This window comes from Loxodonta africana, chromosome 7, assembly GCF_030014295.1.
Source record: "Loxodonta africana isolate mLoxAfr1 chromosome 7, mLoxAfr1.hap2, whole genome shotgun sequence".
Lineage (NCBI taxonomy): Eukaryota > Metazoa > Chordata > Mammalia > Proboscidea > Elephantidae > Loxodonta > Loxodonta africana.
Genome location: NC_087348.1, coordinates 94,783,693 through 94,927,871, shown reverse-complemented (window position 1 = coordinate 94,927,871; position 144,179 = coordinate 94,783,693). Strand labels below are relative to the sequence as shown.

The 144,179-nt window shown below is 38.8% G+C and overlaps 1 protein-coding gene and 1 non-coding gene across 2 annotated transcripts; both read left to right on the top strand.

Moving 5' to 3' along the window:
* The first annotated feature begins 32,538 nt into the window (after positions 1 to 32,538).
* On the top strand, positions 32,539 to 32,642 carry LOC111752979 (U6 spliceosomal RNA). Its single transcript, XR_002787831.1, has one exon. It is a non-coding gene; the product is annotated as a U6 spliceosomal RNA (small nuclear RNA).
* A 28,074-nt stretch (positions 32,643 to 60,716) lies between these two features.
* LOC100660903 (glycerophosphodiester phosphodiesterase domain-containing protein 4-like) lies at positions 60,717 to 142,239 on the top strand. Its single transcript, XM_064288734.1, has 13 exons — positions 60,717 to 61,037; positions 63,469 to 63,528; positions 66,971 to 67,069; positions 67,141 to 67,234; positions 68,087 to 68,164; positions 68,919 to 69,064; positions 69,280 to 69,362; positions 78,993 to 79,143; positions 90,141 to 90,146; positions 121,243 to 121,464; positions 122,378 to 122,532; positions 137,038 to 137,185; positions 142,050 to 142,239. The coding sequence occupies exons 1-13, from the start codon at positions 60,855 to 60,857 to the stop codon at positions 142,134 to 142,136; spliced, it is 1,512 nt and encodes a 503-aa protein (XP_064144804.1). The 5' UTR covers positions 60,717 to 60,854; the 3' UTR covers positions 142,137 to 142,239.
* Positions 142,240 to 144,179: the final 1,940 nt, after the last annotated feature.

The following is a 144,179-nucleotide window of genomic DNA, read 5'->3' as shown; positions in this document are numbered from 1 at the left end:
TCTTTGTCTCTAGCAAAGCTTTTTGCCTCAAGATTTACTTTGTCTGCTGATAATAAAGAGGAGCCCTGGTGGTGTGGTGCTTAAGCACTTAGCCACTAACCAGAAGTGGCTCCCAGCCATAATTGGGGGAAAGAAGTGGTAGGGAGGAAGATGTAGCAGTCTGCTTCCATAAAAGCTACAGCCTTGGAAACCCTATGGGGCAGTTCTACTATGTTCTGTAGCGTCACTATGAGGTAGAATCAACTTGATGACAACAGGTTTGTTTATATGTTTTTTTGCTAATAATAGAGTAAGGTAGATTGTATCATTTGGCCCCAAATCTTGTTCTTCCTCCTCCTCTTAGTTACACCCTTTGTGTCCACACCCTTTGCCATGTAACTTTGTATTACTCTCCTACTTTGCTTTTGACTTTGTTCTCAACACTGTGAACAGAAATCCTTGAAGCAGAACTTGAAATGGATTTGTATGTTGAAACTTGCCCTGTCAGGCATCTTTCATCATCATGAGAACATACTCTGTCTACCTGTGGAGCAGAGGCAAGTCACCTCAAGCAGACTAGCTGAGGTCAGCCTAAATCAGCAGAATAGATAGCCAATCAGCTCAGATATGTGGGCAAAAAATTCTTATTTGTATATGCCACTGAAATTTTGTCTTTGGTTGACACATGATGTTATGATGTTATCTTGGCAAAAGAAAACTGATACATATACTCGGCTATGTTTTTCCAGTCTTTTACTTTCAATCATTTTCTCTTGTAAGGAGTATGTGGTTGGGTTTTGTTGTAATCCAGTTAGACAATCTTTGTTTTAATTTTTTTTAATTAGAGTGTTTAGTGCATTTACATTTAAGGTAGTTACTGATACACTTAGTTTTAACTCTGGCATATTACTGTTTGCTTTCTATTTGTTCACCTATACTTTGTACCTTTTTGACATCTTTCTTGCCTTCTTTTGGTTTGATTATTTTTTTATTCTATTTTCCTCTCTATCAGCTTTTTACAAAGAGCTTTTTTAAAAAAGAGATAAATTGCACATACTTAAAACGTACCACTTGATGAGTTTTAACATACGTAGATACTCCTCGTGTCCCTTTGTAATCCCTTGGTGTTACTCTTCCCTATGCTGCACGGACCTGCATTCTGTCACTATGGATTGCTGAGGCTGATCATGTTCTTTTAGTGAGGTAGATAGAGGAAGCAGTGGGAATTGGGAGCTTTCAACAATGTATTTGGGGAACTGGTTTCCTGGGGTCTGCTTAGTGGACTCTGTGGGATTGAACTCCTCATCCTTCATTCTTTCTATTTATAAATTCATTGAACATCACAGGAAAGACACTACTTATGAATTATCTAATAAGGTGTTTACATATTCAGTGTTTTAGGGAGTGGGGAGCAAATAATATGAATGAACGAAGGTAAGCAAATGTAAAACAATAGAGCAGCCACTACTACTCAGCCAGTTGTTACCATGTCGAACTGCCAGACTTAAAAATGGTTAAATGGCAAAATTTTTGATATAAAAAAATATATATTAGCACAATAAAATTTTGAAAAAGAAGAAACAAATTAAAAAAAAAAAAAAACTTCATGGGTAAAGTACTGTGGAGAGAAGGTTAAGTGACTGTCTTTTAAAAAGACTCCAAAATCATCACTCCAAGTTTATCCCAGCCCAGTGAAACCCATTTTGGACTTCTGACTTCCCGAACTATGAGATAGATAAATTTGTGTTGTTTTCAGCCACTCAGTTTGTAGCACATTTGTTATAGCAGCAATAGGAAGCTGATGCCGTGGTCTTCATAATCCCTTGACCTATGATAATTATTCATGTATTTAACAAACATTTATTAAATGCCATTTTGTACCAGTTATAGATGCTTAGTTTACATCAAGGAACAAAAAAAGATTCCTTCTCCCATAGACCATACACTCTAGCAACTGAAGACAGACAATAAACAATAACCATATCAACAATAAGTAAATTATATAAGAAGGTATAATTATTGAAGTAATAGTGTTGTAGAAAAAAGAAATACTAGGGAACAATTCTGACTTGGAAGTACAACCAGAATGCTCCTTAGAAACAAGGATGGCGAGACTGCATCTTACATACTTTGGACATGTTGTGAGGAGGGATCAGTCCATGGAGAAGGACATCAGGCTTGGTAAAGTAGAGGGTCAGCAAAAAAGAGGAAGACCTTCAAAGAGATGGGTTGACATGGTGGGTGCAACGATGGGCTCAAGCATAACAGGGATTGTAAGGAAGGCACAGGACCGGGTAATGTTTCATTCTGTGGTACATAGATAGGGTCACCATGAGTCAGAACGAATTCGACGACACCTAACAACAATAACAACAACAGGGAACGATAGGAGAATTAGGAGTGTTGGGGAGAGAGGAACAGGTTGCAGTGTTAAAGAGGGTGGCTAGGTAGATCTTACTGAGAACATGACGTCAGAGCAAAGATTTGAAGAAGGTGAGGTAGTTACTTCTTTTGAGGATGGGATAGCCCTTTGAGATTTCTTTTTTGAAGTGAATTGATTGAGAGGGACTACCTAAGTTATATTGGGAATGCCTGATGGTATACCATGGTGCTAGTGGGAAGCTGAGGAGTGATTGGTGTTACCCAGCAACTGCCACCTCCAGCTCCTGCTTCAGGAAGAGGGAGTAATAGTGCCCAATAGACTGGGGACTTGTTATATTCTAGATGAAAAAAGATTACTTGGTTTTGATATGAGGCCAGTGAAACCTGTGTGGGCCTGAACTTCTTTCCTGCTGTACTCTTCTTTGTAGTCCTCATGAAATATATTACATACCAGAACCTCTAAAGGGTCCTCATGATGAATGACATTACTGAGACTGAGCTATTACTGAACATAAAGCCAGACTTCACATTACGCAGGCTGATGCACAGAGGGCAAGTTTCAGGGGCAATGAAGAGGCTCTTCCCTTCCTTCTCAGGTGTTACTGGCTGAAATTACCCTTGCCCTTAGAGTCACTCCTTGGGATAGGCCTGAGTCTTGATGTTGTTCTGCTTTCATAGCACACTGGAGTTCTCTGTCAGTAGAATTTATTATACTCTATTGAAGTTGCTTATTTGCTGCCCAAATAGATGTAAACTTTATGCTTGTAGGGATCGTGTCTGTCGTTTTCATTGCTTTTAGTATTCAGCCCAGTATCTTTCACATAGTAAGTACTCAGTAAATACTGATTGAATGAATGAATAAATACACCTAGGGGGAACCGTCGAAATTGCCATCCACTGAGAGTGGATGTGGATTACTTTTAGATGATCTGTTAGCAGGGTGCAAGCTCTGAAGGTTTTGGACAAAGTTGTTAGGTGCCGTTGAGTTGGTTCGAACTCATAGCGACCCTATGTACCACAGAACGAAATACTGCCTGGTCCCACGCCATCCTTACAATCCTTGTTAGGTTTGAGCCCGTTGTTGCAGTCACTGTGTCAGTCCATCTCGTTGAGGGTCTTCCTCTTTTTTGCTGATGTCCTTCTCCAGGGACTGATCCCTCCTGATAACATGTCCAAAGTATGTAAGACACAGTCTTGCCATCCTTGCTTCTAAGGAGCTTTCTGGTTGTACTTCTTCCAAGATAGATTTGTTCGTTCTTTTGGCAGTCCGTGGTATATTCAGGATTCTTCTCCAGTACCACAATACAAACATCAGTTTTCCTTTGGCCTTCCTTATTCATTGTCCAGCTTTCACGTGCGTATGATGTGATTGAAAATACTGTGGCTTGGATCAGGTGCACCTTGGTCTTCAAGGTGACATCTTTGCTCTTCAACACTTTAAAGAGGTCCTTTGCAGCAGATGTGCCCAATGCAGTGCATCTTTTGATTTCTTGACTGCTGCTTCCATGGGCGTTGATTGTGGATGCAAGTAAAATGAAATCCTTGACAACTTCAATCTTTTCTGCGTTTATCGTGATGTGACTTATTGGTCCAGTTGTGAGGATTTTTGTTTTCTTCGTATTGAGGTGTAATCCGTACTGAAGGCTGTGGTCTTTGATCTTCATCAGTAAGTGATTCAAGTCCTCTTCACTTTGAGCAAGCAAGGTTGTGTCATTTGCATAACACAGGTTGTTGGTGAGTACAGGTATGTTTTTATGAGGATGAGGAAGGAGGGAGATTTAGGATCTTGGCTGTTTCAGGGAGAAGTGATGTGAAGTTAATGAATGAAAGTGTGGAAGATCATAGAAAATGCTGCCCGTTATCTTATTTTCATAGGTGTTTCCTGTTGGCCAGCTACCTGCTATGGGAAACTGAAGAGGCATTTTGGCCAGCCGATAGCAGCAGGAGAATCATACGAGTAGTTATTGTGGTACAGAGAATAAAGCACAAGCTTTGGAGTTAGCAGACCTGGGTTCAGAATGGGCCGTGTTGCCAACTCTGTGACTTCAGGCCTCTGCAGCTTCAGTTTTGCCGCTTGGAAAACAAGGAAAATTATACCTTTAAGCACAGTAACTTGCTTAATCCACAGAACTGTACCTAATGCAGTTAAATAACCTCATACAGTTCTGTGGATTAAGCAAGTTCCTCTGTTTAAAGCACCTTGCACAGTCCCTGTCCCCATGGTGCGAGCCACTGTGAATAATGCTACAGTGACCGTTGGTCTGCTGGTATCTGGCTGAGTGTCTGCATTAAATTCTCTTGGGTATCTAACTAAGAGTGAAATTCCTCAATGAATGTTTAACTTTTTGAGGATTAACAAACTGTTGCCCACACCAGCTGCAGCATTTTACGTTTTCACCAGCAGTGTATGAGGGTTCCAATTCCTCCACATTCTCGTGAAGACTGGTTATTTTAATTTCTTAAATAGCTAAGTAAGTGTGAAGTGGTATCTTAATCTGATTTTAATTTCTGTTTCCCTAATGACGTCGAACATGTTTTCATGTGCTTGTTGGCCATTTGTGTACTTTTTTTGAAGAAATGTCTATTCAGACATGGGTAAGAGCACCTAAAATTAATACTTGAGGTACCTGATTAATAGGAAATAGCTATGTTTTTGTCCAAAGTCAGACTCCATTTTGATTTTTAGCATAGATACTGCTTGAAAACTACACCCTGTCATTTCTTTAAGTTTCCACGGTGCTTTGCTGAAACTGATAGATAAGTAACTTTTAGAAAAGAATGAGGGAACTTTACCCACTCTCAACAAACAGAACGATGGGACCGACATAGATTCCCAGGAAAGAAAAGATCAGTATGCAAATCATTTAGGCAGAGTATGTCAAGATGTAAATGACTGTTCTCGGGAAGAACATGTTAGTAAGTAACCAAACCAGTCAGGGTGTCAACCTGTTGAGAAGAATATGTAAACAGTTTGCTCCCAGAAGTGACTACAGTCATAGCTGACTACAATTCCACCATCAAGAATAACCAAACCAGGTGGCTTACTTCCCCCAACCAGGTGGCCACCCTTTACATTTCAGAGGATTTCAAACTGAAGGTGATGTACAATCAGTCATTAATCCCCTACCTTTCCTTTTGTTTTTTGTATGGATAAAATCCTCTAACTCGATAGGGATAACAGAGCGCTGCATTGAGAGCATCCTCAACTCTTGTGTTTTTCCAATTTGTGATTTTTTTTTTCCTTATTAAAACTCTTTGGTTTTATTTTAAGCAGGCTCCCCGGCTTGAGCTCTGTGATTTCTTGGTGTCACACATCATAGGATATGAAGAACATTGACTCCAACGACCCCCTGGAAGCTCAAGAATTTGAGTCTGGTCAGTGGAGTCCTGTAAGCTCTTTGTCTCCCCAAACCTTTCTGGGAGTCACCTTAGGAAATTCCACTCAGCTCAAGCTCTGCATCCTTGTAAAATTCTCTAGGTTTTATGGTGAATTCTGTCTTTATTTTCACTTTTGTCCTCTTGGAGGTTCGAGTCAAGTTTTCTGCTTTCAGGTCCAAGTTAAAGTTTGTTTGACCTAGGTTTAGCGCATATATTAGCACTGTACAGATTGCTGTAATGGATCCATGAGAAACCGAAGACAGCACTCCACTTTCAAAATTCTTTCTGTGTGCACATTTGCTTCTTCTGATGAAAAGAATGGGTAATGCCAAATCTAAGAACAGAGAGTTCGCCCCTGGGACTCCCACTCATTATTTGAATAAGCATTTTGGTCCTATAATGTGCTCCGTTTTAGTCGTTGAAATAGACTTACTAAAGACTATTTAGAGTACCAGTGGCTACTTTGAGGGATCATTTGACCTTGCTAAATTAACTTTTCTGCACAGTAAATTAGAAAAGAAAGGTTCCTGAATAAAACAGATGCAGTGGGATGCCTTTTTCAATTGGAATTTAGCAGCTTTAAAATGGCAGCAGGACAGTAAAGTTGCATTCCTACAAGACATCATTTTTAAAACAGGCAAGTTAAAGAAGTGTAATGTGAAAACTGTGATGCAGTCCCTACTGCTCCAATGCCATCTACTGTCATGTTTCCAGAACTTCCTTGTGCTCCACCCCTGGCTCCAACTCCTCTCTGTCCCTTCCCCTGCTTCTTACTCTCTAATCATCAACTGAGCTCCCTTTCTACCACAAAGAAAAAAAGAAAAGATAAGCTTTCAAATGAAATGCCCTTTAAAATTAGACACCCAGAAGAAAAAGATGAACTCTTGCAGGTTGCTTTTGCTTCCTTATCCAAAGCAGAGCTTCACACAATAGTAGAAGAATTTCCTAATCCTCACAAAGATCCTTAAAAAAAAATTTACAAGAAAATTTAAAATTTTAATTGAAACTTATGAACCTGGACTACCAGATTTATACCTGATAAATTTGTTAGTTGGCTAGACAATAGGCAAGTGGTAACTTTGGTGAAGGGTAAGACAGTACATAGTACTGGGGAAGTTAGCACAACTTGACCAAGGCAAAGTCATAGCAGGTTTGTAGACACATGGAGACAGACATGTTGACATGTCGTGGGGTTGTCAGCCGCTGTCACAAAACAATGTTTGTATTAATTTTTTAATGAGAAGCTAATTTGGTCTGGATACCTTCATCTAAAGCACAACAATAAAAAGATTAGACAGGTCCATAAAACGAACAGTAATACATGTAGCTCAATTTTACCAGATTAAATGGGCATACCAGCCCAGAGGCAAGGACCAGAAGGTAGGAGGGAACAGGAAACCTGGAGAAATGGAAATGTGGAACCCAAGGTTGAAAAGGAGAGAGTGTTGACAAGTTGTGGGTTTAGTAACCAGTGTAGCAAAACAGTATGTGTATTGTTTAATGAGAAACTAATTTGTTCTATAAACCTTCATCTGAAGAGCAATTAAAAAAAAAGTCTTAGGTAGAATTAATTGGAAAATATGTCTTTAATATCTGGGAGCTCTAATCACCTCCCCTCCCAGTTCTGTAACTTCACACCCCCATCATCTTTGAGTGCTGATAAATACTGGATCGCTCCTCCCTCACTCTCATTACCTGTTGTCGCAACCTCAATTATAATAAAAGACATAGTGACCAGCTTTGAAAATTACAAACATATTAATACACAGAAATCCTCTGATCAATTCCTGAGACTTTGCAGGCTACCACATCTACCGATGTGGGTTGAGTCCTGTTCACTGAACCAATTAAAATTCAAGTAGACTCATCTAAATCCTTAAAAAGATTCCCCTGTGCCCTCTTAAATGAGAAGCTGAAGAAGGCATTGCTCCAATAATATAAAACTTGCTTTCTAGAGGCCTCATACTCCCTTGTACTAGCCTATACAATATCGCAGTCCTCCCTGTTAAGAAACCTAAAAATAAGGGCTGAAGGTTTAATACTTGTGTACAATTAGTTGTATAGTCATTCCCAGATTTCCTGTTGTTCCTAATCATTCGTTACTCTCTAATGTCTCACCTAAGGCCACGCATTTTACCTTCATAGATCTTCGTGGTGCCTTTTTCCGTATTCTTGTCCACCCTTTGCATGGGAGAACAAACAGTTTACTTGGACAGTGATGCCTCAGGGGTTTACAGAGTCCTTTGCTTATTTTTCTCAAGTTTTACATGTTGATTAGCAGCCTTTACAGTGTACACACAATTCTACCTTGCTACAGTACGTAGACTCTCTTTTAATCCCCTGATACATCTGTTAGTTTGTTGTACTGTGAGGTCATGGGTGTTCTGTGATGCTATAACCTATGCCACCAGTATTCAAATACCAGTAGGGTCACCCATGGTGGACAGATTTCATCTGAGCTTCCAGACTCAGACAGACAACAAGAAGGACCTGGCGGTCTACTTCTGAAAAGAAGTAGCCAGTGAAAACCTTATGAATAGCAGCAGAACTTTTTTTTGTTATAGTGCCAGAAAATGAGCCCTTCAGGTTGGAAGGCACTTGGAAGACAAGTGAGGAAGAGCTGCCTCCTCAAAGCAGAGTCGACCTTAATGATGTGGATGGAGTCAAGCTTTCAGGACCTTCATTTGTTGATGTGTCATGACTCAAAAAGAGAAGAAACAGCTGCAAATATTCATTAGTCATTGGAACATGAAATGTATGAAGTATGAATCTAGGAAAAGTGAAAGTTGTCAAAAATGAAATGGAACACAAAAGCATTGATATCCTAGGCATTAGTGAGCTGAAATGGACAGGTATTGGCCATTTTGAATCGGATGTCCATATGGTCTACCATGCTGGGAATGATAAAGAGGAATAGCATTGCATTCATCATCAAAAAGAACATTTGAAGATCTGTCCTGAAGTACAATGCTGTCAATGATAGAACAATATCCATACACCTACAAGGAAGACCAGTTAATACAAATTTTATTCAAATATATGCACCAACCACTAAGGCCGAAGATGAGGTATTTGAAGATTTTTACCAACTTCTGCAGTCTGAAGTTGATCAAACATGCAGTCAGGAGGCATCGATAAATAGTTGTGATTGGAATGTGAAAGTTGGAAACAAAGAAGTTATCAGTAGTTGGAAAATACGGCCTTGGTGATTGAAACAGTACCGGAGATGGCACGATACAATTTTGCAAGACCAACATCTTCATTGCAAATACCTTTTTCAATAACATAAATGGTGATGATACATGTAGGCCTCACTAGATGGAATACACAGGAATCAAATCGACTACTTTGTGGAAAGAGATGATGGAAAAGCTCAATATCATCAGTTGGAATAAGGCCAGGGGCTAACTGTGGGACAGACCATCAGTTGTTCATATCCAAGTACAAGTTGAAGCTGAAGAAAACTAGAACAGGTCTGTGAGTGCCAAAGTACGACCTTGAGTATATCCCATCTGAATTTAGAGACCATCTCAGGAATAGATCTGACAGGTTAAATGCTAATGACCAGAGAACAAATGAGTTGTGAGATGACATCAAGGACGTGATACATGAAGAAGGGAAGAGGTCATTAAAAAGACAGGAAGGAAAAAAAAAAAGACTGAAATGGATGTCAGAAGAGGCTCTGAAGGTTGCCCTTCAACATCGAATAGCTAAAGGAAATGGAAGAAATGATGAAGTAAAAGAGCTGAACAGAAGATTTTAAAGGGCGGCTCAAGAAGACAAAGTCAAGTATTATACTGACAGGTGCAAAGAAAACCAGAAGGGAAGAACACGCTCAGCATTTCTCAAGCTGAAAGAAGTGAAGAAAAAAGTCAAACCTTGAATTGCCACGTCAAAGGATTCTGTGGGCAAAAGACTGAGCGATTAAGGAAACATCAAAAGAAGATGGAAGGAATACATGAAGTTGCAAATAATTGGTTGACTTTCAGTCATTTCAGAAGGTAGCATATGATCAGGTACCAGTGGTACAGAAGGAAGAGGTCCAAGCTTCACTGAAGGCATTGGCAAAAAAATCAAGGGTCCAGAAATTGATGGAATACCGATTGACATGTTTCAACAAATGAATGCAGCACTGGAGGCTCACTTTTCTGTGCTGAGAAATTTGGAAGACAACTACACTGCTGACGGATTGGAAGAGATCCATATTTATGCCTATTCCAAACAAAGGTGATCTAAGTGAGTCAGAAATTATTGAACAATATCATTAATAATGTACACAAGTAAAATTGTGCTGAAGAACATTCAAAAGAGGCTGTGGCAATACATCGACAGGCAACTGCCAGAAATTCAGGCCGGATTCAGAAGAGGATGTGGAACGAGGATTATCATTGCTGATGTCAGATGGATCCTGGCTGAAAGAAGAGAATATCAGAAAGATGTTTACCTGTGTTTTATTGACTATGCTAATACATTCAGTGGTGTGGATGATAACAGATCATGGATAATATTTTGAAGAATGGGAATTCCAGAACATTATAATTGTGCTCATGAGGACCTGTACATAGATTAAGAGGCAGCAGTTCTGAACAGAAGAAGGGGATACTGTGTGGTTTAAGTCAGGAAAGGTGTGTGTCAGGGTTGTATCCTTTCATCATACTTATTCAATCTGTATGCTGAGCAAATAATCCCAGAATCTAAAGTATAGGAAGAAGGAGGCATCAGTTTTGGGGGAAGACTCATTAAATACCTGCATTATGCAGATGATACAACCTTGCTTGCTGAAAGTGAAGAGGACTTATTGATGAAGATCAGTATGGATTGCACCTCATCCTAAAGAAAACAAAAATCCTCACAACGGGACCAATAAGCAATATCATGATAAATGGCGAAAAGATTGATGTTGTTAAGGATTTCGTTTTACTTGGATCCACAGTCAGCATCCATGGAAGCAGCAGGCAAATCAAATGACGCGTTGCACTGGGAAAATCTGCTGCCAAAGACCTCTTTAAAATGTTAAAAAGCAAAGATGTCACTTTGAGGACTAAGGTGTGCCTGACCCAAACCATGGTGTTTTCAATCACCTCACATGCATGAGAAAGCTGGGCAGTGAATAAGGAAGACCAAGGAAGAATTGAGGCCTTAGAATTATGGTGCTGTTGAAGAATATTGAACATGCCATGGACTGCCAAAAGAATGAACAAATCTCTCTTGGAATAAGTACAAGCAGAGTGCTCCTTAGAAGCAAGGATGGCAAGATTACGTTTCACGTACTTGGACATATTACCAGGAGTGACCAGCCCCTGGAGAAGGACATCATGCTTGGTAAATTAGAGGGTCAGTGAAACAGAGGAAGACCCTCAATGAGATGGACTTTGACAGTGGCTGCAACAGTGGGGTTAAGCATAACAATGATTATGAGGATGGTGTAGGCCCAGGCAGTGTTTTGTTCTGTTGTACATAGGGTCGCTGTGAGTCGGAACCAACACGAGGCCAACTAACAGCAGCATCTGTTAATCTCCTTTTCCAGGGAGATTTGCTTAGAAGATAGCCTTATTTTACTTGAACCTTTGGCCACAGGAGGACACAAGGTCCTTAAAGATAAATTACTGGTATCTCAACCCATGGCTAAATACCTAGGCCATCTAATTTCATGGTATTTATATAAATCCTAAGAGAAAAGATGCTATTTTTTAGCCTACTCAGTTCCAAAAACAAAGTAACAATCACATGGATTTTTAGGGTGATGTTGTTATTGGCGAACTTGTGTTCCAAATTTTTCTTTATTAGCTCAGCCTTTATACAAGTATTTAAAGTCCTCAGAACCGATTCATTTCAACTTACCCCTGAGGATTGTGAAACCTTAAAAGAAACCCTAGTCTTGGCTCCTGCTTTGGATTTTCCTGCTTACCAGCTTGATTTCTCCTTATTTATCCATGAAGTAAATGAGAATGCATTTGGTTTATTAGCCCAAAAACACTGAGGACAGCATAGACCTATAGGCTGTTACAGTCTCCAACTTGATGCAGTAGCTAGAGGCTCTCCCCCTTGCCTCTGAGCAGTGGCTGCCACTGCCAAACTTGTAGAATCTGCTACAGACATTATTCTTGGAATTTCTTAGATATCATGTACCACATACTGTGTCTGCCCTACTTAACTTTGTTTATATACATAGCATTTATCTGCAGCAGGCTCACCTCTTACGGGATTATTCTTTTTGCTACAGCTAACATTAGGCTTCACACTGTGAATTATTTAAATCCAGCTACTCTTCTTCCATGAGAGATGAGGACTATCCAATTCATGATTGTTTAAATCTAACAGAACAACTAGTGTTTCACAGAAAAGACCTAAAGGAGCCTCCCCTTGATGACCCTGATTTAATTTTATTTGCAGATGGTTCTTATCTGTAGCCCAACTCTACTAGTAGTTGCTACGAAACTGGGTATGCTGTTACAGCCTCCACTGAAATTGTAAAAAGTCAGGCTCTTCCTGAGGCAACTTCAGCCTAATAGGCTGAATAAACTGCCCTTACCAGGGTTTGCAAGCCAGCCAAAGAGAAGTCCATAAGTATTAATGGAGTCTCATTATTGTTTTGGAGTTATTCATGATTTTGGCATGTTATGGAAATGGGCGTTTCTTGACATCTTCTGGAACCACCATTAAACATGGAGCATTAGTAGCTGAACTTTGAAATGCATTATTACTATCATCTGAAGTTACAGTGAGAAAAATTCCTGCACACCACCCAAAGGGAGTTCCTCAAACAGGAAATCTGAGGGAACAACGTTGCTGGTGTAGCTGCAATGTAAGTTGCCTCCCAGGACTTACCAGCCTCTATTATGAGACCTAAGCCCTCTCAGAGTGACTTAAATTTACATGCTGCTTTAGAAATACTTTCTGAATACCAACAAACATTCCGAAGAAGTGAACTCATAACTTGGAAAAGGGTTGGCTAGTATCAGCATCCAACTACCAAGTTATGGCTTGGAGCTGATGGCAGAATTACCAAAATATCTGCATCTTCCAATTACTTAAAATTTACACAAACCTTTGCATTTGGGACAAATGGAAATGATGGAGATCTTAGAAAAATACTCATGGAATGAGGAATTCTTTGAGCCTATAAAATTTGTAGTCTCCCACTGTGCTACGTGTAATCTGAGAGCTAAACATGATAAAACTAATGAAATTTTCCTCATCGATAACGTTGCAGAAAACCTGTTTTTCAAACTCTTGCCCTTATGAAAGCCAGTGGTAGAGACTACCTTGATTCATTTATGAATAACTATAACCTTAGTGGATTGGCTCCATAGCTTCTTGAAAAATACCAACAGTTAGCTTTAACAGTTAAAACAGAAAATATGGAAAAGGGAGAGCTGGCATTAAGACCCTGCCACTATGGGCCAAACCTAATGGAGAAGTGGTTATGCCTAAATGGTGGCATGTTCCTATGTTGTGGGCCTTACTTGAAGGTTCCCATTTAGTATATGACTAAATGATGGAAATTATGAAGAAATATTGGTAGGGAAAAATTCTTGAAGCAGCAGAATATGTTCTCACTGTTCTCGGCTCCCACTGTAATCCTGGAAAACATGAAGCCTCAGCATGGATGTTATCTTTTACCCATTGGTTGTGTGCTGGAATGGCAAATAGATTTCATTCAGCTACCACCTTCTTGTGGTTATAAATATGTACTTCGTAGTGTCTGCTGCGTCTCATATTTGATAGAAGCTTTCCCTTTTAGGCAAGCCACTGCTACTTTTTTAGCAAAGAAATTGCTTGGGAGCATTATACCTGTTTGGAGCAACCCAAACACCCTGTGTAGCGATCGAGGGACTCATTTCACAGATCAGATTGTCAAAGAACTTTGTTGCATTTTTCCTACATACTGGTGACTGCACTGTCCCTATCATCCCCAATCTCCTTTTACTCTGTCTTTTTTGTAATAGCCATCCTAGTGTGTATGAAGTGTCGCACTGTGCTTTTGATCTGCATTTCTCTGATGAGTAATGGTATTGAACTTACTTTCATGTTATTTGTTTTGTGTATATCTTCTTTGGAGAAATGTCTGTTCCTGTCTTTCACTCATTTTAGTATTGGATTATTAGTTGAGTTTTAAGGGTTCTTTGTAAATTTTGGATATAAAATCCTTGTTTGATATATGGATCCCAGATACTTCCTCTCATTCTATAGATTGTCTCTTCACTTTCTTGATAATATCCCTTGATGCACAGGTTTTTAGTTTTAATGATATTCAGTTTATTTTTTCTCTCGGTGCTCATGTTTTTGGTGTCATATTTAAAAACACTTTGCCTAAAAGAATGTCTTGAAGCTTTCGTCTTATTTATTTATTTATTTGTAAATATTTTATGGTTTTAACCCTTATATTTTGGTCATTAATGCACTTTTGTTTATGGTGTGAGATACAGTTCTAGCTTCATTCTTTTGCTTATGGAAATTCACTTGTCCTAACACCATTTGATGAAGAGAATATTCTTTCCTCATTAAATAGATTTGACTCCTTATCAAAAACCAGGTAGCCATAGATGTATGAGTTTATTTCTGGATTCCTAATTCTATTCCATTAGTTTACATGTTGTTACTTATACCAGTACAACACTGTTTTTATTACTATAGTTTTGTAGTACCTTTTGAAATCAGGAAATGTGAGTCCTCCTACTTTGTTCTTTTTCCCCCCCAAGATTGTTTTGGCTGTTTGTTTTTAAAAATTTTCAAGTTCTCTGATCTTTAGTTGTGCAGTATTTAATCTTCTGTTAGTCTAAGCAGTGTATTTTAATCTCAAGTATTGTATTTTTCATCTGTAAAAGTAGAACTCTTTTTACATCTTTTATGTCTTAGCCTATTTGTTTTCTTTTACTTTCTTGGGCATATAGAATATAGTTATAATATTTTAAAGTCCTTATCTACTAATTATATTGTCTGAGACATATCTGGTCTGCTCTTAATTGTTTTGTTTTGTTTTCTCCTCCATATGGGCTGTGTTTTGTTGCTTTTTTGTATGCCTGGTAGTTTTGATTGGATAGACGTTTTGAATTTTACCTTGTTGGATACCGAAAATTCTTGTAATTAAATAAATATATGTATACTTTTTTTATTGTACTTTAGAGGAAGGTTTACAAAGCAAATTAGTTTCTCATTAAACAATTAATATACATACTGTTTTGTGACATTGGTTGCCACCCCCATGACATGTCAACACTCTCCCCTCTCGACCTTTGGTTCCCTTTAACCAGCTTTCCTGTCCCCTCCTGCCTTCTTGTCCCTGCCTCTTAACCTGGTGTGCCCATTTAGTCTCATTTTGTTTCATGAGCTTGTGTAATATTTGGCTGAAGGGTGAACCTCAGGAGAGACTTCAGTACTGAGTTAAAAGGGTGTCCAGGGGCCATACTCTCAGGTTTCTCCAGTCTCTGTCAGATCAGTAAGCCTGGACTTCTTTCATGAGTTAGAATTTTCTTCTACATTTTCCTGCAGCTCTGTCCGGCACCCTCTGTTGTGATCTTTATCAGAGAAGCCAGTGGTGATAGCCAGGCACCATCTAGTTGTGTTATGCTCAGTCTGGTGGAGGCTGTGGTAGTTGTGGTCCATTAGTCCTTAGGACTAATCTTGCCCTTGTGTCTTTGGTTTTCTTCATTTTCCCTTGTTTCAGATAGAGTGGAACCAGTGGAGTTTCTTAGATGGCTGCTTACAAGTTTTTAAGACCCCAGATGCTACTCACCAAAGTAGGATGTAGAACATTTTCTTTATAAACTATATTATGCCAGTTGAGCTAGATGTCCCTCGAGGCCATGGTCCCTAGCCATCAGCCCAGTAATTTGTTACCTCATGGAGTTTGGATGTGTCTATGGAGCTTCCATGACCTTGTCATGGTCAAGTTGTGCTGACTTCCCCAGAATTGTGTACGTCTTACCCTTTACTGAAGTTCCCATGTATCTATTGTCTAGTGTTTTTTCCCTCCCTCCCCACAACCATCAAAGACTGTTCCTTACTGTGTGTAAACCTTTTCCTGAGTTTTTGTAATAGTAGTCTCATATATTTGTCCTTTTGTGATTGACTTATACTCAACATAATGTTCTCCAGATTCACCTATGTTGTGAGATGTTTCACATATTCATAATTGTTCTTTAGTGTTGCGTAGTATTCCACTGCATGTAAGTACCATAGTTTATCCATTCATCTGTTCGTGGGCACTTAGGTTGTTTCCATCTTTTTGCTATTGTGACTAATGCTGCAATGAACATGGGTGTGCATGCCTATTCTCTAGGGTTTATTTCTAGGACTGTGATTGCTGGATCATATGGTATTTGTATTTCTAGCTTTTTAAGGAAGCTCCATAACGTTTTCCAAAATGGCTGTATCATTTTACATTCCCACCATCAGTGCATAAGAGTTCCAAGCTCCCTGCAGCCTCCCCAACATTTGTTATTTTCTGTTTTTTTGGTTCATACCAGTATGTCGGAATGAGATGGTGTCTCATTGTGGTTTTTATTTGCATTTCTCTAATGGCTAGTAATCTTGAGCATTTCCTCATTTGTCTGTTAGGTTCCTGAATGCCGTCTTCGGTGAAGTGTATGTTTCATATTCTTTGCCCATTTTTTAAATTGGATTATTTTTCTTTTTGTTATACAGGTGTTGGATTTTACTATAGATTTTAGAGATTAGACCTTTTTCTGATTTGTAATAGCCAAATTTTTTTCCCATTGTGTAAGTTCTCTTTTTATTCTTTTGTTGAAGTCTTTTGATGAGCATAGGTGTTTAATTTTTAGAAGACCCCAGTTATCTAGCTTATCTTCTGGTGTTTGTGTTTTGTTAGTTATGGTTTGTATGCTGTTTATGCCATGTATTAGGGCCTCTAGTATTAACTGTATTTTTTTCTTGTATGATTGTTATAGTTTTTGGCTTTATATTTAGGTCTTTGATCCATTTTGAATTAGTTCCTGTGTATGATGTGAGGTGTGGGTCCTTTTTCATATTTTTGCATATGAACATCCAGTTTTGCCAGGACCACCATTTAGAAGACTATCTTTTTCCCATTTGATGGACTTTGGGCCTTTGTTGAAGGTGAGGTGACCGTAGGTGGATGGAGTTACATCTGGGTTCTCGATTCTGTTGCATTGGTCAACGTGTCTGTCATTGTACCAGTATCAGGGTATTTGGACTACCATATAGTAGGTTCTGAGGTTAGGTAGTGCGAGTCCTCTTGCTTTATTCTTCTTCAGGAGTGCTTTATTTATCTGGGGCCTCTTTCCTTTCCATATAAAGTTAATGATTAGTTTTTCTGTCTCATTAAAGAATTTTGTTGGTATTTGGATTGGGATTGCATTGTATTTGTTGATTGTTTTGGGTAGAATTGACGTTTCCTCAATGTTGAGTCTACCTGTTAATAAGCATGGTATGTTTGTCCATTTATATAGGTGCCATTTGGTTTCTTGTAGTAGTGTTTTGTAGTTTTCTTTGTGTAGGTCTTTGACGGTCCCTGGTTGGGTTTATTTTTAAGTATTTAATTTTTTTAGGGGCTATTATAAATGATGGTGCATTCCTGATTTCATTTTTGTAGTTCTCTTTGTTGGTGTATAGGAATCCAACTGATTTTTGTATGTTTATCTTGTATCCTGCCTCTCGGCTGAATCTTTCTATTAGTTCCAGTAGTTTTCTTGTGGAGTCCTTCGGGTTCTCTATGTATAGTATCATATTATCTGCAAGTAGGGATAGTTTTACTTCTTCCCTACCAATTTGGATGCCCTTTTTTTCTTTTTCTTGCCTTATTTCTCTAGCTTGGACTTTGAGCACAATGTTAAATAGGAGTGGTGATAAAGGGCGTTCTCAGGGGGAATGTTTTCAGCCTCCCTCCATTAAGAATGATGTTGGCTGTTGGTTTTGTATGTTGTTGTTTTTATTGTTGTATGCCATCGAGTCGATTCCGACTCACGGTGACTCTATAGGACAGAGTAGAACTGCCCCATAGGGTTTCCAAGGAGCAGCTGGTGGATTTAAACTGCTGACTTTTTGGTTAGCAGTCAAGCTGTTAACCACTGTGCCACCAGGGCTCTGTTTTTTTAGATGCCCTTTACTATGTTGAGGAATTTCCCTTCTATGCCTATTTTTTTGAGAGTTTTTTTTATCAGGAATGGATATGGAATTTTACGGGATGCCATTTTTGTGTCAATTGAGATGATCATATGATTTTTCCTTTTGTTTTATTTATGTGGTGGATTACCTTGACTGACTTTCTAATGTCGAACTATCCTTGCATACCTGGTATGAATCCCACTTGGTCATGGTGTGTAATTTTATTTTTTTTATATGATGCTGAATTCTATTGGCTAGAATTTTGTTGAGAATTTTTGTATCCAATATTTTAATGAGAGATACTGATCTGTGTTTTTTTTTTTTTTTTTTTTGTGGTGTCTTTGCCAGGTTTTGGTATCAGGGTTATACTGGCTTCATAGAATGAATTTGGGAGCATCACTTCCTTTTTTATTTTCTGAAATAGATTGAGTAGTACTGGTGTAAGCTCTTCTCTGAATGTTCGGTGGAGTTCTCCAGTGACGCCATCTGGGCCATGGCTTTTTTATGTTCAGAGGTTTTTTTTATTACCTTTTAAATCTCTTTTCTTGTTATGAGTGTTCAGATTTTCGATCTCGGTTTAAGTTACCGTAGGTAGGTAGTGTGTTTTTAGAAATGTGTCCATTTTCTCTAAGTTTCCAAATTTTTCAAAGTGTGGTTTTTCAAAGTACTCTGTTAATAATCCTTTTTATGTCAATCGAGTCTGTTGTAATATCCTCCATTTCATTTCTTATTTGGGTTTTTGCTTCTTTTCCTGTTACTGTATTGTCAGTTTGGCCAGTGGTTTGTAGATTTTGTTGATCTTTTCAAAGAACCAAGTTTTGGTTTTGTTGATTTTTTCTATTGTTTTTCTATTCTCTTTTTCATTTATTTCTGCTCAGTTCTTTCTTATTTCCTTTCTTCTGCTGGCTGTGGGCTTCTTTTGCTGTTCTTTTTCGTTTTGTTCAAGTTGTATAGCTAATGTTTTCATTTTGTCCCTTCTTTTTGATGTGTGCATCTATTGCTATAAATTGGCTTCCTATCACTGCCTTTGCTGTATTCCACAGGTTTTGATATGATGTGTTTTCATTCTCATTTGATTCTAGGAATTTTTTTATTCCATCTTTGATTTCTTCTATTGCCCACTGGTTTTTAAGCAAGGTGTTATTCACTTTCTATGTTTTTTATTTTTTTCCTTGCTATTAAAAAAAAAATTTTTTTTTAATTCTTGTTATTAATTTCTACTTTTATGATGTTGTGATCAGAGAAGGTGCTTTGTATTATCTGAAATTTTTGGATTTTGTTGAAGGTTGCCTTGTGGCCTAAGATGTGGTGTGTTCTGGAGAACGTTCTATGTGTGTTGGAAAAGAATGTGTACTTCCATCCTGTTGGGCAGAGTTTTCTGTATATGTCCATGAGGTCAAGCTGGTTGATTGCAGCCTTTAGATCTTCTGTATCTTTGTTGAGTTTCTTTCTAGATGTTATGTCCTTTATTGAGAGTGATGTGTTAAAATCTCGTACTATTGTGGAACTGTCTGTTTCTCTTTTCAGTGCTGGTAAAGTTTGTTTTCTGTATTTTGGAGCCCTGTCATTGGGTATGTAGATATTTATTATGGCTATATTTTCACAGTGGATTGTCCCTTTAATTATTACATGATGTCTTCCTTGTCTTTTATGGTGGATTTTGTTTTAAAGCCTATTTTATCTGAGATTAGTATTCCTATTTCTGCTCTTTTTTGGTTTCTGTTTGCTTGATGAATTTTTTCTCATCTTTTGAGTTTTAATATATTTATGTCTTGGTTCTGAGGTGTGTCTCTTGTAGGCAGCATATTGATTTTTTTTTTTTTTTAAATCCATTTTGTCACTCTTCCTATGAGTGCATTTAAGCCGTTTATGTTCAGTGTGATTATTGATAGGTGTGAGTTTACCGCTGTCATTTTGTAGTGCTGACCTTTTTTTTTGTTCCTCTTACTCTTCTGGCTGAATTCTTTTTGTGTTTTTTTTTTTCCATTTCTTTCATTATTGTGGATTTTGTGTTCACTGAGACTTTGTTTTTCTTCTTTATTTTGATGAGTAGATTTGTTAACTTTCTTTGTGGTTACCTTGAAATTTACTCTCATGTTCCTAAGTTTAAACCGGTCTTTTATTAGTTGATAGTGCTTTGACTTCCTCTCCATTTTTATTCCCTCTTTTATTGTTCCAACGTTGTTTTCATTTGCAGATTGACCTCTCTGGTTCCCTGTTGTGAATTGTTTTATTTATCCTTGAGAGTTTATTATCTAGGTTGTTATCTGCATGATGCTGTTTATTTGCTAGATTCAGATTGTTGTTTGATTTTGTTGGTTCTCTAACCTAAAGGCTCCTTTTTTCTAAAAATTTTTATTTTATTGTACTTCAGATGGAGGTTTACAGAACAAATTAGTTTCCTATCAAACAGTTAGTACACACATTGTTCCAGGACATTGGTTAACAGCCCCACGACACGTCAACACACTCTCCACTCAACCGTCAGTTCCCCATTACCAGCTTTCCTGTTCTCTCCTGCCTTCCAGTCCATGCCCCAGGGCTGGTGTGATCCTTTAGTCTTGTTTTATTCCATAGGCCTGTTCAATCTTTGGCTGAAGGGTGAACCTCAGGAGTGACGTCATTAATTAGCTGAAGGCATGTCCTAGGTGGATACTCTCAGGGTTTCTCCAGTCTCTGTCAGGCCAGCAAGTCAGGTCTTTGTTTTTGAGTTAGAATTTTGTTCTACATTTTTCTCCAGCTGTGTCTGGGACCCTCTATTGTGATCCCTGTCAGAGCAGTCAGTGGTGTTAGCCAGGCACCATCTAGTTGTTCTGGACTCAGTCTGGTGGAGGCTGCGGTGGATGGGGTCCATTAGTTCTTTGAGCTGGTCTTTCCCTTGTATCTTTAGTTTTCTTCATTATTCCTTGCTCCTGAAGGGATGAGACCAGTGGAGTACCCTAGATGGCTGCTCACAGACTTTTAAGACCCCAGACACTACTCACCAAGATAGAATGTAGAACATGTTATTCATAAATTATGTTATGCCAGTTGAGCTAGATATTCCCTGAGATCACATTTCCCACGGCCCTCAGCCCAGAAATTTGGTCCCTCAGGAAGTTTGGATGTATCTATGGAGCTACCATGACCTTGCCTTGTAGAGGTTGTGCTGGCTTCCCCAGTATTGTGTACTGTGTTACCCTTCCCCAGAGTTTCCCCTTATCTGTTGTCTGTGAAGTGTTTCTCCATCCCACCCCTTCCCTCCGTCATAACCATCAAAGATTTTTTTGTTGTATGTAAACCTTTTCATGAGTATTTACAGTAGTGGTCTTGTACAATATTTGTCCTTTTGTGATCTGATTTCACTCAGCGTAATGTCCTCCAGATTCATACGTGTAATGAGATGCTTCACAGATTCACCATTGTTCTTTATCATTGTGTGATACTCCATTGTGTGTATGTACCAGTTTGTTCTTCCATTTATCTGTTGATGGACATCTAGGTTATTTCCATCTTTTTGTTAACATGAACAATGCTGTAGTGAACATGGGTTTGCGTATGTGTGTCCGTGTGACGACTCTTATTTCTGTAGTGTATATTCCTAGGAGTGGGATTGCTGGATCATATGGTATTTCTATTTCTATGGAATTACCATATTGTTTTCCAGAATGTTTCATTTGCATTACCACCACCAGCAGATGAGAGTTCTAAGGACTCCTTTGAATCATTCTTCTCAGTTTAGTTTTATTTTTTCATATTACCTTAATTTCTGTTCATCTGGAAATGTCCTAATTTCACCATCATATTTGAACAAGGGTTTTGTAGGATATATTGTTCTTGGTTGGCAGTTTTTTCCTTTGAAGATTTTATATATGTCATTCCATTGCCTTCTTGGCTGCATGGTTTCTGCTGAGTCATCAGAGCTTAGTCTTATTGTTTCCCCTTTGTATGTGATTTTTCGTTTTTCCTGAGATGGTTGGTTTTAGCGAGTGTGATTATGACGTGTGTTGGTGTTTTTCTTTTGGGGTCTGTGCTGTATGCGGTTTGTAGTGCTTCTTGGATGGTCAGCTTTTCATCTTTCATGATATTAGGAAAGTTTTCTGTCAGCAGATCTTCAATGATCCTGTCTGTGTTTTCTGTTTCCCCCCAATTCCGGAACTCTGATGACATGCAAATTTTTGCTTTTGATTTTATCTCACACCATTCTCAGGATTTCTTCATTTTTCTTTGTTCTCTTCTTTGTGGTATCCAAGGATTTGTCTTTTGATTTCACTGATCCTGTCTTCCATTGTTTCAGATTTGCCCCTAAAACCTCCTATTGCACTGTCCATATCTGAAATCTTGTTTATATTTTGTATTGTTAGTTGGTGTTCTTGTATGATTTCTAGTTGTTTATTTATTTTGACATTTTGTTCCTGTATTATTTTCCTGAATTCTTCCATTGTTTTGTCTGTCTTTTCCATGATTTTGTCTATTTCTTCCTCTACTTATTCCTTTACTTGTTGTTGAACCCTGAATATTAAGAGATTTGAATTCCCTATCAGTTTGTTCCAGTGACTTTTCTTCTAGTTGAAGGTCATCTGATATTTTATTTTGATCACTTTCTGGAGCCATCCTCTTCTGTTTTATCATATGTTTTGATATTTTCTGCTGTCTCTAGGACAACCAGGAATTACTTTATTCATTTATTGATTGTAGATAGGATTGTTTTGTCCTGCTTTTTTGTTTTATTTTGTTGTGTCTGAGCAGGCTGACTGGTTTTTTTGTTGTTGCTTGCCGGTGGGCAAGATCCTTCTTAGCACTTTGTTCAGGTGGTCAGGGCTGGTCACTCAGGTATGCTGCAGCAGGGCAGGTCCAGCATGGGTGGAGGGGGGGAAGGGTAGTTTCCAGCATGAAGTGTGGGTGACAGGGAGGTATTGTTGGGCAGTGTATGGCAGGGCCTGCAGGACCATGTCAGTAGTGCTCAGGGTCATGACAGCACATGTTGCATATAGGTAGGGTGGAAATGAGAGGACGTGATGTGCAGAGCTAAGTGAAAAAAAGAAGAGACACAAAATTTTAAAAAGCTAATATAAAAAATGAATTAAAAATAAAGAAAAAGAGAAGAAGTAAATAAAATGGTGGTGCACTAGAATTTGGTGGGTAGTAGTGGGGCAGACCTGATGAGGCCATGTGCTAATGGCTCTCTAGCTGAGCTGTGTGGATCTGTCTATCGAGAAGGGGCGTGGGTTGCACATGGGTCATGAAGGGCGGGAGAAAATAATGGAAAGAGGGGAAAGAGAGAGAAGAAACAAACGAACAAACAAAAAATGGATAAATACGAAAAAAATAACAGGAACAAAAATGATATGATAGTGGGGGAACTAACCATTGGAGGTGGAGTAGAATTGGGGTGGTGGTGAGCTGATGTCTCTCTCACCAGGTGCTATGGCATAGCCCTTCAGGAAGGTGCGGAGGCAACGCAGGGCCTAGGTGGGAGGGAGAAGGAAAAGGAGAAGAGGAAAGATAAAGAAAAATAAAAAATATGACGTTGAAGGAGCCAGCCTGGGGGCGCAGTGCAGACCTGGGGCGGCCATGTGGCAGAGGTTCTTCAACGAAGCAGTACAGTATAGCCTGCCAAAGGGTGGGGCAGTGGCGCATGGGGCTGGATGGTTGGGAGAAAGGAAAGAAAGACAGGGAGAGTGAACAAAAAGGAAAAACAATAGGTAAGTAAATAAAATGACGCTGAGGGATCTGGTTGGTGACAGTGGCACAGACCCTGCGAAACTGTGTGCAGTGACTCTCCAAATGAGCTGTGCAGCACAGGCCCTCAAGAAGGGGCAGGGGCGGGGCAGTGTACCGGGCAGGGTTTGTGGGAGAAAGGAAGGAAAGACGGTGAGAAAAAACAAGAAAAGGAAACAAACCAAAAAAATGACAGCCCGCCAAGAAGGGGAGGGGATGGCACATGAGGCTAGCTCAGTGGGAGAAAGGAAAGAAGGGACACAGGTAGAAGCAAAAAAAAAAAAAGAAAAGGCAAACAAAAATACAAAACAAAAGGCATTGAAGGGGCCAGCTGGTGGGGCAGGGCAGTCCCCAGCAGCAGTGAGCTGGTGTCTCTCCAGCTAAGCAACCATGGCCCGTTGGAAAGTGGCAGAGGCAACGTGGAGGGAAGAAAGGTGGGGGGTGGGAAAATGAGTATCCTTGGTTACTGGGTAGTCTTTCACCTGCTGGGAACTCCATATAGTTGCCCTCCTGTACTCTCTGCAGTCCTTGGTGGCTGAGGTCCAGGATTTCGAATCCAGCTGGCAGTGAGCTGGTATCTGTCCGACCAAGCACCCGTGACCTGTTGGCAAGCAGCGAAGGCCTCCTGCAGGGAAGAAGGGTAGGGGGTGGGAAAGCATGTATCCCTGGTTACTAGGTACTCTGTCTCCTGTTGGGAGGTCCACCATGAAGTTGCCTTCACATACTCCCTGTCTACGTTCTTTGGTGGCTGTAGTCAAAGACGGCGAATCCAACCATGTTAGTTGGTAGGGGACCTCCATTCCGTAGCTCTCCTCATTCTCTGTCAGTTTCTTATTTCATTCAGTGGTTGATCAAGTTCTTCTATGCCTTCATCTGGTACTTAGGGTACCAGGATTGATGTTTGTATCTGTTTTACTTAGTTTTCTGGGTCTTTGCTGCAGAGGGAGAGCATGGTGCTTCTCTCTATAGTGCCATGTTGGCATTGCCTTTCTCAAAATATTCTTGATCTTTGTTCTAGATCACTGCTAAGTTGCTTAGAAATATTTTGATTCTTTTAAAGCTTACCATTAAGCTTCGTTAGGTGTCTTAGTGATCTAGTGTTGCTCTAATCTGACAGTCTAGTAGGCTGCAGGTCCAAATTTGGGGCATCAGCTCCAGGGGAAGGCTTTCTCTGTCAGCTCTGGAGGAAGGTCCTTGTCATCAGTCTTCCCCTGGTCGAGGAGCTTCTCAGCGCAGGGACCTCAGGTCCTATGAATGCACACTCCTGCTCCCCATTCTTTGTCATATGAGGTCCCCATGTGTCTTTGCTTGCTTCTTTCTTTTATATCCCAGAAGAGATTGGCTCAAGACACTATCTAATCTTGTAGATCTCATCAATATCACTGCCGCTAGTTCATCTCAATACATCATAGTGATAGGATTTCCGACACACAGGGTAATCACATGAGATGACAAAGTGGTAGACAATCATATAGTACTGGGAATCATGACATAACCAAGTTGATCCATATTTTGGGGGGACACAATTCAATCCATGGCATTAGGCCAGATCAGAGCAGCCTTTAATATAAGCGTACTAACTAAGGCAATACTGAGTACTGTGTTGAATTCCCCCATACAGGGTTTTTTTGCTCTGGTTGGTGGAAACACCAACTATTCCTAGTCCTGTGTGAGCCCTAGAAATTTTTTCGTGATCTCCTTTTGTGTGGTTCTTTCACCAACCTCAGTTAATTTCTTTGCATGACTGCATCATATTCAGCTGGAGACTCAGGAGTAGGAGGAACCGTTACCTCCCCAAACTGCAATTTCAATCTCTTCAGTTCAGGGAGGCTACCAGGCTGTACCTACACTGCCCCTCCTGCTGCTGCATCCTGGAAGCTCTATTCAGGTTGTAAGTGAAGCATTCATAGACTCATTTTCTTTGTTTCTCTTCTCTCAGGAGTCACTGTCCCTCACTGCCTGTTGTCCAGTGTCTGGAAACTATCGTTTCATACTTTTTTTCCCAGTTTGATGGGAGGGTAACTCCTATCCCATTATGCCATTTGGCCAGAAGTGGGAGTTTTACCATACGCTCTTAAACACAACTCCAGAGTGCCTTTCACGAAACAAACAGATCAGAGCATCACAGAAAGTTTTCAGAAGGAGAGTATTGCCTGGGATAGGATCCTTCATAGGATTTTTATTTGTTTTTAAACACTCTCCCTGCCACCTCCCTTCCCCTGCTGAATGAACACATTCTCTGAAAGGTTCTGTGGTATGAGCACAGCTTTTTACTATCACAGTGGGGTGAGAAAATGCAATAAAGACTGCTAGATTTTCCTCAATACTGGTTTTTCCTTTACTTTTTTTTTTTTAAATAGTAAGAGAACCCATGTCTGGTAGTGACATGTCAAGTCAAACTTATGTAAATGTCCTTAAAATAACAGAAGCTTCCTTCTGAATTCCTTCCTCCTGCCTGCTGGCTAGATTTTGGGATGGTGGTTATAGCTTGAGCAGCGATTTTTGGGCCCAGACGAGGAAACCCTGTGCTGAGAACGGTGGAACAGCAAGCTAGAAGATGTCTGGATCCCTAATGATATTGTGATGCCACATACCACATACCTTGTTCTTTACCTCTGAACTTTTTTCTTTCTTTTTTGGAAAAGAAAAAATAAGCTGTCTTATTTGACCTATTGCTGTTTTCAGTGCTCTGTCATTGATAATTGAGTTCATCTCTAGTTTATTCCATGTGGGAGAGGAGAAAAAGGAAAGGCATCTATGTGACTGAATCATTTATTAGTTAAGGGTTGTATTTTTCATGTACCTCACTTTTGTCTCTAACTTATTTCAAAAGCATATTACAGTTTGCAAAGCCCATTCATGTATATTATCTCATTGATGCTTCAGTATCTATTTGTTGTCTAGGACAGGGACTCTGGTCCCATTTTATTATTATTATTTTTAAATTTTATTGTGCTTTAGGTGAAAATATATAGCTCAAATTAGTTTTTCACTCAAAAATTTATACCCAAATTGTTTTGTGACCTTGGTTGCCATCCCTGCAGTGTGTCATCACTCTCCCCCTTTCTGTTTCCACCGTGGGAACTCCATGTCCATTTGTCCAGTTTTCCTGTCCCTTCTTTCCATCTTGTCTTTGCTTTTCGACAGGTGTTACTCTTTTAGTCTAGTGTACTTGATGAACTAGGAAGCATGGTCCTCACATGTCTTGTTTGTTTTATAGGCCTGTGTAATCTTTAAGTGAAAGGTGGACTTTGGGACTGGCTTCAGTTCTGAGTTAGCAGAGTTTCCGGGGGTCCATAGTCTCAGGGGTTCCTCCAGTCTCTGTCAGACTAGTAAGTGTGGTCTTTTTTTTTTCGTGAATTTGAATTACTTTCTGCATTTTCCTCCCGCTCTGTGTGGGACCCTATTATTATGATCCCTGTCAGAGCAGTCAGTGGTGGTAGCTGTGTAGCATCTAGTTCTTCTGGTCTCAGGCTGCTGGAGGCTGTGGTTCATGTGGTCCGTTAGTCCTTTGGACTACTATTTTCATTGTGTCTTTGGTTTCCTTTATTCCTCTTTGCTCCAAACGGGATGAGACCCATAAATGTATCTTAGATGTCTGCTCACAAGCTTTTAAAACCCCAGATACTACTCACCAAAATAGAATGTAGAACATTTTCTTTATGAACTATGTTATGCCAGTTGACCTAGATGAGATCATGGTCTGTGGCCCTCAGCCCCAGATACTCAGTCTCTCAAGGTGTTTGGATGTGTCTAGGAAGCTTCTGTGACTTTTCTTTGGTCAAGTTGTGCTGCCTTTTCCTATATTGTGTGTTGTCTTTACCTTCACCAAAGTTAACTTGTCTTAACTGTCTAGTTAGTGATTTCCCTTCCCACCCCAGCCCTCCTTCATAACCATCAAAGATTGTTTTTTTTCCTGTGTATAAACCTTGTTTTGGGTTTTTATAATAGTGGTAGCATACAATATTTGTTCTTTTGTGATTGACTTATTCCGCTCTGCATAATGCCCTCTGGATTCATCCATATCGTGAGATGCTTTGCGGATTCATCGTTGTTCTTTATCATTGCATAGTATTCCATTGTGTGTATGTACCATAATTTATTTAACCATTCATCTGTTGATGGGCACTTAGGTTGTTTCCGTCTTTTTGCTATTGTGAATAATGCTGCAGTGAACATGGTGTGCGTATGTCTGTTTGTGTGACGCCTTTTACTTCTCTAGGATATATTTCAAGGAGTGGGATTGCTGGATCATATGGTATCTCTATTTCTAGCTTTTAAAGGAAGCACCATATATTTTCCATACTGGTTGTACAATTTTACATTCCTGCCACCAATGCATAAGAGTTCCAGTCTCCCTGCACCCTCTCCAACATTTGTTACTGTTTGGTTGTTTTTTCTTTAGTGCCAGTAATGTTGGGGTGAGATGGTATCCCATTGTAATTTTTTTTTTTTTTTGCATTTCTCTAGTGGCTAATCATCTGGAGCATTTCCTCATGTGTTTGTTAGCTGCCTAAATTTCTTTTTTGGTGAAGTGTCTGTTTGTAAGCTTTTCCCATGTTTAAATTGAATTATTTGTGTTTTTGTTATTGAAGTGTTAAAATACTCTATAGATTTTAGAGAGTACAGTGTTGTGAGATATGTCATAACCAAAATTTTTTCCCGGTCTGTTTTTACTCTTTTGGTGAAATCTTTCGATGAGGATAAATGTTTAATTTTTTAGAGCTCCCAGTTACCTAGTTTATCTTCTGGTGTATGTGCATTGTTAGTTATGGCTTATATTGCATGTATGCCATGTATTAGGGCCCCTAGCTTTGTCAGTATTTTTTCTTCCATAATCTTTATAGTTGTAGGTTTTATATTTACGTCTTTGGATCATTTTGAGCTAGTTTTTATGTGTGGTGTGAGGTATGGGTCCTGTTTAATTTTTTGTGGGTGGACATCCACTTTTGCCAGCACTATTTGTTAAAGACTGCATTTTCCTCATTGAATGGACTCTGGTCCTTTGTCAAAAATCAGCTAACTGTAGGTGAGTGGATTTATGTCTGGGTTCTCCGTTCTGTTCCATTAGTCTATGTGTCTGTTGTTGTACCAGTACCAGGGTGTTTTGACCACCATAGGTTCTGAGATCAGGTAGTGTGAGGCCTCCTGCTTTGTTCTTTTTCTTCTGTAATGCTTTGCTTATTTGGTGCCTATTTCCTTTCCATATAAAGTTTGTGATTAGTTTTTCCATCTTGTCAAAGAGTGCTGTTAGCCGTGATCCCATTTTAGAGGCAAGAAACCTAAACCTAGAATGGAGAGAAACCTAGATCTAGATTGCTGCCATAAACACTCAACAAGTTAGCGGGAAAGATAGGATAAAGCTCTATTCCTCTGCCCCAATCTAATGCATTGTCTTTGATTATAAACATTATTTATCCATCTCTTTCCATAGAATCCTGTTGAATGGTGGAATAGGGTGAGCGTATTTAAGGGAGCTGCACTGTATCCTGATTGTTTTATTTATCCTTCCAGGAAAAGAGTGAATCATGCTTAAGAACGCAGCTGAGCCCAGGAGTGAAAAGACGAGAAGCCAGAAAACGTTTCGCACATGGATCTCACGTTTCCTCAACCACCGTTGCTATGTCACCTTCATTACTGGTTGCTACAGCTGTGAATGGGAGCCGAAAGACTGGGAAAAATATAAATTAGGATCCTGTTGCTGCAGTTTGGTACAGAGATATGGGAAGAAGCTCGACAACACTTTCTCAGATGTGGGGAACTTGGGATGGCCTCTGACACCAAGAGGGCTTATTAGAGTCTGGAGGACTGGGGATGCTAGGGCTCTAGTTCCTCCCTCAAAAGACTGTTCCAATTCTGGATCCAAAGAAAACCTTACTGAAACATGTACTTGCTTTCTTTTTTCCTTTCACTTTTCTTTTTCCTTACTACCTCTTTTATGTCATTCATTCATTCATCTACTTTTGCATTTATTATTCAGTGAACCTTGAAGAAAGAGTGAGGTTTGTGTGCAGTTAGATCTTTTTGCCTAGGAATACCTGAGTCTTTAATTCCGTCATCACTATGAGTTTCCCAAAGGAGTTATGCTCATACGAAAAAAATAGCAGGTTGGAAACAAGGCACTCCTTTATTACTGGTCTGACTAGTGTCTACTGAGGAGTCCTGGTGGTGCAGTGGTTTGGCACTTGGCTGCTAACTGAAAGGTTCGTTGTTTGAACCCATCAGCTGCTCCATGGGAGAAAGATGTGGCAGTCTGTACCTGTAAAGATTTCAGCCTAGGAAATCCTGGGACATTTTTACTCTGCCCTATAGGGTTTAAGCTGTTGATGTAGTCCGAGCTGTACTTTGGAAAGAGTACCTATTTTGTGGATGTTAGATTGGAAAGGACAAAAGTAATGCAGGCAGACCAGAAAGAAGATAAAGAGAAGGCAATAGCAATATTCCAGATAAGAGATGATGATGCCCTGGATTAGAGTTGGTGGTAAAGATGGAGAGAGTGGATAGATTTGACCAATATTTATTAATTAGGGATGCAGTAGCCACATGAAAGCTATAAAGAAGGACATGGGGGGAAGTAAAGGGAGACTTCATGGGAAAGGTGACATTTGAGGCAGTGTGTTATAATGCAGAAATCCCTGGACCAAATGGGGGTGCATATGGGTCCTATTTCCAACTTTGACCTTGCGCTTGTTATGTGACATCTCTAAGCCTCTTTACAACAAGGAAATTAAACTAGATGATTCTCAGTGTCCCTTCCTGCTCAAGGAAAGGAATATAGCATAAGAGTTAAGATCTTGTATTCTGGAGAAAGACTGCCTGAATTCAAATTATGACTTCATATGGTAAAATATTATGAACAACTTATGGCAACAAATTAGATAACCTAGATGAAATGGACAAACTCTTTAGAAGCACACTGTGTACCCAAACTGACTCTAGGAGAAATAGAAATTCTCTAACAATTAAAGAGATTGAATCAGTGATCAAAAACCTTCCAACAACAAACAAAATCCTGGACCAGATGGCTTCCCTGGGAAATTCTACCAAATATTTAGAGAAGAATTGACACCAATACTGTTTAAACTCTTCCAAAAGATAGAGAAGGGAGGAATACTCCCTAATTCATTCTGTGAAGCAAACATAGCACTACTACCAAAACCAAAGACATCACAAGAAAAGGAAACTACAGGCCAATATCTCTATATAGATGCAAAAATCCTCAACAAAATACTAGCAAACAATCCAGTAGCATATAAAAAGAGTTGTATACCATGACCAAATGAGATTTATTCCAGGAATCCATGGATGGTCCAGCATTAGAAAATCAATGAACATAGTACATGACATTAATAAAACAAAGGAAAAGAACCACATGATCATCTTTATGGATGCAGAAAAAGCAGTTGATAAAATCCAATACTGTTTCTTGATGAAAACTCTCAAGAAATTGGAATAGAATGTAAATTCCTCAATGTGATTTAGGGCGTAGATGAAATGCCAACAACCAATATTATACTTAATGTAGAAAGACCGAGAGCTTTCTCCTTGAAATCAGGAGGAAGAAAAGGGTGCCCGCTCTCACCACTTCTATTCAATATGGTATTACAAGTCCTAGGCAAAGCAAAAGAAACAAAAGGTATCCAGATTGGAAAAGAAGTAAAATTATTTCTGTTCACAGATGATGTTATCCTATGTATAGAAAATCCTAGAGAATCCACCAGAAAACTTCTAGAGCTAATAAAGGTATTTAGCAAAGTTGTAGAGTACAGGGTCAACAAAGAAAAATCAGTTGAGTTTCCAAAGACAAACTTTGAAAGGAAGTCTCCAAATCAATACCATTTACAATAGCCCACAAGAAGATAACACATTTAGGATTAAGTCTAACCACAGATGTAAAAGAAGTATACAAAGAAAAATGCAAACTGTAAAAATCCAAAAGACATAAGTGGAAAAACATACCATGCTAACGGATGAGAAGATTCAACATTGTGAAAATGTCAGTTCCACCCCAAGCGATCAACAGATCCGGATCCAGATTTCAGTGGCATTTTTTAACAAGATGGAAAAACAAATCACCAACTTCATATGGAAAGGTAAGAGATCCTGAATAAGTAAAGCATTACTGAAGAACAACAAAGTGGGAGACCTCACACTACCAGATTTTAGAACCTATTATACCACCATGGTAGTCAAAACAGCCTAGTACTGGTACAACAGGTACATAGACCAGTGTAACAGAATTGAGAACAGATATTAATCCATCCACCTACAGTCACATGATGTTTGACAAAGGCTCAAAGTCCGTTAAATGGGGAAAAGACATTCTGTTTAATAAGTGGTGCTGGCATAACTGGATTTTCATCTGCAAAAAAAAAAAAAAGGACCCGTACCTCACACCACACACAAAAATAACTCAAAATGGATGAAAGACCTAAAAATAAAACCTATAATGATAAATATGAAAGAAAAAAGGAAAAGTCTGGGGGCCCTAATGCATGGCATAAGCAGTATACAAGTCATAACAATGCACAAACAGCACAGTAGAAACTCAATAACTGGGATCTCCTAAAAGTGAAACACAAGTTTATCAAAAGATTTCACCAAAAGAGTGAAAAAAAAAAAACCCTGCAGACTGGGGAAAAATTTTGACTATAACATATCTAGTAAGGATCTAATCTCTAAAATCTACAAAATAACTGCAACACCTCAACAAAAAGACCAATAATCCAATTAAAAAATGGGCAAAGGGTATGAACAGACACTTTACCAAAGGAGACATTCAGGAAGCTAACAGACCATGAGGAAATGCACGTGATTATTAGCCACTAGAGAAATGCAAATCAGAACTACAATGAGATACCATTTCACCCCAGCAAGGCTGACACTAATCCAAAAAACACTAATAATTGTTGGAGAGGTTGTGGAGAGATTGGAACACTTACGGTGGTGGGAATGTAAATGGTACAGCCAGTATAGAAAACAATTTGGTGGTTCCTTAAAAAGGTAGAAATAGTGCTCACTTCGGTAGCACATACACTAAAATTGAAACGATACAGAGATTAGTTTGGCCCCTGCGCAAGTATGACACACAAATTTGTGAAGCGTTTCATATTTTTTGTATGAGAGACTGACTTGATTTGTAAAGTTTCAGTTAAAGCACAATAAAAATTAAAAAAAAAAAAAAAAACTAGAAATAGAAATACCATATGATCCAGCAATCCCACTCCTAGGAGTATATCCTAGAGAAATAAGAGCCATCACACAAATAGACATATGCCCACTTATGTTCATTGAAGCATTGTTCATGGTACCAAAAAGATGGAAACAACCTAGGTGCCCATAAACAGATGAACGGATAAATTATGGTACATACACATGGTGGAATACTACACAATGATAAAGAACAATGTTGAATCCGTGAAACATCTTACAACATGGATGAATATGGAGGGCATTATGCTGAGTAAATTTAGTCACAAAAGAACAAATATGAGACCACTATTGTAAGAACTCAAGGAAAGGTTTAAACAAAAAAAATTCTTCGATGGTTACGAAGGTGGTGGGGGTTGGAGAGAGGGAAATTCACTAGTTAGTAGAAAAGGGTCAACTTTGGTGAAGGGAAGGACAATGTACAATACAGACGAAGTCAGCACAACTGGACCAGAAGAAAAGCTAAAAAGTTTCTTGGACACATCCAAACACTTTGAGGCACAGAGTAGCTGGTGTTGGGGCATGGAGACCATAGTTTTGGGGGACATCTAGGTTAATAGGCATAACAAAATTAAGAAAATGTTCTGCATCCCACCTTGGTGAGTGGCATTCAGGGTTTTAAAAGCTTGGGAGTGGCCACCTAAGATGCATCAGTTGGTCCCATCCCACTTGGAACAAAGGTTAATGAAGAAAATCAAGGACACACAAAAAAATATTAGCCCAAGAGACTAAAGGACCACATAAACCAGAGATTCCCCCAGCCTGAGACCAGAAGAACTAGATGGTGTCTGGCTACCACCAATGACCACCCTGATGGAGAACACAACAGAGAGTCCTGGACAGAGTGGGAGAAAAGTGAAGCAGAACTCAAATTCACATAAAAAGAACAGACTTACTGGTCTAACAGAGACTGGCAGAACCCCTGAAACTATGGCCTTCAGATGCTCTGTTAACCCAGAACTGAAACCATTCCTGAAGCCCACTCTTCAGACAAAGATTAGACAGGATTATAGAACAAAAAAGAATACACATGAGGAGTGTACTTCTTAGTTCAGTCAGATAGATGAGAACAAACGGGCGACTCCCTTGAGAGGCAACATGCAAGGCAGGAAGGGACAGGAACTGGTTGAATGGACACAGGGAACCCTGGGTGTTAATGGGGAGTATGCTGTCACGTTGTAGGGATTGCAACTAATGTCACAAAATATGTGTATAAACTTTTGTATGAGAAATTACCTTGAGCTGTAAACTTTCACCTAAAGCACAATTTAAAAAATCAGTTGGGTTTCTATATATGAGCAATAAGAAACCTGACAGGGAAGTTAGGGAAACAATTCCATTTACAATAGCACCTAAGAGAATAGAATACGTAGGAATAAATCTAACCAGAGGCATGAAGGACTTATACAATGTATAGGACACTACTGAAAGAGATTAGAGAATACTTAAATAAATGGAAAAATGTTCCATGTTCATGGATTGAAAGAATATTGTTGAGATGTTGGTATTATACAAAGCAATCTGTAGATTCAACACAATCTTGATCAAAATTTCAACAGCTTTCTTTACAGAAATAGAAGAACCAATCCTTAACTTTATATGGAATGGCAAGAGGTCCTGAATAGGTAAAACAATGTTGAGAGAGAACAAAGTAGGAGGACTCACACTTCCTGATTTTAAAATATTCTGTACAGCTGTAGTCAAAACACCCTAGTACTGGTATAACCATAGACATATAGACCAATGAAATAGAATTGAGAGTCCAGAAATAAACCCACACATCTATGGTCAACTGATATTTGACAAGGGTGCTAAGTCCATTCGTTCGGGAAGAAGGAGTCTCTTCAATACATGATGCTGATAAAATTGGATTTCCACATGGAGAATAATGAAACGAGATCCATACCTCACGCCGTACTCAAAAACAAATACAAAGTAGATTAAAGACCTAAACGTGTAAACTAAAACCCTAAAATTCTTAGAACAAGAAGTACTGGTTACACTGTCAGGTATAGCTTTCAACAATGGATTATCCAATGTAATAACAAAAGCACAAACAGCAAAAGACAAATGAGACCTCATGAAAATTAAAAATGTTTACTCATCAAAAGATTTTACCAAAAAAGTGAGAAGACAAGCTCTGGCTGGAGAATATCTTTGAAAACCATAAGTCCAACAAGAATCTAATAACCAATACATATATAAAGATTCAACAACTTAGCACCAAAAAGACAACCCAATCATAAAATGGCTAAAGGACTTGAATAGACATTTCACCAAAGAGGACATTCAAATGACTACTGAACACATGAAAAGACGCTCAGTATCATTAGCCATCAGAGAGATGCAAATCAAAACCACAGTGAGATACTACTCGACTCCCATTAGGATAGCTAAGATTTTAAAAAAGAAAAAGAACAAATGTTGGCAAGGATGTGGGAAAGTTGGAACACCTACCCATTGCTGGTGGGAAAGTGGAATGGTAGAGCTCTTGTGGAAAACAGTGTGGGGATTCCTCACAAAAGTAAAAATAGAACTATCCATTGTCCAGTGCCGTCAAGTTGATTCTGACTCAGCAACCCTATAGGACACAGTAGAACTGCTCCATAGATTTCCCAAGGAGTGCCTGGCGGATTCGAACTGCTGACCCTTTGGTTAGCAGCCATAGCACTTAACCACTACACCACCAGGGTTTCCAGAACTACAATATGACCCAGCAATTCAACTTCTAGATACATGCCCAAAAGACTTGAAAGCAGAGACTCAGATATACTTGTACACCAGTATTCATTGCAGTATTAGTCATAATAGCCAGAAGGTGGAAACAACCTAAATGCCCATCATCAGATGAACGGATAAACAAAATGTGATATATACATACAATGGAATACTACTCACCCAGTAGGTGAAATGAAGTCTTGATACATGATACAGAATGGATGGAGCTTGAAGACGTTAGGTTGAGCGAAATAAGGGAATTATAGAAGGACAAATATTGTATGATCTCACTTATTTAAAAAGACAATAAAAGGGAAGTGTATAAAGACTAAAGTTTATTAGTGGTTACCAGGGATGGGGGGGAAGGGGGTACATGATGATGGAAAAATCACATTGATTAAGGGTAGGGTTGCACAGCTGGTTATGATGATGGCTGTCAAAAAGTTGTACACCTGTAAAAGTAGCTACTGAGGCTGCTTATGTACAACCAAACACCGCATGGCATTTGGTTCTTTGATTTGGAGGTTTAGGGTCATGGTTTCTTGGGACATTCCAATTAATAGGCCTAATAATGTGTTTAGTGGTTCTGTTCTACCTCTTAGTTTTTTGGGTGTGCATGGGGTCTTAAGAGCTTCCAAGCGGACATCCAAGGCACAACAATTAGTCTCTATTCACCTGGAGCAACACAGGAAGAAGGAATATCAGGAATTGGAGGAGGATATGGAATGTGTGGCTAATCGCTTCCATGAACAACTGCCTTCTTTTGCCATGAGGCCAGAAGAACTGATGGTGCTCAGCTCTCACTACTGAATATTTTCATCAAAGATTCCATAGGAGAATCCTGATCAAAAGGGGGAAAACACAGAACAGAATTTCAAATTCTCATGGACTCTAGACTTTCTGGAGCCATGGAGGGTGGATGAACCCCTGAATCTATTTCCCTAAGATAATCTCTAAAGCTTAAACCAAAAGTATCCCCTGAAGTCATCTTAAAAAGAGCAATAGTTTAGCATAACTAGTAAAGCTAGTTTGTCGTACTGTGGGGGCTTGCGTGTTGCTGTGATGCTGGAAGCTATGCTGCCGATATTCAGGTACCAATAGGGTCACCCATGGAGGGCAGGTTTCAGCTGAGCTTCCAGACTAAGACAGACTAGGAAGAAGGATCCGGCAGTCTACTTCTGGAAAGCATTAGCCAGTAAAAACCTTATGAATAGCAGCAGAACACTGTCTGACATAGTGCTGAAAGTTGAGCACCTCAGGTTGGAAGGCACTCAAAAGACGACTGGGGAAGAGCTGCCTCCTCAAGGTAGAGTCAACCTTAATGACGTGGATGGAATAAAGCTTTGGGGAACTTCATTTCCTGATGGGGCACGATTCAAAATAAGAAGAAACAGCTGCAAACATCCATTAATAATGGGAACCTGGAATGTATGAAGTATGAGCCTAGGAATATTGGAAATCGTCAAAAGTGAAGTGCATATGCATCGATATCCTAGGCATAAGTGAGCTGAGATGGACTGGCTATCGGCCATTTTGAATTGGAGAAGCATATAGTCTACTATGCTGGGAATGACAACTTGAAGAGGAGTGGTGTTGCATTCATTGTCAAAAAGAACGTTTCAAGATCTGTCCTAAAGCACAACACTGTCCATGATAGGATAATATCCATACGCCTACAAGGAAGACCAGTTAATACGACTATTATTCAAATTTACACACCAACCACTAGGGCCAAAGATGAAGAAATAGAAGATTTTCATCAGCTGCTTCAGTCTGAAATTGATCAAACATGCAATCAAGATCCATTGATAAGTACTGGTGACTGGAATGCGAGAGTTGGCAATGAAGAAGGATCAGTAGTTGGAAAATATGGCCTTGGTGATAGAAAAAGCCGGAGATCGAATGATAGAATTTTGCCAGACGAACAACTTTTTCATTGCAAATACCTTCTTTCACCAACATAAACGGCGACTGTACACATGGACCTCGCCAGATGGAACACACACATATCAAATTGACTACATCTGGAAAGAGACAATGGAAAAGCTCGATATCATCAGTCAGAACAAGGCCAGGGGCCAACTGTGGAGCAGACTGTCAATTGTTGATATGCAAGTTCAAGCTGAAACTGAAGAAAATCAGAGCAAGTCCACGAGAACCGAAATATGACCTTGAGTGTATCCCACCTGAATTTAGAGACCATCTGAAGAATAGATTTGATGCATTGAACACTACTGACTGAAGACCAGACAAGTCATGGAATGACATCAAGGACATTATACAGGAAAGCAAGAGGCCATTGGAAAGACAGGAAAGAAAGAAAAGACCAAGATGGATGTCAGAGGAGACTCTGAAACTTGCTCTCACACGTTGAACAGCTAAAGCAAAAGGAAGAATTGATGAAGTAAAAGAACTGTACAGAAGATTTCAAAGGGCGTCTCGAGAAGAAAGAGTAAAGTATTTTAATGACATGTCCCAAGAGCTGAAGATGGAAAACCAAAAGGGAAAAACACACTCAGTGTTTCTCAAGCTGAAAGAACTGAAGAAAAAATTCAAGCCTCGAGTAGCAATGGGGAAGGAGTGTATGGGGAGAATATTCAATGACACAGGAAGCTTGAAAAGAAGATGGGAGGAATACACAGAGTCATTATACCAAAACGAAGTAGTCCATGTTCAACCATTTCAAAAGGTGGCATATGATCAGGACCCAATGGAACTGAAGGAAGAAGTTCAAGCTGCTCTGAAGGCATTGGCGAAAAACAAGGCTCCAGGAATTGATGGAATATCAATTGAGATGTTTGAACAAACAGATGCAGCACTGGAGGTGCTCACTTGCCTATGCCAAGAAATACGGAAGACAGCTTCCTGGCCAACTGACTGCAAGAGATCCATATTTATGCCTATTCCCAGGAAAGGTGATCCAACCAAATGTGGAAATTATGGACGAATATCATTAATATCACACACAAGCAAAATTTTACTGAAGATCATTCAAAAACGGCTGCAGCAGTATATCGACAGGGAACTGCCAGAAATTCAGACTGACTTCAGAAGACGACATGGAACCAGGGATATCATTGCTGATGTGAGATGGATACTTGCTGAAAGCAGAGAATATCAGAGAAATGTTTACCTGTGTTTTATTGACTATGCAAAGGCATTCGACTGTGTGGATCATAACAAACTATGGATAACGTTGCAAAGAATGGGAATTCCAGAACACTTAATTGTGCTCATGAGGAGCCTTTACATAGATCAAGAGGCAGTTGTTCAGACAGAACAAGGGGATACTGATCGGTTTAAAGTGAGGAAAGGTGTGTGTCAGGGTTGTATTCTTTCACTGTACCTCTTCAATCTGTATGCTGAATGAATAATCCGAGAAGCTGGACTATATGAAGAACGGAGCATCAGGGTTGCAGGAAGACTCATTAACAACCTGTGTTATGCAGATGACACAACCTTGCTGCCTGAAAGTGAAGACGACTGAAGCACTTACTAATGGAGATCAAAGACTGCAGCCTTCAGTATGAATTGTACCTGAACATAAAACAAAAATCCTCACAACTGGACCAATGAGCAACATCGTGATGAATGGAGAAAAGATTGAAGTTGTCAAGGATTTCATTTTACTTGGATCCACAATCAACAACCATGGAAGCAGCAGTCAAGAAATCAAAAGACAAATTTCATTGGGTAAGTTTGCTGCAAAGGACCTCTTCAAAGTGTTGAAGAGCAAAGATGTCACCTTGAAGACTAAGGTGCACCTGACCCAAGCCGTGGTATTTTCAATCGCATCATACGCATGTGAAAGCTGGACGATGAATGAGGAAGATGGAAGAATTGACGCCTTTGAATTGTGGTGTTGGCGAAGAATATTGAATATACCATGGACTGCCAAAAGAACGAAGAAATCTGTCTTAGAAGTACAGCCAGAATGGTTCTTAGGAGCAAGGATGGCAAGACTGCATCTCACATACTTTGGACAGGTTGTCAGGAGAAATCAGTCCCTGGAGAAAGACATCATGCTTGGTAGAATACAGGGTCAGCAGAAAAGAGGAAGACCCTCAATGAGGTGGATGGGCACAGTGGCTGCCACAATGAGCTGAAGCATAACAATCATTGTAAGGATGGCTCAGGACGGGGCAGTGTTTCGTTGTGTTGTGCATAGGGTTGCTGTGAGTTGTAACCAACTTGACAGCACCTAACGACAACAACAAAGTAAAGAACGTCTGTCTTGAGCATTATGTTCTTTTAAGAAGTATATAGGATCAGATTAATAACAGCAACTTGAAAGATTAGATAGGAACCTTAGGGGGTAATGGGCTTTTGTTAATGAGGGAGGAACAACTTAGAAAATGAGGGTAAGAATGGTTATACAACTCCGAGAGTGTATTCAGTGTCACTAAATTGTACATGTGGAAACTGTGGGATTGGTGTATGTTTTTCTGTGTATGTTCTCAACAATGAGAAAATTAACATATAGAAAAAAATATATAATTTCACCACTGACTAGCTCCAGTAACCCTCACAATAACCCCATAATCATACCTTAGATAAGACAAGGATTAATCTATCCATTTTTAACAAATTAACAACAGTGCCCCAAAGAGGTCAAATTTTCTTATTCATGTGATACAGAGAATAAGAGAATGTTAGAACTCTTTAACTCAGATTGCAACGTAACCCTTATCCTTCCTGGAAGAATTCGGCCAGCTTGTAGCATGGGTGCTTTGTGACATGTTTTTCAGTGGTAGGGTGGTTGCCTTCAAGACCCAGTTTGAACATGTATTCCGTCCTGGCTTTGGGCTCGCTAATCTGGGTTCTAGTTCTGGCCCTGACATTTCTTCTCTGTGTCATCCTTATCCAGTTGCTTTATCTCACTGAGCCTTAGTTCTTTTTTCTACAAAATGAGATTAACAATACTTAACTCATATGGCTATTATGAGAAACAAACTGAATAAAGTAAAAGTAGCTTATGAGGTCCTTAGTATTTTAATGTCACAAAATAGCTACTAAAAAAAAAAAAATTCCTTAATCCTGACATCCACCTTCCCCCTACCAGTAGATAGATAAATGACTAAATAAACTGATGAATGACTGACTCAATAAATGAATCACCAAACAAATATTTGGTAGGTAGACAGGTGAAGAGGTGGATAATTTCAACAGGTGATTATAGAGAGCCAGCTGCATTCAAGGAACTATGCCAGATATTGGCAATACAGAGATATGTAAGAGAAGTTACCTTTTTTCCCAAAGAAGAAACAGTGTAGCAGCAGATAGAAACATAAACATGTAAGTACAGTTCAGTGTAATAAATGCTGTAAATAGGCACAGACAAGATTCTTGTTGGAGGGAGGGTGAGAATAAGAGAGTGGCCAGTCCAGCCTGGGGAGGTGATGGAAAGTACTGGCAGTGGTATTAACCTTAACAAGTAGATACAGAAATTGCTTGTTATGAAATTGCATGGATAAATGGAGCTAAATTAGCTTCCTTTTTCTTCCCAGAGAGAGCGATTATTTTTCCCATTTCTGATTATTTCATTTGGCTTCTCTGTGATTTCACTGTTCGTGTGGGTGGAAACCTCAAATGAATACTTTGGTTTTGACTGGTGAGTTTCACTTTTTGCATTTTCATTTATGTAAGGGCTCTTTGGTCTGATAGCCATCTGGATTATACACCAGGTTGCAAAGATGTGGTGGCACAAGAGGGCAGGGTGGACAAAACTGGACATTGCACAGATGATGGGTAAGAGGCGTGACTGTGGGTGGGAGTAAGGATGCTTAGCACCGTAACCTACTATACACCACTTCCAGCTGTGCTCAGTATCGTACTTAGACGAAATCTGTCATCTAGCTCAGTGGGAAGCTTTGTCTTTGTTTCCAATGTCCCCAGTCCTGCTACTCAGATAATGACTCCCTGGTATCATATTCCTCAGTCTTTTTGTCTGGGTTACTGATATCTACAGCAGTTGGTCTTCATGATCTCTGTCTCTGAACCCTGCTGTCAGTGCAGCACCTACAACCTCTGCATCCTCCTGTCCTTAGGAGTTATCCTAGGAAGACTCTGAACATAGAGATGGCTGTCCCCTCTCAGCACTCCTTCATGGCTAAACTTCTACTCCTGGACTGCTCCCAACACTTCCAGTTTTTCTGACCCAGCATCTTCCTACTTTGCTGTAAAATATTACCCATTATTTGGTATTTGGGGTGAGGAGAGGCATGTTGGGATATGAGACATTTTTTTTTCCCCCAGTGGAATACATTTTATTTTTCTCTTTATAGCAGTAAAATATGTTTTGTTATTTTAACATGATTTGTTAAATGTGAAGAAAAATTAGAAAATATAAGATCTTCTTAGCCTCATTCTCAAGTGTCACTTCTTGGTATATTTCATAGCATTTTTTTCCCTTTGCTTATTTTTACATTACTATGGTTTTTTTTTTATGGTTATATGACCCACATGCTTATATGTGTATATAAACCAAAAACCCAGTGCTGTAGAGTCAATTCTGAATCACAGCGACCCAATAGTCCAGAGTAGAAGTGCCCCATAGAGTTTCCAAGGAGCGCCTGGCGGATTCGAACTGCTCACTCTTTGGTTAGTAGCTGTAGCACTTAACCACTACGCCACCAGTGTTTCCATATGTGTATGTAGATATATTTTTTCTATTTTCATTTAAAATTATTACAGTCATTTTAACAAATTATTAAACCTCTGAACGTCATTTAGTTTCAAGATTTTTCATCACATGAAGATGATATAGCATACTTATCCATTTTTTAGTGTTAGGCATTATGATTGTTTCTAGTTTTCTTGTTTTATAAAATAACAGTACAGATAAATCTTTGTATTCTGACTAATGTTCTTAGGATAGATTATACAAGCGGAGTTATTGAGGCAAGAACAGTCTTAAAAATTCATTATACCTATCACCAAAGTACTTTCTCAAAAGGTGTATATGAAAGTTTGTGTTTTAACCTACCATTGCCAGCATTAGATATTCTAATTTTGAATAAGTTTTGTTAATTTGCTAGATGGAATTTTTTTTTTTTAACTTGTTTTAATTTGAATCATTGATTTTCAACATTAGTTTATTTAATTTATCTTCTCTTTAGTTTTCCCTTGTCCATTTATCTTTTGGGGCCTTCAGTAAGTTTTCTCATCAGTTTATATGCAGTATTTATTTATGGACCACTTATGAATTATTCTGCAGCACTTGAAATACAAGAAATGTTTCATTCTTTATATTTACAAATTTTTAAAAATATGGCTCAGAGATCCATAGATGTCAAGGTTTGTGCCAAGTCTAATATTCCCTCTCCTTAATTATCAATCTGGTTAGGCTCCAAAGACCAGGTCATTATGAAAAATCAGTATTTTGTGAAAATGGAGGATGACCACATCATATAACAAAATGGAGGATGACTACATCATTATATAACTGCCAAATCACATCGTTATGTAACTGCCAGATTACATCATTGTAGAACTACCAAACAACTGAGAATCATGGCCCAGTTAGGTTGACACAACCTTAACCATCAAGGCCAATGTTAGTCTCACCTTGCATCTCAGCATTCATTACTGCCAGACACACGTTAATGCACAAAATTTTTGGTTAGTAGATTTTTTACTACCATTGTAAATGCAAAATGTCAGATAACAAGATAGTCGATAAGTGAGAAGGTGTATTTAAATTTACCCGGCTCCCTCCCCATCCCCTTGTGTTATATCAAAGTCTGGACGTTTACTGCAGTACAGCCAAAATAGTACGGTGGTTGTGAGGGGAACCTCGGATCATCAGTTTACACTGACCACCTTGGCCATTATTACTTCTGTTATACAATGCCTCAGTCAGGTACTGGTTCCTGACCACTTTTTGGAATTGCTCTTCCAGGTATGTTACCAAAATGACTCTCACAACAGTCTTTTGTATTAAGCATAAGATTGGCTCCGGAATCCTCACCATTGCTCCCAAGACTGAGATGCTTAATGATCAGCCTCCATAAGCTCCCATGCAACAGTCCCCCACTCATGGTCGTGTGCCTCCAGGGTGCAACGTGGAAGTTGGGCACAAGTCTGAGTAATAGTGCAATCTTGAACAGCTCCCTTTTTTCAATCCTAATGGAAAGTAACTCTCTGTGTCTTTAGGGTAGGGATAATCCCTGATTTTCTTCAAAGCCACAACTTCTATTCCTTGCCCCTCTTTGACAGATAACTCAGATTAATTGTATATTGTTTGCTGATAGTTTAAGGTGCATATTTTCATGTTAAGAAAATGTTCTGCGATTCCTGATTTTCTAAAAAAAATTTATCAGATGAGTTTGTGAAGTTTTATCTATGTTTTGGGGGCATCTACTGGGAAAATCAAACTCTATAGGGCAGTTCTACTTCATCCTGTGGGGTCGGTATGAGTCGGAATTGACAGCACTGGGTTTTGGGGTTGGAAAGATCATATGGTTTAACTTATTTACTTGTTGAAAAGTAAAGTATGTTTATTATAAAGTATATAAAATTGCATAGATTATAAAAAAATATAGTTTTAAAAATAATTACAAAATAAACACCAGTATAACCACCTACTACCTCAAGAGATAGAATATTGCCAGTTTCAGCAGTCCACCTGTATCCAGTCCAGATCACAACCCCCTCCTTCATCTAGAGGTAACCACTATCCTAGCTAAAAATTTCATTTCTTTTCTTTATAGTTTTATCATGTGTGAATATATCTCTTGAAAACGTAACCTAATTTTGCTTATTTTTGCAATTTTTATCACTAATATCTTAGTGTAGTCATTGCTTTTTGTTTCACTTAGCATTGTTTGCTAGATTCATCCAAACTTTGTATGTCAACGTGATTCATTCATTTTCTTTGCTGTTTGATATTTCATTGTATAAATATACTGTAGGATAAGTTAACCATTCAACTAATGATAGACACTGGGTTTTTTTTCCAGTTTTGACTGATTATGAAAACTGCTATCGTGAACATTCTTGTACATATACCCTGAACCACATGTGCACAAATCTTTCTAGGATATATCCCAAATGAATTGTTAGCTCAAGTTTATGCATACCTTCAGGTTTACTAGAAAATGATGCCAAATTCTTTTTTAAAAGTGATTGTATTGATTTACACGTCCACTAGCAGTGTATGAGCGTTTTTGTTGTGCCACTTCTTCACCAATACTTGATATTTTAAATTTTTGTCAGTTTGGTGGGTATGTAGTTGTATCTCATTGTGGTTTAAATTTGCATTTCTCTGATGTGATAAATGAGTTGACACTTTTTATAAGTGAATTGGCCATTTTGATTTGGTGTTTCATGAAGTGATGTTTCAAGTATTTTGCCCATTTTTTGGGGGGGTTATGTATCTTTTGATATGTGGGAGTTCTTTATTTATTATAAATACAAGCACTTTATCAGTTATTTGCATAACACTTATGGTCTTCCGCTCTATATCTTGCCTTTGTACTCTCTTTATAAAATCTTTTAATAAAGGAAATTTCTTCCAGGGTGACAAATTTATCAGTCTTTTCCTTTATGATTAGTGCTTTCTTGTGTCTTGTTTAAGAGGTCCTTCCCTAATTTAAAGTCATGAAGGTACAAGTAGTCCCTGACTAACAACATATTCATTCGAGTTACAATGAACCGCACTTACTACTATCCTGTTTTTGTTTTTCTACATCTTATTGTTAGTAATATGTACTATATACAGTGTTGCAGCCCATAATTGGCTGATGTTATTCTTTGATGTTCAGTTGTAGATGTTCAAAGATTGGATTTATAAAGATACTGATAATAAAAGGCAATAAGAATGAAAATTTAAAACAAAAAGGGTATTCGACTTACATCACAACGGACTCGTGGAGTCGTTGAAAGGAAACCCTGTTGTAAATCAGGGACTACTTTTACTCAACTCTATCATCTTCTAAAAGTTATATAGTTTTGCCCTTTACATTTAAACCTTTAATCCACTTGAAATTAATTTTTGTTATACTGTGACGTAAGAAACTATATTTTTTTCTCAATTGTCCCAGCATCTTTTATTAAGAACTATGTCCTTTCTCTGCTGCTGGGCAGTGCCAAACCTGTCGTGTATCAAGTGCACATACAGGTGTGGGTTTGTATTTGGGCAGTGTGTTATGTTCCATTGGCCCGTTGGTCTATCTCTGCACCAATTCCACACTGTCTAGTTATCGGTCTTGGTATCTGGTAGAGCAGGTCCTCACCCAGTGTTCTTCTCTAAGATGTCTTCATGATCTTTCATCCCTTTTTCTTCCATACAAATTTTAGAATCTATTTTTCATGGTCCATAGAAAGTATGTTGGGGCGAGGCCAAGATGGCTGTCTAGGTAGAAGCTACCTCGGATCCCTCTTGCAACAAAGACTCAGAAAAACAAGTGAATTGATCACATACATGACAATCTACAAACCATGACCATCAAACCCAGATCTAAAGAGTTGACCTGAGTGGCAGGTGAGCGTAAAACTGCTTCCTGAAGCAGCAACTGCCTCTGGAGCCAGCATCCGTTGCCACAGCCTTCAGCCCTCGCGGTTCCCTGGTGCCAAGTGGCGGGGCTGATTGCGGCTTGCTGAGGCGGGGCAGGTACGGGACACAGCCCTAACCCCTAGCCCCCTGGGGTAACCTCTGTAGAGACTCAGCTAGCGCAAGCAAGCTGCACACTGACGCGGCTAACGAGAGAACGAGCAACCACGGGAAGCAGTGGCTGTTTTTGTAGCTTGGAGCCAGCGTCCCAGACAGAAATCCTTGGCACCAGGCTTTGGATTGGGCGCAGGGGAGCTGAGCACAGCGTCCTGAGATGGCGCAAACACGGGACGCAGCCCTAGCTCCCTGAAGTGACCTCGGGGGAAGCCCAGCCAGTGCATGCAGGCAGCGCAGCGACGCGGCTGACAGGAGGAAAAGTCACCAGGAGGCAGTGACTGATTTTGGAGCCTGGAGTGTGGTGTCCCAGCCGGGGAACCTTGGCGCTGGGCTTTGGACTGGGAACGGAGGAACTCACCACGGCTTCTGAGACAGCACAAGCGCAGGATGAGGGCCTGACTCTCAGGGGCAATCTCGACCCACCCAGCACACAGGCTACAAGCCCCTTGGGAATCTCAGATAAAACAGTCATCACCAAGCAAGATAGTAACTTTGTCTATATTGCTGGGTGCTACTCTCTCCTATCTATCTGATTCCTCCCCTCCCTTCCCAGGCGGCTTCATTAACATTGGAATTTCCTGGGCCAGGGAGTGAAGTGCTCTGTGGTTGTCTTTTTGTTTTTGTTTTTGTCTTTTCCTAACCCATTCTCCTGGCCTGAGAGAAGCAGCTACAAAAAACCGAGGGACCAAAAATCCTTCCCTGACTTCCAGAAATTGGAATAAAAATAGAGAACCAGCTCCAGCCAAGCTTATGAGATCAACAGTCTTGGGCTTTCATCCCTACAGGGAACAAGGTGGCTATTATAACTCAAAGGCAATTCTGATACAGATCTGACTGTAATTGTTTTAGCGAATTACTGGAAAGACAGATTTTCCAGGTTTGATATCTCTACCTATTAAACAGAGCCCTCACTGACCCACAACGGGGAACTGAGGGCTGAAGCTCCACCCAAACCACCTAGCCTCCTTCCAAAGGGGTCTGAGGATAGTGACACCTACCAATCTGTAGATGTACATGCATTGGATGCCTAAGGTACAGCTGCAGAGCCCACCCACCAAAGTGCTTCAGAAATAGAGACACACCTACACCATTGGCACTTGGGGGAAGCCTGTCAGCATCCTGCCCCCCCGGAGTGTGAACCCCTGCTCCTACTAGAATCTGGTGCACACAACTATCACCACTACTCCTCTAAGTTAGTAGGTGACAGTCTATGCCACACACTTGGTGACCCCAAATCAGATCCTACTCCAGAATAGTGAATGGACTCTTAGGCTTATATATCTGGTAACAGCCCAAACCAGGTGGTAATAGGACATAAGTGATTCAAAGGCTACAACAATCAAGACAGTGCAATCTAGTAGCCCATCTACGTATACTGAAAGAAAACAAAACAAGATAAGACTCAGTGAGCAAATATAAAATAAATCATTACAATATCTTATAGATGGCTCGGAGACAGCAGTCGATATCAAACCACATAAAGAAGCAGACCATGATAGCTTCTACAACTCCCCAAATTAAAGAATCAAAATCTTTCTCAAATGAAGATACAATCCTGGAATTTCCAGATGCAGAATATAAAAAACTAATGTACAGAATGCTTCAAGACATCAAGGATGACCTCAGACATGAAATAAGGCAATATACAGAAAAAGCCAAGGACCACACTGATAAAGCAGTTGAAGAAATCAAAAAGATTATTCAAGGACGTAGTGGAAAAATTAAGCTACAAGAATCCATAGAGACACAGCATTCAGAAATCCAAAAGATTAACAGTAAAATTACAGAATTAGACAACTCAATAGGAAGTCAGAGGAGCAGAATCGAGCAATTGGAATGCACAGTGGGGGAGCTGGAGGATAAGGCAATTGACACCAATATAGTTGAAGAAAAATCAGATAAAAGAATTAAAAAAAATGAAGAAACCCTAAGAATCATGTGGGACTCTATCAAGAAGAATAACTTGCATGTGACTGGAGTCCCAGAACAGGGAGGGATAACAGAAAATACAGAGAGAATGTTTGAAGATCTATTGGCAGAAAACTTCCCTGACATCATGAAAGACGAAAGGATATCTATCCAAGATGCTCATCGAACCCCATATAAGATTGATCCAAAAAGAAAATCACCAAGACATATTATCATCAAACTTGCCAAAACCAAAGATAAAGAGAAAATCTTAAAAGCAGCCAGGGATAAAAGAAAGGTCTCCTACAAAGGAGAATCAATAAGAATAAGTTCAGACTACTCAGCAGAAACCATGCAGTCAAGAAGGCAATGGGATCACATATATAGAGCACTGAAGGAGAAAAACTGCCAGCCAAGGATCATATATCCAGCAGAACTCTCTCTCAGATATGAAGGCGAAATTAAAACATTTACAGATAAACACAAGCTTAGAGAATTTGCAAAACCCAAACCAAAGCTACAAGAAATACTAAAGGAAATTGGTCAGAAAATCAATAATATCAGATACCAACACAACACAAGGTCACAGAACAGAACATCCTGATATCAACTCAAATAGGAAAATCACAAAACAAATTAAGATTAATTTTAAAAAGAAGAAAATGCTCAAAACAGGGAATCATTGAAGTCATTATGTAAAAGATCACAATAATCAAAAACAGGGGCTAAATTACAGGCGGCATAGGACTGCCATACTGAGAGGAAAACAAGGTGATATAGGATGATACAAGTTAGGTTTTTACTTAGAAAAATCGGGGTAAGTATTAAGGTAACCACAAACAGGTCTAACAATTCCATAACTCAAAATAAAAACCAAGAAAAACATAACGACTCAGCAAACATAAAGTCAACTACTATGAAAATGAGGAACACACAATTTACAAAGAAAAACATCTCAGCACAAAAAAGTAAGTGGAAAAATGAAATTGTCAACAACACACACAAAAAGACATCAAAATGACAGCACTAAACACATCTATAATTATGCTGAATGTAAATGGACTAAATGCACCAATAAAGAGACAGAGAGTCTCAAACTGGATAAAGAAACACGATCCGTCTGTATGCTGCTGACAAGAGACACACCTTAGAGACACAAACTAAAGCTCAAAGGATGGAAAAAAATATACCAAGCAAACAACCATCAAAACAGAGCAGGAGTAGCAATATTAATTTCTGGCAAAATAGACTTTAAAGTTAAATCCACCACAAAGGATAAAGAAGGACACTACATAATGATTAAAGGAACAATTGACCCGGAAGATATAACCATATTAAATATTTATGCACCCAATGGCAGGACTGCAAGATACATAAAACAAATATTAACAGAACTGAAAAGTGAGATAGACACCTCCACAATTACAGTAGGAGACTTCAACACACCACTTTCAGAAAAGGATAGGACTTCCAGTAAGAAGCTCAATAGAGACATGGAAGACCTAATTGCTACTATCAACCAACTTGACCTCATAGACTTATACAGAACACTCCACCCAACAGCTGCAAAGTATACCTTTTTTTCTAGTGCACGTGGAACATTCTCTAGAATAGATCACGTATTATGTCATAAAACAAACCTTTGCAGAATCCAAAACCATCGAAATTTTACAAAGCATCTTCTCAGACCACAAGGACATAAAAATGGAAATCAATAACAGAAAAATCAGGGAAAAGAAATCAAATGCTTAGAAAACCGAACAATAAAAAAAAAGAAAAAAGAACAATACTCTGCTCAAAAAAGACTGGGTTATAGAAGACATTAAGGAGGGAATAAAGAAATTCATAGAATGCAATGAGAATGAAAACACTTCCTATCAAAAGCTCTGGAACACAGCAAAAGCAGTGGTTAGAGGTCAATTTATATTGATAAATGCACACATACATAAAGAAGAAAGAGCCAAAATCAGAGAACTGTCCCTACAACTTGAACAAATAGAAAGCGAGCCACAAAAGAACCCATCAGGCACCAGAAGAAAACAAATAATAAAAATTAGAGCTGAACTAAATGAATTAGAGAACAGAAAAACAATTGAAAGAATTAACAAAGCCAAAAGCTGGTTCTTTGAAAATATTAACAAAATTGATAAACCATTGGTCAGACTGACTAAAGAAATACAGGAAAGGAAACAAATTACCCAAAGAAGAAACGAGATGGGCCATATCACAACAGACCCAACTGAAATTAAAAGAATCATATCAGATTATTATGAAAAATTGTACTCTAACAAATTTGCAAACCTAGAAGAAATGGACGAATTCCTAGAAAAACACTACCTACCTAAACTAACACAATCAGAAGTAGAACAACTAAATAGACCCATAACAAAAAAAGAGATTGAAACGGTAATCAAAAAACTCCCAAAAAAAGCCCTGGCCCGGATGGCTTCACTGCAGAGTTCTACCAAACTTTCAGAGAAGAGTTAACACCACTACTACTGAAGGTATTTCAAAGCACAGAAAATGATGCAATACTACCTAACTCATTCTATGAAGCCACCATATCCCTGATACCAAAACCAGGTAAAGACACCACAAAAAAAGAATATTACAGACCTACATCCCTCATGAACATAGATGCAAAAATCCTCAACAAAATTCTAGCCAATAGAATTCAACAACGTATCAAAAAAATAATCCACCACGACCAAGTGGGATTTTATACCAGGTTTTTTTTTTTTTATGCAAGGTTGGTTTCATATTAGAAAAACCGTTAATATAATCCACCATATAAATAAAACAAAAGACAAAAACCACATGATCTTAGCAATTGATGCAGAAAAGGCATTTGACAAAGTCTAACACCCATTCATGATAAAAACTCTCAGCAAAATAGGAATTGAAGGAAAATTCCTCAACATAATAAAGGGCGATTTTATACAAAGCTTTTGGGATACGAAGCCAACAGCCAACATCATTCTAAATGGAGAGAGCCTGAAAGCATTTCCCTTGAGAATGGGAATCAGACAAGGATGCCCTTTATCACCGCTCTTATTCAACATTGTGCTGGAGGTCCTAGCCAGAGCAATTAGTCTAGACAAAGAAATAAAGGGCATCTGGATAGGCAAGGAAGAAGAAAAATTATTTCTATTTGCAGATGACATGATCTTATACACAGAAAACCCTAAGGAATCCTCCAGAAAACTACTGAAACTAATGGAAGAGTTCAGCAGAGTTTCAGGTTACAAGATAAACATATAAAAATCACTTGGATTCCTCTACATCAATAAAGAGAACATGGAAGAGGAAATCACCAAATCAATGCCATTCACAGAAGCCTCCAAGAAGATAAAATACTTAGGAATAAATCTTACCAAAGATGTAAAAGACCTATACAAAGAAAACTACAAAGTACTAGTGCAAGAAACTAAAAAGGACATACATAAGTGGAAAAACATACCTTGCTCATGGATAGGAAGACTTAACATAGTAAAAATGTCTATTCTACCAAAAGCCATCTATACATACAATGCACTTCCGATCCAAATTCCAACGACATTTTTTAATGTGATGGAGAAACACATCACCAACTTCTTATGGAAGGGAAAGAGGCCCCGGATAAGTAAAGCATTACTGAAAAAGAAGAATAAAGTGGGAGGCCTCACTCTACCTGATTTTAGAACCTATTATACAGCCACAGTAGTCAAAACAGCCTGGTACTGGTACAACAACAGGCACATAGACCAATGGAACAGAATTGAGAACCCAGATACAAATCCATCCACATATGAGCAGCTGATATTTGACAAAGGCCCAGTGTCAGTTAATTGGGGAAAAGATAGTGTTTTTAACAAATGGTGCTGGCACAACTGGATATCCATTTGCAAAAAAATGAAACAGGACCCATACCTCACACCATGCACAAAAACTAACTCCAAGTGGATCAAAGACCTAAACATAAAGACTAAAACGATAAAGATCATGGAAGAAAAAATAGGGACAACGTTAGGAGCCCTAATACAAGGCATAAACAGAATACAAAACATTACCAAAAATGACAAAGAGAAACCAGATAACTGGGAGCTCCTAAAAATCAAACACCTATGCTCACCTAAAGACTTCACCAAAAGAGTAAAAAGACCACCTACAGATTGGGAAAAAATTTTCAGCTATGACATCTCCGACCAGCACCTGATCTCTAAAATCTATATGACTCTGTTAAAACTCAACCAAAAAAAGACGAACAACCCAATCAAGAAGTGGGGAAAGGATATGAACACGCATTTCACTAAAGAAGATATTCAGGCAGCTAACAGATACATGAGAAAATGCTCTCGATCATTAGCCATTAGAGAAATACAAATTAAAACTACGATGAGATTCCATCTCACTCCAACAAGACTGGCATTAATCCAAAAAACACAAAATAATAAATGCTGGAGAGGCTGCGGAGAGATTGAAACTCTTATACACTGCTGGTGGGAATGTAAAGTGGTACAACCACTTTGGAAATCTATGTGGCGTTTTCTTATAAAGTTAGAAATAGAACTACCATACAACCCAGAAATCCCACTCCTCGGAATATACCCTAGAGAAATAACAGCCTTCACACAAACAGATATATGCACACCCATGTTTATTGCAGCTCTGTTTACAATAGCAAAAAGCTGGAAGCAACCAAGGTGTCCATCAACGGATGAATGGTTAAATAAATTATGGTATATTCACACAATGGAATACTACATATCCATAAAGAACAGTGACGAGTCTGTGAAACATTTCATAACATGGAGGAACCTGGAAGGCATTACGCTGAGTGAAATTAGTCAGATGCAAAAGGACAAATATTGTATAAGACCACTATTATACGATATTGAGAAATAGTATAAACTGAGAAGAACACATTCTTTTGTGGTTACGAGATGGGGGAGGGAGGGAGGGTGGGAGAGGGTTATTTACGGATTAGATAGTAGATAAGAACTACTTTAGGTGAAGGGAAGGACAATACTCAATACAGGGAAGGTCAGCTCAACTGGACAGGACCAAAAGCAGTTTCCAGGATAAACTGAATGCTTCGAAGGTCAGCGGAGCAAGGGCAGGGGTTTGGGGACTATGGCTTAAGGGGACTTCCAAATCAATTGGCAAAATAAATTCTATTAAGAAAACAGTCTGCATCCCACTTTGAAGTGTAGCGTCTGGGGTCTTAAATGCTAACAAGCGGCCATCTAAGATGCATCAATTGGTCTCAACCCACCTGGATCAAAGGAGAATGAGGAACACCAAGGTCACACGATAACTATGAGCCCAAGAGACAGAAAGGGCCACATGAACCAGAGACTTACATCATCCTGAGACCAGAAGAACTAGATGGTGCCCAGCCACAACAGATGACTGCCCTGACAGGGAGCACAAGAGAGAACCCCTGAGGGAGCAGGAGAACAGTGGGATGCAGACCCCAGATTCTCATAAAAAGACTAGACTTAATGGTCTGACTGAGACTAGAAGAATCCGGCGGTCATGGTCCCCAAACCTTCTGTTGGCCCAGGACAGGAACCGTTCCCAAAGACAACTCATCAGACATGGAAGGGACTGGACAATGGGTTGGAGAGAGATGCTGATGAAGAGTAAGCTATTTGTGTCAGGTGGACACTTGAGACTGTGTTGGCATCTCCTGTCTGGAGGGGAGATGGGAGGGTAGAGAGGGTTAGAAACAGGCAAAACGGTCACGAAAGGAGAGACTGGAAGGAGGGAGCGGGCTGACTTATTAGGGGGAGAGTAAATGGGAGTATGTAGTAAGGCGTATATAAGTTTATATGTGACAGACTGACTTGATTTGTAAACTTTCACTTAAAGCACAATAAAATTATTAAAAAAAAAAGTATGTTGAGATTTTGATTGGTATTGTAAATTAATTTGGGAAGAAATGACTTCTTTACAATATTGAGTTTGCTAGTCCTTGTATTTGATCCTGTCTCTTCCTTAAGTTGGGTCCTTGAAAATATTTCTTAATAAAATGTATTGATTTTTCCCTTTAGGGATCTTATATATATTTTGTTAGATTTTTTCCTAGGTACTTGCTATTTTATGCTATTGTATTTTCTTAACTGATATTTAAGAATACGATTGATTTTTATATATTGATTTTATTATCAGCAATTTTGCTTTTTTCTTAGTCTTATAATTTATTTGTAGGCCACTTTTGAATTTTTACTTACTGTCATATCATCTGTAAGTAATAACTATTGTGTCTTCTTTTTGAGTCCTTATATTTTATATCTCTTTCTTGCCAACTGAGCTGGTTAGACCTTCCAATTCAATTTTATGTAGAAGTGATGATAGTGATCAGCCTTTTCTTGTTCTTGATCTCAAAGGAAAAATCTGCAACATTTTGCCATTAAGTATGTTTGCTGGAGATTATTTTGTGTATAATCTTTATCAGGTTGAGGAATCTCCCTTAAATTCCTAGACTACTTGGTTTTTTTTTCCCCCATGAGTGTATGTTTGGTTTTATCAAATACTTTTTGCATCTGTTAACAGTATTGTATGATTATCTTATGGAAAATGATTTGATTTTCTAATATAAAATCAATTTTTCATTCTTTGGATAAACACAATTTGGTCATAGTGTTTTATTTGTCTCTACGGTTGGATTTTTTTTTATGGTTGGATTTTGTTTTCTCATATTTAATTTATGACTTTTGTATCTTTGTTTATGAGTAAGGTTGGCCTGCAGTGGACTTTGTTCAGATTCACATTCATAGTGATGGGCACAATAGGGTCTAACCTTGCATGAGGTTCAATAGAGATCAGGAAACACAGCATGTCAGCATGATAGCATCAGACATTTTTATGGGAGCCGGTACAGCTTCTTAGTGCCCACAAAGGTCACACTAAATTTTAAGTGATAAGGCCCCATATAGGCAAGATTTCTAAGAGACACTGCACAAAGAAGCCAAGACCTGAGTTTTGCAAGGCCCTCATGTTCAATGCATGCGTGTTCTCAGTCCTTCTAGTCCAGACACAGGTACCACTCGGAGGTCACTTTCACACTAAACTACATTAGTATTTCATGAGCCGATTTGGTATGTTTCTAAGAACAGTGCTGGGAAAAAGTAAAACTGATGTTATCTTCCCATGAAGAAAGAGTTTAAGCCTGCGGTTAACCGTTTCTCCCAGGCCCATAGTTTTCCTGTCTTGTGCAGTCCTTTTCAGGTTTTGGTACTGAAGTTAAGTAAGCCTCATTAAATGAGTTGCTTGGTAAACCCTCTCTTGCTATTTTTTTTTTTTTTTTTGGACGTTTGTATAAAGTTGGAATTATTTATTCCTTGAATGTTTGGTAGAACTTACCTGTGAATCATCTTGATGACTGTTTTAATTTTTAAAACGCTTATATAGGACATATTTCTAGGAATGTTTCTGTTTTATGCAATTTTCAACTTTATTAGCACAAAGTTGTTCATAATAACTAACCTCTTACTATCCTTTTAATTTTTTTATTTTAAAATATAACAAAGCTACAATAACCATAAAATCATTAAATTACTGTAAGGCACACCGCCTGTGAATCACTGCTCGTTCATGAAATGAACCTCACCAGCTACCATGGCAGCCCTCCACATGCCCTGTCTCAATCGCAATCCCCTCTGCCCCCCTAAAAGTAATCTTTGCTTGACTTTATGATAATTACTTCCTTGCTTTTCTTCATAATTTCGTCAAGTGTGCATCTCTCAGTACTGTATCTTGATTTAGCCTTTTTAAAATGTCTTTTAAGTCTCTTTTAATCTAGAGGTTCCCACTTGCCCAGACACAAACTTTTCCCCATGCAGCTTATTTGTTAAAGAAATAAGTTTTTTGTCCTGTAGATTTTCCCGTAGTCTGGATTTTACTGACTGCATCCCCTTCGTGTAGTTCTTAAAGCCTGCAGCATCTGTAGTACTATTTCCTTTTTTATTTCTGATGTCTGATGTCAGATATTTGTGTCTTCCCTCCTTTTTCTTGATCACTTTCAACAGAGGTTTGAAATTTTGTAGATTTCTGGGGGTTTTATTATTATTTTTTCAGTATTGTACTTGCATGAAGGTTTGTAGAAGAAACTTGCTTCTCATTTAACAGTTAGTACACATAGTTTTATTATGTTGGTTACCAACCCCATGACATGTCAACACTCTCCCTTCTCAACCTTGGGTTCCCTATTACCAGCTTTCCTGCCCCCTCCTGCCTTCTAGTCCTTGTCCCTGGGCTGGTGTGCCCCTTAAGTCTCATTTTCTTTTATGGGACTGTCTGATCTTTGGCTGAAGGGTAAACCTCAGGAGTGACTTCATAACTGAGCAAAAAGGGCGTCCGGAGGCCATGCTGTCAGGGTTGTCTAGTCTCTGTCAGGCCAATCAGTCTGGTCTTTTCTTGTGAGTTAGAATTTTGTTCTACATTTTTCTCCAGCTGTGTTGGGGACCCTCTGTCGTGATCCCTGTCAGAGCAGTCAGTGGTGGTAGCCAGGCACCATCTAGTTGTACTGGACTCAGTCTGGTGGAGGCCTTGGTAGCTGTGGTCCGTTAGTCCTTTGGACTAATCTTTCCTTGTGTCTTTAGTTTTCTTCAGTCTCCCTGCCTCCTAAAGGGGTGAGACAAGTGAAGTATCTTAGATAGCCGCTCACAAGCTTTTAAGACCCCAGATGCTACTCACCAAAGTAGAATGTAGGACATTTTCTTTATAAACTGTGTCATGCCAGTTGAGCTAGATGTTCCCCGAAACCATGGCCCCCAGAGCCCTCAGCCCAGTTACTCGATCCCTCAGGAAGTTTGGGTGTGTCTGTGGAGCTTCCATGAGCTTGCCTTGTACAAGTTGTGCTGGCTTCCCCAGTACTGGGTACTGTCTTGTAAGGTACTTTTTAACCTTAGAGACTGTTTTGTATGATGTTAATATATCCATACCACTTTGCATCGTTTAACTTTTTCATCCTTTTTCTTTTTTATCTTCTATTTTAATACACTTTCTTTTCTAGAGTTGTAGGTTTAAGAAAAATTGTGCAGAAAATACGAAGAATTCTCATGCATCCCCCTCCTCCCTGTTCAGTTTCCCCTATTGTTACCATTTTGCTTTAGTGTGGTGTAATTGTTACACTTGACGAACCAACATTGGTACATTATTATTAACTGAAGTCCATAGTTTACATTAGCACCCACTCTTTGTGTTGTACAGTTCTGTGTGTTTTGAAAAATGCATAATATCATGTATTCACCATTAAAATATCATGCAGAATAGTTTCGCTGCCTGTGCTTTATCTATTGAATGCCCTGACCCCAATGCATAAAAAAAAAAAAAAAAACCATTAATCTTTTTACTGTCTCTCTAGTTTTTCCTTTTCCACAGTGTTATGTAGCTGGAATCATACAGTATGTAGCTTTTTCAGACTGGCTTCTTTTGCTTAACAATATGCACTTAGGGTTCCTCCATGCCTTTTTGTAGCTTGATAGCTGATGTCTCTTTACTGCTGAATAATATTCCATTGAATGGATATACCACAGTTTGTTTATCCATTCACCTATTGCAGGACATTGTGGTTGCTTCCAATTTTTGGCAATTATGAATAAAACTGCTTTAAACATTCATGTGCAACTTTTTATGTGGATATAAGTTTTCCCCTTGTTTGGGTAAACATCTAAGAGCACTATCGCAGGATCGTATGGTAAGACTGTATTAAGCTTTGTAAGAAACTTCCAGATTGTCTTCCAAAGTGGTTCTACCATTTTTCATTCCCAATAGTAGTGAGTGAGAGTTCTTCTTACTCGACATCCTCAGTAGCATTTGGGGTTGTCAGTGTTCTGTATTTTAGCCATTTTAAATGGTGTGTGTAGTGCTTTAATTTGCAATTCCCTGATGAAATATGACGTTGACCATCTTTTCATATGCTTATTTGCCATCTGTGTATCTTCTTTGGTGAGATGTTTGTTCACATATTCTGCCCATTTTGTAATTGGGTTGTTTGTGTTTTTGTTGTTAAGTTTTATGGGTTCTTTATATATCTTGGATACAAGTTATTTATCAGCTACATGTTTTGTAACTATTTTCTCCCATTCTGTGCTTGTCTTTTCCTTCCTCTACCAGTATTTTGCACCAGATTCATTTTTATGCATGTGGATATCTATTTGTTCCAGCACCATTTATTGAAAAGACTTATTTTCTCCATGGAATTGTCTTTGCCCATGTGTTAAAGATCAGATGACTATAGTCGTGTGGGTTTATTTCTGGGCTCTCTGTTACGTTCCATTGATCTATGTGTCTATTCTTTCATCAATATGCACAGAGAGGAAGTTTTTAACTTTAATGAAGTCCAATTTACCAATTTTTATTTTTTCATGAATCATGAATTTGGTGTTGTATATAAAAATGCATTGCCAAACCCAAGGTCACCTAGATTTTCTCCTGTGTTATCTTCCAAAAGTTGCATATTTTTGTGTTTAACATTTAGGCATGTGATACATTTCATCAGTACACACTGTCTTGATCACTGTAGCTTTAAAGTAAGTCATGAATTTAGTAGTGTCAGTCCTCTGACTTTGTTCTTCTTCGGTATTGTGCTGGCTATTCTTGGTCTTTTGCCTTTTCATGTAAACTTTAGGATCATTTTGTTGATATCTGCAAAGTAACTTGCTGGGACTTTTTCTGAGATTGCTTTGAATGTATAGACGTGTTGGGAATAATTGACATCTTTATACTATTACGTCTACCTCTTAATAAACACGAAATATCTCTCCATTTATTAAGATCTTTTTTGATTTCTTTCATCAGGATTTTGTTTTCCTTATGTAGATCTTGTATACATTTATACCTATGTAATTTTTTGGTGCTAATGTAAATAGTGTTGTGTTTTTTTATTTCAAATTTCTGTTCATTGTCTTTTTTCTTTTTAAGCTGTCTGTATTTAATGTTTTAGAAGTTTCTTTCGTAGATACCATATGGTTGGATTTTTAAAAATCCAGTCTGACAATATTTACAGTTTGTTACAAATAAAAGACATTTCTGTACTAATATAATTACTACTATATTTCAGCTTACATCTATAATCTTCCTAATACTATTATCCCATCACTTCTATATTCATATTTTTCTCTTTTCTTGCCTTCTTTGGTATTGAGCATTTTGTATTATTTTATTTTCTTCTCTCTTAACTTGGAAGGTATATGCCCATTTTCTACCCTACCCACTTTATTCTTTTTGTACCCACCCAAAAAATTACAAAGTCTAACATTATCGAAATCTAACGTTAATTAGTATTTTCACTCTCTTTCTGGATAATGCAAGGATCTAGAAACACCTTAGCTCCACTTATCTCCTTTTGTCTAGGCTCTTACCTGGAGGCTTTGGCTGAGAATCTACTTCCAAAATCATTCAAGTTGTTGCCAGAATCCATTTCCTTATGATTGTAGAACTGATGCTTCCATTTTCCTTCTGGTTCTCATCTGGTGGTCATTCTCAGCTTCTAGAGGCCAGCTTCATTCCTTGGCTTATGGTCTCGTCCATCTTTAAAACTAGCAATGATGTGTCGAGTGCTTTTCATACTTCATATTTCTCTGACTTATGCTTTTACTACATGTCTGTGACTTCCTTTGTTGTTTTAAAGACTTCATGTGATTACATTGGGTTTATCCAGGTAATCCAGGTTGATCTCCCTATTTTGAGGTCAGCTAATTAGTAACCTTAATTACATCTGCACAGTCTTTTTTACCTTATGACTAACTACTTGTGACACCAGAGGACAAAGGTCATGGGAGCCAGAATTCTGTGCATGTGTCTCTGTGTATATATATATACGTATATATGCATATATATATATTTTTCCCTTCTCTCCCATTCCCCTCCCATTGAACATAGATGTGTTACCAATAGTTAGCCTTGTATATCAATATTTATTTAAGACAAATAAGCATCACTAATAGTATATTTTTTGGGGAGGGTTAGTGTGTTTTTGTTTGTATGAGGGATAATCACATCGTGTTAGAAGTTAAGGATGATTAAAAGAGATGTCTATGAATGCCAAGTTGACAATGGGTGAACTGTGGTGGTGTACGAATTGGGTCAACTTAGTTAAACTGAAACTGTTATTTCCCAGAATTCCCAGGAATGGTTCCTGTCTTGGGCTAACAGAAGGCCTGGGGACCACAACCTCTAGGGTTCTTTCTTATTTTTAATGTGGTTGTTTTTTCATTGATCTATAGCTTATATATTTAAAATATAATTTCTCCAGGTTTTGTATGGAGATGAAGAAATTTCAACTTATTATCACTCTGCTATCTTGAAATAAAAAGTTTAAATTCTTTGGCATATGTACCTAGACTAAGTATGACATTATTTCTCTTAGCAGATCATTAGTAATTTCCCTCTCATAAAGTACTTCAAGAACAAAAATATTTAGGACTGTTTTTAAAGAGCCAAAATCTCTCCCACAGAACAGAGCAATTAATATGTTGACTGTGATTACAATTCTATAAAAAATATACATGCACATGGATAAGGAAACTGCCAAGATGGAAAGTACTAGTTTTATTAACGGGGTGGTATTTTGGGAAGACGTTTTCCTTTTTTCACGTTCTAGTATTTTTTTTTTTTTTAGTATGTGTATATTATTATATTGTGCTATTAAAGGATATGATTTTTGAATATATATTCTAAGTAACTCTTTTTAAAAATAATCTTACCATTTATACAGACCCCACTAATGTACCCAATTGCCTGCAGGAGAGTGTTCAAAGTCCTCAACTAAATAGCCCCAAACCAAAGATCTTCATAGATCTGTTCCCAAACCTCTTCTTATCTCTCTGGTTCTCCTATGCCTCATTCAGTCCTGTGTTGTCCCATCCCTGGCAAAAACTCTACTGCGTTCTGCTGTGTATTAAGGATTGAAACACATTTTTGCAGGGCCATGTACTTAACTACAGGAATCTGGTTCTACTGGTCCATTGTTTTGTTGTCTCTTGTTGGGATCCTGACTGCCTACACTTCATTGCTGTTGGTGAGTAATGCTTCCCATTTTCCCTGACTGTCTCCATGAGTGGACTCATGAGGTGCTCCTGTCCCTGATATGGTATGCACTTGGTTCTAGTGTCCCCAAAACCGAAGATTTCCCTTGTTTTTAGCAGAGTTTGGTTTTATATCAGCTACTTGAATTTAGGCACAAGAGGTAGAGGGGGAAAAAAGGCTTGTGCTATTAGAGAATGTGCCTTACCAATTTGACCCTTTTAAAGGGTGGCAGAATATCCTCTTTCTATCCCCCCTGTTTCATAGCCTGTCCTATGGTTCACACAGTATTGTAATTTTAGGCACTTGCAGATTCCCATCAGTAATACCTTCACACATGAAACCATCTCATTTCATATTGCATCCCCTGGGAATCAGTCTTTCTGGGCCTTACAAGTTAAATTAGCTAGATTGTTAAATCCCTTCTAATGTGCAAATGCTAGTCACCTAGCCCAAATGAAAAGCACATTAGAGCAAAAGTCTTTAAGCAGTAGTGACCCTGTCTCTTTGCCTGACATAGCAGTGTAGTGTAGTGTGAGAATTTCAAGCCAGGGAAGAGAAAAGGCTGTGGAAATGGGAAGCATATGGGAGGATAACTTTAGGCAATTGGAGTTTTTTAGTACTCACATATACAGAAGGCAGACATCTCTCTCTGAATCTACTGTTCTCTGCCCCTACTGATTTCCTGTTTGACACAGAAGGACCTAACCTCCAAATCAGCCACCATTTGCATTAATTTTTTTCTTTCAACAAAACATGTTGAGTATTACTATGAGTAGAACATTGTGCTAGGTACTGAGAATACAGAGATCAACAAAATATATGTAGTGTCTGTTTCATGCACAATATTTTATGGAAATAGGTATGAGATGTAAAGTGAAACAACCCCTTCCCCTTCACCCAATGAGTTAGATCTAGTAGGGCTCAGTTATGGACAAAAATAATTAACACAAGGTGGAGCATTATAATTGTTATTGGAGAGCCTAAATAGAGTTCTACAGGGGTTCTGAGAAGGAAGAGGTTAGCTTCCAGCCATGGCTATTAAGTAAGACTTCTTGAAGAAGGTGGTACTAGAATAAAATCCTTAAGAGAATGTTGGATGTGGACTACAAATGTTGGAATGGTGAAGAATATTCCAGGCTGAAGGAACATCATGACAAAGGCAGTGAGATAGAAAACTACGGAATAAGTCTAGAAAAGAGAGAATGGTCAGTTCTGTTAGTGTGTAGGACATAATGAAGAATAATGGGGAACAGGACTGAAAAGTAGGCTCGTAACAGACTTTGGAAGACCTGGAATGCAAGATTAAGACATTTGAAATAAATCAGATTTTTATTTTAGGAAAATCGTTCTGGAAGTTGTAGTTTGAGCTTGCAAGCAGAGGGACCAATTAGAAGCTTTTTTTTTTTTTTTAAATAGAGAAAATGCCTGTGAAGGACATGCTCTAAGCCAAACCCTGGCCACTGAATTGCACCATTTTCATAGACAATAAACAAGAAATGGTAAAGTTAGCTTCTCAGGTAGGCGTGAGTGCTAGTTGCCCAGTAAACTAACATATTTTAGCGAACTTTCTATTCTACACTACCACCCTACCTCTTTTTGAATATCTGCAATGGTGACAACATTAAACATGGAGGGAGGCCTGGGTCTATTTCTTGCTCTATCTTTAAGTTGTTTTGTAAGCTTGGTCAAGTTATATAACTTGTATGAGCCTCCGTTTCCTCCTTTCAAATGAGTATTATATAATAAAATGTTTCATAGTATTTGATAAAGAACAAATGAAATCATATATATGATATTTTGATAAAAAGATAAAGGGCCTTACACATTCAAATTATCATTAATATACAAGGCTTCTGAGGAATACTCCAATTTTCAGTTTTCATCTCTGCACTGGCTTGGTAACTAGATAGATGTACGCCAAGTCTAAGTAAGATTTATTGAGTACGTACCAGTGTTCACGGTGGTAGCTGTGGTGGTAATGTTACATACCATTTCCCCAAAAAATAGCTTTTAAAAGACCATTGGAAGGGCTAGCCCCTGACCTGGGTCCTCTGGCAAATTGGTTTGAGTAATGCCAGGAATCAAGTCCAACCCAGGGGAAAAGAATTGGCAGGAACTCACAAAGGGTATTACTGGGGTGATTGTTATAAAATCCTAGAGGAAATAATAATTAATTCTTTCTGGGGAAGCTTCTAAAAGTTAAAAATAGGAGGTAACATTTGACCTGGCTTTGAAGGGTAAGTGGAATGGGGAGAGAGAGCTTTCCAGGTAGAGGAACAACATGGCGAAGTCCCAGAGGCTAAGAAGTGCAGGTATAGCAAGAAGTGACTGTAGTGCCAGACTGTGGAATTTTGAGCTCCAGAACAATGGTTTGAGCAACAACTTGGTAATTTCAAAATTACCTCCTCTTTTCTCTTTTGCAGGTACTTGGATTTTTGTTGGTTTGGGAAGGGAACAAACTATACCTGCACTGGTGCCATAAGGTAGGACATCTGAATCCTCATAGGAGTCCTTAAAACCAGGACTGACTGTGCCTCCCTGGCACTCAGGGTTAGGTACAGAGTCAGTCAGTCTTTTGTTGTTTCCTCTAGAGAGAAGAGATTTACTTACACTATTTTAACTGAAATAATTTCTACTAGATGTAACTGGCTTATTGAAGGAGTTGAACCCAAGACAAATTCAAACTTCATTCTTTCTCACCACTCCCTGTTAAACCCACTCTGTGGCCTTGTTTTTCCCACCCAGAAAAAATCTTAGGCAAGGATCTTAGGAAAGGTCCATTAGTTTTCAATCCTTTTTAGTCATAAGAACATTCTTATTTCAGGCATTGAAAGTTTCAGTTCATTGTAATAACTCAAACTTCAATTTTATTAATCTTAAAATTTCTTCCCTCCCCTATTCAGGCCTGATTCAGGCCTGGAAGCCTATACTGGTGAAGAGGGCATAGGGTCCTCTTCCTCTGGTCATCTCAGTTATTCTGTCTGGACCAGATAAATGCATAGTTCCTAGATCTTTTCCTCATGGGTAGTTTCTGTGTGTCACCTTCTGCTGAAAACCTTGACTTCAACTCGCTTGATGGAGTCAATGCCTGTCTTTCGTCCTAGAATTTCTCTGTAAGGTCCTTTTGACCCTCCCTTTTGTGGGATCCCTTTAAGATGACGCCAGCATGATTTCTTTCAAAGGGTCCATATCTGGTTCCCAGAAAACTGGCAACTTTGTCCACTATCTGTAGACATGCAGCTCATTTCCAAAATAAACCTCCTTTTGTTCTGCCACAGGCAGGAGCAGCTCCAGTCCCAGGCTTTTGCCTTTTTATAGACTTTTCCAAGAGTGGCTCTAATACTATTCCTTGTATTTCCCCAAATCCAGGAACACGTCAAATTCGCTGAGTGGTCCCCTTAAATCTTCTCTTACTCAAATGAGAAGTATGAACTGGAAGTAGAAATTTAAGAGTTGTCAGAATAAGTGAAAATTGAAGTCATGAGATCCTTAAGGAAAGAACGTAGACTGAGAAGTGAATAGATCTTAGTGAGATCACTATTTTAGAATGGGGACATTATGATCAATTAGCCACTACCAATTTATCCAGGGCTTTGAACTGGCTCGTTCCGGTTCAAATCCCTGCTGAGAATTTGCATTTTCACCCCAGATATACTGGGTCAGAATCTACAGCTTAAGAAGATCCCCAGGTGATTCTCCTGTATAATAAATTTTGAGAACCACTGCTCTACTAGTGGTTCTCAGAATTGATCCCTAACCAGCAGTATTAGCGTTGTCTGAAAACTTGTTAAAAATGCAGATTCTCAGCAGGGGTTCGAACCGAAATGAACCAGTTGAAGGCCTGAATTTATTCCAGTTAAAATATTCTGATTACCATTCCGGGCTTGTGCCTCTTATAGAAACCATGCTCACCTTCTCCTGGCAGTTCTGCTGCTTGGCTTTGACTACAGCTGGATCTCATCATCCCCTTGGAAATCAGGGAGCCCAGCATCTCTCACCTTTATTCAGGCCTAGAGGATAGCCATAACAGTGCTTTTTAAGTATACTGGCACTTTCATGGAGTCCTGGTGGCATGGTGGTTGAGAGCCCAGCTGTTAAACAAAAGGTCAGCAATTCAAATCCACCAGCAGCTCCTTGGAAACCCTATGGGGCAGTTCTACTCTGTCCTGTAGGGCACTATGAGTCAGAATTGAGTAGACAGCCATGGTGTATTTTTCAGGGTCTTCTGAGACCTCCCAGAGACCATGATATGGGGTAGGTGAGCTGATCACAGGCGATAGCGTTCCAACATCTTTTTCTCCCTAAATCTTTGGATTTTTTGTTCCATACCAAGACATTGCTATCATCCCAATTTCATTAGGCATAGGCCACTATAGAACCAAGATTGCAGACAATTAGAATGACCCAAAGCTGTTTAACACTTGGATCCTGATATATTGAATCCAGAATCTCTGGTAAATGGAACTTTATCAATAAATTTAGCCTGATCTAAACTTATGTTCTTTTCTCCTGGTCTAGCATCCTACATACATGCTACAGGATTTTTGCCAATGTAAATGAGCAAAATCTTGTTATTCTTTTGTAAGCCTTAATCTCCTGAGGCATTCTGGGATCTAATTGCAGTTTTAAGTCTGACAGCAATGAGAGATGATGGAGGTGGGTTATGAGAACAGTTGGCATCCCCTTGGAAGGTAACTACCTCAGTTGGACCTTCAAGCAAGGAAGGACCAGGCTTACTAGACTTGGGGCATAGACTGTTTCTGTTGGGAAGATAGATTCTGTAGCACTTGGAATTTCAGTGTTAATGCACTCATGATAAACCCAACTAGGAAGAGGTTAGTGACAGACATATAGCCTATTTCCCTTCTACCTAGAGATGTCCAGGGTGGAATGAATGACCTAAATCGAAACTCCCTGTGAACCTGCTAATAACCAGATATCCTGGTAAACACACTAAAGGTATTTGTTAGCCAAAATGTAATGTATAGTCCATATCTATGAAATTTTTTTGGAGGGTATACCTAGTATAACTAGGTTGCTTATTGTAAATCTAAATAAACCTGGACTTTAGAGATTTATGGGGTAGGGGACGTGGCTGGGTGGAGTGATATCATTAATGGTATATGAAGTAGGGATGTTCTGTAACCAAAGTGGCCCCTTCTGTGAGGCAGTGTTTCTGCATATGTTGCTCAGAACACACCTTACATTTCTAGTCCCAAACCAGAATGTATCCTAATGCAGGAGAGGAAAGAACTTTCTTGACAGGATCAGATTTCTCCAAGGGGAAATGCTTCACCTATACCTTATGATTGTGTGTATCCTTTAAATCATTCGCAAACTTTGGCGTTGGGTAAGACCTGTGATTTATGAGTCTGATTTGGCAGCTTTTTTCATCTATTCAACAAATATTTATTCGATGCTTACTATGTGTCGGACAGTCTGCAAGACTCTGAGGATGTAGTAATAATACAAATGCTATCCCTGACTTCACGAACCTTACAGTCTTCTGGAGAAAACATACATTAAAGAGGTAATTACAAAATATTATTTGGTTATAATTATATTGAGTCGTATACAGAAGTGAATATTTGCTACGGCCATCGTTGAGAATGAAAGAGGGACGCCAATCCAGGTTGAGGGTCCGGTTGAGGCTGGAAATGATAAATTAGTAATGTCCTCAGACCATACGGCTGTGTAATATTTTCTAGCCACGCCACACAATGTACTTGGGATCAGAGAAAGTGAATGATTGGATCCATCCAATATTGAGGGTTTGCAGGAAGGTTAAATTAAAAGAATGAGGAGTGAGGACTCTGCTGTTGTTGGGAACACACATACAATCCCCAAGGTCAGTTCTGGTTCCAGCTTAGTGCCTGGAAGTCAGGAGATTCTTTCTGTTTCCCAAGATCCTTTCTGTTTCCTCAGATCCTGATTCTGCTAGTGACAGCACTATCCATCACTTTGTTGTGGGTTTTATGCAAATTATGGAGAGACAAGTGGCTGATACTTGGGCTGTCTCTGAAGGTAAGCATCATCCTGCAGTTCTAGCACTGTCTGTCCAGGTGTATCCAGCCTGATTTCTGGCTTTCTCCCAGATCTTTGCTCCCTACTGGCATCTGGCCTGCATAACTTTGATGATTATCCTTTCATGGCCTGTGTCCTACTACTTGGTCCAGTTGGAAGGAGAAGGTATGTCATTTTGGCAGACCCTTGCCTGACCCATTCAGCTCTGGCTTTAGCTGATGTACTGCACTCAGTGAAACAGAGCCTTGGTAGCTAGCCAACCCTATGGCTCTTTGAAAGTAGTTTAGCTCATTACTCAGGCGTGTTCCTTGTGTTCTCACTCCCTGCTGTAAATGGCCTGTGTCATAGTATTTATTTCCCTGACCAAATAGGTCTTCTAAAGAGGGATTCTTCTTCTAGAAAAATAAGATTGTTTTGTATGTTGTTACACATTGACTGTCCGGGAATGGTGGGGTGGGGGCAGTGGGACCATTTTAATTTTATTTGACCAGAGTACTGATAAGAGTCACAGTACTTTCAGTTTGGTTTAGAAAATATTACTAGTTTTAATGAATTTTTATGAGACCCATAGGTCCCTGGTTACCTCCCAGAAACTCAAAGCAGGCCCCTGTGAATCCCTGTCTGTCACACCTGGGGACTCACAGCAGGAGTAAAGATTTTTAGTTCTGTCACTGGTTTTCTCTCAATCTTTGCCCTGGTATAATGGAAACAAAAGGGAATCAGCTGTACACTTAATTGCTCTGAGAATAGAGTTATCTCTTACTACTCCTACTGAGGAACCAGTAGACTCTTTTCTCTAAGCCTCCCTGTTTACCATTGTTTTAGTATAGGGTATTTGCTTCCTGATTTGTAGAAGGATACAGGCAAGAGCCAGACTGAATTGATAGCGATGCCATTGTACATATGTATGTTTGTATATATGTCTGTGGAGGATGAATTTTAGAAGATGTTTCTGGGGCAAGAACTTAAAGGTGACAATAATGAATGGGTTTTTTTTTTTGACTTCCTAAATTTTAGCTAGGTCCAGAAGATCCATGATGCCATATTATGAGAGAGAAAAAACCGAGAGATGTCATATACTCACAAGGTTGAAAGGTTAGAGCTGGAGACCTAGATTTGAAAGTCAATGAAGCATAGGTGGTAACTTAAAATGTCCTCAAAAGTCTAAAAGGTGAAGTGTTGGAGAATGACCAGTGATAATGGGCTGTGGACAGGGTGTGTGTGTGTGCAAGAGGGATAGAGAGAGAAAAACAAGTAATATTTATTGAGTACCTGTTTTGAGTCAAAAAAGTCATAACAAGTCTGTGAGGCAGATGTTAGTAGTGGAATAGCCCCATTTTATATAAGAAAATGAAGACCCAGAGAGGTTAAGCAACAGTTAGAAAGTGGCAGAGCCTGGCTTTGATCCCAGGTTTCTGTCAGCTAGTACCCTTCCATTATACCACACTGCCTTCAAATATAGGGACATGTTAGGTTGATCTTTACAGGCTTTAGGGCTTTCTCGAAATCAGCCAAGCTCCTCCTCCTGAGAAGCTAATCCTTAACATTCCCTCTGCTTCCTTCCCTTTGTACCCCTGCACAATTCATTCCCCTGTCAGTTTCCAGTTCCAGTAATGCTGCCTTAACATAATGCCGTATTTTTGGACAGTCTTGTACTTTCACATGCAAATCACTGAAAGTAGGTGGGGATGTGACAGAAGTAGAGTAAATTAGCCAATCCACAGAGTCAGTGAAACCGATGGGCTGGGTATTTACTCAGACTGCTGCTTTGGGATAGTCAGTTGCTTGGGATGGGTCTTCATCTCCCTTTTCTTCTTTTCTCTCTTCCCCTTTCTTCCAACTTTTTCAGCTCTACAAATAGTTGTTGGACTGCCTTTTGTTATTGTCCTTTTGTTTCTCTACGTGATGCCACTGGGGATTCATTCTCCCTGCATCCAAGATAAGGAGAAGTTAGGCCCCAAGCCCAACTTCTTTGGACATAGAGGTGCCCCCATGGTAGGTCTGACCATGGTGAACAAGGGTGAGTACAGGTGTGCATGGGGTGAATAGGTGAGAGAAAGTGAGCTCAAAACCATAGGGGTCCCTGGGGAGGAAATGGGTTGGCTTGAGATGATAAGAATAAGGAATTAATTGTTGAAGTTGGCCTCAAACCCAGATCACCAGACTCCCAGTCTATTTCTCTTGACTGTCATTTATCTTTTCTTTCATAGTCCGGGCCTGAGAACACCATGATGTCTTTTGAGAAAGCTATTGAACATGGAGCCTATGGACTAGAGTCTGACGTACATATAAGGTAAGAAAGCAGGATCAGGGATGGAGGTGGAAGCAGGAGAAGATAAGGCCAATTCTATGGAAGAGGACCAATCTGACCCAAGGAGTAGAGGGGGAAGCCCTGCAGAGTTTCTCCTGTACCCATGGTGTATATGCAGATACCACACATATGAACCATGTCCCCCTTACAAACCACACGTCTGTACCCCTACATTCTCAATCTAGGCAAAAATGGAATAAAAGGCAAACATCCTTCCACACACACCACAAATCGTACACACACTCTGCATTTCCCATGCATAATTCAAATTTATCTCCATGGCAAACCGTATACTATATACCAACACTCAACAATTTATTTAACTAACATTCACTGAGCATCTACTATATTGCAGGCTTTCTTCAGAGTGCTGAGGAAATGCAAATAAGTAAGATACAGTCCTATCTAAGAGATGTTCCCAACCCAGTGAAGGAAACGTGGCATATTTACAAATAACCACAGTATAAGACCATTTGCAGTAAGTGCTTTCAAGAGAAGAATAAGGCAAGTGCCATGGAACCTCAGTGAAGGAAAAGGTTGCCTCCTATTGTGTGATTTAAAAAAAGTACCCTGTGCTCTAGGTTGTGATTGGGTTGGGATTTGAAGGAAAAATAGTATTTTATCGAGCAGAGTTGGGGAAAAGAGACATTCCAGGCAGAGGCATCAGCTTATTCAAAGGAATTTAAATGAGAAATAGTAAGTTTGTAGGTATGTGAGCTAACTTGCATGGATGCCAAAAGTGATGTGCTTTGTGGGCTGGAGAGGGCTATGTGAGGAGAGGTGTGACTGAGTGTAGGCCTGACTGAGACTGGACCATGCAGAGCCCGGAATGTGTAATGAGCAGCCATGGGGGGTTTTAGAGGAGAAATGACCTTATTGGAGATGTGTTTTAGAAGGATTCATCTGAAAGTCTGTAACAAAGACTTGCCAGAGAGATGAGTAAAATGACTGTAGCAACGGTCCAAGGAGAGACAAAGGAAGACTTGGATCAGAGCAAGAGCAGGGATAAAAAGACATGCTTCTCAGTAAAATTGACAAAGCTGGGCAGCTGAGGAAGTGGGAAGTCTGGGGCCATCTCTAGCGTGGATATAGTAGTGTATGTGGTATGTATAAAGCCTCTTCACGGCCATCGTGTGAGGCAAGCAGAACAGAAATTAACATTCTGTTTCACAGATAGAGGAAACTGTGGTTTGAACCTGGGTCCCAAGAAGTAAAGTGTATTGCTCAGGTCATATGGCTATAATGTACATGATACAGCCCGAATTAGAACTAGATTTCATGACCTCAGACCAGGGTTCTTGACATTACCCAAAAGTGACAACCCTTCCATGCAGAATATTTTGAGTCAGGATAAAAACTGGATGTTCAAGCAGAGCTGCTGGTGTCACTGGTGAACAAATGTCTAGTGGTCATGGGCATAATGTGGCAAGGGTGCTGGGCCAATGAGCTCCTGACGCCTTGTTTTTCTCTCCTCACTTACTACTGTAATTTCAAATTTAATGTAGATTATCCTTTCAACCCTTCTGTTTTTTTGCTTGCTGACATTTTTTTTTCCAGTGATCTTCTCCTCTGTGTACCTCCACTATCTGCATTCGACTGTGTGGATCGTAACAAATTATGGATAACATTGCGAAGAATGGGAACTCCAGAACACTTAATTGTGCTTCTGAGGAACCTTTACATAGATCAAGACGCAGTTGTTCGGACAGAACAAGGTGATACTGATTGGTTTAAAGTCAGGAAAGGTATGCATCAGGGTTGTATTCTTTTACCATACCTATTCAGTCTGTATGCTGAGCAAATAATAATGAGAAGCTGGACTACATGAAGAAGAATGGGGCATCAGGATTGGAGGAAGACTCGTTAATAACCTGAGTCATGCAGATGACACAACCTTGCTTACTGAAAGTGAAGAGGACTTGAAGCACTTACTAATGAAGATCAAAGCCCACAGCCTTCAGTATGGATTGCACCTCAACATAAAGAAAACAAAAATCCTCACAACTGGACCAATGAGCAACATCATGATAAACGGAGAAAAGATTGAAGTTGTCAAGGATTTCATTTTACTTGGATCCACAATCAGGAGCTGTGGAAGCAGCAGTCAAGAAATCAAAAGACACATTGCATTGGGTATATCTCCTGCAAAGGATCTCTTTAAAGTGTTGAAGAGCAAAGATGTCACCTTGAAGACTAAGATGCACCTGACCCAAGCCGTGGTATTTTCAATAGCATCATAGGCATGTGAAAGCTGAATAATGAATAAGGAAGACCAAAGTGGAATTCATGCCTTTGAATTGTGGTGTTGGCGAAGAGTATTGAGTATTCCATGGACTGCCAGAAGAGCGAATAAATCTGTCTTGGAAGAAATACAACCAGAATGCTCCTTAGAAGCGAGGATGGCGAGACTGTGTCTTACATACTTTGCACATGTTTTCAGGAGGGATCAGTCCCAGGAGAAGGACATCATGCTTGGCAGAGTACAGGGTCAACAGAAAAGGGGAAGACGCGCAACGAGGTGGATTGACACAGTGGCTGCAACAATGAGCTGTGCATAACAATGTTTGTAAGGATTGCTCAGAACTGGGCAGTGTTTTGTTCTGTTGTGTATAGCGTTGCTATGAGTCAGAACCGACAGGAGGGCACCTAACAACAACAACTGTCTTATTCTTTCTCCTTTGTATATGACTTTTTGTTTTTGTTGAGCTGTTCTCAGGATTTTTCTTTGTCTTTGGTTTTAGTGAGCTTGGTTATGATATGCCTTGGGATTTTCTTTTGGGGTCTCTCCTATGTGGGGTTTCTTGACCTTCCTGAATGGTCATCTTTTCACCTTTCATGATATTAGGAAAGTTTTCTCTCAGCAATTCCTCAATGACCCTCTCTGTGTTTTCCATTTTCTCCCCTATTCTGGAACTCCGATCACTCGCAAATTTTTGCTTTTGATTTTAGCCGACATAATTCTCAGGGTTTCTTCATTTTTCATCATTCTTTTTTCTAATTTTTCCTCAGATTTGTATCCAAGTGTTTGTCTCCAATTTTGCTGATTCTGTCTTCTATCGTTTCAGACCTGCTTCTCAGCCCTTTTGTGACACTGTCCATTTGTGAAATTCCCGTTATTTATCTTTTGGATTTCTAATTTTTTTTTTTGTATGATTTCTAGTTGTGAATATATTGGCATTTTGTTTCTGTATTATTTTCCTGAATTCTTCCATTTCTTTGTCTGCCTTTTCCATGAATTTGCCTGTTTTTTTCCTTATTTTTGTCTGTTCTCCACTTCAACTCTTAGATAGCCTGTATATTAGAGATTTGAATTCCCTGTCAGGTAGTTCTAGTGACTTTTCTTCTGCTGTGAAGTTATCTGGTGCTTTATTTTGGATGCCTTTGGAATCATCCTGTCCTTTTTTTCATTTTTTATATTTTGATATTGTCTGCTGTCTTCGGATATTCAGTAGTTAATTTCTTTATTTATTGATTGTAGACCTGTTTGTTTACTCCTGCAGTTTTGTTTTATTGAATTATAAATTGAGCAGGCGGGCTGTGCGTTCTTTGTTGTTTGCTCGTTTGTGGTCACAGTACTTTTCACTTCCTTGTCCAGTGGGCAGGGCCAGTCACTCAGCTATGGTGCAGCAGGGCAGGTCCAGCCAAAGGGGAAGGGCTGGAGTGGGTTGTTTGTGGCACATATTAGGGCCGACAACGGGGGTCAGGATTCAGCGCTTGGCAGGTTTCGGTAGGCCGTATCTGTACTGCTCGGGGGTGTGATGTTCAGTGCATGGTGCAGGTAGGCAGGAAGGAGGGGGGAGGTTGTGGTGTGTGGAGCTTATATGGGTATGGGAAAGACAAGAGAGAGGAGAGAGAAGCAGGAGCCTAAAAAATAAAAAATAAAATAACACCAAAAAAAGAGTGCTAGGGGAGTTTGCCACTGGAGTGGAGAGATGAGAAACCCAGAAATGGAGAAAAAAAAAAAAGGAAAAAACAGGGAAAAAAGAAAAAAAATAACTAGATAAAAACTTGAAAGAGAGAAAAAAGAAAATCCCCAGTGGTCCCACAGGTGCAGCTGAAAAAACCGGGGAAGTGGCTCCCAGACTGTGCAATATAGCTTGGCTAGAGCGGGTATAGATGTCACACAGAGCCAGGTATGTAGGAGACAGGAAGAGAAGGTAAGTATAGAGATGGGAGAATTGAGAAATGAGAGTGACAGAAAGGAAGAAAGAAAGAAAAAAGAAGTGCCCCAAAGGATCCCATCTACGCAGCTGCACAGATTGCGGGAGTGGCTCCTAATGCGTGCAGTGTAGCCTGGCTGGAAGAGGCTCCCAAGCTATGAAAAAACAAACAAACAAATAAAACAGAACAAAAGAAAGCAAAAAAAAAAAAAAAGCCTCGGGGATCCCAGCAGCGTGGTGTTGCGTCCTGGGGGAGTGGTTCCCCAGTCGAGTGGTGCTTCACAGGCTTTCAAGAGGAAGCAGAGATGTCACAGGGATTCAGGTGTTCAGGAGAAAGGAGGGGGAGGTGGTGGGAGGCACAGAAGAAACAAAAAGAAATTGAAAAAAAGCAACAGCAGCAACAAGTGGCACTCAGGTAGCCATCCAGTGTGGGTGGGGTGAATCCAAGCAGCCCAGGGCCAAAGCAGTTCCCTCAGGGCCAGGAGACTGCAGCTGGTGGGAAGCAGAGGAGGCTGAGGGCAGGGGAGGTAAAAAGGGTGGGAAGTTAGAAAAGCATATATCGCTGGTTACCAGGTGCTCTTTCACCTGCTGGGAACTTCACGAAGCTGCTTTCTCATACTCCCTGTACACTGATCTCTGATGTGGGTGGGGCAAATCCAGGCAGCATGGATGCCGCACTTCCCAGCCCACGGAGCCACTGCCAGCCAGGAGGCACGGAGGTAGAACAGCGGGGAGAATATGGGGGATGGGAAACATATATCACTGGTTACTGGGTGCTCCGTCTCCTGCTGTGAGCTCCGTGAAGCTGTTTTCCTGTGCTCCCTGGATGCTTATCTCCAGCAGGAGTCCGATATGGTGAATCCGTGCTGCATTACCTGATAGGGGACCACCGCACATATTTCTCCTTGCTCTCCATCCTTTGCCAGTTTATTATTCCCTTCAGTGCTTGGCTGAGTTCTTTTTCTCTTAATTTGACACTTAGGGTTCCAGGACTGACGTTGGTCTCGTTTTGCTTAGTTTTTCGGGTCTTTGCTGTGCAGGGACAGCGTGGTGTTTCTGTCTGTGGCACCATGTTGGCTGGAAGTCTGATAAGGTATTTTGATAAAATTTTTTTTGATTTTCATGGGGTCTCATTTGTTTATTTTGTCTTTCAATGTTTGTGCTTTTGTTATTATATTAGAAAATCCCTTGTTAAAAGCTAGGCCTAACAACATTGTCCCTGCATTTCCTCCTAAGAATTTTATGGTTTTACTTTTTACCTTTAGGTCCTTCATCCATTTTTAATTTGTTTTTGTATATGATGTGAGGCATTGATCCTGTTTCATTTTTCTGCATGTGGAAATCCAATTTTCCCAGCACCATTTACTGAAGAAGCTATTCTTTCCCTGTCAAATGGACTTAAAAATACCCTTACCAAAAATCAGTTGACCTTATACATGCAGGTTTATTTCTAGATTCTCAGTTCTATTCTAGTGGTCTATAAGTCTATTGTTATTTGTCTCTATGCTATTTTGATTACTGTAGCTGTGTAATATGTTTTAAAATAAGGAAGTGTGAGTCTCCTACTTTGTTCTTCCTTTTGAAAATTGCTTTAGCTATTGATGTCCTCTTGCCATTCCATATGAGGTTGAGGATTGGTTTTTCCATTCCTATGAAGATGACTATTAGGATTTTGACTGGGATTGTATTGAATCTGTAGATCACTTTAAGTAGTACTGACATCTTAACAATATTAAGTTTTCCAATCCATAAATATGGAACATTTTTCCATTTATTTAAGTATTCTTTAATATTTCCAACAGTGTTTTATAATTTTCATTGTATAAGTCCTTCATATCCCTGGTTAAATTTATTCCTAGGTAGTTTATTTTCTCAGATGCTATTGTAAATTGAATTGTTTCTGTAATTTTCTTTTCATATCTCTCATTGCTGGTGTATTAGAAACACAGTTGATTTTTGTTTGTTGATCTTGTACCCTGCAACTTTGCTAAATTTCTCTATTATATATCTAGAATTTTTCTTGTGGACTCTTGGATTTTCCATATTCAGGATCATGTCATCCACAAATAGAGATAATTTTGCTTCTTTCCCGATCTAGATACCTTTTACTTCTTTTTCTTCTTTTATTGAGCTGTCTAGGACTTCTAATGCAATGTTGAATAGAAGCAGTGAGAGCGGACACCCTTGTCTTGTTCCCAATTTCAGAAGAAAAGCTCTCAGTCTTTTTCCATTAAGTATAATGTTAGCTGTTGGCTTTTCGTATATGCCCTGAATCATATTGAAAGATTTCCCTTCTATTCCAATCTTCTTGAGGTTTTCATCAAGAAATAGTAGTAGATTTTATCAAATGCTTTTCTGCATCTGTAGAGATGATCAATCATGTTTTTCTTTTCCTTTGTTCTATTGATGTATGGGGTATTATGTTGATTGATTTTCTAATGTTAAACTATCCTTGTATTCCTGGAATAAATCCCATTTGGTCATGATGCATGAATCTTTTAATATGCTGTTGAATTCTGTTTGTTAGTATATTGTTGAGGATTTTTGCATCTATATTCATAAGGGATATTAGCCTCCAGTTTTCTTGTAGTGTGTTTATCTGATTTTGGTATCAGGCTTATGTTTGCTTCATAGAGTGAATTAGGGTGTATTCCTGCCTTATCTATCTTTTGGAAGAGTTTAATCAGGACTGGTGTCAGTTCTTCAGCCTGTTGCTGTATTGAGCCTCATAACACATTGTTACTAATTTTTTCTTCAAACAATTATCTTTTTAAGCAATTAAAAAATGGGAATTTTTAAAAATATTTATCTACATATTTATCATAACCTGCAGTCTTCATTCTTTTGTGTAGATCCAAGTTTTCAATTGATATAATTTTCACTTTGCCTAAGTAATTCTTTAAATATTTCCTATAGAGCAGGTCTACTAGAAATGGATATTAGTGCCTTTTGTTTGTCTGAAATATTTTCATTTCACCATTATTTTTGAAGAATATTTTTACTGAATGTAGAATTCTAAGCTATCAGCTTTTTCTTTCAGCATTCGAATATGTTGTTTTATTGTTTTTTTGACTTACATATTTTCTAATGAGTAATCTGTAACAGGAAACCCTGGTGACGTTGTGGTTAAGTGCTACTGCTGTTAACCAAAAGTTCGACAGTTCAGATCCACCAGGTGCTCCTTGAAAACTCTATGGGGCAGTTCTACTCTGTCCTATAGGGTCACTATGAATCGGAATTGACTTGATGGCAACGGGTTTGGTTTTTTTTTTTTAAAGCTGTAATAATGATTATCTTTATTCCACTGTGATAATGATAATGTTTATACCAGTGTGTACATATGTCTGTTTTTTCTCTGGCTTCTTTTTAAGAGTTTCTTTTGTCACTGATTCCTTACCAGTTTGATTATGGTGATCCTTAATATGCTGTGTGTGTGTTTGTACACTTGTATTTATTCTGTTTAGAATTTGTTGAGATTTTTGGATCTGTTGATGCATAATGGTCATCAAATTTTGAAAAATTTTAACTTTTATTTCTTCAAATATTTTTTGTGCTTCACCTCTCATTTTAGGATTCCAGTTACGCATATGTATTTCTGCTTGATTTGTCTCACAGGCCACATCGATATGCTGTTCTTTTTGTTTCAGTCTTTTTTCTCTGTATGCTACAGCTTGGAGAGATTGTATTGCAGCATCTTCAGATTCACCAGTCTTTGCATTATCTGTTGGTAATTTCATCCAGTGAAAAAATTTTTTTGTTGCTATATTTTTCACCTCTATGATTCCTATTTTTAAAAATGTATTTTCCATTTATTTCCTCGTATGGTTATTTGCTTTACATTTATTATTTATATATTTTTTTATATTATTTAATATCCTTGTCTACTATCATCTCTTTCATTTTTGAGTTTTCTCTGTTGAGTAGTTTCTGCTATTATGGGTCAGTCACCTTTTATTTTTTTTGCTGCTTTGCATGTCTAAGTTTTGGTTACATACTGGACATTTTGATTTTACATTGCTGGGTGCTATTTTGTTGTATTCCTTTAAAGGATGTTGGACTTTTTTCTAGGAGGCAGAAACATTTGACTTCTTAGATGTTTGTTTTCAAGCTCTTTTATGATGACTCTAAATCTAAATTATTCTAGATGTCAATTAGCCCCATTTCTAAGGTGTGGTCCTCTGGAGTGTCTAATGAATATCCCAAGGTGCCTCCACTCTTCTTTTTACTCTTCCTAGAAGGAACTTGAATGATTAACACCCGTGTTGGCTCTGAAAACTGTTTGGTTTAGATCTTTCTGGTACTTTTTCTTTTCTTGCCAAGTTGTTCTTGCCAAGCTTTATAGAGTTTTACCCTACATGTATACAGATTGGTATTAGGCCATAGACTCAAGGGACTTCTGTGAAGATTTCTGGAACTCTTTCTTTCCAATTTCTGTGGGGATCTGGCTCACAAATTCCAGCTGCCTTGGCCTTTCTTTACTTTGATTTCTTTCTCCTCATTTTAGGTTTTCTGTGTGCCACAGTCACTTGCAGTAAGAAAGTCTGAGTATTGGTAGGGATTATCATATTTATTTTTTCTCAGAGAACATAATACTGTGCTCCCTGTTGTCCACTGACTGAAAAGAGTTATTTCCTTTATTTTGTCTAGTTTTCCAGTTGTTCATGGCTAGAGGGTAACTACCAAACCTGTTACTCTGTCGTGGCCATTGTACAAGTTCTCTTCATAGATACTCTATTGAGAAGGCAAGAGAGTTTTTTTTTTTTTTTTTTTTTTAAATAGAAACAGAGATTCCCCAATGCAAATAGCAAATAGCAGGACCAGAAACTTGTCTAGTGATACCATATGATGTGAGAGTTCTAGACCTAGGGCAGGTGCCTAGACAGGGAAAGAGTCAGAAAGACACAAAGATTATGTGGACACCTGCTTACTATGGTCCTGGGGACCTCAGGACTCACACTTTCACTCACCCTACTCTCAGGTCACTACTATACCTGCTACTTTCCTGGCACTGGAATTACCCTGAATAGAGAATCTGCTCTTTCACCATCACTAATATGATTTTTATACATCATGAAAAAATATTGATACCTAGGGCAGGAAAATATTGACATCAAAGTATAAATGACTCTTACTTAGTGCTTTACTGAGGTTTGTGAGGGAGGAAAGACCCTAATAAGACTTGTGAAGTTGATACGCTTTCAAAGATCCTCTCTACCAAGAGGAAAACCTGATGGCATAGTGGTTAAGAGGCATGGCTGCTAACCAAAAGGTTCTCAGTTTAAATCCCTGAGGCGCTCCTTGGAAATCATACAGGGGGAGTTCTGCTCTGTCATATGGGGTTGCTATGAGTCAGAATCCACTTGATGGCAGTGGGTTTGTTTTTTTTTTCTCTACCAAGATAGCTGTATTCAACTTACCTACACTTGCCTCTCTTTTTTCCCTCTGTCTGCAGTTACGATAGTGTGCCTTTCCTCTTGCATGACAATGACTTCAAGCGAACAACTGATATTGAGGAGGTGATATCCAGTGCTGACCTCAAAAGAAGTGAATTCTACGAATGGGATTTCATATCGACTCTGAATGCAGGCGAATGGTTTTTGAAGGTAATAGAACGATGGGTAAGACAGAGACCTCAGGTCAACAAACCTGCTTTGAATCTCTCTGCATCTGCTACTCTTTGAGATAAGGCCGTTAGTAAAGATAGGCAAGTATACACACAGTTCTATCCCAGTTTGGTGGCAGGGTCCTAGCACTGGCAGGAGGGTCTTTCCAGTAATTCGTTCAGTTGAATTGCTGCTTTCTACATTTCCTGGAAGGTCCAAAGACATACGTGTATACTTGTCATATAATTCCTTTTCATTGAAGCATTTCGTAAAGTTCTACAGCGTGCCCCCCAGGTACAGTAGTCCCCCCTTATCATGTACAGTAGTCCCCCCTTATCGTATACTGTAGTCCCCCCTTATCTGCGTTGGTTATGTTCCAAGGCTCCCAGTGGATGCCTGAAACCATGGATAGTACTGAGCCTTATATATAGTATGTTTTTTCCTGAACATACATGCCTATGATAAAGTTTAATTCATAAATTAAGCACAGTAAGAGATTAACAACACTAATAAAATAGAACAATTATAGCAATACAGTATAATAAAAGTTACATGAATGTGGTCTCTCTCTCTCTCAAAATATGGTACTGTACGCATCCTTCTTCTTGTAATGATGTTGAGAACTTTCACCTTTTCACTTAAGCCTTTAAAGGATGAATTTAGGGGGGAACTTTTTGGTGATGCCATATTTTTTCATTATTGGCAGGGATGCTGCATCATCATTGACAGTTATTTATTATTTGAAAAAATGAGTTGCCAATTGCAAGTGGACCATATTGATACCATGGCCCAGGAAGTGTATCACACTTCTTGCTTACACTTGAGCCATACTCATACTTACCATACTCAGCTTTCCAAAATTATACACAAAATACTAAATAAACATTGCACTTGCTGCACATAATTGTTATCAGTTTGATTTTGAGTGAAAGTTTAGAAAATACAGGGTGACACATAAAGGCACTTTGCAGTTTCCGCACGGAATTGTTCTTTGAGTATGTTTCTTCTGAGTGCTACCTTCTCTGCATCACCTTCTGGTTGTCTTAACTGGGAGATACTCTCCATCAGCGAGGTGAGCGCTTTATAAAAGATGTCATAAGGGAGGTGACTAATACAAGTGGGCCATATCGGTCCCATAGTCCAGGAAGTACATCACAAACTGTTTTCACCCTGAAAATAACTCAGTACTTGAATATTCCTGAATACTGATAACCATGCCTTCCCAATAACGCAACGGAAATAATAAACATCTTTGCAAGCCTTAGACCTTATCTCACTGTACAGAAACCAAAAGACACAAAAATTTCACATAATCACTCCTCCAAGAAGCATTGCCTTATCCAAATAGCTCTCAGCACTTTTCAGCCAGTTGCACCTGTATAACCCTACGCACTAAAGTGGCTCAAATGTCTGCCAGTAAACCTCCAGGGGTGGAAAATGTAACAGGGACATATATGTACCAGCACCCTTAAAAGGAAGCACTTTATGGTTTCTCTTTGGCATATCCAAATTGCCAGCATCACTACTAAATCATTATTAAGTAAAATAAGAGTTCCTTGAATGCAAGCACTGCAGTACCACAATAGTCGATCTGATAACCGAGTTGTCTACTAAGTGACTAATGGGCAGGTGGTGGATACCCTGGACAAAGGGATGATTCGTGTTCCAGGCAAGTTGAAGTGCGATGGCTCGAGATTTCATTACACTACTCATTTAACATTTTTGAACTACGTTTGACTGCAGGCAACAAACTGTAGAAAGTGAAACTGTGGTTAAGGGGAGCCTATTTTTATTGTACATAGCATTTTACCAGGCATTTTGAGTAGCTCACAGTTTTATATATGAGGAAGACTAGAAACATAATTATTTTTGATTCCTTCTTCTTGCCATTCAGCATATATTTATTGCATACCTACTGGGTACTAGTGTGTGCACATATCCAGCCCTAATAAAGGTCACAGAGTAGTATAAGAAACAGACAATTACAATACATTGTGATAAGTGCTAAAGGAGAATTTCAGGTTGCTTTGGGAGCACACAAGAACAACTTCTAACTTTAGTATGATGAGTGGTGATGGGAGATTCTAGAATAAGGAGGTGTATAGGGCAAAAATGAGTGTGATAAAATTTAAAGCAAGGGCTGTGTGATAAGTAATTTTGAGGCATAAATGAATAGTTCTACTTGAGAGGGTTGGAGAATACTTTGTGCAAAGATGTCATTTCTTCTGAGGGAAGATCATTACTCTATGGGAAACCATGAGTATTGATGGTAGTGTGTTTCAGAGATCACAGCATACTCGAGCAAGAGGGATGTGGTGTGTGTGTAAGGGAGAGGGAGAGCAGGCGGAAAGGGAGAGGCGGAGAGGAGATAGAAGAGAGATGGGAAGAGTCTGGGAAAACATTTTGACAGGTGATTATAGCAATTCTTAAATAACAAGTTAGTTTAGATTTATTCTTGAAGATTTTTAAGTGGGTAAAATAAAAGGTTATATATGCATTTGATAAAGCTTAAACCTGCTTTCTCAAGTTAAGGAAAACAGAACACATTTTCCCAACTCGTCTTGTGGCGAGGGTGAATCCCTGTGACCCAGGTTCTGCCAATCAGAGGTACTCATTTGAGAATTTGATTTTGAAAGTAAGCATCTGAACAAGATAAACCCATTGCTGTGGACTCAGTTCCGACTCATAGCAACCGTATAGGACAGAGCAGAACTGCCCCATAGGGTTTCCAAGGCTATAATCTTTACAGAAGCAGAGTGCCACATTTTTCTCCTGCGGAGCAGCTGGTGGTTTCAAGCAGCTGACCTTTCAGTTAGCAGCTGAGCGCTTAACCACTGCTCACCAGGGTTCCTATGAACAAGATAGACAGTGGATATTCATATTTCTGGCATATGCGTCAATAGATACAGTAGCATAATTGAGGGGAGGGGTCAGCTGTGGCACTAGCTTTCTTATCAGGTAACAGTGCAATTAAGAAAATGAATTTTAAGGTATTTTTTATTGTGTACTAAGGGTTGAATGGAATTTTACTTATATTGGATGTGATAACTGGTTAGATTCTGTTTAATGTAAAAATAGTGAAAAGTGAGGAATTACATAGGGATAGATTTATCTATTGAAATTCCACTTAAGATTCATTCTGTTGTTGTTAGGTGCCTTTGAGTTGCTTCCGACTCATAGAGACCCTGTGTACAACAGAACGAAACAGTGCCTGATTCTGTGTCATCCTCACAATCGTTGCTATGTTTGAGCCCTCTGTTGCAGCCACTGTGTCAGTCAATCTCATTGCAGGTCTGCCTCTTTTTCTCTGACCCTGTACTTTACCATGATGTCCTTCTCCAAAGACTGGTCCCTCCTGATAACATGTCCAAAATATGTGAGATGAAGCCTCAGTCTCCCATCCTCACTTCTAAGAAGAATTCTGACTATACTTCTTCCAAAACAGATGTCTTCATTTTTCTGGCAGTCCATGATATATTCAATATTCTTCACCAACACCGTAATTCAAAGGTATCACTTCCTCTTTGGTCTTCCTTATTTGTTGTCTGGCTTTCACATGTATATGAGGAAACCAAAAATACCATGGGTTAGGTTAGGAGCACCTTAGTCTTCAAAGTGACAGCTTTGCTTTTGAACACTTTCAAGAAGTCTTTTGCAGCAAATTAATTTCTCATTACACATTTAACACACATATTGTTTTGTGACATTCGCTGCCAACACTGCGACGTATCAACACTCTCCTTTTCTTGACCTTGGGTTCCCCATTTCCATTCGTCCAACTTTCCTGTCCCTTCTGCCTTCTTGTCCTTGCCCTTGGGCTGGTGTGTCCATTTAGTCTTATATACATGGTTGAGCTATGTGTATTATTGTTTGTTTTATGGGCCTGTCTAATCTTTGGACAAAGGGTGAACCTCAGGAGTGACTTCAGTACTGAGTTAAAGAGTGTCCAGGGACAATACTCTTGGGGTTTCTCAAGTTTCTGTTAGAACACTAACTCTGGTCTTTTTTTGTGAGTGAGAATTTTGTTCTACATTTTTCTCCACCTCTGTCTGGGACCCTCTATTTTGATCCCTGGAAGAGCAGTGGGTGGTGGTAACCGGGCACCATCCAGTTGTTCTAGGCTCAGTCTGGTGGAGGTGTGGTAGTTATAGTCCATTAGTCCTTTACTAATCATTCCCTTGTATCTTTGGTGTTCTTCATTCTCCTTTCCTCCAGACGCGATGGACCAACTAACAGGCTTTAAAACCCCAGTTGATTCTCACCGGAGTCAGATGTAGAACATTTATTTTTTATAAACTATGTTATGCCAGTCGAGCTAGATGTTCCCCAAGACCATGGTTCCCAGGCCTCAGCCCAGTAGCTCGGTCTCTGAGGGCGTTTGGATTGTCTGATGTTTCTATGACTTTGCCCTGGTCTAGATGTGCTAACTTTCCCAGTATCATATACTGTCTATCTTATCCCTCACCGAAGTTACCACTTAGCTACTATCTAGTTAGGCCTTTTGCAGCATATTTGCCCAATGAGACATGTCGTTTGATTTCTTGACTGTTGCTTCTACAGGCAATGATTGTAGATCCAAGTAAAATGAAATCCTTGACAACTTGAATATTTTCTCCATTTATTGTGATCTTGCTTATTGGTCCAGTCGTGAAGATTTTTGTTTTTGTTATGTTGAGGTGTAATCCATACTGTAGGTTGTAGTCTTTGATCTTCATCAGTACGTGCTTCAGATCCTCTTTGCTTTCTGCAAGCAAGGTTGTGTCACCTGCCTATCGCAGGTTGTTAATGAGTCTTCCGCCAGTCCTGATGCCGTGTTCTTTGTGTAGTCCAGCGTCTTGGACTATTTGTTCAGCATAAAGATTGAATAAATATGGTGAAAGGATGCAGCCCTTACACACACATTTTCTGACTCATTCTGTTAGCTAGTGTAAATACAAGAGATAGCTGAAGGTAGATTTGTGATTACTGTAGCTCCTCCAAATATTTGTCCTCTTGAAGTACATGGCCTATAAATGCTGCTTCTGTAAGTTAAAACAATAGGATTACTCTGATATTCCAGGCTTCTCTGTATATGTAGGATCTGTAATATAATTACCATCATAGATGAATAAATAGATACATAAAAACTAGAGATGCTCCATTAGCATGTGTATTTTGGATTAGTCAGCCATAGCGAACATCTTGGCTAATGCATATTCCAGATGAGAAGGCCGTTATTGTATCTGACATATAATTTATGGCTTGGAAAAGTCTTATTAGGATTTGTTGAATTAAACACGCTCCTAAAATTGAGCCAAAGTTTCATCTGGCTGAGATGTTTGATCGAGCAGGGAGGTTGATGAATGAGTGGTTGATAATTTTAATTAATAGATGAGTTTTCATATGTTGGTTACTTGATGGTCCTTATAGTTGAAAGACAACATTGGTTTTCATGTGACTGGTCATGGTTAAATTCCACGTGACAGCTATGATATATTTAGGTATTTTAATTACTAGTTTTCAAGATTTTCCTCCCAGAGCATCTTGTGTCTGTGAATGTCTTGGGTTATTTGGAGGTGGTAGAGTTGTTTATATTATTGTACTAAATTTTGGTGAAAATTTTCAGGTTACTACTTTAGTATATTTAGGTTGTATGCTTGTAATGTTGCGTTATACTCTTACTATGGCTACTGAGCAATATCCTGAAAGTTGAAGATCACATATGAGTATTTGGGTCTTTATTTTTAGGTTGGATTGTGGAGCTTTCTTTGCTTGCATAACAATATGGTCAGAAGGTGGTTGAAGTGACGTTGGCATGTGATTTAAAACATTTATAGAATTGGGTAATTTTTGTTGGTGGAGAAACTGATTTTGTTTGTGAAGTTTAGGCTGGTGGCTTTTTGTTGGATGGGCATATTCATGAGGCATATTGGTCTGCAGTTTTTTTTCTTTTTCTGACAGTGTTGTTACCTTGTTTTGGTATTAGGGTAATGGCCTCATAAAATGAGTTGGGAATTCCTCTGACCTCATCTATTTTCTGGAAGATACTGCATAGAATTTATTCTTTGTATGTTTGGTAGAGTTCAACAGTGAACACACCTGGGCCTGGAGTTTTCTTTGTTGAAGGTTTTTAATTATAAATTCAGTTTCTTGACTAGACATAGGGCATTTCAGATTATCTCTTTGTTCTTGAGTCATTGTTAATAGTTTGTGTGTTTCTAGGAATTGGTCTATGTCATCTAAGATATCAAATTTATGAGCAGGGTTGTTCTTAACATTTCCTTAATTTCCTATAAATTACTGTAGCATCAGTAGTGATATTCCCTCTTTCATTCCTGATATTGGTTAATTTGTTGTTTTTTCTCTCCTTTTGGTACAGCCTGGCTAGAGATTTTGCAATTGTATTGATCTTATCGAAGAAATAATATTTGGTTTCATTGGTTATCTCTATTGTTTTTCTGTGTTTAATTTCATTGATTTCTGCTGAAATCTTTATTGGTTTTTTTCTTCTGATTACTTTGGGTTGATTTGATTTTCTTTTTTCTAATTAAGGTGGAAGCTTCGGTTACTGATGTTAGATCGTTCTTGATATAAGCATTTAATACTATACATTTACCCATAAGCACTGCTTTAACTGTATCTTGCAGATTTGAAAATGTTACATTTTAATTTGTATTTACTTCAAAATGTTTTAAAATTTCTCTTGACTCTTCTTCCTTGATCCATGGGTTATTCAGAAGTATGTTTTTAAAGTTCTGAATATTTGAGGATTTTACAAGTATCTTCGTATTATTGATTTCTAGTTTAATTCTGACTGCATGCTTTATATGATTTCTGTTCTTTTATGTTTTACTAAGATTTGTTTTATAAACCAGAATATGACTTGTTTTGATGAATGTTCCATGTGCACTTAAGAAGAACGTGTGTATTCTGCAGTTGTTGTGTGGAGTGTCCTGTAAATTTCAATTAGGTGAAGTTGGTTACTAATGTTGTCCAAATCATATATATCCATATGGATTTTTCTGCCCATTTATTTTATCAGTTACTGAGAAAGGAATGTTGAAGTCTGTCAGTATTGTTGACTTACGTATTTCTCCTTTTACAGCTTTCAGGTTTTGCCTCATGTATTTTGAAGCTCTTTGTTAAGAGCAGGCCTGCTAACACCTTGCTTTTAGCTTGGTGAGACCAATATCAGACAGCTGACCTACCAAACTATTTGACATACATGTTGTTTTAAGCTGCTAATTTGTGTTGATTTGTTACAGCAGCGATAGAAATCTAATACATGAGATAATGTCCACCTTTGTCTTTCATAATATTAATTCATTAACCTAGAAAATTAAATATATCAACAAAATATTACCATCTCAAATCTATAAAAAAGAAAACATATCATGATCAAGTGGGCTCCATCTTGGGAGTAGAACACTGGTTCAACATTCATAAATCAATCAATGTAATTTACCATATTGACAGTCTAAAGAGAAAAGAAGACTACATAATGACTTCACCTGATACAGCAGAAGCGTTCAACAAAATTCCATTCACAAAACTCTCGGCAAGTTATAAATAGAAAGGAACTTCCTTAAGCTAATAAAGGAGAATGTCAAAAAACCTACAGCTAACATTCTTAATGGTGAGAGAATGAATGCTTCTCCCCTAAGACTCGAATCTTCCCCAACAATGCCTTCCCTCATCACTCCTATTAAGTATTACAACGGAAGTTTCAGACAGTGCATTAAAGATAGAAAAAGTATACATATTTGAAAGGAAGAAAGCAAGTTGTCTCTATTCACATGCAACATGATTGTTTATGTAGAAATTCCAAAAGAACCTACAAAAAAGCTCCTAGAACCAATAAATGAGTTTTACAAGGTCCCAGGATACAAGACATATATATAAAAGTAAATTGTATCCTCAAATACTAATAGTGAAAAGTTGAAGTGTGAAATTAACATAACAATAACATTAGTAGCACCCAAAAAGTCAAGTACTTACGCATAAATCTGAAAAAAAAAATTGTGCAGCATCTGTATGCTTAAAAATTACAAAACTATGATGAAAGAAACCAAAGAAGATCTAGATTAATGGAGAGGTATGCTATGTTCATGAATTGTAAGAGTTGATCTTAAAATGTGTATAGTTTGATTGATAGATTCAAGGCAATCTGAATCAAAATATCAAAATTCAAGGAATCTATTTTTTTTCAGGTGTCAACAAGCTGGTTCTAAAATTTATATGAAAAAGCAAAGGAATGAGAAAAATCAAAGCAATTCTGAAAAAGAAGGCAGTTGTAGGACTCACGTTACCTGATTTCAAATCTTACTATAAAGCTACAGTAATCAAGAAAGTGTGGTATTGGTGAAAGGATAGGCAAAGATCATGGTACAGAATTTTAATCCTAAAAGTAAACCAACTTTGACAAAGGTACAAAGGCAGATCAATAGAGAAAGGAAAGCCTTTAGAAAAAAATTGTTGGAAGAATTGGATGTCCCATATTAATCTCAACATATACTTCACACCTTAGAAGAAATTAACTTAAAATAGATCATGGAACTAACTATATAAAACTTCCCAGGCTGTAATCTTTACTACAGCTGATTGCTAGGTCTTTTCTCCCACATAGCAGCTGGTGGGTTTGAACCGCTGACCTTTTGTTTAGCAGCCAAGTGCTTAATTAACCACTTCACTACCAGGGCTCCCGTTAAAATGGCTCATATCAAAGAAACTGACAGTAGCAAATCCTGACATATCCTTCAGGGATGACTGTGAAATCAGTGCATCCTCAGGTGCAGGGAAAATTAGAGAATTTATTGTCAGAAGAACTACTGTAAAAGAAACCCTCAAGAAAGTACCAGAGGGAAAGTTGGAACTTCGGGAATGAAGAAATGGCAACAAAAATTGTAAATACGTGAGTGAATATGATAGGTTACCTTTTTCCTCTCAATTTTTAACAAACATTTATGACTGAAAGTAAAATTAGAACACTTCTCATAGAGTTTTCAATGTATGTAGATATAATACATAACTATAATACAGTGGGGGGAGGATAAAGGGACCTCTATAGTTGTAAGAGTTCTCCATTTTACTTAAAGTGATAAAATATAAACACTAAATAGACAATGAAAGGCTAGGGTAGGAATGTATTTTGTAATTTTTATTTTATTTTTATTGTGCTTTAAGTGAAAGTTTACAGCTGAAGTTAGTTTCTCATACAAAAATTTATACATGCATTGTTGTGTGACCCTAGTTGGTCTCTCTGTAATATCGCAGCACAACCCTCCTTTCCACCCTGGATTTCTCGTGTCCATTCAACCAGCTCCTATCTCTTTCTTCCTTCTCATCCCACCTCCGGATAAGAGCTGTGCATTTAGTCTCATATACATACTTGGACTAAGAAGCACACTCTTCATGAGTATAATTTTATGTCTTACAGTCCAGTCTAATCTTTGTCTGAAGAGTGGGCTTTGGACATGGTTTTAGTTCTGAGTTAACAGCCTGGGGGCCATGTCTTCAGGGTTCCTCCAAGTCTCAGTCAGACCATTAAGTCTGGTTTTTTTACTAGAATTGGAGTTCTGTACCCCACTTTTCTCCTGCTCCATCAGGGACTCTCTGTTGTGTTCCCTGTCAGGGCGGTCATGGGTGGTAGCGGAGCACCATCTAGTTCTTCTGGTCTCAGGCCGATGTAGTCTCTGGTTTATGTGGCCCTTTTTGTCTCTTGGGCTCATATTTTCCTTGTGTCTTTGGTGTTCTTCCTTCTTTCTTTGCTCCAGGTGGGTTGGGACCAATTCATACATCTTAGATGGCGGCTCACTAGCTTTTAAGAGCCCCATGACACTCACCAAAGTGGGATGCAGAACATTTTATTAATAAAATTTGTTATGCCAGTTGACCTAGATGTCCCCTGAAACCATGGTCCCCAGACTCCTGCCCCTGCTACTCTGTCCCTCGAAGTGATTGATTGTATTCTGGAAAATCCTTAGCTTTTGGTCTAGTCCAGTTGTGCTGACTTTCCTCTATTGCGTGTTGTCCTTCCCTTCACCTAAGATAATTCTAGTTAGTGTGAAACCCTGGTAGCATATTGGTTAAGAGCTACAGCTGCTAACCAAAAAGTCACCAGTTTGAATCCAATGGGTACTCCTTGGAAACCCTGTGGGGCAGTTCTACCCTGTCCTATAGGGTCACTATGAGTCAGAATCGACTCAATGGTAATTTTTTTTTTTTTTGTAATCGAGTCCATGTACCCTCTCCTTCCCTCCCCACCCTCATAACCATCAAAGAATGTTTTGTTCTGTGTTTAAACCTTTTTTTGAGTTCTTATAATAGCGGTCTCATACAATATTTGTCATTTTGTGAGTGACTAATTTCACTGAACATAATGCCGTCCAGATTCATCCATGTTACGAGATGTTTCGTGGATTCATCATTGTTCTTTATCATTGCATAGTATTCCATTGTATGAATATACCATAATTTGTTTATCCATTCGTCCATTGATGGGCACCTAGGTTGTTTCCATGTTTTTGCTATTGTGAACAGTGCTGCAGTGAACATGGGTGTGCATATATCTATTTGTGTGAGGGCTTTTATTTCTCTAGGATATATTCCAAAGAGTGGGATTGCTGGATCATATGGTAGTTCTATTTCTAGCTTTTTAAGGAAGTGCCAAATCGATTTCCAAATTGGTTGTACCATTTTACATTCCCACCAGCAGTGTATAAGTGTCCTAGCCTCTCCACAACCTCTCCAACATTTATTATTTTGTGCGTTTTGGGATTAATGCTAGCCTTGTCGGGGTGAGATGGTATCTCATTATAGTTTTCATCTGCATTTCTCTAATGGCTAATGATCGTGAGCATTTCCTCAGTATGTGTTAGCCACCTGAATGTCTTCTCTGGTGAAATACCTGTTCATATTCTTTTCTCGTTTTTTCATTGGGTTATTTGCCTCTTTATTGTTGAGGTTTTGCAGTATCTTGTAGATTTTAAGAGATTAGACCCTGATCAGATATATTGTAGCCAAAAGTTTTTTCCCAGTCTGTAGGCTGTCTTTTTTAGGAAAACATGGTAACATAGTGGTTAAGTGATATGGCTGCTAACCAAAAGGTTGGCAGTTTGAATCCACCAGGTGCTCCTTGGAAACTATGGGGCAGTTGTACACTTTCTTACAGGGTTGCTATGAATTGGAATAGACTCAATGGCAACTTTTTTTTTTTTTTTAAGGTTTTCTTTTTATTCTTTTGATGAAGTCTTTTAAAGAGCGTGTTTGATTTTTAGGCGCTCCCAGTTATCTATTTTCTCTTCTGGTGTTTGTGTATTTTTGGTAATGTTTTGTGTACTGTTTGTGCCTTGTATTAGGGCTCCTAGCGTTGTCCCTATTTTTTCTTTCATGATCTTTATCATTTTAGATTTTATATTTAGGTCTTTGATCCATTTTGAGTTTGTTTTTGTGCATGGTGTGAGGTATGGGTCTTGTTTCTTTTTTTGCAAATGGATGGATATTTATTTATACCAGCACCATTTGTGAAAGAGACTGTCTTTTCCCCATTTAACAGACTTTGGGCCTTTGTCAAATATCAGCTGCTCATAGGTAAATGAATTTATGTCTGGGTTCTCAATTCTGTTCCATTACTGTGTCTGTCTGTTGTTGTATCAGTACCAGGCTGTTTTGACTGCCATGGCAGAATAATAGGTTCTAAAATCAGGTAGTGTGAGACCTCCCACTTTGTTCCTCTTCTTCAGTGATGCTTTACTTATCCACGGCCTCTTACCTTTCCATATGAAGTTCATGATTTGTTTCTCCATTTTATTAAAAAATGCTTTGAAATTTGCATCAGGATTGCATTGGATCTATAGATTGCTTTGGGTAGAACTGACATTTTTACAATGTTGAGTCTTCCTATCCATGAACAAGGTGTGTTTTTCCACTTATGTAGGTCTCTTTTGGTTCCTTGCAGTAGCGTCTCGTAGTTTTCTTTGTATAGGTGTTTTACGTCTCTGGTTAGATTTATTCCTAAGTATTCTCTCTTCTTGGAGGCTATTATATATGGTATTAATTTGGTGATTTCCTCTTTGTCAGTGTAGAGGAATCTAACTGATTTTTGTATGTTTATCTTGTATCCTGATACTTTGCTGAAATCTTCTATTAGTTCCAGTAGTTTTCTTGTGGATTCTTTGGGGTTTTCTGTGTATAAGATCATATCATCTGCAAATAGGGATACTTTTACTTCTTCTTACCAATTTGGATGCCCTTTAGTTCTTTTTCTTGCCTATTTGCTCTGGCTAGGACCTCCAGCACAATGTTGAATAAGAATGGTGATAAAGGTCATTCTTGTCTGGTTCCTGTTCTCAAGGGGAATGCTTTCAGACTCTCTCCATTTAGGATAATGTTGGCTGTTGGCTTTGTATAAATGCCCTTTATTATGTTGAGGAATTTCCCTTCTATTTTTTGGAAAGTTTTTTTTAATCATGAATGGGTGTTGGACTTTGTCAAAAGCCTTTTCTATATCAGTTGATAAGATCATGTGGTTCTTGTCTTTTATTTATGTGATGGATTACATTGATTGTTTTTGTAATATTGAATCATCCCTGCATACCTGGTATGAATCCCACTTGGTCACGGTGAATTACTTTTTTGATATGTTGTTGAAGTCTCTTGGCTAGAATTTTGTTGAGAATTTTTGCATCTATGTTCATGAGGGATATTGGCCTGTAATTTTCCTTCTTTTTTTTTTTTTGTGGTGTCTTTATTGGCTTTGGTATCAAGGTTATGCCGGCTTCATAGAATGAGTTTGGGAGTATTCCATCTTTTTCTGTGCCCTGAAATACCTTTAGTAGTAGTGGTGTTAACTCTTCTCGGAAAGTTTGGTAGAATTCTCCAGTGAAGCTGTCAGGGCCAGGGCTTGTTTTTGTTGGGAGTTTTTAATTACCTTTCAATCTCTTCTTTTGTTATAGGTTTATTTAGTTGTTCTACCTCCCTTTGTGTTAGTTTAGGTAGGTAGCTTGTTTCTAGAATATGTGCATTTCCTCTAGGTTTTCAAATTTGTTAGAGTACAGTTCTTCATAGTATTCTGTTATGATTCTTTTAACTTGGGTCTGTTGTGATATCACCCATCTCATTTTTTATTTGGAGTATTTGTTTCCTGTCCTGTTTTTCTTTTGTCAGTTTGGCCAACAGTTTATCAATTTTGTTGATCTTTTCAAAGAACCAGCTTTTGGGCTTGTTAACTCTTTCTGTAATTTTTCTGTTCTCTATTTCATTTGATTCTGCTCTCATTTTTATACATGCTTTCTTCTGGAGCTCAAGGACTTCTTTTGCTGCTCTTTCTATTTGTTGTAATTTTAAAGTTAATGTTTTGATTTTGGCCCATTCTTCTTTTTGGATGTGTGCATTTCTTGCTATAAGTTGATCTCTGAGCGCTGCTTTTGCTGAGTTCCAGGAGTTATGGTAGGATGTGTTTTCATTCCCATTTGATTCTGTGAATTTCTTTATCCTGTTCTCAATTTCTTTATTAACCCAGTAGTTTTTGAGCATGGTGTTGTTCAGTTTCCATATGTTTGATTTTTTTCTCCTTGCTTTTCCTGTTATTGATTTCTACTTTTATGGCTTTATGCTCAGAAAAGATGCTTTGTAATATTTCAACGCTCTGGATTCTTATGGCCTAATATGTGGTCTATTCTGGAGAACGTTCCATGTGCGTTAGAAAAAAAAAAAGTATACATGGCTGCTGTTGGGTAGAGTGTTTTGTGTATGTCTATGAGTTCAAGTTGTTGGATTGTGGCATTTAGATCTTCTGGGTCTTTATTAAAGTTCTTTCTGGATGTTCTGCCCTTCACTAAAAGTGATGTCTTCTACTATTATTGTGAAGCTGTTTATTTACGTTTTCTGTGCTGTTAGAGTTTGTTTTATGCATTTTGGAGCCCTCTCATTGGGTGCGTAAATATTTATTATGGTTATGTCCTCCTGGTGTATTGACCCTTTAATCATTACATACTGTCCTTCCTTATCCTTTGTGATGGTTTTTACTTTAAAGTCAATTTTATTGGAGATTAATATTGCCACTTCTGCTCCTTTTTAATTGGTATGTTTGCTTGATATATATTTTTTCATGCATTGAGTTTTAGTTTGTTTGTGTCTTTAAGTCTAAAGTGTGTCTCTTGTAGGCAGCTTATAGATGGATTATGTTTTTTTACTCCTTTCTGCCACTCTCTCTTTATTGGTGTTTTTAGTCCATTTACATTCGGCATAATTATTGATAGGTATGAGTTTAGTGCTGTCATTTTGATGTATTGTGTGTGTAAGTGTGTTGTCAGTTTGTTCCACTTAATTTTCTGTGCTGAGTTGTTTTTCTTTATGTGTTTTCTTTTCATCCTTTTCATCGTTGTTGATTTTGTATTTGCCAAATCTTTATGTTTTTCTTGGTTTTTATTTTGACGTATAAAAAAAATTTTTTTTTTGGTGATGTATAGGATTGTTATTTTCCTTTGTGGTTACCTTAATATTTACCCCTATTTTTCTAAGTTTAGACTAATCTTTTACTTCTTTTTATCACCTTGACTTCTCCATATGAAAGATCTATGAATACATTATTTAGTCCCTCTTTTTTGTTCTAATGTTGTCATCATTTATATATTCATGTCTCTTTTTCCCTATTTTCAGTGTTTTAGCTTTGATTTATTTGTGACTTCCCTATCTGGGTTGATATCTGTTTGTTCTGTCCCGTGTTCTAGTCTTAGGTTGTTACCCAATGTTACTGATTTTCTAACCGGTGGACTCCCTTTAGTATTTCTTGTAATTTTAGTTTGGTTTTTACAAATTCCCTAAACTTCTGTTTTTCTGAAAATTCCTAATTTCACCATCATAACTGAGAGACAGTTTTGCTGAATATGTAATTCTTGGCTGGCAATTTTTTTCCTTCAAGGCTTTATATATGTCATCTCATTGCCTTCTTGCCTGCATGATTTCTGCTGAGCAGTTCAAACTTAGTCTTATTGACTCTCCTTTGTAGATGACTTTTGGTTTATCCCTAGCTGCTCTTCAAATTCTCTCTTTATCTTTGGTTTTGGCAAGTTTGATTATAATATGTCTCGGTGACTTTCTTTTGGAATCTTATCTTGTGGGATTCGAAGAGCTTCTTGGATAGATAGCTTCTCATCTTCCATGATATCAGGTAAGTTTCCTACCAACAAATCTTCAGCAATTCTATCTGTATTTTCTGTTATTTCCCCCTGTTCTGGCACTCCAGTCACTACTATGTTATGCCTTTTGATAGAGGCCCACATAATTCTTACGGTTTCTTCATTTATGAAAATTTCTTTGTCTGATTTTTCCTCAAATAAGTTGGTGTCAAATGCTTTATCTTCAATCTCACTAATTCTGACTTGCATTGCCTCAATTCTGTTCCTATGACTTTCTATTGAGTTGTATACTTCTGAAATTTTATTGTTAATCTTTGGAATTTCATTTTACTGCCTTTCTGTGGACTCTTGCTGCCTGTTGAATTTGTCATTATTCTCTTGTTTAAGCTTCTTAAGTTCCTCTGTTGCTTTATGAATTCCTTGGCATATTTTTATTTTGTCTGATCTCCTTCCTGATCTCTTGAAGAGCTCTGTATGTTAATCTTTTGAATTCTACCTCTGATAATTGCAAGAAGTTCTCTTCTTCCAGAGGGTTTCTTGATTCTTCGTTTTGGGCACATGCTGAAGCCGTCATGGTCTGCCTCTTTAAGTGATTTGATATCATCTCTTGTCTCCGAGCCATCAATAAGTTATTATATTTATTTATTTTATGTTTGCTTACTGTGTCCTAGCTTCTTGTTTTATTTTGTTTTGATATGCCCAAATAAGCTGGTCATGTGTGCCAGTTTGATTATTGGCACCTTTGAAGCTCTCACGTCCTGTCACCAGCTGGTTAGAGCTGTTACTAGGTATGTGAGCCCAGGAGTCCATTTACATTTCTTGTATGGATTCAGCTCAGGTATCCAGGTAGTCGGTCACCATATAGGCTCTTGCCTACAGTCCTAGACGGGCAGGGGTGATTGGAGTAGACTCATATATCTGGCTGCAGTGGAGGATCATGTGCTGAGCAAGGCAGAGGTCTGATCGCTACTTCTGAGTGTATGAGAGGAAAGCGTGGCCCTGTTCCCTAGAGCGTGTTGGGGGGGTGGGTTTTGCAGCTGTAATATGGGCACCCATTCCTGTTGGCTATAAGGACTGAGTGGCACCACTTATTATTGGATTCCTTTCGTGGATGGCTAGGTGGCATGGGTGGTGCCACCAGTCCTCAGGACCCTGATGTAGGTAGGTGAGGATCCTACTTAATGGACAGAGCAGTGTCAAATGTCACAAATTTGCCAGTCTACCTTACAGCTGAGACAGTTGATAATAGGCTTCAGGTATATACCCTTTTGGACTGTGCTAATGAGGGCCTTTACTGTTGAAATGGGCCCACAGAAGACTATGTAGGGGCGAAAGGCATTCAGAGTCCATGGACACCTTATGCCGGTGCCTAGGCAAAGAGGCTGTTCCTGCCCTGGGTTCCCAACTTAGGGAAGCTGGCAGATTATTTTTTCCTGTTTGTTAGTTTGTTCCCTCTCCAAAGCCAGGAGAATGGCTTAGAGCGTGTGCCGAGACCTACTTCTGGCCCCAGGGATGTGGCAATCGCTGAAGCCAGCCCAGGACCCAGTGCAGAATGGGGAGGGGGCAGGTAATTGGGAGAGAGGATCTTCCCAAAAGGGGTGTTTTTTGATCTGCTTGGTAGATTAGACACATGTACTTATCTTTGCCAGTTGAGCATCGTTTTTCACTAGTTCTGAAGGCTTGAGTAGACTCTCCAGTGTTCAGTCTCTTCCAATGTGGAAAACGCATGCCAAGCGCCACTGCGTGCCTCGCCACACGTGTACCAGCTGATCCAGCCTACAGGGTGCCGTTTCCTGCTGGGTCAGGTCTAGCAACTCACTGCTTCTGAGCCGTCTCTCCCACCCCTTGACGCTCAGTCTAATTCCTCAAGTTTGCCTTTGATGTTCAAGGCTCCTAGATTGTCATATATGATCAATTCATTTGTTTTTTGGGGGGTCTTTGTTGTAAGAGGGAGCACAGGAAGTGTCTGATTACCCTGCCATCTTGGCCGCACATCCTATTTTTTTATATTTAGAGCACCTATTTAAAAAATACAAAGATATATCCAAATATTAGATCTAGGCATAGGATACATTAAAGTGGAATACTAAAAAAAAATTGGCCTTTTTTATTTGGCCATATATAAAGCTAAGATATAAAATGGAAAACTAAAAAAAATAATTAAATAATCCAGAGAAGGCAGGAAAGGGAGAACAAAGAAACAGAAAGGACAAACATAAAACAAACCATAAACTGAGATACCTAAATGTAAGCATATCAGTAATTATGTCAATTGTAAATTGTTGAATCACACCAATGAACAAAAGAGATTTTCACATAAAAATCAGTTGTTTCTATACACTGGTAATGTACGATCCAAAAAGAAAATTAAGAAAACAATTCCATTTATAATAGCAAGTATAAGAATACAATAGCTGGAAATAAATTTAACCAAGGAAATGGAAGACTTGTATGTTGAAAACTATAAAACATCGTGGAAAGAAAGAAGATCTAAATAAATGGAACGATAAACCGTGTTTATGAATTGGAAAGGAGTGTGCTTTCACATTATAGGGAGAGCGACTAGGGTCACATAACAATGTGTGTATAAATTTTTGTATGAGAAACTAACTCGAACTGTAAACTTTCATTTAAAGCACATTAAAAAAAAAAAAAAGAGAGATGTTAGGCTGATATCTATGGATTTATAGCCCGTGCAGGGACACTGCAACTCAATTCGATCATATAAATCAGACTAATATCCAATCATATTTCCCCTTTGAAGGTTGCCCTTACAATTTCCTTTGTAGTATTTAAAAAAAAAAAAAAAGCATATCAAATCCTCAAAAAAGACGTAAACACTTAAAACCATGGTTTAGTCGTATAAATTGAACAAAAGTTCTAACCGTCCAGGTACAGAAGTAACTGAGGACAACATAAAGAAGTTATACCAACGGCATTAGTTTCCTAGCGCTGCTGTAACAAATTACCACCAACCTGGTGGCGTAAAACAACAGAAATTTATTCTTACAGTTCTGGAAGCCAGAAATCTGGCATCAAGGTATCAGTGGGGCAGTGCTCCCTCTGGTGGCTCTTGGGGAGAATCTGTTTTGCCTAATATGTCTTGGCTTTCCTTGGCTAGTGGCTACTTCACTCCAGTCTCTGCTTCTGCCGTCCAGTCCCCTTCTTCTCTGCGTGTAGTCTCCTTTGAGGATCTACCTCAAAACTCCCTCTGCCTCTCTTATAAGGATACACATGATTGTATTTAGAGCCCACCCACATAATCCAGGATAAACTTTCTCCCAGTATTCTTAACTTAGTCACATCTTTGGGCATATAAAGTAATATTCATAGGTTCCAGGGATTAGGATGTAGATGTATTTATGGGGGAAATATTCAAACTACTATACCAAATTTACTAATAGTGGTTATTTTTTAAAATTGTACATAAATGAAGGAAAATGTCCTTGACCTGGAAACAGAGGATAAAAAGTATTCTGGGATGTAATAATAAATACTTGCTATCGCAACTCTCAGAGAAAATATTCTTATAACTCCACGGTAGTTGATTGCATGTTTTGTGAAATTCCTGTGTTCTTTTAATATGTGATGTCTTAGTTATCAGGAAACCCTGGTGGCGTAGTGGTTAAGTACTACGGCTGGTAACCAAAGGGTCAGCAGTTCGAATCTGCCAGGCGCTTCTTGGAAACACTATGGGGTAGTTCTACTCTGTCCTATAGGGTTGCTATGGGTCGGAATCGACTTGACGGCACTGGGTTTTTGGTTTTGGTTTAGTTATCTAGCGCTGCTATAACAGAAATGCCGCAAGTGGATGGCTTTAACAAACAAAAGTTTGTTCTCTCATAGTTTAGGACGCTAGAAGTCTGAATTCAGGGTGCCAGCTCCAGGGTAAGGCTTCCTCTCTCTGTCAGCTCTGGGAGAAGGTCCTTGTCATCAATCTTCCACTGTTCTATAAGCACAGGGATCCTGGGTCTAAAGGACCTGCTCTGCTCCTGGTGCTTCTTTCCTGGAATATGAGATCCCTCTTTCTCTCTGCTCACTTCTCTCTTTTGTATCTCAGGAAAGATTTACTTAAGATACAACCCAATCTTGTAGATTGAGCCCTGCCTCATTAACATAACTGCCTCTATTCCTGCCTCATTAACTTTGTAGAGGTAGGATTTACAACACATAGGAAAATCACATCAGATAACAAAATGGTGAACAATTACAGAATACTGGGAATCATGGCCTAGCCAAGTTGACAGACATTTTGGGGTACACAATTCTATCCATAACATATGGGAATCAGGCTTTCTGCTGCCAACCCAAGGTCAAGGTTAATTGTTCTGTCGGGCTGTTAAAATAGGCCACTCCAATTGTATGACTTCTCAAGCTCTCCATAGACAATGTCTATTTATAAAAAACGTGCAGAGGTAGCATATTTGGTGGGAAACAGCTTCCTAAGGATATTGATCCCACCAATAGGAGTTGGATAGTTTCAGGTGATTACCAAAATTTTGTCTTTCACTTTGGTTGATATAGAACAAGTCTCGATATAGCACAACCCTTGAGTACAACCTAACAATTTAAATTCCTCAGTGAAATTTATTAGGGAAAATAGAATAGCTTTGGATTTATTTTTGACCAACTAGCACAAGTGCTGAAACTTTGTGTTGTACCTAGATTAAAGATAAATTGTAGCTAGATGAGGGAGAGGTTTGCTTAATCCAGTTATAAGGACTTGCATTGGACTTATTTTTGTGACAGTGAATATTACTTGTGGTTCAGTGTTTCGTGAAAATTAACTTACCAATGCCACTAACAGTACACTTTCAGTGACATTAAGAGGGAATGGTGGAGTATAAAGTCAGACTTGTTTACTCAGTCCCGAACACTAGATATTCTTTCATTGAGTCATTCATTCATTCATCCAGTAAGCAAACTCTATATGCTGATAAAATACAGTTCCTGCTCTCAAGATATTCACTGTCTACTAAGGGAGATAAAATGGACAGAGAGGATGTAAGTTGTATGACAGTGGTCACTTAAAAGTACTTTGGACCCTTTTTGGACATGCTACAAACAGTAACTATAAGTTACAATTTAAAAAAAAACCTTAAATGCATCGTTTAATTTGACCTAAAATATTTTATATTAAAAATGAGAGAACTTAAGCTTGAAAAGGGTAAGTGACATGCCCGATTATTCAACTCATAGTTGAATGACTGCGGGAATTATTTATATATATCCCTAGGTCACACAAAAGGTTTCCACTTGACTGCTACCCTAAAGTTGGGGTTTGAACCCACCCAACAGTACCATGAAGGAAAAGGCCTGACAATCTGCTTTTGTTAATGTTACAACCAAGAAAACCCTATGGAGCAGTTCTACTCCATAACACGTGGGATCACTGTCTTAGTTATCTAGTATTGCTGTAACAAAAATACCATAAGTGGGTGGTTTTGAAAATGCATGAATTTATTCTCACACAGTTTAGGAGGCTATAAATCCAAATTCAAGATGCTGGCTATAGGGGAAGGCTTGTTCTCTGTTGGCTCTACGTTGTTGTCGTGTGCCATCGAGGCAATTCTGACTCATAGCGATCCTATAGGACAGAGTAGAACTTACCCCATAGGGTTTCCAAAGAGTGACTGGTGGATTCAACCTGCTGACCTTTTGGTTAGCAGCCTGAGCTCTTAACCGCTTCACCACCAGGCCTCCAAGGAAAGGTCCTTATTCCTTGGCTCCTTGGCCGTGTTCATGTGGCAGGGCATCTATCTTCTCCCATCTCTACTTTCTCCTCTGTCCTTATCTGTTCCATTTCTTCCGCAAAGGTGGTTGGCTTAAAATGCACCCTGCACTGATATGGCCTCTTCAACATTACAATGAAAACCCATTCCCAAATGGTATTACAACCACAAGTATAGGGATTAGGATTTAGAACACTAATTTTGAAGGGTTTTTTTTAATTCAATCCATAACAGTCATCATGAGTTGCAGTTGACTTGATGGCAACTAATAGAATCTATGTCCTTTACATGTGTGTTTGTATGTACATATATGTGTATACAGAGACAAACACACACAACAGAAAGTAAATCAACAAACTACTTTCTTCCCCAAGACAATCTTGCTGTGAAAAGAAAAAAGTGAACTGAACAAAACATTGAGTTTAGTGGTATGGCTGATTTAAAGTGTCTGAATGTTCTGGAATGTGAAACAAAACGATAGACAAATGAGTGGGTATAATAAGTTGCAGAGGGTTTAAGAGAAAGTGAACTTTATTTAAACTTGATTGAAACTACCTGAAAATGAGTATACTAAGAAGCAATGAAACATGTAGATTTAGTTTAAAGGGTTTATTTTAAGATAAAACAAAGGCTTGTGAATGCTTCACTAGCAAACTTTATATTATTGTTAAACTATAATTTGATTTTCTCTTTGTTAAAGTGATAAATTCATTTAGGACTATTTAGCTTACTTTTTAGAATATGAGTTAAAACAGGACAGGATGGCTCCAGTAAGCAACCAATGTAAAACACCAGATGACCTTCCTATAGAAGAAGGGGCACTGGAACTGCCTGATAGGGAATTCAAAAGTCTAATATTTAGGACTCTCCAAAAGATTAGGAAAAACATGAAGGAAAACAAAGACAAAATAAGGAAAAAATAGACAAAATCAGGGAAAAAAGAGACCGAGCAATGGAAGAATTCAGGAAAATAATACAGGAACAAAATGTCAGAATAAACTGACAACTAGAAATCATGTAAAAACAGCAATTCAAAATCCAAAGGATAAGCAACAAAGTTTCAGAAATGGACAGTGTAGTTGAAGGTTTTAGGAGCAAATGTGAAACAACAGAAGACAGGATCAGTGAAATTGAAGACAAATCCTTGGATACCATTTTCTTTGAGAAAAAATCAGAGAAGAGAATGAAGAAAACCTGAGAATGATATGGGATACAGTCAAGAGCAAAAAGTTGCACATGATCAGAGTTCAGAACATGGGGAGAAAATGGAAAACACAGAGGATCTTTGAAGATTTGCTGACAGAAAACTTCCCTAATATCATGAAAGGTGAAAAGCTGACCAACCAAAAAGCTCAACAAACCCCATACAGGAGAGACCCCAAAAGAAAGTCACCAAGACATCATAATCACATCCGCCAAAACACAGCAAGGAAAGAATCCTAAGAGTAGCTCAAGAAAAATGAAAAGTCGTAAAAGGGAAGCAATAAGACTAAGCTCTTATTACTTGGCAGAAACCATGCAGGCAGGAAGGCAATGGGATGACATATATAAAACCTTGAAAGAAAAAAATTGCCAACCAAGAATAATATATCCTGCAAAACTCAATCAGATATAATGGCAAAATCAGGACATTTGCAGATAAACAAAAATTAAGGGAATATGTAAAAACCAAACTTACAAGAATTATTAAAGGAAGATCTTTGGTTTGAGAACAAACAACATCAGACAACAACCTGAATCTAGGACATGGGACAGCATCAGCCAGATACCAACCTAGGTAATGAACTCTCAAGGATAAAACACAACTAAAAGATTTAAAACAGGGAACCAGAAAAGTCAATCTGTTAATGACATCAACGTCAGAATAATAAAAGAGGGAATAAATGGTGTAGGCATAGAATTTTCAAATGCAGAGGAAGTAAAGGTGATATCAAGTAATAAAAACCTGGTTTAAACTTAGGAAGATAGGGGTAAATTTCAAGGTAACCACAAAGAAAGTTAACAAACTTCATCAAAATAAAGAAGAAAAACATAGTCTTAGTAAACACAAAATCTACAAAAAACAAACCAAATCCACAAACAAATGGAACTCAGCACGGGAGAGTAAGAAGAACAAAGAAAATGTCAATACCACAAAAAAGAAAGAAAGAAAAAAGTACTAGAAAATGACAGCAATAATCTTACACTTATTGATAATGACACTGAATGTAAATGGCTTAAATGTACCCATAAAGAGACAGAGATTGACAGAATGGATAAAAAAAAAAAACAAAAAACGGGACCCATCAATATGCTGTCTACAAGAGACATACCTTAGAAGGAAAGACATATTAAAAATCAAAGGGTGGAAACGATGTATCAAGCAGACAGCAACCAGAAAAGAGCAGAGTAGCAATACTAATCTCAGATAAAATAGAGCTTAAAACAAAATCTACCGTAAAGGACAAGGAAGGATATTATATAATGATCAAAGGGACAATCCATCATGAGGCTATAACCATAATAAATATCTATGCACTCAATGACAGGGCTCCAGAATACACAAAACAAACTGTAACAGCACCGAAAAGAGAAATTTACATTTGCACAATAATAGTGAGAGACTTCAACATACCACTCTGGGTAAAGAATGAACATTTAGAAAGAAACTCAACAAAGATACAGAAGATGTAAAGGCCACAATCAAACAACTTGACCTTATAGGCATATACAGAACACTCCACCCAATAGTAGAAAGTATTTTTCTTTTCCAGTGCACATGGAACATTCTCCAGAACAGGTCACATCTTAGGTCACAATAAAATCTAAAAACGTTGGAATAATACAAAGCATCTTCTCTGATCACAACACCACAAAAATAGAAATTAATAACAGGAAGAGCAAGGAAAAAATCAAGTACATGGAACCTAAGTAACACCTAGCTTAAAAACCATTGGGTAATAGAAGAAATCAAAGATGGAATCAGCAGAGAAGCAGGATACAAGATAAACATACAAAAATCAATTAGATTCCTATACACCAATAAAGAGAACTACAAAAAGGAAATCAGGAAAGCAGTATAATAGCCCCTAAAAAATAAGACACTTAGGAATAAATCTAACCAGGAACATAAAAGACCTATACAAAGAAGACTATAAAACACTATTGCAAAAAATCAAAAGAGACCTAACATAAATAGAAAAACATACCATGCTCATAGATAAGTAGACTCAACAGCATGAAAATGTCAGTTCTACTGAGAGCAATGTACAAATACAGTGCAATCCCAATCCAAATACCAAGAGAATTCTTTATTGTGGTATGTCCAGGAAACTTCTTAGCTTCTACTTTGGTCCAGTTGTGCTGACTTCCCCTGTATTGTGTGTTGCCCTTCCCTTCACTGAAGTTGATCCTTGCCTACTACCTAGTTAGTGAATTCCCCTCTTCTTTTGTAACTGACTGATTTCACTCAGCATAATACCTTCCAGATTCATCCATGTGAGATGCTCTGTGGATTCATCATTGTTCTTTATCTTCGCGTAATATTCCATTCTGTGTATGAAGGAATTAGGTACAATAATTTGTTTATCCATTCATCTGTTGGTGGGCACCTAGGTTGTTTACATCTTTTTGCTATTGCGAACAGTGCTGTAATGAACATGTGCATGTGTCTATTTGTGTGACGGCTCTTATTTCTCTAGGATATATCCCTAGGAATGGGATTGCTGGATTGTATGGTGTTTCTATTTCTAGCTTTTTAAGGAAGTGCTAAATCATTTTCCAAAGTGGTTGTACGATTATATGTTCCCACCAGCAGTGCATAAGTGTTCCAGTCTTTCCAACATTTACTATTTTGTGTTTTGGATTTGTGCCAGCCTTGTTGGGGTGAGATGGTATCTCATTGTAGTTTGCATTTCTCTAAAGGCTAATGATCATGAGCATTTCCTCATGTATCTGTTAGCTGCTTGAATGTCTTTGGTGAAGTGTCTGTTCTTATCTTTTGCCCATTTTTTAACTGTATTATCTGTCTTTTTGATGTTGCAGTGTCTTGTAGATTTTAGAAATTAGACCCTTATTGGATATGTTGTAGCCAATTTTTTTTCCCAGTCTGTAGGTTCTCTTTTTACTCTTTTAAGTCTTCTCATGAGCATAAGTGTTTGATTTTTAGGAGCTCCCAGTTATCTAGTTTATCTTCTGGCCTGTGTGCACTTTAGTTATGGTTTGTGTACCGTTTATGCCATGTACTAGGGCTCATAGCATTGTCCCTATTTTTGCTTCTGTGACTGTTATAGTTTTTGGTTTTATATTTAGGTCTTTGATCCATTTTTTTTAATTAACTTTTGAGCTTCAAGCGAACGTTTACAAATCAAGTCAGCCTGTCACATATAAGTTTATATACACCTTACTCCGTACTCCCACTTGCTCTCCCCCTAATGAGTCAGCCCTTCCAGTCTTTCCTTTCGTGACAATTTTGCCAGCTTCCAACTCTCTCTATCCTCCCATCCCCCGTCCACACAGGAGATGCCAACACAGTCTCAAGTGTCCCCCTGATATAATTAGCTCACTCTTCATCAGCATCTTTCTCCTACCCACTGTCCAGTCCCTTTCATGTCTGATGAGTTGTCTTCGGGAATGGTTCCTGTCCTGTGCCATCAGAAGGTTTGGGGACCATGACCGCCAGGATTCCTCTAGTCTCAGTCAGACCATTAAGTATGGTCTTTTTATGAGAATTTGTGGTCTGCATCCCACTGATCTCCTGCTCCCTCAGGGGTTCTCTGTTGTGCTCCCTGTCAGGGCAGTCATTGGTTGTGGCCGGGCACCAACTACTTCTTCTGGTCTCAGGATGATGTAGGTCTCTGGTTCATGTGGCCCCTTCTGTCTCTTGGGCTCTTAGTTATTCTGTGACCTTGGTGTTCTTCATTCTCCTTTGCTCCAGGTGGGTTGAGACCAATTGATGCATCTTAGATGGCTGCTTGTTAGCATTTAAGACCCCAGACGCCACATTTCAAAGTGGGATGCAGAATGTTTTCATAATAGAATTATTTTGCCAATTGACTTAGAAGTCCCCGCAAACCATGGTCCCCAAACCTCCGCCCTTGCTCCGCTGACCTTTGAAGCATTCATTTTATCCCGGAAACTTCTTTGCTTTTGGTCCAGTCCAGTTGAGCTGTCCTTCCATGTGTTGAGTGTTGTCCTTTCCTTCACCTAAAGCAGCTCTTATCTACTTATTAATCAGTAAAAAACCCTCTCCCTCCCTCCCTCCCTCCCCCCACTCGTAACCACAAAAGTATGTGTTCTTCTCAGTTTATACTGTTTCTCAAGATCTTATAATAGTGGTCTTATACAATATTTTTCCTTTTGCCACTGACTAATTTCGCTCAGCATAATGCCTTCCAGGTTCCTCCATGTTATGAAATGTTTCACAGATTCGTCACTGTTCTTTATAGATGTGTAGTATTCCATTGTGTGGATATACCACAATTTATTTAACCATTCATCCGTTGATGGACACCTTGGTTGCTTCCAGCTTTTTGCTATTGTAAACAGAGCTGCAATAAACATGGGTGTGCATATATCTGTTTGTGTGAAGGCTGTTATTTCTCTAGGGTATATTCCGAGGAGTGGGATTTCTGGGTTGTATGGTAGTTCTATTTCTAACTGTTTAAGATAACGCCAGATAGATTTCCAAAGTGGTTGTACCATTTGACATTCCCACCAGCAGTGTATAAGAGTTCCAATCTCTCCACAGCCTCTCCAACATTTATTATTTTGTGTTTTTTGGATTAATGCCAGCCTTGTTGGAGTGAGATGGAATCTCATCGTAGTTTTAATTTGTATTTCACTAATGGCTAATGATCGAGAGCATTTTCTCATGTATCTGTTAGCTGCCTGAATATCTTCTTTAGTGAAGTGTGTGTTCATATCCTTTGCCCACTTCTTGATTGGGTTGTTTGTCTTTTTGTGGTTGAGTTTTGACAGAATCATATAGATTTTAGAGATCAGGCGCTGGTCGGAGATGTCATAGCTGAAAATTCTTTCCCAGTCTGTACGTGGTCTTTTTACTCTTTTGGAGAAGTCTTTAGATGAGCATAGGTGTTTGATTTTTAGGAGCTCCCAGTTATCTGGTTTCTCTTTGTCATTTTTGGTAATGTTTTGTATTCTGTTTATGCCTTGTATTAGGGCTCCTAACGTTGTCCCTATTTTTTCTTCCATGATCTTTATCGTTTTAGTCTTTATGTTTAGGTCTTTGATCCACTTGGAGTTAGTTTTTGTGCATGGTGTGAGGTATGGGTCCTGTTTCATTTTTTTGCAAATGGATATCCAGTTGTGCCAGCACCATTTGTTAAAAACACTATCTTTTCCCCAATTAACTGACACTGGGCCTTTGTCAAATATCAGCTGCTCATATGTGGATGGATTTATATCTGGGTTCTCAGTTCTGTTCCACTGGTCTATGTGCCTGTTGTTGTACCAGTACCAGGCTGTTTTGACTACTGTGGCTATATAATAGCTTCTGAAATCAGGTAGAGTGGGGCCTCCCACTTTCTTCTTCTTTTTCAGTAATGCTTTGCTTATCCGAGGCTTCTTTCCCTTCCATATGAAGTTGGTGATTTGTTTCTCTATCACCTTAAAAAATGACATTGGAATTTGGATCGGAAGTGCATTGTATGTATAGATGGCTTTTGGTAGAATAGACATTTTTACTATGTTAAGTCTTCCTATCCATGAGCAAGGTATGTTTTTCCACTTAAGTATGTCGTTTTGAATTTCTTGTAGTAGAGCTTTGTAGTTTTCTTTGTATAGGTCTTTTACATCCTTGGCAAGATTTATTCCTAAGTATTTTATCTTCTTGGGGGCTACTGTGAATGGTATTGATTTGGTTATTTCCTCTTCGGTGTTCTTTTTGTTGATGTAGAGGAATCCAAGTGATTTTTGTATGTTTATCTTATAACCTGAGACTCTGCCAAACTCTTCTATTAGTTTCAGTAGTTTTCTGGAGGATTCCTTAGGGTTTTCTGTGTATAAGATCATGTCATCTGCAAATAGAGATAATTTTACTTCCTCTTTGCCAATCCGGATGCCCTTTATTTCTTTGTCTAGCCTAACTGCTCTGGCTAGGACTTCTAGCACAATGTTGAATAAGAGCGGTGATAAAGGACATCCTTGTCTGGTTCCCGTTCTCAAGGGAAATGCTTTCAGGCTCTCTCCATTTAGAGTGATGTTGTCTGTTGACTTTGCATAGATGCCCCCTTTATTATGTTGAGGAATTTTCCTTCAATTCCTATTTTGGTGAGAGTTTTTATCATAAATGGGTGTTGGACTTTGTCAAATGCCTTTTCTGCATCATTTGATAAGATCATGTGGTTTTTGTCTTTTGTTTTATTTATATGGTGGATTACGTTAATGGTTTTTCTAATATTAAACCAGCCTTGCATACCTGGTATAAATCCCACTTGGTCGTGGTGAATTATTTTTTTGATATGTTGTTGAATTCTATCGGCTAGAATTTTGTTGAGGATTTTTGCATCTATGTTCAGGAGGGATATAGTTCTGTAATTTTCTTTTTTTGTGATGTCTTTACCTGGTTTTGGTATCAGGGAGATGGTGGCTTCATAGAATGAGTTAGGTAGTATTCCGTCATTTTCTATGCTTTGAAATACCTTTAGTAGTAGTGGTGTTATCTCTTCTCTGAAAGTTTGGTAGAACTCTGCAGTATAGCCATCCGGGCCAGGGCTTTTTTTTGTTGGGAGTTTTTTGATTACTGTTTCAATCTCTTTTTTTGTTATGGATCTATTTAGTTGTTCTACTTCTGATTGTGTTAGTTTAGGTAGGTAGTGTTTTTCCAGGAATTCATCCATTTCTTCTAGGTTTACAAATTTCTTAGAGTACAATTTTTCATAATAATCTGATATGATTCTTTTAATTTCAGTTGGGTCTGTTGTGATGTGGCCCTTCTCGTTTCTTATTCGGGTTATTTGTTTCCTTTCCTGTATTTCTTTAGTCAGTCTGGCCAATGGTTTATCGATTTTGTTAATTTTTTCAAAGAACCAGCTTTTGGGTTTGTTAATTCTTTCAATTGTTTTTCTGTTCTCTAATTCATTTAGTTCAGGTCTAATTTTTATTATTTGTTTTCTTCTGGTGCCTGGTGGATTCTTTTGTTGCTCCCTTTCTATTTGTTCAAGTTGTAGGGACAGTTCTCTGATTATGGCTCTTTCTTCTTTTTGTATGTGTGCATTTATCGATATAAATTGGCTTCTGAGCACTGCTTTTGCTGTGTCCCATAGGTTTTGATAGGAAGTATTTTCATTCTCGTTGCTTTCTATGAATTTCCTTATTCCCTCCTTAATGTCTTCTATAACCCAGTCTTTTTTCAGGAGGGTATTGTTCAGTTTCCAAGTATTTGATTTCTTTTCCCTGGTTTTTCTGTTATTGATTTCTACTTTTATTGCCTTGTGGTCTGAGAAGATGCTTTGTAATATTTCGATGTTTTGGATTCTGCAAAGGTTTGTTTTATGACCTAATATGTGGTCTATTCTAGAGAATGTTGCATGTGCGCTAGAAAAAAAAGTATACTTTGCAGCAGTTGGGTGGAGAGTTCTGTATAAGTCAATGAGGTTAGGTTGGTTGATTGTAGCAATTAGGTCTTCTGTGTCTCTATTGAGCTTCTTACTGGATATCCTGTCCTTCTCCGAAAGTGGTGTGTTGAAGTCTCCTACTATAATTGTGGAGGTGTCTATCTCACTTTTCAGTTCTGTTAAAATTTGATTTATGTATCTTGCAGCCCTGTCATTGGGTGCATAAATATTTAATATGGTTATATCTTCCTGATCAATTGTCCCTTTTATCATTATGTAGTGTCCTTCTTTATCCTTTGTGGTGGATTTAACTTTAACGTCTATTTTGTCAGAAAATATTGCTGCTCCTCTTCTTTTTTGCTTATTGTTTGCTTGATATATTTTTTCCATCCTTTGAGTTTTAGTTTGTTTGTGTCTCTAAGTCTAAGGTGTGTCTCTTGTAGGCAGCATACAGACGGATCGTGTTTCTTTACCCAGTCCGAGACTCTCTGTCTCTTTATTGGTGCATTTAGTCCGTTTACATTCAGCGTAATTATAGATAAGTGTTTAGTGTTGTCATTTTGATGCCTTTTTATGTGTGTTGTTGACAATTTCATTTTTCCACTTACTTTTTTGTGCTGAGATGTTTTTCTTTGTAAATTGTGAGATCTTCATTTTCATAGTATTTGACTTTATGTTTGTTGAGTCATTACGTTTTTCTTGGCTTTTATTTTGAGTTATGGAGTTGTTATACCTCTTTGTGGTTACCTTAATATTTACCCCTATTTTTCTAAGTAAAAAACTAACTTGTATTGTCCTATATCGCCTTGTATCCCTCTCCATATGGCAGTTCTATGCCACCTGTATTTAGTCTCTCTTTTTGATTACTGTGATCTTTTACATATTGACTTCAATGATTCCCTGTTTTGAGCATTTTTTTTTAAATTAATCCTAATTTGTTTTTGTGATTTCCCTATTTGAGTTGATATCAGGATGTTCTGTTCTGTGACCTTGTGTTGTGCTGGTATCTGATATTATTGGTTTTCTGACCAAACAATTTCCTTTAGTATTTCTTGTAGCTTTGGTTTGGTTTTTGCAAATTCTCTAAGCTTGTGTTTATCTGTAAATATCTTAATTTCGCCTTCATATTTCAGAGAGTTTTGCTGGATATATGATCCTTGGCTGGCAGTTTTTCTCCTTCAGTGCTCTGTATATGACATCCCATTGCCTTCTTGCCTGCATGGTTTCTGCTGAGTAGTCTGAACTTATTCTTATTGATTCTCCCTTGAAGGAGACCTTTCTTTTATCCCTGGCTGCTTTTAAAAATTTCTCTTTATCTTTAGTTTTGGCAAGTTTGATGATAATATGTCTTGGTGTTTTTCTTTTAGGATCAGTCTTAAATGGGGTTCGATGAGCATCTTGGATAGATATCCTTTCGTCTTTCATGATGTCAGGGAAGTTTTCTGTCAGCAGATCTTCAACTATTTTCTCTGTGTTTTCTGTCCCCCCTCCCTGTTCTGGGACTCCAATCACCCGCAGGTTATCCTTCTTGATAGAGTCCCACATGATTCTTAGGGTTTCTTCATTTTTTTAAATTCTTTTATCTGATTTTTTTTCAGCTATGTTGGTGTTAATTCCCTGGTCCTGCAGATTTCCCACTCTGCATTCTAATTGCTCGAGTCTGCTCCTCTGACTTCCTATTGCATTGTCCAATTCTGTAATTTTATTGTTAATCTTTTGGATTTCTGCATGCTGTCTCTCTATGGATTCTTGCAACTTATTAATTTTTCCACTATGTTCTTGAATAATCTTTTTGAGTTCTTCAAGTGTTTTATCAGTGTGTTCTTTGGCTTTTTCTGCAGTCTGCCTTATTTCATTTCTGAGGTCATCCCTGATGTCTTGAAGCATTCTGTAAATTAATTTTTTATGTTCTGTATCTGATAATTCCAGGATTGTATCTTCATTTGGGAAAGTTTTTGATTCTTTTGTTTGGGGGGTTGTAGAAGCTGTCATAGTCTGCTTCTTTATGAGGTTTGATATCGACTGCTGTCTCCGAGCCATCACTAAGATATAAAAAAAAAAATTATTCTATATTTGCTCACTGAGTCTTATCTTGTTTTGTTTTCTTTCAATATACGTGGATGGGCTACTAGATTGTGCTGTCTTGTTTGTTGTAGCCGTTGACTTACTTATGACCTATTACCAGCTGGTTGGGGCTGTTGCCAGATATATATGCCTGAGTCTATTCACTGTTCTTGAGTAGAATCTGAATTTTGGGTCATCAAGTGTGTGCTGCACCCTAACACCTATCCACCTCGAGAAGTAGTGGTGATAGTTGTGTGCACCAGATTCTATTAGCAGCTGGGGTTTACACTCCAGGGGGGCAGGATGCTGACAGGCTTCCCCCAAGTGTCAGTGGGGTAGGTGTGTCTCTATTCCTATAGCACCTTGGTGGGAGGGCTCTGCAGCTGTACCTTAGGCCCCCAATGCAAGTACCTCTACTGATTGGTAGGTGTCACCCTCCTTAGACCCCTAAGGCAAGAGGCTAGGTGGTCTGGGGGGAGCTTCAACCCTCAGTTCCCTGTTGTGGGTCAGTTAGGGCTCTGTTGAATAAGCAGAGATATCAGACCTGGGAAACTTGTTTTTCCAGTAAATCTGCTAAAAAAAATGCAGTCAGATCCCTATCAGAAGTGCCTTTGCATTATAACAGCCACCTTGTTCCCTGTAAGGGTAAAAGCCCGAGATTTGGATCATATATGCTTGGCTGGAGCTGGTTCTGTGTTTTTAGTCCAATTAGGGAAGAATTTTTGGTCCCTGGGTTTTCTGTGGTTGCTTCTCTCAGGCTGGAAGAATGGGTTAGGAAAAGACCAAAAAAAAAAAAGGGAAAAGCAAAGCCGCGGAGCCGGAGCCGTTCTCCCTCTCGCTCAGGAAATTCCAAAGTTAATGAAGCTGCCTGGGAAGGGGAGGGGAGGGTTCAGAAAAACAGCAGAGAGTAGCACCCCGGAATATAGCCAAAGTTGCTTGTCTTGCTTGGGATGACTATTTTATTTGAGATTCCCGAGGGGCGTGTCGCCTATGTGTGCTGGCTGTGTGGAGATTGTCCCCGAGGGTCTGGCCCGCTGAAGCCGCGGTCAGATCCTCCGCTGCCAATCCAAAGCCCAGCGTCAAGATTCCCCTGCTGGGACGCTGCATTCCCGGCTCCAAAATCAGTCGCTGCCTCCCGGGGACTTCTCGTCTCACCAGCTGCGTCACTGCGCCTCCCCCGCAGACTGGCTGGGCCCCCTCCCAGGGTTAGTTCAGGGGAGTAGGGCTGCGCCCCGTGTTTGCGCCATGACCAGATGTAGCGTTCAGCTCCCCTGTGCCCAGTCTAAAGTCCGGCGCCAAGGTTCCCTGGCTGGGACGCTGCACTCCCGGCTCCAAAACCAGTCACTGCCTCCCGGGGACTTCTCCTCCCACCAGCTGCGTGGCCGTGCCGCCCACACGGACCGGCTGGGCCCCCTCACGGGGTCAGTTCAGGGGGCTAGGGCTGCTCCCCGTGTTTGCGCCGTCACAGATGTCGTGTTCAGCTCCCCTGTGCCCAGTCCTAAGCCCGGCGCCAAGGTTACCTGACTGGGACGCTGGCTCCAGGCTCTGAAAACAGTTGCTGCTTCCCCGTAGTTGTTCGTTCTCCGTCTCTGTCACTCAGGTCAACTCTTTAAATCTGTGTTTGTTGTTCAGGGTTCGTAGATTGTCATGTATGTGATAATTCACTTGTTTTCCCGAGTCTTTGTTGCAAGAGGGATCCGAGGTAGCGTCTACCTAGTCAGCCGTCTTGGCCCCCAAGTCCTTTGATCCATTTTGATTTAGTTTTTGTGTATGGTGGGAGGTATGTGTCCTTGTTTCATTTTTTTTTTTAATAGATGGATATCCAGTTATGCCAGCACCATTTGTTAAAGAGACTGTCTTTTCCGCATTTAATGGACTTTGGACCTTTGTCAAATATCAGCTGCACATAGGTGAATGGATTTATGTCTGGGTTCTCAATTCTGTTCCATGGTCTGTATATCTGTTGCTGTATCAGTACCAGGCTGTTCTGACTACTGTGGTGGTATAATGGGTTCTAAAATCTGGTAGTGTGAGGCCTGCCACTTTGTTCTCCTTCTGTAATGCTTTACTTATTTGGGGCCTCTTCCCTTTCCATATGAAGTTGGTAATTTGTTTCTCCATCTTGTTAAAAAATGCTGTAGGAATTTGAATAAGGGTTGCATTTTATCTGTAGTTCACTTTGGGTAGAATTGAGATCGTCACAGTGTTAAGTCTTCCTTTTTTTTTTTTTTCATCCATGAGCATGGTATGTTTTTCCACTTAATGTAATGCCTCTCTTGGTTTCTTGCAATAGTGTTTTGTAGTTTTCTTTGTATAGGTCTTTTACATCTCTGGTCAGGTTTATTCCTAAGTACTTTATCTTCTTGGGGGCTATTGTAAATGGTATTGATTTGCTGATTTCCTTTTCAAAGTTCTCTTTGTTGGTTTAGAGGAATCCAACTGATTTTTGTATGTTTATCTTGTATCATGAATCTTTGCTGAAATCTTCTATTAGTTCCAGTGGTTTTCTTGTGGATTCTTTGGGGTTTTCTGTGTATTAGATCATATCATCTGCAAGTAGGGATACTTTTACCTCTTCCTAACCAATTTGGATGCCTTTATGTCTTGTCTTGCCTTATTACTCTGGCTAGGACCCCCAGCACAATGTTCAATAAGTGTGATGAAAAGGGGCATCCTTGTCTGGTTTCCATTCTCAAGGGGAATGCTTTCAGTCTGTCTCCGTTTAGAATGATGTTGACTTTGGCTTTGTATAAATGCCCTTTATTATGTAGAGGAATTCCCCTTCTATTCCTATTTTGCTGAGAGTTTTTTTTTTAATCACGAATGGGTGTTGAACTTTGTCAAATGCCTTTTCTGCATCAGTTGCTAAGATCATGTGGTTCTTATGTTTTATTTATTTGATGGTTTTTCATTGATTGTTTTTCTAATGTTGAACCATCCCTGCATACCTCATATGAATCCCACTTGGTCATGATGAATTATTTTTTTTTGATATGCTGTTGAATTCTATTGGCTACAATTTTGATGAGGATTTTTGCATCTATGTTCATGGGGGATATTGCTCTGTAATTTTCATTTTTTGTGGTGTCTTGGCTCTGGTATCAGAGTTATGCCAGCTTCATAGAATGAGTTCAGGAATATTTCTTCCTTTTCTATGTTCTGAAATACCTTTCATAGTAGTGGTGTTAACTCTTCTCTGAAAGTTCGGTAGAATTCTCCAGTGAAGCTCTCCGGGCCAGGGCTTTTTTCTTGTTGTTGTTGGGAGTTTTTTAAATTACCTCTTCGACCTCTTCTTTTGTTATGGATTTATTTAGCTTTTCTACCTCAGTTTGTTAGTTTAGGTAGGTAGTACATTTCTAGAAATTTGTTCATTTCCTGTAGATTTTCAAATTTGTTGGAGTACAATTTTTCATAGTATTATGTTATGACCCTTTCAATTTCCTTTGGGTCTGTTGTGATATCGCCCATCTCATTTCTTATTCAGGTTATTTGCTTCCTCTCCTGTTTTTCTTTTGTCAGTTTGGACAGTGGTTTGTTGATTTTGTTGGTCTTTTCAAAGGACCAACTTTTGGTCTTGTTGACTCTTTCAGTTGTTTTTCTATTCTCTATTTCATTTATTTCTGCTCTAATCTTTATTATTTCCTTTCTTCTGGTGCCTGAGGGCTTCTTTTGCTGCTCTCTTTCTACTTGTTCAAATGGTAGGGTTAATGTTTTGATTTTGACCTTTTCTTCTTTTTGCATGTGTGGAATGCATTGGTATAAATTGACCTCTGAGCACTGCTTTTGCTCTATCCCAAAGTTTTGGGTAAGATGTGTTTTCATTCCCATTTGATTCTATGAATTTCTTTATTCCTTCCTTGATCTCTTCAATAACCCAGTAGTTTTTGAGCAGGGTGTTGTTCAGTTTCTGTGTATTTGAATTTTTGTTTCCTTGATCTTTCTGCTGTTGTTTTCTACTTTTATGGCTTTATGGTCAGAAAAGATGCTTTGTAATATTTCGATGTTTTGGATTCTCTTAAGTCGTGGTTTGTGGCCTAATATGTAGTCTAATCTGAAGAATGTTCCATGTATGTTAGAAAAGAGTGCATACTTGGCTGCTATTGTATAGAGTGTTCTGTATATGTCTATAAGCTCAAGTTGATTGATTGTGGCATTTAGATCTTCCATATCTTCGTTGATTTTCTTTCTAGATGTTGTGTCCTTTACCGAAAGTGGTGTGCTGAAGTCTCCTACTGTTACTGTGGAGCCATCTAGTTCTCTTTTCAATGCTGTTAGAGTTTGTTTTATGTATTTTGGAGCCCTGTCATTGTATGCGTATATATTTATTATAATTATCTCTTCCTGGTGTATTGACCCTTTAATCATTGTATTGTGTCCTTCCTTAACCTTCTTGGTGGATTTTGCTTTAAAGTCTATTTTGTCAGAGAGTAATATTGCCACTTCTACTCTTTTTTGGTTGTTGTTTGTTTGATATATTTTTTCCCATCCTTTGAGTTTTAGTTTGTTTGTGTCTTTGAGTCTAAGGTGTGTCTTTTTTAGGTAGCATATAGATGGACTGTGTTCTTTTTTTAGTCCATTCTGCTCTCTCTGCCACCATTTAATTTCAGTGTAATTATTGATAGGTATGAGTTTAGTGCTGTCACTATTATGTATTTTTTTCACATGTATGGTGTTGACGGTTTGTTTGTTCCACTTAGTTTTCTGTGCTGAGTCATTTTTCTTTATGTATTTTCTTTTCATCTTTTTCATTATTGTTGATTTTGTGTTTGTTGAGTCTTTATGTTTTTCTTCTTTTTTATTTTGTTGGGTAGTTTTGTTGGCTCCCTTTGTGGTTACCTTAAAATTTACCCTTGTCTTTATAAGTTTAAACTAATCTCTTATCTCTTGATATCACCTTAACATCTTCACCATATGAAAGCTCTATGACTACACTAGTTAGTCTCTCTTTTTTTGTTTTGACTTTGTCATCGTTTACATATTCATGTCTCTGTTTCCCTATTTTCAGCCTTTTAGCTTTGACTTATTTTTGTGTCTTCCCTATCTGGGTTGCTATCTGGTTGTTCCATCCTGTGTTCTAGTTTTGTGTTGTTGTCTGATAGTGTTGGTTCTCTACCGAAGGACTCCCTTTAGTATTTCTTGTAATTTTGGTTTGGTTTTTACAAATCCCATCAATTTCTGTTTATCTGGAAATGCCCTAATTTCACCATCATATTTGAGAGACAGTTTTGCTGGATACATAATTCTTGGCTGAGAGTTTTTTCTTTCAAGGCTTTATATATGTCATTCCATGCCTTCTTGCCTGCCTGGTTTCTGCTGAGTAGTCAGAGCTTATTCTTATTGACTGTCCTTTGTAGGTGACTTTTCACTTATCCCTAGTTGCTCTTCAAATTCTGTATCTTTGGTTTTGGCAAGTTTGGTTATGATATGTCTTGGCGACATTCTTTTGGGATCTACCCTGTGTGGGTTCAGTGAGGTTCTTAAATAGATATCTTCTTGTCTTTCACAATATCAGGGAATTTTTCTGCCAGCAACTCTTCAACAATTCTGTGTTTTCTGTTTTCCCTTCCCCCCCCGCCTGCTCTGTTCTGGTACTCCAATCACTAGTAGGTTTTCCCTCTTGATAGTGTCCCACATAAGTCTTAGAATTTCTTTATTTAAAAAAATTCTTTTATCTGATTTTTCCTTAAATAAATTGGTGTTGGGGCTCTATCTTTAATTTCACTAATTCTGATTTCCATTGCCTCAGTTATGCTTTTATGACCTTCTATTGAGTTGCCCAATTCTGAAATTTTATTGTTAATCTTTTGGATTTTCTAGCTCCCTATTAAATTTGTTGTTCTGTTCTTATATTGCTTTCCTGAATTCATCAATTGCTTTGTTTGTGTGTTCCGTAGCTTGGTCTGAGTTTTGCCTGATCTCCTTCCTGATCTCTTGAAGGGCACTGTATATTAATCTTTTGAATTCTAACTCTGGTAAGTCCAATACATCTTCCTCTGGAAGGTTTCCTGATTCTTCATTTTGGTCACTTGTTGGAGCCATCTTAGCCTGCTTCTTTATGAGATTTGATATTGACTGTTATCTCTGAGCCCTCCATAGTTATATTTATTTATTGTGTGTTTGCTTACTGTGTCATAGCATTTTGTTTTGTTCGATATGCCCAAAATAGGCTGGGCTTATAAGCTAATATTTTTATTGGCATCTTCGAAGCTTTCACATTCTGTCACCAGGTGGTTAGAGCTGCTACTAGGTGTGTGAGCCCAGGAGTCTGTTTACATTTCTTGTGCAGATTCAGCTCAGGTGTCCAGGTCATCAGTCATCGAGTGTGTGACATAGACTCTTACCTAGAGTCGTAGATGGGCAGGGCTATGTAGGGGTGATTGGAGCAGTCACAGGTATCTGGCTGCTGTGGGGCTATGTGATGAGCAAGGTAGGGGGCTGATGGCTGCCTCTGAGTGCCTAGGTGGAAGCTGTGTCTGTCTCCCCTAGAGCGCATAGGTGGATGGGTTTTGCAGCTGGACTTTGGGCACCCAATATGTTGGCTGTAAGGACTGGGAGGCACCACTTGGACCCCTGGCATGGGTGGCTAGGTGGAATGGGTGGAACCTCCAGTCCTCAGACCCCTGATGTGGGTGGGTGAGGACCCTGCCTAATGGGCAGGGTAGTATCAAATGTCATAAATCTGAAACTCCCCCTTGGCCACTACAGTTGCAAATAGGCTGTTGTTCTACGGTAATGAAGGCCTCTGCTGTTGAATTGGCCCACAGAGGTCTAGGCAAGGGCGAAGGATATTCACAGTCCATGGACCCCTTATGCCAGTCCCTAGGCAAAGGGACAGTGCTTTCCTTGAGTTCCTGGCTTAGGGGGCATGGTGATTTTTTTGAAGCTGAGGACTGAGTTCCTGAGTTCCTGGCTTAGGGAACTTGGCGTTTTTTTTTTCTTTTTTCCCTAAAGTCTTGAGACTGATTTGGGTGCAATAGCTCCATTTCTGGCTTACTCAGTATGGCAGTTGTTGAATACTGCCAGACTGGTATTGGAGCATAGCAAAGAGTGGGGTGGTTTAGGGGAAAGTGACACTTCTCCACTACAAACCAGTCCCGGAAAGGGAGGGGTTATTTTGATCCCACGCAGTAGGTTAGACGCAGTTAACTTTCGCAGATCCAGCGCCACTTCCCCCTGACTTCAGAGGCTTATGGAGACTCTCTGCTGCCCAGTCTCTCCGGATGTGGTGAAATGCTTCCTGAGTGCTACTGCTTGCCTTAGCCCTTGTGCGCCAGCTAACCCAGCCCACAGGGTGCCTGCTAGCTCAAGACTGGCACTTCTTTGCTACTTCTGAACTGTCTCTTCCTCCCCCTGCCACTCAGTCCAGCTCCTCAACTTTGTCTCTGAGGATCAGGGCTCCTAAAATCAATTCAATTGTTTTTTGGGGGCTTTTGTTTTCAGAGGGACCACAGGAAGCATCTGACTGTTCCCCCATCTTGGCCCCATCTCTGACAGTTCTTTTCTTTCGGCACATTAAATATGTCATTGCACTGCCTTCTGGCCTCCATAGTTTCTGAGGAGAAATTGGTACTTGATCTTATTGAGAACTACTTGTATGTGATGATTCACTTCTCTCGCTGCTTTCAAAATTCTCTTTTTATCTTTGGTTTTTGAAAGTTTGATTAATTTGGTTTGTCTTAGTTGGAGTTCCTTGAGTTTTTTGGATATGTAGATTCATGCCTTTCATCAAATTTGACCTGTTTCTGGCTATTATTTCTGCAAGTATTCTTTCTGCCCTTTTCTTTTTCTCTTCCCCTTCTAGACTCCCATAAAGCATATGTTGGTCAGCTTGACAGTGTCCCGCAAGCCCCTTGTTCTCTGTTCACTTTTCTTCACTTTTTTTTTTCTCCTAAGACTTGGTAATTTTTAATTTCTTATCTTCACGTTTGCTGCTTTTCAGTTCTGCCAGTTAAAATCTGCTGTTGAAGAACCCCAGTGAATTTTTCATTTCAATTATTGTATTTCTGAGCTACAGAATTTCTTTCTTTTTTTTTTGGTCATTTCTGCCTCTTCATGAATATTCTCATTTTGTTCTTACATCATTTTCCTTATTTCCTTTAGTTCTTTGTTTATGTTTTCATTTAGCTCTTTGAGCATACTTAAGACAGTGTTTTAAAGTCCTTGTCTGGTAAGTGCAATATCTGGGATTCCTTGGGTGATGGTTTTTGCGATGCTTTTTAAAATTCTTTTGAATGAATTAAACTTTCCTGTTTGTATGTGTGTGATTTTATGTTGAAAAAGGTACACTTGAATATTATAGTAACTCTGGAAATCAGATTATCCCACTTCTTCAGGATGTTCTGAGTTTTTTTAGTGTTGAAGACTGTAATGATCCATTGGTTTAGTGATCCTTCCAAACTGTTTTTGCAAAAACTATGTTCCCTGATGTGTGTGGTCACTGAAGTCTGTTTCTTTAGCTTGTATTCAGTTGGTGTTTTGACAGAGATTTCTTTGAATTCCAAAAGTCAAAAAAAAAAAAAAAAAAAAGAAAAGAAGAAGAAGAAACCCCAAAACAAAAAACAACAGAATAGAATCACCACTTTCTGTCTTTGCAGATTGGCTCTGTGTTGGGACCTTCCTTCAATACTTAGCTAGCCTTACATTGAGTTTAGCAATCAGACCAATGTGAAAGCTTAGGGTTTTCTCAGGTCTTCTCTGAGCGTGTGTCTTGTCCTGGGCATGCATGTAGCTTTCTAAATTCCCCTCCCCCCTTTCCCATGGATGCTTTTGAATGTCCTATTTTTTTTTAAAGAAACTTTCTTAGCGTTGCTTTCCAGTCCTTAGGCAATCTGTTGTATATGTTAATCACACTCTTTTGTGCCAGACAGATACAGGTTGATTGTTTACCTTACAGTGTTTGAGGAACGCCAGACATTTTTAACCCTGCATGCGTTCTGATATAGGTGAATCAGAGACAAGTGCCTTGCTTCAGTCATTTAGGTATCCACCTGACAGATTACTTGTGAATAAGGTTTTCTCTTCTTCCTCCAGAACCAGGGTCCAGGGTCCCACACTGGGAACACAGCTTGCTCTCTTCAAGCCAACTGCTGAGCCAGGGAGGGAGTGGGGCATGAACAAGTAAAGAGCCATGCCACAAAGCTTTCCTACCATTATGAAGTTGCATTTTTCTTGATTGAGCATTCACTTGGCTGCTGTAAACCTTTGAGTATTTCTCAGAGTTCTGACAAAGTTGGTTTTGATAGTTTCTGCTTATTTTTGGATGTTTCTGTGGGGAGGGTCATGTGGGAGTGTAGAGTTTGTTAGTCTGCCATGTTGCTGATGTCACTCCATTGAATTTAATACATCAAATATATTTACGGCCTGCTTGGAAATCCTGGTGGCATAGTGGTTAAGTGCCAGGGCTGCTAACCAAGAGGCGCTCCTTGGAAACTCTATGGGGCAGTTCTGCTCTGTCCTATAGGGTCACTATGTGTCCGAATCGACTTGACGGCAGTGAGTTTTTTTTTATGTGTAAGGTAGAGACCTGGTGTCACAATCGTTAAGAGCTTGGCTGCTAACCACCATGTCAGCAGTTCAAATCCACCAGCCACTCCCTGGAAACCCTATGGGGCAGTTCTACTCTGTCCAACAGAATTGCCATTGACTCCACAGCAGCAGGTTTAGGTTTTTTGTTTGTTTATGTGTGAGATAAATACTGTGAAGTGTATAGAAAATAAGACAAAATTCCTGCCATGAGGGAGCTATATTCTGGTAGAAACAGTAGAATAAATGAACTAATGTGATTTGTATACCTTCTATGTACCAGATATGCTCCCAGACCCTGTAAATATTTAATCAAATTTAATCTTCAAAATACTGCTGAGAAATACATGGATTACTCCTCCCTTCTCCAATTTTATAGTTTGGACAATAAGACTTTGAGAATTCAGATGATTTTAGCAAAGTTACACAGTAAAAAATTACACAGTAAGAAGTGTATTTAGCTAGGATTTGAACTTTGGTCCATCTCAGACATGTACAAGTAACTGTAGAAAGCAGAATGAGGCATACAATTAAGCAGGCATAAAAACAGGCTATAGAGGTTTCACACCATTGATGTTATTTTTAGTTCAGGAATACTTAAGGAAGACTTCATGAAGAAGCTAGCATTTGAACTGGGCTTTGTAGGTTGGAGGTAGGATTTTAACAGGAAGATTTGTCAAGGAGGACAAATGTGTGGTAGAGCTGGGATTATAGCCAGTTAAGTCTAAGGCCAAAGCCTCTTCCCATTACTCAAAACTACAACAGTAAGAACATATGTGGGAATCTAGTGAAACTGAAAAGGGATATATTACCTTGAGTTATGGAAGAAAAGCCTGAAAAGAAAGGTCAGAACTAGAACATAAAAGACCTTCAGTGCAAATATAACATGGTCTTAGATATAGAAGAAACCATTGCAAACACCAGAATCACCTATGAAGATTACATTTTACTTTTCTTCTTGTCAACTCTGATCTCAGAACCAGTGTTTCAGAGGGCCTGGTAGGTTGAATGGTAATGGAGGAAGATGGAGGTAGGACTACCTAGCAAGAGAACCAGGAAATGCTTTTGATGGGAGCCAATGTATTTTCTGATGTATTTGTATATTTTTAGGACAAACCATTTTATCGTATGGAACCCCTATCAGAGGCTGATAATGAAAAAGCAAGAAATCAGAAAATCCCCAAATTACGTGATTTATTGGATCTCGCACAGAAGGAAAAAAAATACGTGATATTTGATCTTACAACCCCTCCACCAAAACATCCTCACAGAAACACATTTGTCCGACTGGTAGTAAGCGTGATCCTTGACTCTAAAATTGAGCCACATCTGGTACGTCTATCTCAGTGTTTATAGTAGAGATTGGGAGGTGGATAGCATGTCCCAGGAGTATAGCAGTTGGACGTGATCAGCTGTGTGGCTCCTCCATGGATGGGATCCTTAAGTAATTTTGTAGATGGTTGCTAATACGGCTACAGGTAACAATTTGAGGATGACCCAGTTAAATAGCAAGCAGGCCATTTACTATTCCAAACCAGATGAAATATCAGCACCCTGTCAAAGAGGAATGTTTATAATGACCATGTGATGTGACCTGCACCATCACTAACACAGATCTTTTAGAAAGAGCTTGGGTAACATTAAGGCTTTGATAAATTGGCTTTGATGAATAATGTAGAAAGGGTACCTGCTTCATATTTGAGCAGAGACTCATTCATCATATTTCTCAGAAGCAACTCTCTACATTTGGGCAGCTAATTCACAGAATCATATGGGAGAGTATTAGGAGTGAAATAAATATGAATTTTTTTTGCAAATGGAACTGTTTTCACAGATGAATCATAATAGCATTCCCTGTTGGCAGGAAATGACTCCTCTCAAGGATTGTTTCCAGCAGCATTATCCAGGGGATGTTTATGATTCCTACCTTTCATCCTCATCTACCCACTCATCATACAGTTTGCCTAGTATGAAACTTATGGATATAGTGGACCCTTGGTCCGTGATGTTAACTGGTGGACGAGAGGTCTTGAGAAAACTCAGCTCCAAAATAACTCTGGGGAAGGCCCCATCAGACTGTCTGTATTAGGCCAGGCTGGTCCTTTTCACAAGGGCCAGAATCACTTACTATATTTCCCGTAGACTGTTAACCAGTACTAAAACGGTGCTCCCTCTATTCTACGTGGAGCTGTTTGTACTGAGACAGATGATTATCCACTGAAGGATTTACTGTTTTTCTTTACAGATTTTTTGGTTGCCAAATTTTGACAGGGACTACGTCAGGCATATGGCTCCTGGTTTTCAGCAAGTGGGCCGGTTATACCCCCTTGACCAACTTTCAAAGGAAAACATAAGAATAATAAATGTTGACTACAAGGAGTTGTTCTACAACGGCTTGAGGTAAGTGATTGACTATACCTCTCTTAGCTTGAGTTGCCTTACTTGCAGAAAATCCACATTCCAACTAAGCTACTTAGTTTCCCCTCTCCATCTCAGGATTGCTATGTGCAGTCGTCTTCTTGGAATCACCTACTTCCTCCTTCCTACCCGACCCTTCTTCCACTTTTTCAGCCTTTTTCCATCTCTTCTCTTCCCTCCCTCTACCTACAAATGATACATAAAGTATGGACTATGTCCCTGGAACATAGTCTTAAACCCCTTCTTTTTTGTGTGTCCTAATCCCTCATCATTTGGCACACTCTTTTGTATACTTTGCATTTCTGATTTTATTAAGGTAGACATGGAAAAGTCAGAATTTAAAAAGTTTTTTATTTCTTCCTGCCATTGCCAGATCAATTGCAGTATCTCATATATAACTTCATGATCCAGATAGTCAGATTTCTAGTAGGCATAATTAAGAATATTACTAAATCATTCTTTAAAAAAAAAAAGTTTTAAGTTTCAAGCAGCCAAGTATGAGAAGGATCTAAAATTATTAACCACCACTTTCATGAATACTCAGTTGGAGAAAAATTTTCAGAATTAAAAGCAGGACCAGATTAAGGCATGCGACGGCCCTAAGGACCAATACTCTGTGGTGTCTTCTACTCTGCTCACTCACACATTCAAACGGGATATGTGAGTTATATATATACGTATACATATATATGTGTGTCTTAGCTATCTATGATGTAACTTCTTTTAAAATGTGACTATAATATTAGCGATTGAATGCAAAAGTGGTGTATACCATTTTAGTGGAATGAGATGAAATAGATTATAAATTTTTTATTGGGTACAGGGTACTAATATTTTTACTATATGTCTTAGTCATCTAGTGCTGCTGTAACACAAATACCACAAGCGGATGACTTTAAGAAAGAGAAGTTTATTCTCTCATAGTCCACTAGGCTAGAAATCCAAATTTAGAGTGCTGTCTCCTTGGGAAGGCCTTCTCTCTCTGTCACCTCTGGAGGATCAGTCTTCCACTGGTCTGGGAGCATCTCAACGCAGGAACCTGAGGATCAAAGGACGTGTTGTGCTCCCGGCACTCCTTTCTTGGTGGTATGAGGTCCCCATGTCTCTCTGCTCGCTTCTCTTTTATATCTCAAAGAGATTGGCTTAAGACACTACCTAATCTTGTAGACCCCATCAATATAACTGCTGCTAATCCATCTTGTTACATCACAGTGGTAGGATTTACAACACACAGGGAAATCACATCAGATGATAAAATGGCAGGCAATCACATAATCATACAAGAGAATCATGACCTAGCCAAGTTAACAGATATTTTGGAGGGACACAGTTCAATCCATGATACTATATACCACATTTTCTATGAAAAGAAATTCTATAACAAAGAAAATGAGTCAGTGAACTTAGTTGTTTCAACAATCAATGTAAAATTCTGTTGACCTCCCACAACGAAAAGTTGACTTTCACCAATTTTGTTTTAAACGGCCTCATACTTCAGTTTTGATGCTTGTTTTATAATAAATTCTATAATTACAAATGAAAAATGTCATAAAAGAAAACTTAATAATCAGAAAACACATTACAACAAATGACTATATTTTATTTTTAGATAGGTCTTTCATCTCTGTTATAATTTAAAACATTTTTTCTGTTCTTTGCTCTTACAAATTCTTCAACGATTTCATCAGAATTAAACTGCTGAAAAATATCTACTTCGCTACGTAATAAGGGTAATGAATTGAGTCTTTCTTGAATCATTGTTGTATGCTGAGAGTTTTTGAGTCTCTTGAAGGATGAAAATGAGTTTTGTGTTGTGCGGTTTGTGTTCATTAAAGTTAAAATATGCACAATGTAATTTCAACATTGGTAAATATGCATTGTATTTTATCTTCTATTATGGAATCATACATGCCTACATGAGTAAAATTTGTCTTTACCTAATCTCTAAACTTAGGTCTCATTTAAGAACAAAATTGTCACACTTCTCCATAAAGCTTTGTATTTAAGTCATTGGGATAAGCCTGCACTAATTTCTTGGATGCCTTTATGCATTCTTCATTATGTATATCCACATTCTTTAAGAAGGAAAATCTATGTGAAAGAACTGCATATACTTTTGCCCTTCTTTTCATGCAAGATTCAAATGTGTCAATGACGGTGTAGTGTGTGCTTACATGAAATTGATCTCTGGGACTCAGTATTTCTGGAGTACTTCTGTCATTTACTTGTTTCTTTCTAATGCTTCTGTGATGCTGAATTGCTTGATAATCAGTATTTGGTAGTACTTGTTTTGTTGTGTTCTCAAATTTTTCAAAATCTTCTCTTAAATTATGTAAATACCTATTAATGACTGGTAGAGATCTGAGCATGTCTTCAAATTTACTTTTGAATCATGGCGAGTTTGACTTAATCTGATGAAAACTCTGCAATATATTATTCCACATAACCAGCATAAATACATACTCTCGTGCTTGCATCTTGTTGGCAAATTTTTCAGCTTCTCTTTTGGTATCTCCTTTTTGTGTCTTCTCTTCAGCAATATTTCCTGAGGCATCTAGAATCTAAGATTAGGGTTTCAGGATTGCAGTTGTTGTTACAGCACGTGCTTCCCGTTGTGTGTTAGAAAGGCATTTTAATACTCAATCATTGCCTAAATATGTTTTAAGAACATACCATGAGTACCCATTGCTGTTGAGTCAATTCTGACTCCTAGCGATCCTATAGGGCAGAGTAGAACTGCCCCATAGGGTTTCCAAGGAGTGGCTGGTGGATTCAAACTGCCAACCTTTTGGTTAGCAGCCAGGCTCTTAACCACTGCACCAGCAGGGCTCCATTAAGGTGGCAAAATATGTGTAGAGTAACTGATCAGCGGGAAAAAAATCAACTGCTTCCAGACAACAATCTACTTCATTACGTCCTACAAGTTTCAGTGAATGTGCAGCACATGGTATGAAAATGGCACATGCATTATGTTCTAAAATTCTCTGTTTCATGCCTTTATAATGCCTTGACATATTGGCAGCATTGTCATAGGACTGGCTTCTGCACGTAGAAAAATCTAATTTTCAAACTTCACATAAATAGTGAAATACTTGATTTGCAGTTTCTTTATCGGTATGAGTTTATGCTAGTAAATGTTACAAATCGCTTGACAGGTTTTCCATCTGTTGGAGATACGTATCTTAAAACAATACCCAAGTGATCTGTATGAGAAAGATCAGGATGCAATCTACAGACAAACTGAAATAGCAAGCTATACTAATTTCATTGAAAATAGTTGATCAAACTTTATCACTTATTACATTGATTAATTCCTCACACATTGTTGTAGACATATACAATGGGTTGCCCTTTCCTGTGTTACCATATTTTGAGATGTGACCTGCTAAAAATGGATCACAGTGGACAATGAGTTCAAGTAAACCCCCAAAATTTCCACTTTGTGGGGACTTAAACACTTCATCTCCTCATTGAAAAGATAGTCCACATTTAGTGATTATTATAATGACAGCAACAATGCGTTGCAAAATTTCTTTCCAGTACTAACATTCTTCATTGTGTTTTCAGCTCATAAATTAAGCCAAAACCATGTCTTCAGATTAAGTGTGAGAACATACAATCTCTGTGAATTGAACTGTTTTCATGTTTATCAAACATATTCACGTTGCGCCAATTGCTAAATACATCCGTAGCAAATCGAGAATTAAATGATTTAGAAGTGAATAGTTTGAAAACAAAACAACGTACAGAGCTGACTGATGGAGAATACAGTAGCCACTCCCTCTCATAATTTTCACCATTAGCTTTGCACTGTAGAAATATATTCCGGCTACAGAACCTTGCTTATTTACTATCCAGAAATTTTCAACACGAATTTTCAAATGGTCCACCGTGATGCTGACAATCTCTTGGCCCTGTTTTGATTCAGTAATTTACATCATTAGGAGGAAAATTATTTCAGAAAACAGGATTTGTATTTCTGTTGATGTGACAATTTCAGATTCTAAAATAGTTTCACTTGCTACACCACTATTAATTTTTTCTTAGTACACCGAGGAATAGGTACAGAATTAGGAATAAATTCTGTTATATTTGTATTGCTATTAGTAATTTCAGCACTAGGGGTACTACTAAAGCTATTTGAGATACAATGGAAAAAGGCTCTTCTAATTCATTACGTTTTAAAAAGGAGGTTAATTTTGTAATTGTCTTTAGAATTCACGAATCCTTTTATCTTCTGCAGCTTTCATTTTTGCACTTCACTTAGTTATTGCTGTTTCATTTTAGGGATGAAAAATTATATCACTTTTTAAATTTGGTTCTACCATAGCAAATAATTTTGAATAAATAAAATTTATAAAATAAAATTTACATTAAAAGTTGGATGGTAACACAAAAATTTATATTTTAGAATTATTAAGTAAAAAAAAAATTGATTTGGAACATGTCATTTTGTTCTTCAGATCTTAAACAGTCAAAAGAAATAGTATAAGGCAGTCAGAAATAATTTCATTCGCTTGTCCTGTGATGTTTGTTGGAGGCCCCTTGCAGATCTCCATGAGTGTTTTTGTCTTGAAATAGTACTTAAAAGCCTGCACACTCACGTTCTGTCCTTTGGTGCTGTGTCTTCACAGTTATTAGACTACTGTCAATACCCAGTGGGGGCACTAGCGATCGCAAAGAGTGTACCAATAAAGGGTATGTTCAGCCTGAAGACACGTTTTGGTTTGCTTTGCACGGGACGTTTTATTTATTTGTGGGATTGTTCAATGCCCATATTTGGAGTTATGTACATAATTGATGTAATAATAGCACTTCTCAATAAGCAAGTTTGTTTTGTGAGTTATAACAATATCTATTAATTTCTTAAAAGAAAGTCAGTCTGAAGGGAAATGGAAAATACATTTATATAATTTTTATTATCTATTCATTTATTTCCTTCAGGAAATGTTCACTTCTCTTACATGGAGATATGTAAATATTCTGATAAAATATAAATATAATGTTCTGATGAACTCCCTGTGTTCCTTTCTTAGAAGATGAATCTAGAGGCACACTCGTTGAAAACAGAAGTGTATTTTGCATAATAAATATATATTCAATTTTGTGTCCTCTTAATGTGCCTAGTACCTCATTGATTAGCATACATAGAGTAATATCAAGCACTGTGTCTCTCACAACAGAGAATAAGAACAAAACTTACCTGATACAAAATTAAACATTTTTGTGTTAGATAAATATTAAGATTTCCAGTAATTTTTGGATTTTGCTATATTAGTAATGTATTAAATTATTACCCATGTTAATATTATATTAAATGTGCTAGATTACATATACATGTATGCCAAATATATTTTAAAGTTATAAATATTATTGTGTACAAAACTTAGGACATAACTCTGTACATAAATGCTATACAGCATTTAAAAGTAACTTGATTGAATTCGAGTTCCCTCACTTCTGTATGTCACCTTGGACTGTAGTTCCCATTGGTTGTTTACCAGGATGTGTGCAAGAGCGTACCCTTGTGTTTATATCATGGCAAAGAGCATTGCTGGCCCTTCTGGCTGGAGTTGCTGTATCAGCAGATGTGAATGTTCTCTCAAAATGGATCAGAGATCTGTTATCTTAATATTAATTATATACATATTAATGGAAACCCTGGTGGTGTAGTGGTTAAGTGCTATGGCTGCTAACCAAAAGGTCAGCAGTTCAAATCCACCAGGCACTCCTTGGAAACTCTATGAGGCAGTTCTACTCTGTCCTATAGGGTCGCTATGAGTCGGAATTGATTCAACGGCAACGGGTTTGGTTTATGTATATATTACTTATAAAATGTCGTTGCCCAGTAATTGCTCATGTTGGATACAGTTGCATATTGGGTGAACGTAGCAACAGTTAGATTCAACAGACCTCCCCCACCTCTTGTTTATTAGAAAGAAATAGTATTAACTCAGGAGACCTGCTGAGATAAGGAGGGGACTGTAGGACACAGACGTCAACAAAGGTTTTGAAGTGGTAGGGGCTTCATAGCTTAAACAACCTTTCATGTGGGTGTCCTCGTGACCCTGGATTAACTTTTATTTCCAGCTGGCACGTTCTCACACACTGGAGCTGGTATCAGTTTTATTTAGTGCCTTGCTGGTTTCCTTCCACTGCAGTGCTCACTTTTCCTTGTGTCCTGTCTGCTTGGCATCTATGGGTCTTTGCTTTGGACAACTGGTGCCCCTGTTTTTTTTGATGCTCTAAGCAGATGCCTACCTTGTTATTGGGTGATCTGTCCCTGATTAAAAGCACCTAGGAATAAAAAGGTAACTTTTTATTTCATATCCTTCCTCTTAGATTTAAGGATAAATTTTTCAGGTAATTGTGAATGTTCCAGAGACAGGGTCTTCCTTGGAGAGAAATATATATATTCAAGGTGTGATCATTAAGGTTGTGTATCAATTTGGCTGTGGCATGATTCTCAGTGGTTTGGCAGGTATAATGTAGTTTGGCAGCTGTATGATGATACAATCACTTCCATGATGGATTTGATACGTGATCACTTCCATGATGGGATCTGCTGTGAGTGGCCATTCAGTTGAAGCGGAGTTTCCTTGGGCGTGTGGCCTGCACTGAATATACGTGGACTTTCTGACAAGGCTTTTGGGCTTTTACTCACACTGGATCCTGCAGCTGGCTCCTGTTTGTCTGACCTCCAGTTCTTGGGACTTGAGCTAGCAGCTTATCCGCCATCTTGCCTGCTGATCACGGGATTCATTCGTCTTCGTAGCCTGTGAGCCAGAGCCCTGCTGTCTGACTTGTTGATCTTGGGTCGCCAGCCCCTGCAGCTATGTGAATCAGGGGAAGCCTCCAGCGTGACCCACAGATTTGGGACTTCCTGGCCTCTACAACCACGTGAGCCATTTCCTTTATATAAATCTCTCTATTTTTTTTTTTTATACAGATATTTATATACTTCACTGGTTTTGCCTCTCTAGAGAGCCCAGCCTAAATCACAAGGTCTTGCTAGGCTTTATAAAAATTCCCATAGACATTTTTCTGCATTCCAAGCCATGAAGCAGGCTGTTGGATATACCTCTGTGTCTGCATTTTCTGTCTCTCTGGCCATGGGAGGTTACTCATATAATGCCTTTTTTGTCTTTTAGCATTGGAAAATTATGTGTGCTTTACTGTCTATTTCTCAACCAGAAGATTTTTCTTACATGGTTACCCCTCTATGTTGACAGCATTTCTATTTACTTTTACTTTTTTCAAATAGAAAATGACTCTAAAGTTATGTTCTTCCCTCCTAATCATAACTTAGATTGATCTAGTAGTTGAAAAATAATTATAAAAGCTTCCATTTATCGAGCCTTTATTATGTGTAAAGTTCTGTGGTTAGTAGAACACAGATTCTGTTTCAAATCCTGCCCTACCCATCGTTTCCTGTGTGACTTTGGGAAGTTTCTGATCATCAGTTTTCTCATTTGTAAGTTAAGGATGACAATGGTACCTACTGGAAGGAATGGCTGAAAGAGGGAGGTAATTCTTGTAATGCACAGAGCAGAATGCTGGACAAATGCAAAAGCACAATAAATGTTAGCTGCTGCTTTTATCATCTCCATCCATACAAACTATGTAAGAAACCAAAAACCCATTGCCATCGAGTCAATTCCAACTCATAGCAACCCTATAGGACAGAATAGAACTGCTCCATAGGATTTCCAAGGAGTGGCTTTTGGATTCAAACTGCTGACCTTTTAATTAACAGCAAGCTCTTAACCACTATGCCACCAGGGCTCCTATGTAGTATGTAGTGGGCATTATTATCCCATTTTTTAAATGAGGAAACTAAAGCTCAGAGCGGTTAGGTAATTCATCACTGACAGTTGGTCAGTTGTGCACCTGGGCTTTAAACATAGGCCTGACAGATGCCAGAGTCCAAGTTCTTTTACCACTGTGCCTTTACAGGTATTCCCTTGGCCATCGTTATATAGCCATAGTCCCAACTTCCCTCAGGTTTAACAGGGATCATATCCGGAGTTCTCGTATAAAGTTAAGCAGCTTCATTTAGCTCAACAAATGTTTGCTGAGTAGTAATATGTAAATGCATCATAGAAATTTTATACAAAAGGTCAACATTAGCAAGGCATCCTTCTTTTCCTTAAGGACAGTATGTACTCTAGTAGGGAGAATAAGTCTTTTTCCCACGTAGCTGTAATACAAAGCTGATTGCAATAAATTCATGAATAGGACTTTATTCAAAATCATTCCCAGTAAGTATCTCTAAATTATAACAAATGAAACAGTTATACATTAAATAATTGTGTAATGTTGATGACCTGATTACGATCACATTTTCAGTGATCAATATTCTCTTTCTAGTCCATCAGGCCACTGTTAACAAGATATTTTAACCTTGCCATTTTGACTCTGAGAATGTTTTAGACATATTATTTTAATCAGAGTTATATGAACATTGAGAAACTATTTTCCAAAGAGATATCTATTTAATTTCTCAATCGATTTTCTATAAACTACAGTTGTTAGTTGCTGTCGAGTCGATTCCGACTCATGGCAATCCCATGTGTACAGGGGTTTCCAGAACTATGACCTTTTCAGAAGCAGATTGCCAGGCCTATCTTCTGAGAAACTGCAGTGATCTTATCTCAATTTTTTTTCTGTTTTTAACTTACAGAAGTTATTTTAATAGGATTATTTCCCCTGCAAATTTTGTAATAAAGAATTGACTAATCAGTTTTTTATCCTTGTGGCGTTTTATGAATTATAACTTTTATCATTGTGAGTTTTCATTTGTATCATATTTTCATCATGTCTAATTTTCTCAGGCCCAATTTTACAAATTCAAATTTTGTGGAGAATGTTTTAGCCTAACAGTTTTATTTATAGCTTTATTGAGGTAAAATTGACATACAATAAGCTGCACTGATTTGAAGTTTACACATTAAAAAGTTTACACGTTAAAAAAATTCTGCCATATGTATACCCTCCTGGAACCATCACCTGAGTCAAAATAATGGACATGTCCATCACTCCTTTGCACTCCCTCCTACTGCCCTGTTCTTTCCCCAGCCCTGTCCCCAGACAAATCAGCATCTGCTTTCTTTGCCTCTCTGTAGATTTCTTTGCATTATATAGAAGTTTCTGTAATGAAACCACACAGTATGTACTCTTGTTTTTTTTTTTTTTATTTTAGAGGAGGGTCTGGCTTCTTTCACTTAGAATAATTATTTTGAGATTTATTCATATTTTCCATGTATGAATAGTTAATTCCTTTTTATTACCAAGTAGTATTTCATTGTATGGATACAACACAATTTGTCTATATATTCACTTGTTTATAGACATTTGGCTTGTTCTTAGTTTGGAGTTATTGCAAATAAAGCTGGTAAGAACGTTCATGTAAAGGTTTTGTGCGCATGTAAGTTTTCATTTCTCTAGGGTAGGTACCTGGGAGTGGAAGGACTGCATGATATGGTTAAGTATATGTTTAACTTTTTAAGAAACTACCAAACTGATTTTCAAAGTGGTTGTACCATTTCTTATTCCCACCAGCAAAGTATGAGAGTTCCACTTGCTGTCAACATCCTTAACATGCTTAACATTTTGAGGAACTGCCAAAGTGTTTTCCAGAGGGGCTGGACACCAGCAATGTATGCTGGCTGCTCTGCATCTTCCACAGCTCTTGGTAGTGTCGAATATTTTTGTTTTGCTTTTCTTTGTTTTGTTTTTTCCATTCTAGTAGATGTGTAATGGTATCTTACAGTGGTTTTAATTCGCATTTACGTAATGGCTAATGATGTTAAATATCTTTTAATGTGCTTATTTGCCATTCTATATCCTCTTTGGTTAAGTGTCTGTTGAAGTTATCATCTTCCCCCCCTTTACCATTTTTTCTCTTTTTAATTTTACTGTGTTTTAGGTGAAAGTTTACAGTGCAAGTTATTTCTCATTCAAAAGTTTATACACAAATTGTTGTGTTACATTGGTTGGAATCCCCTCAATGTGTCAGCATGCTCCCGCTTTCCCTTTACACCCTGGCTTCCCCTTGTCCATTCATCCAGGTTCCCTGCCCCTTCCTGCCTTCTTGTCTCTGTTGAAGGACACTCAGAGTGTTTCCATCTTTTTTGCTCTTGTGAATAATACTGCAGTGAACATGGGTGTGCATGCATGTATTCATGTGATGGCTCTTACTTCTGTAGGATATATTCCTAGGAGTAGGATTGCTGGATCAAATGGTATTTCTATTTCTAGCTTTTTAAGGAGGCGTCATATCGTATTCTATAGCGGTTGTACCATTTTACATTCCCTCCTGCAGTGCATAAGTGTTCCAATCTCCCTGCAACTTCTCCAACATTTGTTATTTTCTGTTTTTTTGATTAGTGCTAGTAATGCTGGAATGAACTGGTATCTCATTATAGTTTTGATTTGTGTTTCTCTAATGGCTAATGACCATGAGCATTTTCTCATTTGTCTGTTAGCTGCCCGAGTGTCTTCTTTAGTGAAGTGTCTGTTCATATCCTTTGTCCATTTTTTAATTGGATTATTTGTCTTTTTGTTGTTAAGATGTTGAAGCATTGTATAGATTTTAAAGATTATACCCTTGTCAGGTATGTCGTAGCCAATTGTTTTTTTTCCCACTCTGTAGGTTTTCTTCTTACTCTCTTGGTGAAGTCTTTTAATGAGCATAAGTGGTTAGTTTTTATGAGCTCCCAGTTATCTAGTTTCTCTTTGGGTGTTTGTGTATCATTAGTTATGGTTTTTATTATATGTATGCCACGTAGGACCCTTAGCACTGACCCTGTTTTCTCTTCCATGATCTTTATCATTTTAGGTTTTTTGTGTAGGTCTTTGATCCATTTTGAGTTAGTTTTTGTGTATGATGTGAGGTATGGGTCCTGTTTCATTTTTTTTTACAGAAGGACATCCAGTTTTGCCAGCACCGTTTGTTAAAAAGACTGCCTTTTCCCCATTTAATGGACTTTGGTTCTTTGTCAAAAATTAGCTGACCAAAGGTGGGTGGATTTACGCCTGGGTTCTCGACTCTGTTCCATTGGTCTATGTGTCTTTGTACCAGTTCCAGGCTGTTTTGACTACTGTGGCTGTATAGTAGATAGTGCGAGGCCTCCTACTTTGTTCTTTTTCTTCAGTAATGCTTTGCTTATCTGGGGCCTGTTTCCTTCCCATGTGAAATTGGTGATTAGCTTTTCCATCTCATTAAAGAACGCTGTTGGTATCTGATTGGGCTTCCATTATATCTGAAGATTGCTTTGGGTAAGATTGACATTTTCACAATGTTGAGTCTTCCTATCCATGAGCATGGTATCTTTGTTCATTTATGTAGTTCTGTTTTGGTTTCTTGCAGTAGTGTTTTGTAGTTTTCTTTGTATTGGTCTTTTATGTCTCTGGTTAGATTTGTTCCTAAGTATTTTATCTTTTTAGGGGCTATTGTAAATGGTATTATTTTCCTGATTTCCTCTTCAAAGTACACTTTGTTGGTGTATAGGAATCCACCTCATTTTTGTATGTTGGTCTTGTATCCTGCTATTCTTCTGAATCTTTCTATTAGTTCCAGTGGTTTTCTTGTGGACTCTTTGGGGTTCTCTGTGTATAGGATCATACCAGCTGTGAAAAGGGATAATTTTACTTCTTCCTTTTCAATTTAGGTGCCCTTTATTTCTTTTTCTTTCCTTACTGCTCTAGCTAGGACTTCCAGCACAATATTAAATAGTGGTGATAAAGGGCACCTTTGTCTGGTTCCCATTCTCAGGGAGAATGCTTTCAGCGTATCTCCATTGAGAATGATGTTGGCTCTTGGTTTTATATAGATGCCCATTATTATGTTGAGAAATTTCCCTTCTATTCCTATTTTATTGAGAGTTTTTATGAAGAATGGGTGTCCATTATTTTTAAAATTAGGTTGTTTGTTTTCTCACCTTTGGGTTTTGAGAGTTCTTTATATATGCTGGATACAACTTCGTTGCTCAGTATGTGATTTGAAAATATTTTCTCCCTTTCTGTAGCTTGTCTTTACATTCTCTCACTGGTGTTTTTGGCAGAGGAAATGTTTTTTTAATTTATGAAATGCAATTTATCAGTTTTTTCCTTTTGTGGATCATGGTTTTAGTATCATATTTAAGAACTCTTTGCCTAATCCAAGGTCACAAGGATTTTCTCCTATGTTTTATTTTAAAAGTATTATACCTTTACATTTTACATTTATGTATGATCTATTTTCACTCAGTTTTATCTAGGGGAAAGTTTAGGTCAAGGTTCATTTTCTTGGGTATAGATATCCAGTTGTTTCAACACTATTTGCTGAAGAGACTATACTTTCTCCATTGAATTGCGTATACACCTTTGTCAAAAACAATTTGGCCATATCTGTGTAGGTCTGTTTCTTTTTTCTTTCTTTTTTATTGTGGTAACATAAAATTTACTGTTTTAAGGTTTTGACTATACAATTCAGTGGTGTTACATACATTCATAATGTTGTGTTACCATCACTTCTATCTATTTCCAGATCTTTTCATCATCCCATATAGAAATTATATACCCATTAAACAACAACTCCCCTTTTTCTCCTCTCCTCAGCCCTTGGTAACCTCTATTCTATTTTCTGTCTCTATGAGTTTGCCTCTTCTAGGTACCTTGTATAAGTGGAATCAAACAGTATTTGTCCTTTTGTGTATTTCACTTAGCCTAATGTCCTCAAGTTTATAGTTATTGAATTTATCTCTAGGTACTTTATATCTTGAATGCTATTGTGAATGATACTGTTTTTGATTTCTTTTTCCATTTGTTCATTGTTAGCATATACAAATAAATTTTATTTTTGCATATTAAATTTGTTTTACAACCTTACTAAATTTATTTTAGTAACATATACTAAATGTATTAATTCTCATGAGGAACCTGTACGTAGACCAAGAGGCAGTCTTTTGAACAGAACAAGGGAATACTGTGTGGTTTAAAGTCATGAGAGGTGTGTGTCAGGGTTGTATCCTTTCATCATACTTATTCAATCTGTATGCTGAGCAAATAATCTGAGAAGCTGGGCTATATGAAGAAGAATGGGGCATCGGGATTGGAGGAAGACTCATTAACAACCTGTGTTATGCAGATGACACAACCTTGCTTGCTGAAAGTGAAGATTACCTGAAGCACTTACTGATGAAGATCAAAGGCTACAGCCTTCAGTATGGATTATACCTCAACAGAAAGAAAACAAAAATCCTCACAACTGGCCCAATAAACAACATTATCATAAATGGAGAAAATGAAAAGGATTTCATTTCACTTTGATCCATAATCAATGCCCGTAGAAGCAGTAGTCAAGAAATCAAGCGATACATTGCATTGGCCAAATCTGCTGCAAAAGACCTGTTTAAAGTGTTAAAGAGCACAGATGTCACTTTAAGAACTAAGGTGTGCCTGACCCAAGCTTTGGCGTTTTCATTGGTCATCATCCCAAACAGAAACCTTGTACTCATTAAGCAGTCAGTCCCCATTCTCCTAGCACCCTAAAGCTTGGCAGCCACAAATCTGCTCTTTGTTTCTATGGATTTACATATTCTGGGTAATTCATATAAATGGAATCACACAATATGTGGTCTTTTGTGTCTGCCTTCTTTCACTTAGCATAATGTGTTTTGAGGTTCATGCACATTGTACCATGTGGCAGTATGACTGAATATATCCCTCCATCCATTGTATGGATATACTACAATTCTTTATCCATTCATCCATTGATTGATGGACATGTGTGTTGTTTCCACCTTTTGACTATTTTAAATGGTTTTTGTTTGGATAAATCCAAACCGAACCCATTGCCGTGGAGTCAATTCAGACTCATAGCGACCTTATAGGACAGGGTAGAACTGCCCCATAGGGTTTCGAAGGAGTGGCTGGTGGATTCAAAGTGCCAAACTTTTGGTTGGCAGCCGAACTCATAATCACTGTACCACCAGGGCTCCAAATTTGTATTGCCAGGAGTGGGATTTAAATACCTGTTTTAAATTCTTTTGAGTATGCCAACTCTATGTTTACCTTTTTAATAAACCAGGAAACTGTTTTCCAGTGATTAAATATTCAGGAATTTTGCAAAGTGGTTTTACCAGTGGTAGCTGAAATTGGCCAATGTAGGAGTATTTACACCATGGAAATTTGCAAATGCTACAAATAAGGAATTCCTTTCTCCTTCTCCCCCTCCTCCCCCTGCCCCTCTCTTTTTTCCCTTTTCCTTAGGAGATCCAGTTTACCAGCACACTACGCTGCTAAGGGAGCAGAGGCACTGAATTCAGTCCTTTATCCCATTGCAATGTGAGCCTATTCTGTCATATTCCATCATAAGTCATCCCAGGACCCACTGCTCCTGGTGATTCAGACAACAGCCTTTCAATAACATGGTGGCTTTTCCTTTTGTAGATGATGAGAGCGAGACTAGATCTAAATACCCTGTGGGTTCTCTTTTTATTTCAGAGATTATAAAGCCGCTAACATCACCATCAACTTATATGTCGTCAATAAGCCTTGGCTCTTCTCACTGGCCTGGTGCTCCAGAATTCATTCAGTCACCACAGACAACATTAAGCTCCTGAGTGAGATTGATCACCCTCACTTCTTCATGGTGAGCTGGTTGCCCATATTGTTCTTCCAAGCCTGGTACCATAGGGATCTATGTCCTCCCACCTCACCCTACATTACCCACTGTACAGTCCACTAGGGAGCTATTTAAGAGTAGAGATTTCTTTGATATTGGAGATATACCATTATCCCTTCTCTCACCTAGATCCTTCTGTGATTTGCAGGGAGAGATTAATTAGTATTGCCATTTATTGAATTACTTCTAAAATATGCTTTTGGATATTTAACCCTCTAAGTTAGCTACTGTTATCATTCCCATGAGGAAATTGAAGCTCCTAGAGTCTAAGATCCTTCTGCGAGGTCTCATGATGTGGGATTCAGAATGAGGTCTGACTCCAGAGCTTTGTTACTTTCCTAAAGGCGTGGCAACAATGAATAATGGCATGGAGTATGAGGAGAAAACCAAGTGTATGAACAAAAGTGAAAACTAACCATCACAAGTTGCTTTTGCACCTCTGTCAAAAATCAATTGGGCATATTTGTGTGGGTCTATTTTTGGGTTTCTACTGGGTTTCATTGGTATAAAAACTGTGTACCCTGAACAAAACACTTCTGAAGAAGGGAGCCAGTGTCCAGTTGCCTAGCTTGGTTTTCCCTTCTGACCCTACTACTGCTCATTGCCAGAGGCTTGGGGACCTGAAGGACCTGGGTTGTAATACCAGCCAAATCCCATCAGTTAGTGTCAGTGGAAGGAGCCCCAGCTAACCAGTTAACTGCTACAGAGTCCTTTTATCTTGTTTGGGTAGAGTAGATTGAGCAGGTTGGGGTACAATAGCATACAAGCAGAAAACAGTTTAAATTTTCCTCAATGACTTTTAAAACCTGCTTTGTGAGCTAGGCTTTTCCCTCCCCTGAATGAAATATCGCTTAGGTCCCATAGCTTTTCTAGCCACTCTTAGACACTTTTTTGAAGTTTACTTTTAGTTACAAAGAAGCCTCATCTCAGAATTTAAGTGCCTGTTCTAGAGTAATAACCCAAACTCCAAACTGTAGTGACGTAAAGCTTTTGGCAGAGAACGCTGAAGTGGGCAGAGGTCTCTCTGGTTTCCGTCTCCCTACTTCTGCCCTCCCTAATCCCCATTTCTAACCTATCAAGGGTCAGGACCGGGGAGAGAAGGGATTAGGGAGAAGGGTTCAGAGCACTGTCTCACAGGGCCCATACTGCATTTAAGGCCCTGTGATGGCAGATGTCAAATCTCTGAGCTCTCCTCTCTCTGGTGGTTTCCATGGGTTCCTGGAGATGACCTGCAGGGAACCTTGGATGACAGGTTTGTTGGGCCAGGAAAAGCTTCCTCACCCACCTGCCCCCATATAACTTCCCTCTCAGCCCTCCAGGATTCTGCAGTTTACTGCCCCCAAACTCTGTTTGGTGGTGTGTTAAGAGCTATGGCTGCTAACTAAGAGATCAGCGGTTCGAATCCACCAGTCACTCCTTGGAAACTCTATGGGGCCGTTCCACTTGGTCCTGTAAGGTTGCTATGAGTTGGAATCGACTCGACGGCAATGGGTTTTTTGTTTCCTTTTTTTGGTAAACCCCCTTTACGGGAGTCACATCACTCCTTTAATCACAGCCCCAACCTCCAAGTCAAGAAAGTACAGGCATCTCTCCCTTTTTGCCCAGCTATTTCAAGCTGAAATTCTAGGAAACACAGGCCAGCGGATCTCCAAGCAGTCTCCTTGAAGCCCCTCTTAGTTGGCCTGAGGTGAGAGGAAAGCAACCTGCCCCTATCACCACGGGTGGGGTGGGGAACACAACACGTAGACAACTCTAAGAAATCCTCCATGGGAATTCAGCAGAGGCCTGTGGAGAGGACCTAGCTCCTCACTTTGGAACATGGGGTCCTTAGACCCCTGTTCTGTCCTGACCTGTGGAGCCTTACTTGAAACAGCAAGAAAAAGTCCCACTTAAAGAAAATCCACCTTTCAGGTTTTCTGTGTCAGGATTAAATGAAATATTATGAGTTATAGCGCTGTTGTTTTGAGTACTGAGTAAACTGTGAGTTGTGGGTGTGAGCCCAGGACAGAGACCAGTCAAGGTGGGAAATAGGGACTGGAGGCAAAAATGTGTGTTCAGCCCAACTCCAGTAGGCAGGGTCTGTGGTCAGGGCTTTTTTAATGTTCTGTAGAATTTCTATATATTTTTCTAACATTTTTGTTCTTTTTAATAGGTTATAAATATAAGCTTGTTTATTACATAAAATTCAGTCATTACAAAAATGCATAATTCTGAAAGCAATACATTCCTCCATAACCCTATCCCCCCAAATCAGTAATGTCTCATTCAAAGTTGTCCCCTTGGGAGGCTACACATTTACTTAAGTGCTACCACTGTTGCTGAAAGCCTTTTTTTTTCTTTTTAATGTTTGAATTGGTAATAAATTCATGTGTTTCAAAATTCAAAATATCAAAAGATATAGGTGGAAAATCTTCCCTCCACACCTGGCCGAGGCTTGTTTAAAGGGCCCAATATACAGTTCCAGGCTCCTGCTGTGTGTCACTGCTTCGGGGAGGTGGGGCCAGCATCTCACGCTCTGGAGTCAGATTGTGCAGATTCAAATCTTGGCTCCAGTAAACTTGAAAATCTTAATTAACCTGTCCATGCCTCAGTGTGTTGTTTTGTAAATTGGAGATAATAATATTCCAGTAGAAGTACTTTGATCCAACACAATTGGACTGTGATCATTGGTCAGTTAATTGAAAAAGTTAGTTGAAGCAGGGATTGATTAAAAAAAAAAAAAAGATATACATGCTATTAGGTAGCTTTTACTGCTTTTAAAAAAAATACCTCAAAACTTAGCAGCTTAAGACGAAAGGCATTATTTCTCATAATTCTGTATCACAGCTGAGTAGTTCCTCTGGTCTGAGCCAATATGGCTGGCTAGATGGTCTAGGATGGACTCACTCCTATGTCTGGGGCCTTACCGGGATGGTTGGGACAGCTGGGATGACTGGGTCTCTCTCCATGTGGTCATAAACCATCACGGAGGCTAGCCTGGATGTGTTCACCTAGTGGCAGAAGGGTTCCCAGCCTCAAGGGAGGCCAAGCCTCAATGCCCAGGCACTTTTCCAGGTTCTCCCAGTGTTGTTTCCTAATGCCTGATTGGCCAAAGAACATCACATGGCCAAGTCCAGATTCAAGGTGAGGGAGAAACAGACTTCACATCAGGATGGTGAGGAGCAGCAAAGCCACATGGCAAAGAAGCCTGCAGAGAGGCTTGGGAGGAGTAGTGTGGTTGTTTTTGTAAATAGTCTACCACACACATGCCTTACACATTTTAATTTAATTTAAAATATTCATTTACTCAACTTTTGATATAGGGCCAAGGTCTTTTCTTTGAGGATACTTCAGCTGATTGAATTCTGTGTTCTCTTGGTTCTTTTAACACCCAACGAACCAGCTGTGATTTCTAATTTCTGTTTCTTTAAAGTGAAATAAGAAAGTCATTGGGAGAAAACAAATCTGAAGGAGGAATTCATCTACTTTTTTATAATTCCCCTACTCCAGTCTCTTACAGTATTCTACCCTCACCTAATTCAATTGCAGTTTATTTTTTATAGTGACCTGTCCTGTCTTCACTGAATGTTTCAAAGCATTGACTTAATTTTCTTGACAATGACATACTTTTTTTCACTCCAATTTTGTAGATTTAAGCAGTATTTAATTACATTGCAGAATTACAGTAACAAGTAGTACTGACCCAACTAAGCCATTTGGAGACAAGGGCAACTGATTCTTGGTGAACATACTGTTCACCCGCTGAGCGTCCTGGAGCAGTCAGTAGGGCAAGACGTCGGTCAATATGTTTCCCAGAGGGAATTAAGGGCCTTGGTTTAGAAGAGGCTTTTCATTAAGAGCTTCCACTATACCTGCCTCATGGGGCTGTTGCGAGGACATGAAAATACCTTCAAAGTTCTTAGAACACCTACCTGGCTCCTAATAAATACTCATTAAATGTTTGTTGTTATCATTACTATCACGATCCTTAGTGTTATTATTATTCAGTGCAAGGAAAGACCTTGAGACAGGGTTGAGAATGACCTGAGAAATAATAAAATGTGCCAGCCACAGTGGTATCAAGTGAAATTGGAGTAGGGGGAACATTGGAGCTGGGAAGGGAGGATCAAACTAGGGAATTGTGAAACTCACATAGGAGGACCCAAGAGATAGGACTGTAGGAATTGGGTGATTCAGGCAAGGAGCATGGAGAAGGGGCATGTAAGGTAAGGGGGTATTGTAATTTCAACATATTTATTTAAAGCAGGATAATTTAGAACAATGGTTCCCAAATGCTGGTTCACAAACTAGTTGCTTCAGCATCATCTGGGAAGCTTGCTAAAAGTGCAGAGATTCTGATTCCTTACGTCTGTAGTGAGACCCAGGAACCTGTATTACTAAAAGCTGCCCAGGTGGATTTGTACAGCCACGTTTGGGAACACCTGCCGTGAAAACACAGAGGACTAGAGGATAAGAAGCCGGGCTGTAGTCCTGGTCCGGAACAGACTTGGTATGGGACTTTTCTGGACCCAGCTTCAAATCTGTATAATAGGAAGAATTACTGTCAAGTGACTTTCTCAGACCTCTGTCTTGAGGGTCAAGGGAGATGAAGGGTATAAATTATTTTGTCCCTTGTAGGGCTCCCTGCATGTGTAAAGGGTAGTTCCTAGGATAGCAGCAGGTACTCTGTGTATTTGAGACCACCATGTCAGTCAGTGTTCCTCCACCTGGTCTATCCCCCCTTCTGTCCCTCTTCTAGCTCTTGTAGCAGAGCGAGGGACTTGGCCCACATGATCTGAAATCCCTTCCAACTGCAAAGTCCTTTAATTGTTACTCGTTTCATGTTTTACAGACACCAAGGTACTATATGTTCATATGGCTTCTCATAGATGGTATTTCTGCAGTTTTAATTTTTGCCATATTTTATTTTCACTGGTAAGTATATATTTATATATTTTAAATGATTTGCTTCCCAAAATAAAATGATAAATGGTTCTTACAGAAGTTAGAAAAAGATAGAAGTTAAGGGGGGAGGGGGAAGAGTTATATTCTTTTTGTAATCTCACTTGGGAAAATTCTCAGGAAGATGGTGCTTATAGTCTGAATTTCTTGTTTCTTCTCATTTTTTCTCATGCTTCCCGCTGCTCCTCACTCCCCTACTTTTTCCCCAACATTAGAAAATATTTTGACGATGAAGACTCTCAGCGAAGCTTAGCCAGTGCACACTACCACGGGTTCACTATGTAGCTTCTGGGAGAGGGCAGGAGTTGAAGGTTGGCCAGGACAAGTGCCTCCATATTCTCACGTTACAGGAAACAGAATATAGTGAGGTGCTGTGCAAAGAGCAAGTTCATCAACTGGGAAGCCTGGGTTTTAGCGCTGGCTTTACCCTTTAGTTGTTGAGTGAATCTGGGAAAATAACCATCCCCTTCTGGGCCAGTCTTTTAATCTGTCCAATAAAATTATATTTGAGAGACATTTCAGGGAAAATCCTACAGGATTGGAAGTTCAAGGTGAAAGGGGGAACATCCTGGTTGAAGACGTGTAGTAGCTTGAGGAGAGTGTGCTAGTTCAGGCCCCATTGTGGCTTGTCATTTCTTGATTTGTCACTTATCCTTTAAAGGGGGGAGGGGAGCACAAACCCTCTGCTTAAATGAGAATTTGGCTTCGTAGTTTTCCTTCCAGGCCACTGCCTTGAGTTATTGCCTTTTTTCAGAGAAGCCTGTGAGGTTCATGAATGATCTGCTTTTTTTCCAGGTGGAAAGGTGAACAGAGAGATAAAATGTACATAAGAGCCAACATTCACAAAGGTAAAGTGTAGCCCACTCCTATTTCTCCACCTCTACCCACTGGCTCCCTTAGAAAAAGTACAAGTTAACCTGACCCCCAAGCCCCTATATATTCAAATAGTGTAAGAAAATAATAAGAGTAGAAAACAAAGAATTTTTCCCGTTTTTAAGTGTTCTTAGTTGCATGCTACAGGAACCAATTTTGCCTCACCCACACAGAAAGAGAATCTATTGAAGAGCTATTTGGGCACCTCCAAGAGACACACCTAGAAGGTGCAGAACCAGGTTTAGAACCAGGGAAAGAACAAGGACGACTTGGCAGAAGCCAGGACCTCAGCCAGCACCACAGCCCAGCCCCATTCAGGCTGAGGAGAAGAGAGCCCTGAACACTAAACACACAGTGCCACATCTTGCGCCACGGCCACGTCCAGGATGAGCATGTACCGCTGCACCTGCTGCCGCCACTTCTGCCGCCAGAAGGCGTTCATTGCCCCTCACCTGTGAGGGTGTGTTTTCAGCACGTTAAAGGAATCGGTCCTTTGTCTTCTTTCTTACATAGTTTCTTATGAAGTCTTCAGTGTTCTTTTCTTCATCCCTCTGTTCATAGCGATTATTCCCTTTATTACTGATTTTCAATAATTTGATTATAGTTTATATTGGGCTGTGTGTGTGTTTATGAGAGAGAGTGTGTGTGTGTGTTTTTATCCTGCTTGAGTTTGTTGAACTTCTTAGATCATTACAGTTTTCAGCAAATTTGGAGAAAATTTCAGCCTTTATTTCTTCAAATATTTTCCTGCCCCGCCCCCTTAGGGATTCCAGTTACATGAATGTTAGACAGTTTGATATTGCCCCAAGGTTACTGAAACTCCATTTGTTTTTCTTTTAATCCTATTCTGTTTCTGTGCTTCGTTTTGGATAGATTCTATTTTTGTGTGTATTTTTTATTGCTGGGGAACAAATTGCCACAAACCTAGTAGCTTGAAACAACACAAAATAGATTATTTCGCAGTTTCTCTGAGTCAGTAGTCCAGGCATGAGTTAGCCTGGTCCTCTGCTTAGGGTATCACCAGACTAAAATCAAGGTGTCGTCTAGGGCTGCAGTCTCATCTGAGGCTCAGGGTCCTCTTTCAAGCTTAATGATTACTGGCAGAATTTAGTTCCTGGCAGCTGTAGGACTGAAGTCACCCGTTTTC

Excerpts from the sequence above, each read along its gene's own strand:
- LOC100660903 (XM_064288734.1), top strand. The coding sequence starts at position 60,855 with ATGCCTCATTCAGTCCTGTGTTGTCCCATCCCTGGCAAAAACTCTACT. Across the intron at positions 121,465-122,377 it reads CTAAAATTGAGCCACATCTG|ATTTTTTGGTTGCCAAATTT; the intron begins GTACGTCTATCT and ends TTTTCTTTACAG. Across the intron at positions 137,186-142,049 it reads ATCACCCTCACTTCTTCATG|ACACCAAGGTACTATATGTT; the intron begins GTGAGCTGGTTG and ends CATGTTTTACAG.